The sequence below is a fragment of the Podarcis raffonei genome, chromosome 6 (assembly GCF_027172205.1).
Source record: "Podarcis raffonei isolate rPodRaf1 chromosome 6, rPodRaf1.pri, whole genome shotgun sequence".
NCBI lineage: Eukaryota > Metazoa > Chordata > Lepidosauria > Squamata > Lacertidae > Podarcis > Podarcis raffonei.
This window is the reverse complement of record NC_070607.1, coordinates 306,102-449,761: the sequence shown is the minus strand read 5'-3', so window position 1 is coordinate 449,761 and position 143,660 is coordinate 306,102. Positions and strand designations below refer to the sequence as shown.

The 143,660-nt window shown below is 44.7% G+C and overlaps 3 protein-coding genes and 1 long non-coding RNA gene across 6 annotated transcripts in view; 2 read left to right on the top strand and 2 right to left on the bottom strand.

Annotated features, from left to right (window-relative positions):
* LOC128415152 (uncharacterized) overlaps window positions 1-734 on the bottom strand; it is a 1,800-nt gene extending 1,066 nt beyond the window's left edge. Inside the window, exon 1 of the mRNA XM_053391012.1 lies at window positions 152-734. Within this exon, the coding sequence (XP_053246987.1) occupies window positions 152-450 (299 nt within the window). The 5' untranslated portion in view covers window positions 451-734. The remainder of the gene's footprint in view (window positions 1-151) is intronic.
* Window positions 735-840: 106 nt separating this feature from the next.
* On the top strand, window positions 841-13,408 carry PIGA (phosphatidylinositol glycan anchor biosynthesis class A). Of its 2 annotated transcripts, XM_053391011.1 has the most exons (7): window positions 841-991; window positions 2,673-3,453; window positions 5,275-5,407; window positions 7,519-7,651; window positions 11,474-11,680; window positions 12,450-12,709; window positions 13,324-13,408. In XM_053391011.1, the coding sequence occupies exons 2-6, from the start codon at window positions 2,736-2,738 to the stop codon at window positions 12,705-12,707; spliced, it is 1,449 nt and encodes a 482-aa protein (XP_053246986.1). In that variant the 5' UTR covers window positions 841-991; window positions 2,673-2,735; the 3' UTR covers window positions 12,708-12,709; window positions 13,324-13,408. The 2 variants fall into 2 exon arrangements, with proteins under 2 accessions (XP_053246986.1, XP_053246985.1); XM_053391010.1 differs by lacking the exon at window positions 13,324-13,408 and having other exon boundaries at window positions 12,450-13,263.
* Window positions 13,409-29,825: 16,417 nt separating this feature from the next.
* On the top strand, window positions 29,826-91,402 carry RAMP3 (receptor activity modifying protein 3). 2 transcript variants are annotated; one of them, XM_053391014.1, is made up of 4 exons: window positions 29,826-30,284; window positions 48,913-48,942; window positions 59,859-59,988; window positions 89,272-91,402. In XM_053391014.1, exons 1-4 carry the CDS (start codon window positions 30,233-30,235, stop codon window positions 89,525-89,527), a joined length of 468 nt encoding a protein of 155 aa, XP_053246989.1. In that variant the 5' UTR covers window positions 29,826-30,232; the 3' UTR covers window positions 89,528-91,402. The 2 variants fall into 2 exon arrangements, with proteins under 2 accessions (XP_053246989.1, XP_053246988.1); XM_053391013.1 differs by having other exon boundaries at window positions 48,913-48,950; window positions 59,858-59,988.
* A 33,069-nt stretch (window positions 91,403-124,471) lies between these two features.
* Window positions 124,472-127,628, bottom strand: LOC128415149 (uncharacterized). The gene is made up of 2 exons (XR_008330876.1): window positions 127,015-127,628; window positions 124,472-124,951 (listed from the first exon to the last, which is right to left on the bottom strand). It is a non-coding gene; the product is annotated as an uncharacterized LOC128415149 (long non-coding RNA).
* Window positions 127,629-143,660: the final 16,032 nt, after the last annotated feature.

The window sequence follows — 143,660 nt, the reverse complement described above, 5'->3', positions numbered from 1 at the left end:
AGGCTCACTAGATGCGTTGCTTCTCAATATTCTCTGGTTGGCCTCTTATTTTCTCCTACCAATAGGGAACCCATGTAAGGACTCTATACGGGCTCTTGGATACCCCATAGGGGGAAAAGGGCAGATTTTGTTTACCACACCTGGAACTCACCTCAGAAAGGGTGCAGCAGTGGGGGTTCCACCTCTGCCAGAATGCCCTTCTAGATCATCAGGAGCAGGACGCTTGACACCAGGAGCACACTGAACACCAGCATGGAAGGCACAAGCAGGCATGCGCCGCTGGTGCCACCCAGCAAGCGGGCCTGGGAGAAGCCCCCACGGGGTGAAAGAGCACGGAGACTCGGCTTGCTGGGCGGCCTCAGTCTGGAGGGGCACGCGGTGCTGGTGCCACTTGATGGTGAGCCTGCCAGCCTCAGCCCTGCCAGCAGCCGCCTGCTTGGCTCTGGCCATCGCTGCCTGCAGAGGGCGCTTGCGCTGCGGGGCGGCTGGGCAGGACCTGCCCCCTGCTGCTCTTAGCGAGCAGGACAGGCGTCAGGGCTGATGGGAGTCCAAGGCCCCTCTGAGGCCCCGCAGGAGGGGCGAGGGCGGGAGGTTGGGAAGCGTGAAGGCAGGCAGGCAGGCAGGCAGACGGCGGCCTGCTCGGAGGCGTCTCCTCGAGGCCCTCCTAGGGAGGCGGAGCGGGAGGGAGGGAGGCGCCGGAGGAGACGTCAACGCGCAGTCCAGCGTCGCTTCCTCGAGAAATCGCCGCGAGCGCCCGCATTGGCTTTCGTTGCACCACGTGCTCCGGGCGCTGCCCTTCCATTGGACGCTTTCTCTCGCGCTCCGAAGGCGGCGTGTGGGCAAAGCGGTGCGTGGGTCTCGGCGCCTGCTGTTGCTCCGAGAAGGGCAAGGGCCGCCTCCCGCCGCGAGGGTCCCCGAGGAGCGGCGGCCGAAGGAGCAGCCGGGCGCCGGGAAAAGCGCCGCTCCAGTCCCTCGCTCGCGCGGGCGCCAGGTGAGCCTCAGGCCCCGCGGGGCCTCCGCCCGCCGAGAGGCCTCCCCCCCGCGCCCCTTCTCCCCCGAGGGGACTCGAGGCGCCGCTCTTGCCCGTCAGCCTCTCAGGAGTGGGCCGCCTCCCGCCCCGGGGCTTTGCCTGCTGTTGGTCGCATGGAAGCCTCCTTGGGTCGCCTTGGGCAGGTGTCATAAGGAATAGTCATCCCATGAGGCCCCGTTTCTCTGAAATGCTCCCGCTCCGGTGCCTGCGGGGATCCGAAGAGCCTCGTGCCCTTGGAGCATCCCTGTGCTGAGCTTGGCTTTCCTGGTGCTGTAGCCCAAAGTCTTGCAGAAATGCAGCTCCCAGTGGCAGCACCAGTGTTAGTGAGGTTACAGGGAGCCAGGCAGAGGGCCGTCCTCAGATGTCGAGGAAATAAACAGCTACCTGACTTTTAGAAGACATCTGAAGGCAGCCCTGTATAGCGAAGTTGTTAATGGTTGAAGTTTTTAATATTCTATTGAGTTCTGCCCAGAGTGGCTGGGGAAACCCGGAACGATGGGCGGGATATAAATAAATAAATAAATAATAATAATAATAATTCAGAAAAGCTAGGAGAAATGGCACCCTCAACCTAGGTTTCAGTCACCACAACAATACATACAGGCACGTTTTTTTTAGACAATTACTAAACCAAATGAGGATAAGATGGGGGATTTAGCTAAAGATGGAATAAATTCTGTGCACAAAAGACAAGTTATTTTGAAACAAAGAATCAATCAAGTCTCCTTCACTGGAGGTTTTAAAACAGAGGTCGGATGGCTGTTCGTTATGGATGCTTTAGTTGAGATTCCTGCATTGCAGGGGGTTGGTCTAGATCAGGGGTTTTTCCATCAAGCACTGGTGGGTGGTAAGGATATTTTACCATCAAGAAAGATGCATTAGTGGGCGGTAGGCATAAAAAGGTTGACTATGCATGGCCTAGATGACTTGGGGTCATTTCCAACTCTACAATTTTATGATTCTAAGTTGCAAAGCAGTTTCATTCCAGCAAAAGTAAAAACCAAATCTCTTTTACGCAATTAGAGCAGGTAGCTTACCGAAACCTTTATCTTCATAAATTTGTAAAAAAAAACTTTGCATAGAGAATTTATGTGGTCCTTTTTGTGGTACTTGGAGGGTACAGGTCGTGGGACTTAAGTTTAGGCATGTATGGGACAGTAACACCCATCCCTCGCAAGAGAAAAGCAATCCATTTAACTGTGAAAGAGCTTTGTACAACAATGAAAGGGTTTTCTCTTCCTAAGCACATCAAAAGGAGCAAGTGGAAAGGGAACACTTCAGTTAGTGACACTGCTCTCACCCAGCCACAGGAGATTTCGGTTGCAAACCACGTGACTGGAAATCTCAACGGTCGCAAGGTGGGCACTCACTCCTGAGTTGCAAAAAGCAACTGACGACTGGTTAATTTTGAACGCTGGGCAGGACGCAGATAAATTGCATGATAATGGCTTCCCCCAAAGTCTTTATTCTAACACTGCAATACACTTACTAGGGACAATAATAAATGCTATTGAACAGAATGTGGTTTATTTCTGACAGAAGCATGCATAGTATTGTGCTGTACAATGCAGACCTCTGTAAGTGGTGAGGTGTTTTTTTTAGCCTTGATGTGTAATGTGTATTTTTTTCTTTGCTCTTTTAGGAAATGGATGGAGCCTTTTCTTCATGTTGAATATCTACTTTTCAGACTGATTGCTAAACTACTATGGCAGGTCAAAGAGGAAATCACATGCACTTCCTATCCCCCTTGTCTTCTTCCACGGTGAACTGTCATAAATCTCCATCATGTTCAAGTAAAATTCATAGTATTTGCATGGTGTCCGACTTTTTTTATCCAAACATGGGAGGAGTGGAAAGCCACATCTACCAATTGTCACAGTGCCTAATTGAAAGAGGACACAAAGTTATCATTGTCACTCATGCTTATGAAGACCGTAAAGGCATTCGTTACCTCACCAATGGACTGAAAGTCTATTATTTGCCATTAAGAGTTATGTACAACCAGTCTACTGCAACAACTCTCTTCCATAGCCTGCCTCTGCTCAGGTATATATTTGTACGTGAAAGAGTCACCATTGTCCATGCCCATAGTTCATTTTCTGCTATGGCTCATGATGCCCTGTTCCATGCCAAGACAATGCAACTACGGACAGTTTTTACAGACCATTCCCTTTTTGGATTTGCTGATGTTAGTTCGGTGCTTACAAACAAACTCTTGACTGTATCGCTATGTGATACAAACCACATAATATGTGTTTCTTACACTAGCAAGGAAAATACTGTGTTGAGAGCAGCACTGAATCCTGAAATAGTTTCTGTCATTCCCAATGCCGTTGATCCTACTGACTTCACTCCAGATGTATCTAGAAGGAACAAAAGCACAATAACTGTTGTTGTTGTCAGCAGGCTTGTATATAGAAAAGGTAATGAGATCCAAAATATACGTGGCACTTGATGTAGCTTCTTTCTAATGCTATAGAGTTGATCAGAAATTGCCTTTCTGTTTGTATCTACCTTTTAAATTTACTTAAGTTTTGCTGCATGATATTATGGCTGGTTTTATTATTATTTTATTATTTACTAAATTTGTCAGTTGTTTTATCTTACCCAGGGAAGCCCAAAGTGACTTACAGCCAAACAAAAAGACAATAAATCCCACACAGATGCATTGAAACAAAGAGAATAGAGAAATACATTAAAAGCATCCCACCCACTTCTAAAAGGTCACAGATAGTTAAAGGCCAAAGACCTGGTTGTAGAGGAAAGTTTCTGCCTGGCACCTAAATATTTTAAGACCTGGCAAGTATAAAATCCTGTTTAGATCTGTGGCAGACCGCATGCAGTTGCATGTGGATTCACATGCTGCTTGGCAGGAACTGTGTGGGCCTGCCAGTTTTAACAAGTGAAACTACAGGTGAGACTGCTGTGATATCATAGGATCATGATGACCTGAGCAAGAGCTATTGTTGCAGGTAGAGGGCCTAGAAGAACGGTCATAATGCATACAGTTTGTTCTGTTCCTCCAAACATGCAAATACATAAAATAAAAAGTAATGTTGTGACATATAGGGGTGCCTAAACCAAAAACCTAGGATAGACAACAAATTCAGAGCAAAGAGTAATAAAAAGGCATTGGCCCATTAGCTCTTTCTAGAAGACATTTTTATCTTCAGCACTGGCACCAATGTTTTTTTTTCCTGGGATGCTCACGGATACGCTCTACCGGCACCATTTTTTTTTTTAGAAGAAGAAAAATACTGACTGGCACAATGTTTTGCCTTTAAAAAATTTGCTGTCGTGTAAGTGTCACACTAACATTGGGGAGCCAGTGTTGAAGTTCTTGCTCTGCCGTGAAGCTCAGCATGACCCTGAGTCACGTCATCTCTCAGCCTGTACTGTTTCACGGGGCTTTTCGTAGTATAAAATGAGGCAAGGGAAAGCCATGCACAGCTCCTTGGAGGAAAGGCAGGATATGACTGCAATTAATTTAGGGGGAATGGTTGTGAAAGTGCAGTGTGCTACCTTCCATTCACCAGTACAAGGCATGTTGGTAATCCACCTACACAATATCTAGTGCATTTTCCTTTTGGACTGTTGCCTCTGGGCTAGTAGTTTAGATACTAGTAGAGAATCCATCCCTGCTACCTTTTCTCTGTCAGTGGACTTTATTCCCTCCTGTTCCTGACAGTAGCCATGCCACCTCACGGCTTCCAGTCTTCTGTTACATGGGAGTAAGTTCTTCTGAACCCAGGAGGACTTACTTTTGAGGAAACAGGTTTTCTAGTGCAACTGCTAGAAGAAAGTAATTGTTCAAGACACTTTATCTTCTCTTTCTCTTAAGTTTTGTTATGCCTTATATATTCTCCATTAATCCTCCCTGCTTCTGTGGGTAGGACATATGATTGTTGTCTACTTCCCCAAAAGCAGCTTGTGCACAAAGCTTTGCTTGTAGTGTAGCAGATACTTAGAAATCAGGTACCACTGAGATCTCGCAGCAGTAATGAAATTTTTATGGAGTAAGATAGAGTTGAAGTAAATTTGTAAACTTCAGAAATAAACTCTAAATCTGGTCACAGTAAAAAATCAAAGAACCCAATACAGTACACTATAGTTTTTTATTTGCAATTTTATTAACACAGTTTTTTTGTCATTTTCTTTTGATGCTGACGTATGATGGAATGCTTTGTCAGGTAGATAAGTAACAAATCTGAAATACCAACTGCCTCTAAATATTATGTCTTCAGGTATAGATTTGCTTAGTGGTATAATTCCTGAACTTTGTCAGAAGTATCCAGATTTACATTTCTTAGTTGGAGGAGAAGGACCAAAAAGAATTGTATTAGAAGAGGTACGGGAAAGATACCAGCTGCATGACAGGTACTTGCCTTGCTCTTGTTTTAATACTGTTGTGGTGATTGAAGGGTCAAAGGAAGAATTGGGTGAGCATTGGGAGGAAGGTTGCAAGGGGGAGGTGCATATGGCTAATGAAATTTGCATATAATTTCCACCATCCTGCCAGATACTGAGCAACACTTGGTAGCATGCTGTGATTTTACTGGAACATTCTTGTTTTGGAAGAGTGCTCTCAATTCTGGCATATTATAAACTTACAAAATTTGTTTAGGTGAGTCATTCTTTTTCAGGTATGCAGCTCAGTGCACATGGGGGTGGGGGATGGCACACCAGTCTGATAATCCGCTGTGGATAATCCCCCAAATATGTAAATTTGTAATCTGGAAGGTGCTTGATGGTCAATCAGTATTCAGTTCTTCAAAATCTTTTCAAAATTGCTTTCTTGCTCAGTTTAAATAAGATGCCCAGTTATTTTCTAAAGATACTTGTATTTCTTCTATTCCTTGTTGGTCCACATTGAGCTTCTTCACTGAACTAGCCACTATAGCCCCAAAGTCTTGTTCCTAGTCATTCACCACCAGTCCAGATTACATTAGCATATACAGTCAAACTTCGGCTCCCAAACACCCCCATTTTGGAACATTTTGGCTCTCAAAAGCCGAAAACCCAGAAGTAAAAGTTCGGGTTTTTTAATGTTTTTCTGAAGCCGAACACCCAACACGGCTTCTGCTTGAGTGCAAGAGGGTCTTGCAGCCAATCAGAAGCCATGCCTCAGTTGTCGAACATTTTGGAAACCAAACGGGCTTCCAGAATGGATTACGTTTGACAACCGAGGTTTGACTGTATGTGAAGTTTGGATTTATTTATTTTTTTGCCATTTTACTGTCCATTGACCCAGTTTGGAGAAATCCTTCTGGAGCTCTTCACAGTCCCTTTTTGTTTTGTTCAGCTTGAACAACTTGGTATCATTAGCAAATTTGGCTACCTCCCTGCTCATTCCTAGCCCTTGATCATTTTATGAGCAAGTTAAAAAGCAAATGTCATAACACTGATCCTTGGTGAACTCCCATTTTCTACATCACTCTTTTGAAAGAACTGTCCTTTTAATTCTACAGTCTGCTTCCTGTTTCTTAACAAAATACTGATCTGCAAGAGGACTTCTCCTCTTACCCCGTGAGCCTTTGGTGAGGGACTTTATCAAAAGTCAGCTCTTTACTTGGCACAAAAGTCTTAATGTTGTCATTCCCTGGGGAAGAGTGTTCCATAAGCATAATTGCTCCTTTAGGAGGAAAGGCAGGGTACAAATTTAATAAAATAAAAAATTTAATAAATAAAACGGCAGCTAGTTGCCCATCTCTTTAGGCGAGTGAAAGTGGAAAAGAAAAAATGTATATACGGTCAAACCTCGGTTCCTGAACAGCTCCATTTTGGAATGTTTCAGCTCCCAAACCATTTCAGCTTCCGAATGGTTTTCGAGCGTTTTTCGGAAGCTGAACATTCGATGCGGCTTCCGCTGAATGCAGAAAACTCTTGGAACCAATCGGAAGCTGCGCCTCAGTTTTCGAACATTTTGGAAGCCGAACGAGCTTCTGGAATAGATTATGTTCGACAACCGAGGTTTGACTGTATTGGCAAAGAGCAATCCTCTAAGTAACCTGGCCCCAATATGTTTAGGGCTTTAAAAATTAATGCCAGGACTTAAAACCAGGCCCAGAAATGACATGGAAACTAGTGCAAATAACTGCATTGCTCTGTTTTGGGCCTGCTAAACTGTCTGCACCATTTTAAAAGTCAGCCTCACAGTACATGACAGTAATCCTTTTGGAGACTATCATAATGGATACCCATCACGAAGTTTTCTCTATGTGGTGTCATTAAATGTTGGCTGAATTATGCCCGTTATGGATTGTATCCGAATGTGTGAACCAATGCCATATAAAAGCATTGTAGAGCTTGTTTTGATATGCAGTCCAGCCCATCAGTGTCAGTAGTGTAAATAGCTAAGAAAGTTCATAAGCCACAAAATTAGTGATATTGACAAGTGCTTATGTTTGACTGTGATCATCATACACATGGTTATGAAGACTTTTGCAAAGATTACCTTTAAAAAACTTGTTTTCTCTAATTGCATGCAGAGTCCGTCTCCTGGGAGCTTTAGAACATCAGGATGTTAGAAATGTCTTGGTTCAGGGACACATTTTTCTCAACACTTCTCTCACCGAAGCATTTTGCATGGCAATTGTGGAAGCTGCCAGTTGTGGTTTACAGGTAAAAACAGTTTCCTTGTTTAGAGAGACTAGTTGGACATTTTCTTAATAACATAATATACAACTACGCATTAACAAGCAGACTTTTGAATAACATATCTGACAGAAGTGTCTACACTTATAACTACAAGTTCTTTGGAAATGAAGAATCAGTTTGCATGGGACTTACAACTTGATTGTCAGTTATCTGTATTCATTATGTAGAATTTTAACATAACTGGCTTGCATATTTCAGGAATGCAAGGTGTGTTTGAACCTTGATTATTTGTCTTATTCTCATCTTTGATTCAGAAAGCAGCATTTGGACAACTGAAGACTCAATCATTATCCTTAAAAATATTCATTGACAGCTTTAAACATTAGATTGCCACATTGTGTATCTAGTGAAGGAGAGATTATTCTACAGTTTAGCAATATAGGAGAAAGAAAAACAATATAAAATGAAAATGTTGAGGTAAAAGATTGAATTAAATCAAATCTTATTTTGGTTCATTTGGAAGAAGATCACTCACTGTTTGGATTAAATTAAAAAAATCATTTTGAGTCTCTGAATGTTCTCAAGTACTTACAGACTTCCATGTTTTTCTGACGTGGCTGCTAGATTAAGCTAGGCAGAAAAGAGTGCAAGTCGCAAGCACTGCTGAAACTGAACAGGAGGAATTATAGATTCCTAACTGGCTTTTTTTATTCTAGTAATGTTTGGCTGGCATAGACCAAGGAATGGGTGAGGAGCAATCCAGCTCATCTATTCATTGGTTCTGCCTGCTGCAAGTTGTTGAGATGGTGCTTCTGCAGCAAAGGGAAGGAGTTTGGTTTCTCCTCCTTGCCTCTCTCTGAAGCGGCAGGGAGGCTGGAGTCTGAGGTCTCTGGACTCTTTGGTATCCTTCAGCCCTGCAGAACTTTGGGAGAAGCCCTCTCTCTGTTTCTCAGGGGTGTGACTGCTCACAGCTCCAGTGGGATGATGAACCCTGAAAGGCGCATTTCCACCTTTGTCACATAGATCTCAATTTATGATCCACCAGCTATGTATTGTGTCCTGCCAGGTGATTGATAAACCGCCCCTTCTGGCTATTGCAGGAAGACATAAAAATGTAGGCTCTAGGAACTGCTATGCATATCTGTTGTGCTGCTCAGTTTTGAGGATTCTGCTGTGCTGGCCTTTTCTACTCTATTTGATATTTTCACGTATGTTCATATAAAATTGGCTTAAGAGGTCATAAAGTACACTGATTACTTCATTTGATTAATTCATCTTCATTTGCTTGATTTATTTACATCCAACCTTTACACACACACACACACACACACACACACACACACACACACAGTGTTTTTTTTCTGGGGGTATGCAGGGGTACGCATACACCTAAACATTTTGTGAATTTTGTACTTTTCTCCATTTGTTTTCCCCGATTTGAACTATAGAATGGTGATTTTCTTGAGTCAAAATGAGAGTACCCCTTAACATTTTTAAAGAAAAAAGCACTCTGTGTGTGTGTTTGTGTGTGTATAGTTTTCAGCATACACTACAATTAAAAAACAACTAATCCAAATAATAAAAAAGAAAAGAAGAAAAGAAGAAGCATAAAGGGGGGGATAGAAAGCCATCTTTCAGAGGTGCAGCTTAGCTCTTGTCCCCCACAGAAGGTGGGGGACCCTCCCAGCTCCCCCTTGGGAGATCTTCCCTGCCTCTCACGCATGGTCTTTCACCTTCCATCCAACACCTTTTGTGCATACCTTCATTAATCCAGAGTAGAGAAAGCAGGAAATAAAGGTAATAAAAAATAAAAAGAAAGAGAGAAAAAAGAGAAATAAAGATGACTTTCATCTCTTTAATAGAGAATTGCATTCCTTTCTTATGCTAAAGAAATTATTTTCACTTTTGTAGCACTTCACAAAAAGGACAGAGCATTAAAAGTAATATAAAATAAAGATTATTAAGCACCCTTATCCGTTTATAATCTTTCTTAATCACAAATAATTAAGATATATTTTTTATTATTTTTCTGGCTGTTAGGTAATGTCTCATCTTACGCCAGCAGTCCATTTGTGTCTAGGTGAAAATTAAGTGGTGGATAGAATCACGTCCGTCGTAATTCATCCCAGTCTCAGAAGTAATTAAAAGAAGGGAGCTTTAGCTGACCTGATGTCCCAAGGACTAACCTTCAGGGCTATTATGCAGGCACAATGGTGATTCCTTGCTCCCAACACGTTCCCTCTGTTGGGATTCGCAGGATACTGAGTAAGTCTGCAGGCTTCAACAGGCTGATGCAGTACTCTGTGAAGTGCTGGGTCAGAGTGACTCAGCAGGAATATGATTGGCTGTCACCTGTTTTAAAAGGAAAGCCTGTTCAACAGTAACTGTGGTGGTGGTTGTGCTGTGGTGGAGAGTATTCGTTTGCCTTAAGGAGCAGGTACTCTGTATGGACTGTTTTTGTAAATACCTGTATATAGCTCACATTAAAAAGACTGCACTGGAAAAACCTGGGACTCTGAGCGTTTCTGCTGAAAGCGCCGCGAGGAATTCGCGACAGGGTTATGGGCCCAGCACGCTTCTGCTGCGCAAGAGTACAGGTGGCAGTTATCTAGCCGTGGGTGCTGGAGGTGAGCTGCAGGGATGGAGCAGTCCAGAACTGGTGTGTTGCTGGAGAAGCTGACAGCCACAAACTACAGCACCTGGTCGGTCCGCATGCAACACTTCCTCAAGCGTGAGGGCCTGTGGAAGGTGGTGGAAACTACACCGCAGCCCCCTGGGTGGGATGAGGATGATGAAAAGCTGGCACTAGCAGAGGCCCAGCTAGAAAAGGATGAGAAAGCCTTGGCTACGATCATCCTTGGAGTGGACGACAGCCAGCTAGTCTATGTAGCTGATAAGGTGACGGCAAGTGAGGCGTGGAGTGCGCTCAAGGCTGTCCATGTGCAAGAGACAGCTGGCTCACTGATAACATTGACCAGGAGACTGTACCGGTGTCGGAAGAAACCGGGGGACTCCCTGGTAAACCACCTAAAATTCCTAACAGGCTGTTTCCAGGAGCTAGCCTTAAGAGGGAGGCCTGTGGGGGAAGAGGACAAAGTCTTTATAGTCCTGAGTTACCTTGATGACAGCTATGATATGCTGGTCAATTCCCTCGAGTCAGTAGAGACTGACAAGCTGACTCTGGAATATGTTACCGGACGGTTGTATGCAGAGGGGGACAGGCGTGCAGAGCGAAAGATGACCTCAGCCCAGCTGTTGGAGCATCCCAGAGGGAACAACAGCAGGGAAGAGCAGAGGTGTCGGGAGCCGGAGAAACAGCCAGGAGGAGCTGCTGCAGACCAGCCGGTGGTCAACAAAGTAAAAAGGTGTTTTTGCTGCAAGTCCAGTGGACATCTGCTGCAGGACTGCCCGAGAAAACAACAAAAACAGCTTGTCTAATGGATTTGTAAGATATTAGTACTGGTGGAGGGTGTTTGGGCAAGAAGTGACCTGTTTTGACAACGGGGCGGGGGGTCAAAGGAGAGAGAAATGGCGCTGAATCAAAGTGTCTCCTTTCTTGAGGAGTTTCCACAGTCATGAGTCTCCCTGTGTAATTTTGGGCCATTCATATACTCTTCATCTGATTTACCTCACAGTGTTGCTATAAGGATAAAAGTTGAGATAGAAGCTGAGAAGGCCATTTATGCCACCTAGATGGAAGGGCAAGACAACACAACACATTTATTTATACATTTACAGCTGATCATTTGGAGGTGAAACATTCATTACTGTGTTGTATTATTGATATAGTATTTTTGAAACCTAAATTGCCTGATAAGTATAATATAAATTTTCCTGCTATTTTAGGTGGTGAGTACAAGGGTTGGTGGGATTCCTGAGGTGCTGCCCGAGAATTTTATAATCTTATGTGAACCTTCCGTGAAATCTCTCTGTAATGGTTTGGAAAAGGCAATTCGTCAACTGAAGTCGGGATCGCTTCTGTCTTCAGAAATAATACACAACAACGTTAAAACTTTCTATACTTGGAAGGATGTTGCAAAGAGAACTGAAAAAGTAGGTACACTTCCATATTCTGAGACCCATTATATTTTCCTGGTCTTTGTTTTAGTGTGTGTGGGGGGGAACCTGTGGCCCTCCAGGTGTTGCAATGCCCATCAGCCCCCAAAAGCGTGCTCAGTGTTCAGGATGGTGGCAATGGCAGCCCAGCAGCATCTGAAGGGTCAAAGGTTCAGCAGGGAGGCTTGAGTATTTTTCAGAGTGGAGGGTGAGCAGCTCTACAAATATGTTGTTTTTATGTCATACTTTGTTGTGATATTACGTAACAGAAATAAGTTCTCAAATTCCTTGTGCTGGTAGCATAATTTGCAAGCTTCATTAAAATTGCCTTCACTTGGGCCCTTGCATAACATCTCCTAGTTTTACTATTTAGCTTGTTGGTGTGGAAATCCTTCTAACTAACAGTCTTTACTAGATATTCCTAACTTATTTCCACCAGAACCCTTCACATACATTGTACTCTGTACTGGAGCAACTCTAGTCAGATGAGTAAATTCTCCTCCTCCCCTAGATGCAATGTTATTGAGAATCAAGAGCCTCCCCTTGCAAAACAGTCTGTGGACCTGCTGCTGAGAGAGAGCTGCTACCTATGGACCTCTTTCTGAGATCTCTCCTAAGCCCCACAAGTGCTTGTGCATATGCAGAAGTACACCCTGTATTGGACTTAGAATATAATCAGCCTTATAAGCAGATGTCTTGCCTATTAGATGATGCAATCTAAACATTGCAGACAACCCTCATGTATTCCTCCCCCTTTCTTTCTTAGGTGTATGACAGAGTGGCAGGTGAAACTGTATTACCAATGGGCAACCGACTTGACAGACTAATCTCTCACTGTGGCCCAGTGACCGGCTGCATTTTTGCTCTTTTTGCTGTGCTCAGCTTTCTTTTCCTGATCCTCTTGAGGTGGCTGACACCAGATTACCTTATTGATGTTGCAATAAATGCTACAGGAGAAAACGGGGCATGGACTCGACAGTATTTCCCCAATAAAAACAAAAAAGAGAAGACTTCGTTCTGTTAAAGGTGCTAACAAACAGGACTGCATTCTCCTATGGTCTAGCATTGGCTGTTAGATTTACATTTGCCAAGCAATGTTTTTATAAATTATTGGACAATTTTTCTTGGTCTTTGGAAAGAAGATGTTCTACCTCAGATTAGGATAGTCTAAAATGGCTTAGGATAGTTATGCTTGCCAAGACCTGCCACAATAGCTGATCACATTTCTTTCAACCTGAATGATTTTGTCTAAATATGGAGAATCTCATTGTGGCAATTACTGAAAGAAAGACTTGGGTGAATAGGTGGAATTTTACTGCTTTCCCTATTTTTAATATCCTTACCTTCCCCCAAGCCTTAAAGATGAACCTTCTGTTCCAGCACAAACCAAGTGGAGATCAAAATTGTAACTCTAGATGTTAGGTGTGCTTTTTAAGGGTCAGACACCAATGTGAGACACAGGTCCCATAGAGGAGATTGGACTGAATCTTTCTTTAGGTTTCTTGGGCACTAATGAACAGTATGAAAATAAGCATATTTTAATTTTTGCTTGCTTTCCTGAATATACATTTTAAAATGTGTTCTTTGGAAGAAGTTGCTTCCTGCTGGTGTTACAATTTACTTTTTATGGTTTTGTTCAGACACATCTGGAAACTGCTTTCATGCTGCACGGATAAGCCCAAGAGAGCCTCCCTATCTCCAGGGTGCAACAAGGAGAAGGTTGGAAGCTTCTGCTTTTCTGTAAAAAAAAAATGGTTCCCCTTTATGGATAAACCTGGGGGATTGTTATTCTGAGTTATTCAAACCATAGTTTGTTGAAATAAACCAGGATCAACCATGGTTTCAGATCCTGGTTTGTTAACTAGTGCAATTCTATCCAGCTCTGAGAAATCCAAATGGTTTACTCCCAAATCCGTTTGCATAGGATTATAAAATATGGCAGAAATAAACCATTGTTCCCTAAATTCATTAATCACAGGGAACTGTGGTTTGCTTTAAAGTAGAATTGGAACCTTCCAATTTCTTCATCATGCACCTGGCTTCCCAGTTTATCTGAACTGTCCCTATGTTTTGGCTATTTTGTTATTTTTAACATCCCATTACAATATTGATATGACAATCAACACTGTTCTCTGTGCTTTGGGGTCTTGGTGTTTAATTTGTCTCACTGTGGCTCCTAGCTGCCTCCTACTTTAAGGGTAGCAGGCAGACACCACTGGAAGAAGTCCCCACAGGGACTGAATATGAGTAAAATGCAAATCAGGTTAGAACCTAGTTGCTTAGTATTTTTAAGGGTGGCTCTTTTTCTTGGCTGTGAAAGTATGAATGCAAAATTAAGAGATCATGTATGAATAATGATTACTGCATGTGCTGGATATGTGCTTCTGGGGGGGGGGACTGTATGGATGTTGTAAGGTACAAATGCCGAGGTTTTTAATCAATCAATCAATTAATTAATTTTAAGATCCTGTTTATTGTCCATGCATCTTTTCTGCCACCTTCTTCAGCTTAAAGCTACGTTCCTGTGCATCCTTATTGGGGAATAAAAGGTAAAAGACCCCTGGACGGTTAAGTCCAGTCAAAGGTGACTATGGGGTACGACACACATCTCGCTTTCAGGCTGAGGGAGCTGGCGTTTGTCCACAGACAGCTTTCCAGGTCATGTGGCCAGCAGGACTAAACTGCTAGGTTGGTGCAACGGAACACCGTGATGGAAGCCAGAGTGCATGGAAATGCTGCAGCGGTACCTATTTATCTACTTGCACTCGTATGCTTTCGAACTGCTAGGTTGGCAGGAGCTGGGACAGAGCAACAGGAGCTCACCCCGTTGCGGGGATTCGAACAGCCAACCTTCGATCAGCAAGCCCAAGAGGCTCAGCGCCACCCGTGTCTCTCTGCCAACCTAGCAGTTTGAAAGCATGCCAATGCAAGTAGATAAATAGGTACCGCTTCAGCAGGAAGGTAAACGGCATTTCTGTGCGCTAGCCATCTGTTGACAAACGCCAGCTCCCTTGGCCTGAAAGCGAGATGAACGCCACACCCCCAGAGTCATCTGCGACTGGACTTAACTGTTCAGGGGTCCTTTACCTTTACCTATTGGGGAATAAGTTCAGTGGGACCTAGTGGCTGTGTTCACATTTAATGCTAAGCCAGAAAATATGAATTCCTACTTTGCTTCTGCCTTCTGCAAGTGGGGAAACCAAACCACAAAGTGGTTGGCTTAGTATGTCATCCAAACCTGGAATCATAGTTGTTTCCCACAAACAAACCACAGTTGCCATGACTTCAAGTTGGCTAGTGGTCATGATTTGTTTGAGTTCAAATGTCACAGGAAACCATACCCTCCATGGTTTATTTTCCTGAAGCAGGAATGCCTGTATCAGTGCCTAGCTTGAAGTTTAATCCCTAGTGGTTTAATAAACTTTATTTTCTGGCTTCGCATTACATGCAAACACAGCCTGTGGAACCTGATTCCAAGTAAACATGCAGAGAAGTGAGAAGCAAAGTATTTTCCTCTATTTTCAGTGTATTAGTACAAAGTTTTTGCATCCCTCAGGTGCATGCATGTACTTTTTTATGGGGTGAGGTGAAGGGGTTGGTGGTACAGGCTTGCTTAAGGTGGCATTTGGTGGCTTACAGAAAGAACTTGCACAAGTTAGACCAACTGTTAAACAAAATTGGAAGCTGAAAATGTGCATCTCTTACTGACATTACACATTGGTGAATGCAATGTTAATGTGACTTACCAGCTTTTATCTTGATCACCAGTACTCAAATGGCATTCCTATTTCCTTATGTCATAGAATTGCTTTAATAGCTGAAAATTCTAATTTTTTATTTTCATTATTGTAAGGCACTCCAGTTTCCCTGTAGTGTGAGATACTGAGTGAGCAAGGTTAGATCATTTTGTAATTTTACACATTTTTTCTGTTTGGGAAACACAGGTAGGAAAGAGGCACAATTTTTCAATCTAGTCAATAGGCTATCAAAGGGATGTAGAGGCTTTTTGGAAGTGATCTTGGTCCATGCTATTTTCCATATGGCAAGTGTTCTATCACCAGTCGGGATTTTAAAAAAATATTTTATTAAAGTTTGTAAAAGAATACAAAGATTAATATCAGATATCTTTTTATCAGGGTAAAAAGCTAATCTAAATAAAAACAGACAAAAAAAGGGGGGAAGAGAAGAGAACTCCTAACTTCTCAGGAGATAGGTACCAATTTTACATCATTTTGTAATAACTCCCTTTTAAATCACAACACAATGTGTATTTTAACCATTTAGTCCACATTTGTTCCTGTTTCATCTGTATATTAGAACCATTTATTTTGCCCATTTAATCATGCATTATTTAACTTGTTTTTCTTGCATTTCAAATTTCAACTAAGTTTATATATTTCTGCAATAACATGTTTGTCATCTGTACGCAATTGTATTTCAATATCTGTCTTTTTTTGTTCTATACCAAAAGTCTTATTATCCAACTTAAATATTTCTGTTAATTGTAAATGAGAAAACAGTTGGAGGCCATAACCTTTCACTGTTTACTGTTCCCTTGTTTTAATTGTACAGTCTCCTTGATTCCACATTTTTCTCTCTACTGTCCTGTATTGGGGAGACCACGTCATTCCAGTCTCCCATAAGGCACAAATTTTCATATGAAAAGTCCATCAACCTGTCCACAAGTTCTTTATAAAATACAGATTTCTCTTCATTTGGGGCATAAATGCCTACAACCAAAGTTTCAATCTTTTAGATATTAATTTCCACCCCAACATATCTACCTTGTTCATCGGAAAATACCAGTTTGAGGCAAAATCGGGAATGTATATATAGAACTCCATTTTTTCTTCAGTGCTGCAGGATAGATTCCTCACCTATTTTCTTTTAATCAAATATTTTATATCCCTTTTCTTGATATGTGTCTCTTGTGAACAAATTAGATTCAGTTTCATTTGTTTTCAAACCAATAACTTTTTTCTCTTTTGAGGAGCATTTGCTCCGTTTATATTTCACATTAAATATTTGAAATCCACATCTGGGCAGATTATTTTGTCAAGTCTGCGCTTACAGCTCCCAGTTCTGTTCCTTCAGTCTCATCTATTTACATAACTGCCACACCTAGTTTAAATTTCTCTTGCTTTCTGTACTGAATCCAGTCAATATCTGTGATGTTTAAAGGTGAAAGTCACTCCCTCTGGTGTGTTCCATCTAAATTGGATTCTTTTCTGCGTAAGTTTACTTGACTTTCTTTTATGCGGTGTCTGCTGTGGGATTTCTTTCAGTACAATCACATCTATATTGTCAATTTTCAACCTAGTCTCAAAATGCTGCTGCAGGACTTTGTCTCTAATTTTCTTTGTAACAGATTGGACCAGAATATCTCTTGGCACCTTTCTTAGCTTTGCAAAACGTGAATTACTTCTGTCGATTTTGTCTGTTTCTGCCTCTAAATCATCCATAGTCTTTTCCAAAAAGCATGCCAGGGAATTAATGGCTTTAACCCTAATATCTTCACCCTTCTCTTCAGGAATTGTTCTAAATCATAGGTAGAACTCTTTGTCTCTCAATTCTAATAATGCCAATTTATCCAAATATCTTTCTATCTCTCTGTCTGACTTCCCAGAATGTCCACTTTATCATTTAATTGCTTCATTTCTCCAGACAGTTGCATATAAAAGGCTTCTATTTTATTAACAGCCCCTTCCTAACCATGTCAAATGTTCACCTGTTTTTTAATTCAAAATGTCCGTGTCCTTTTAAATTGCCTTTATGATTTCATGTTTAATTTCATTCATCTCTGCTTTAAGAGATTTTGCCTGTTTCAGCACCATCTGCTGTATGTAGAAGAGTCTGTTCCATGTCTTATCAGATGATAGTGAAATAGTGATAAATAGTGTGTATGCTGAAAATGTCAAAGAAGCAGCAACATTATTTGTTTTCAGTAGAGGAGACTCCTCACTCACATGGAGGTTGCATTCCTGGGCCGCGCACACATAAGTAAGATGCTTGTTTTCTGTCTCCCCCACTTTTCCTTGGAAGGGTAAGAGGGGAACAAGGGGCAGCGGAGACCCTCTTCCTCCCTTCTCGCCCTCAATCTCACAAGGAAGGGCAGGAAAGCTGTGCAACTCAGCTGGCTGCAAGAAACAACTTCCCTCCCATCAGCTGTTGAGCGGACGAGCAGAGCGCGGCAGCAGAGAGCGCTCCCGCCTGCCATTGTGGAACCAAGGACAGCGCGTGGTTGGCTCACATGGAAATCAATGGCAGAAGGACAACGCATTAAGGGGGAAAGCTGCCATGAAATGAATCTGAAAAATCCTAGAATGAAAGGACAGAAATTGTGGCATCAAGGAAGCCATTTTATTTGTATGCCACTTTCCAGAGTTAAAACCATGCTCAAGGTGGCTTACAACATACAGTACGCCCACAACTTACGTGCATTTGTGCACATTCAGCTTTACATGTGGGGCAAAAAAATAAAAAAGGGGATGGGGTTTGGGGGGAAATGACTTTGACATTGCAGCCCACCATTGAACCCAATGTGTTTTTGGTATACACTATGTTGGCTTTAGGCGCAAGACCCTGGAATGTAACTCCCACATAAGTTGTGGGTTTATTGTATTAAAAAAAACACCTAACTACAGACATACCAAAAGTAGTCATAAACAATAAGCAAAACATCAAAAATTACACAACCAAATTGAACAATTTCCACATAAATGATAAGATCCAAAATAAAGATACAAAAAATTAACAGAAACAAGAGCAACATCCCACCCCCAGCACCACACAGCCACTAAGCAACACCCCAGGCCAAAAGTCTGTTCAAGGCCAGGCCAGGTGGGAAAAGACCTGCAAGGCAGGAAGCAGGCCTTCCAGGACTCTCAGCTAAGTTCCATAACTATAGGTTGGGTGAATGCACTGCATGATTCATAAGTCAGCAAGAAGCAGGGCTGGAAAACGACGCTAATGTTGATGCTAACCTTTCTGCCTAGCAAGGCTTTTTTGGAGTCAGAACTCTCTGGAACGCTCTTCTGGCATAAACTTGCCCGCTGCACCTCTGGTTCACAAAAAGACCCTCCCTGGAGTGCAAAGGGGACATCCTCTGGACTCCAGAGAGGGTGTTCTTGTGAGCCAGAGGTGCAGTGGAGCTTTGATGAGGCTCTTCAGCCTCGCTGCGCATCTGCTCTGCAAAACACCCTGTCCCTCCTGCTTGTGTGTGCAAGCCAGAGAGGCAGGGCTGCTCTGTGCACTGGCAGAGCTGATGCATGTGGACTCCTAGTACAAAGGTCTGTTTGCGATGAGTTCCTGCACCGTTTTTTTCCTAGAAAAAAGCCCTGCTGTCTAGTATGTCTGTTTCATACTAGTAGGTAGGACTTTCTCCTTGAGGAAATAGGTGTTACCCTTAGAAAGATCAGGTCCAAGGGTCATGACATGTATGTGGAAAATGCCCAAAGATTCCTCTGCTGCTAAGAATGCACAAAATGAAGTGGCTCCCATAATGAAGTAAACAGATGCTATAATGTGTCACTCCACAAGGTGGAAGCATTTTTCTTTTTTCCTGCATTAGTAATAAATGTGCACTAAAAGAATGTCAGTTACCTTTCAGTTTAACACAGTTGGTCAAACTGCCAGAAAGGAACAAGCCGACTGATAGTATTATAAATAAAGAATAGTAGCATCTTGAATGTTGTGTTCCATGTTGGACTGAAAAATAGTTGGGGGACTATGTCTCCCACTTGTTTTGGCTTCTGGAAGCTACATCTAATGGAGGGCTGCTTTTTCTGCAATACTTGTATGCACAAGATGGCTAGGAACCAGAGTAGGCGCCCTTTTCCTTCCCATCCCTTAGATGTTAATCCAAGTCATGTAAACAATTGCCCTCCAATATTAGCTTAGGTCTAGGTAAATTTGTGCAGCCCACTGCTAGCTTGAACAGCAACAACATAACTGGCATATATTATTTTATCAATTATATTTTTAAATATATATATAACAAATCTAAGAAACAAAAGATAAAGTAAACATGTTCCTAAAGTATCTAACGAAGGCCAATTGCATCATGATCTATTACCAAATGAAATGAACTAGGCACCAAGCACAGGGGGAGGGGAGAAGCTCAGCAGGGCCTTAAGTATTGTCATAAGATTGGGGAGGGGCAGACTCCCTATAACCTCTAGATTCAGTAGAGGGTTAGAATTGGATCAAACTCCTAAATTCATGGGTTAAGCAAAGTTTGGTTAAAAGTATGCCAAGTGCAGTTGCATTAAAGTTTAGGATCACAAGCCCAGGCAGCTCGCCTAGTTTGGGGGCTGGGAAATAAGCCATTGACAGACAAAGGTGTTGATTGTTGCTCACTAACACATCAAATGTGTTATTGGGTGTCCACACAACAGGAGTTGCCAAGGTTACCATGAGGGGGGTTAAGGTGTAGCAAGTCCAGTTTCCACAAGTAGGAAGACAGTCCCACTTTGCTGTAGTGGAGTGTATGGAAACGCTGCCTGGGGCAGGGGCACAGGGAGGGGGGAATAGTGGAAGCCTGCTGTAGCTCCTTTCATAAAGCGCACCCAGGGCGCACCTGGGAGCAGAACTGCAGCCAGGCACGAGGAAGGGGCACAGCTTCCCTGCAGAGGCGGCCTCTCTCCGCCCCTGGGTTGGGAGCCTGCTGTAGGAGTGTTTGGTTGTGGCCCCTCAAAAATTGCACGCAGGGCCACGCCCCCCCCTACTACAGCACTGGCACTTAGAAAGAATATTGTTCATTTATAATGAGCTTGAAATTGTAGAATATAAGAAAACAACTTTCAGGGCGAGGGTGGGAAGGTGATTTCTTATAGTATATGAAATGTATTCCACACCTCTATAGGACAATGTGTGAAAGTGTTGGATTAAGACTTCTATATTGACCTCTTTTGGGACAAAAGGGAGGGCCACAGCTAGTGGAAGAGGAGGAGAATCTCGTGCTGCCAGTGTGAGCCAGTATGTTACTAGGTTTGCTGAAATCCAGTGGATGGACACAGTCATAGGAGCCAACCCCTAGGGGCTGAGCCCCACCCCCCAAGTCGATGGTCACTGCCATTCAAATAGTATGTGTGTGTGTTGTGTCATGTGATTGATTATGCAGGCCAGGGCTTACCTGGACCCCCCAATATTTTATAGCACTCCTGGATGCAGTCCTGGGTCACACACATCAGGCTTAGCAGGATCAGGGTGCTCGTTCTGGGAAGATAAACAGTGTTTCTGTGCACACTGACTTTTCGTCACGGTGTTCCGTTGCACCACAAGCATTATAGTCATGCTGGCTGCATGACCTGGAAAATCTGTCTGAGGACAAATGCCTGCTCCCTCGGCCTGAAAAGCGAGATGAGCACCGCACCCCATAGTCAAATTCAATGGGACTTAATCATCCAGAGGTCCTTTACCTTTATCTCTGGTATGTACAGTTTGGAACTGGGATACCAAAATGTTGTTTCACTTCATATATATTCAATTGATCACTGCACTTTACAGAGAAGGAATCGGGTCTTTAGTGTGGCACAGTCTCCGATTGCTTGCAAAAAGCCATGGAGAGGAGGGGACTTAGGTGGCTGTGAGGAGGCCAGGACTTTCAGTCTTGGCAACTGATCCATGGGGCAAAAGCTACCAGGAATGAGGTGCTGTAATCATTAGGCCTGGCACCCTGCCAAGTCTGTGCAGATTGTGTTCTTGCTCACAAAGAGTTAACTCCAGCTTGCACAGTGTGATTTATTACCAGCTCACTCCTGACAGTAATACAAAGTGTATTAAAAAAATATATCAAAAAATCTAGTCAATACTCTGGCCTCCCCTTCCCTTAAACGTTATAGAGTTTCAACCAACTGTAAAGGTAACCCATAGACTTTAGGACTTCTTATGGGCCATTAGGAATCTTTCAAATACTTGTACCAATGCATATTTCCAAACACACATCAGTGTGTAAGAAATAATTGGAAGGAACACGCAGGACTGGATTGACAAAGACACTGACCTGCCTATTGCCAGCCTCTGTGTAAGGGATTTTCTGGCAGCTCTGCCCGCCCACAAGGCCCCAGAGTGCCAACTGCTGCGGCTTTTGACGAAACCTTTATGTTTTGTGAGCAGTGCAGGGGAAGCGCCACCAAATGCATGAGAGAGAGTATAGCCATTACCTATGGCAAAAGCCTGGAGAAGCCTAAGGCAGCTTTGGAGCATTGATGACAGGCAACTGTCTTCGTGATGGTGATGTGATCCTCCTGCTGCTTATTTACAGGAGAAGGGAAAACTGCAAATTGTGCTTTTCAGAGCTCAGATACACATCTTGGCCTGGGTGGGGGGCAGAGATGGATTGTCTTGAAAATAATTATTATTCTGGAAGAGGGGAGGCGGGCTTAGCGTGGCTTTGCTATCGTGGAAGGGGGCGGCTGCTGGAGACGGAGGGAGGCGCGGGGAGGAGCCGTGTGGGAAGAAGGAGGGATCAGGATCAGCTGCACGGCTCCCTTTGATGTCGGGGGGGGCAGGCACTATTGGGAGGCGAAGTTGAAGCGCACGGGCTATACAGGGGCTGCAGCGTGAGATAGACAATGATGCTTTCCCCCCTCCCTCCAGTTGCCGTGGAAAGAAAGTGCCCTCTTCCTCCTAGTTCTTTCCCCACCTTTCCAGGTCGAGTCTAGCTGTGTCACTGTTCCCCTCCCCACGGAAATCTTCATCTGGTAAAGGGGGGATTGGACATTTCGGGGTGTGTAGACTTCCCGCCTGCGCCAAGGGCCCTGGGAGGGGGCTGATATGGGGGTAATGATTTATTATTATTTTTCTCATCATAATAATTTATTATTTATACCCCGCCCATCTGGCTGGGCATACCCAGCCAAATATATGTTTAAGTTGAAGAATGACAATGGGAGAGTGTGGTAGATCACTGCCAGTTTTTGATACTCGGATAGTAGATTGCAGGCTGCTGGCAGTTGGACATGCCTGCTTTAAAGCTTCTCTTGGAAGAGATTTTGACAGAGCTACAGATTATGGTGAAAAAGCATACCGTGTTTTTCGCTCTATAGGACGAACTTATTCCCCTCCAAAAATGAAGGGGAAATGTGTGTGCGTCCTATAATAATAATAATAATAATAATAATAATAATAATAATAATAATAATTTATTATTTATACCCCGCCCATCTGGCTGGGCCTCCCCAGCCACTCTGGGCGGCTTCCATAAAAACCAAAAATACAGTAAAATATCACACGTTAAAAACTTCCCTGAACAGGGCTGCCTTAAGATGTCTTCTGAATGTCAAGTAGTTGTTTATCTCTTTGACATCTGCTGGAAGGGCGTTCCACAGGGCGGGGGCCACTACCGAGAAGGCCCTCTGCCTGGTTCCCTGTAGCTTTGCTTCTCGCAATGAGGGAACCGCCAGAAGGCCCTCGGCGCTGGACCTCAGCGTCCGGGCAGAATGATGGGGGTGGAGACGCTCCTTCAGGTATACTGGACCGAGGCCGTTTAGGGCTTTAAAGGTCAGCACCAACACTTTGAATTGTGCTCGGAAACGTACTGGGAGCCAATGTAGGTCTTTCAAGACCGGTGTTATATGGTCTCGGCAGCCGCCCCCAGTCACCAGTCTAGCTGCTGCATTCTGGATTAGTTGTAGTTTCCGAGTCACCTTCAAAGGTAGCCCCACGTAGAGCGCATTGCAGTAGTCCAAGCGGGAGATAACCAGAGCATGCACCACTCTGGCGAGACAGTCCGCAGGCAGATAGGGTCTCAGCCTACGTACCAGATGGAGCTGGTAAACAGCTGCCCTGAACACAGATTTGACCTGTGCCTCCATGGACAGCTGTGAGTCCAAAATGACTCCCAGGCTGCGCACCTGGTCCTTCAGGGGCACAGTTACCCCATTCAGGACCAGGGAATCCTCCACACCTGCCCGCCTCCTGTCCCCCAAAAACAGTACTTCTGTCTTGTCAGGATTCAACCTCAATCTGTTAGCCGCCATCCATCCTCCAACCGCCTCCAGACACTCACAGGACCTTCACCGCCCTCACTGGTTCTGATTTAAAAGAGAGGTAGAGCTGGGTATCATCCGCATACTGATGAACACCCAGCCCAAACCTCCTGATGATCTCTCCCAGCGGCTGCATGTAAATGTTGAAAAGCATGGGGGAGAGGACAGAACCCTGAGGCACCCCACAAGTGAGAGCCCAGGGGTCTGAACACTCATCCCCCACCACCACTTTCTGAACACGGCCCAGGAGGAAGGAGCGGAACCACTGTATGACAGTGCCCCCAGCTCCCAGCCCCTCAAGACGGTCCAGAAGGATGTTATGGTCGATGGTATCAAACGCCGCTGAGAGATCCAGCAGAACTAGGAAACAGCTCTCACCTTTGTCCCTAGCCCGCCGGAGATCATCAACCAGTGCGACCAAGGCAGTTTCAGTCCCATGATGAGGCCTGAATCCCGACTGGAAGGGATCCAAATGGTCCGCTTCTTCCAGGCGTGCCTGGAGTTGTTCGGCAACCGCTCGCTCAATCACCTTGCCCAAGAATGGAAGATTTGAGACTGGGCGATAGTTGGCCATCGTGGCCGCATCTAAAGATGGTTTTTTAAGAAGCGGTTTAATAACCGCCTCTTTCAGCGGGTCTGGGAAGGCTCCCTCACGGAGGGAAGCATTCACCACCCCACGAAGCCCATCGCCCAGTCCTTCCCGGCTAGCTTTTATAAGCCAGGATGGGCAAGGATCCAGGAGACAGGTGGTTGGTTTCACTCGTCCAAGCAGCCTGTCCACATCCTCGGAGGTAACAGATTGGAATTGATCCCACTCAACTTGACTAGACAGAACTCTAGCACTCTCCCGCCCTGGCCCTGCTCCCACGGTGGAGTCTACTTCTTCCCGAATCTGAGCGATTTTATCTGCAAAAAACTTTGCAAAATCATTGCAGGAGAACATGTGGCCCGTACTGGGCCCCGATGTTGCAGGTGGTTCCGCTAAATTGTGAACCACCTGAAAAAGTCTCCTGCTGCTGTTTTCTGCAGATGCAATAGAGGCGGTGAAGAAATTCTTCTTCGCCGTCCCTATCGCCACTTGGTAGGCTCGACGTTGAGCTCTAACCTGTGTCCGGTCAGATTCGGAATGAGTTATCCGCCACCGGCGCTCTAGCCGTCTCAACGATTGTTTCATTGCCCTCAGATCCGTGGAAAACCACGGGGCTGTCCGGGCTCCATGCAATCGGAGAGGGTCCTATGGAGTGAATGCAGGCTTTCGCTGAAGCCTGGAGAGCGAGGGGGGTCGGTGCACACCTCTCCAGGCTTGAGGAAGCTATCCGCAAGACTTGGGAGCTTGGTGGGAGTGCCCGTGGGCTCCCCAGGCTTGCGGATAGCAGCCTGCACCCCGAAGCCTGGGGCGCGCTTCGGGCAGATATCTGCAAGCCTGGGGAGCCCGGCGGGAGTTCCTGCCGGGCTCTGCAGAATTGCGGATAGCAGCCTCCAAACCCGACCTGGTGTGGAGGCTGGCGGTGGGGAAAGCAGTGCTTCTCTACACCGCCAGCCCCACAAGCTGGGGGGACAGTGGGGAGGTGGAGCGCCGCCTTCTCGCTGTTCCCCGACCTGGTCTTTGGGGCTGGCAGTGGGGGGAAGCAGTGCTCCCTCCACCAGCCCCAAAGAGCAGGTGGAAAGGAATCCAAAGCCTCCAGAGCCCAGCGGGAGGCTTCAGGTGAACACACCTTGAATGCACAGGATGCACCTTGACTTAGAGGGGGAGAACAAGAAAAAAAATTTTTTTTCCTGTTCTCCCCCTCCTATGGTCTGGTGTGTCCTATGGTCCGGTGCGTCCAATAGAGTGAAAAATACAGTAACTAGGTGTCAAAATATTGGGTAACAGCCGCATGGTTGCATCACATCTAAATATTTCTGTCTTAAATATTAGTTATTAACAGGGGTTTGTTACGGAAAAATCTAGGTGCGAGGCTGCTCGGTCACCCAGCTCGTCGGGCAGAGCCTGCGGGTCCCTGCGGAATAAAGGAAGGATTCCAGCCACCAACCGGAGCAAATAGCTGTAGACCAGAGTTTATTGCGCAATAGGTTCAAAGAGCAAATTTGAACCCCGAGGATGGGGTGACAAAGACTTTTAAAACTTTCCCACCATATCCCAGAATACAGTTCGTACAGCATCATTGCTACATCATTGCTACATCACTGACATGTCACAAAAAGGGGAGGGGACAAGTCCTTGGTACAAGATTAGCATAAGCAGACATGGCAGAGCAAGACTCAGGTATAAGATTAGCATAGACAAATATGTCTTAAGTACCCACCACCCAAAAGTACAATAGAAGTTCCTTTGCCTGTCTGGAGCCTGAGGCGAATCGGGTGATGAGATTTGGCTTCTTTTGGCTAAAAATGAGCCCAGCAATTGTCACCTCTGGGAACTTCCTGGAGTCCCTTTTCAAGCGGAAAATAGCTTTGGAAAGAAGAAAACTGGGAAAGGAGATGATTTTATATTATTTTTAAAGCTAGGTAACTTCCCTGAGCTGTCAAGTTGAAAGGATACATTCAGGCATAATATTTGTAATATTTAACTTTAAAGATGTGCCCACCCACCCCCCAGTAATTTCCGTAACAGGTTCCAAGTTGAATAAAATATTGGGGGACAGGTAATCCCTGCTCTGCATAATCAATCACAAAACATGGTGCGCACACAACTTCTTGAATGGCAATGCCCATCAACGGGGGGGGGGAGCCCCCTCAAATATTTTATGTGGGGTCCAAAGGGGCCCCAAAGTTGGCTCCTATGGTTATTAAGCTTTCTTCCATTGATTTTTTGGGACTGAAGAAACAGTCCCTGTTCACATGTACACTGGGATTTTTTATATTTCATTTTAATTAGACAAAAGAGGGGAAGGAGCAAACACATTTTAATCCTTTAGCACTGGAAAGGATGATGCACCAAGGTTAAGAAGAAGGATGTCCTGAACCCTGGTGTACCCCGAGGCAAGTCCTGATAGTGCACACGGTCCCAAGAGCAACACCAGAGAGTAGTCAGACAGTCCAGGCCCAATACAACAAGCAAGGTCTGAAGTCAAACTGTAAGGTCAGGATCGCACCTCTGCAGAAGGTCCAGGGTTGGAACACCTGTGGTCAGTCCCAAAGTCATCGTCCAGTGGAGTTCCCTCACCTGCCCTTAGCCTTATCCAACTAAATGACCACAACCTCCTCCCAGACCCAAAAATCCCCATGATCTCCACCTGGTCACTAGTGAGCCGAGCTGCATTCTCTTGCCTGCCTCAGTTGCCTGGGGTGCAAGTCCCACTGTTCCCCCAACCTGAAAGTCTGCTGTCTCTGTGGGGACAGGGGCACCTCTGGTTCTAATATGTCACCACTCCTCCTAGACCCACTGAACGTCAGCTGTCCCTTCGATGTCATCTGATGTCCCATGAGTACCCCCTAAGTCCCTAACCTCCCCTTCCCCATCTTCAGCTTGTCCTGAAGTGTATACTAGTTATGGTTACAACAGTTGCCAGGATCCTCCTATTCTGCCAGAGGAGAAGTATATCTCTCAGTACAGCCACAGGGTTGGTGGCTATTTAAAATTAATAGGCAATTTGGTGTGGATGGTGGACAACTGATGTCACATCCAGCACCCTGTTCATTTTCTGGAGGCTCAGAATGGGAGCTGTATCACCCGCTTTCCTAATATAATCCTTTCATAACAATGGCAAAAGTCCCTTTCTGCAGTGCCCCAATAGGGATGCTCTCCCTCACTACCAGCCCATTGCCTGTTTCTTCTGCCAGGGAAGCCAGGTCAAAAACAACCACCGTAAACTCTGCACTCGCCACCAGAGGATAAACCACCATGAACTTTCAGTCAGGGATGACCCTGCCAGTGAGGGCTTCCTTCTCAAGGAAATTCTCTCTCCAGCACTTCTACCTCTTACTTGGGATCTACAGTAGACTGTCCAGAAGTAAATAATTATCCTTTGTTTTTCTTTCAGGAGTAATACAGCAGTGTCATATATTTAAAAAATCTCCTAGGGCCAGCCCCCTTGGCAGCTGCTACTTGCCACAGGCACCTCAGAGAAGCTGGCCCAAATCCCATGAGGCTTTGCCAAAGTTTCACAAGATGTCACCAACCCTTTGGCAAAGTCCCACACATCTCAGCAACAATCATGACACATGACTGGGTGAGACTTTGGGCAGGAGCAGGTAAGGTATCTCTCCACATGTTCAGCCTCAGTCTTAGGCAGGCCCTGCATGCTCTGATGCTCCCAACTGCTAGGTGTTGGCAGCCGTGGCTGGGTAGCTGCTGCCATTACTTTCTCTTTTGTTTGAAGTGTGGCAGCTGCTCCATTTCAAATAAAATAAAATAAAATAAAATAAAGGGAAAGTGGCATACCAGTGGTTCTCTGCAGCTGCAGCAGGGTGCTGGCCTGGCCACGGGGTGCTCAGCCAAGTGCAGCTGCTTGCGTTGCAGCTCACAGCTGGTGGGGACATGGGGCTCAGGCTGCTGGTAGGCTGGTGCTCATTCAACCACCTTTGAGACAAGTGTGGTTAGTAGTGTGGCCAGTCAGGGAGTCCAGTTATTAAAATCACAATTGCAATCCCTTGCCTTTGTTCTCTCCAAATGTCCACTGCAAGGCAGATTCAATTAATGAGGACTCTGGCTGACCAACTTAAAGGTAAAGGTAAAGGGACCCCTGACCATTAGGTCCAGTCGTGACCGACTCTGGGGTTGCGGCACTCATCTCGCTTTATTGGCCAAGGGAGCCAGCGTTTGTCCGCAGACAGCTTCCGGGTCATGTGGCCAGCATGACAAAGCTGCTTCTGGCGAACCAGAGCAGTGCACGGAAACACTGTTTACCTTCCCGCCGGAGCGGTACCTATTTATCTACTTGCAGTTTGACGTGCTTTCGAACTGCTAGGTTGGCAGGAGCAGGGACCGAGCAACGGGAGCTCACCCTGTCGCGGGGATTCGAACCTCCGACCTTCTGATCGGCAAGTCCTAAGCTCTGTGGTTTAACCCACAGCGCCACCCGCGTCCCTGGCTGACCAACTTACTTTGTGGTTAATGTTGGGAAGTTTCCTGATGTGGGGCAATGGACATGAGTGTACGTTAGAGCACTGCCACCTATGTGCAGCCTGTATATTTGTAAATAAGCTCAAACACTGCAAAACACCACACGCCTCCAGCAATTTATTTGCAGACAAAACTAAACCTGAGTAAGCACTGCCCCCTCTGAAGTCCTCATAGCACAACAATGGTGGGAAATGTAACAGTCTTAAAAGGCGCATCAATGAAAACATACAAACCTCACCCAAACTGCAAACATGTACATTTTAAAAAAATAGATCAGCAACAGCCCTTGTAATAGAAAACCACAGGGAGAGAACAGGGAAATTTGAAGGGCAGTTTTCTGGCAAGATCTCAGCTATTCAAAGAAATAAAAAAATTATACTGGGGTAGTGCAAGCCCCTTGCAGAAATCAAAGTCTCTGTATCATGTTCACTGCGGCTCTTAAATCCACAGGAAATTGCTTTCCTTGGCTCCTCTGACCCCTGCCCAAATATTAGTCACTGGACTGAAACTATTTTTTAAAAGGACACTCCTTTACTCAATATGTGTTGTTCAACAATGTGCTGACAAGCCCTTTTTAAAACAACAACAACAACCCCTTTACAGTATTTTAAATGCTCCTTGAAGTTGATTCTTTAATGCCCCTAACAGGTTTGTTGCAAACAGGTGTTAGCATACCAACTCATCCCACAGTGATAAATCACGATGTTGTCAGAAGACCTCCGCCCTCGTCCTCTGGCAAGCTACATTGAGATAAGTTCATCTCACGCCTGAGATGACAAAGTTGTCGGAGAGCTATCTTGTGACGACTGCAACTGCCCTGTACTTTGCCCAAGAGAGAGAGAAAGAGAACGAGAGAGAGAGAGAGAGAGAGAGAGAGAGAGAGAGAGAGAGAGAGAAGGGAAGAGCCACCCAGCTCTCTTCTTCCTCCTGCTGTCCTTTTCTGGCTGCATGTGTAGATGATAGATAGATAGATAGATAGATAGATAGATAGATAGATAGATAGATAGATAGATCTCCACATCCCATGAGCGGACATCTCTCCTGGTTGTGCCTGGGAGGTCCGCTTTCAGCTGTACTTTCCTCCTCCCCCCCCCCCGAGGATCCTAGAATAGCTGCGACATCCTCATCCTTCTCCCGCTAAAGCAGCCTGGGGGCTGGGGGAGGAGAAAACAGCGAGGAAAAGCCATTGCGAGCAGACGGTGGGCAGTGGCTCCTGCTGCTGCTGCTGCTGCTGCTGCTGCCATCTCGGTGATGGGAGGAGCAGAAGGGTGGGATTTTGTGCAAGGAAGATCCCCCTCTCCTCGCCCAGCTGCCGCCAATACCAAGTTGCTGCTCGGGACTTGATGTTGTGGAAGGAAGAACAGACTCCCTGTGAGAAAAGGGGCTTGGTAAAAGGAATTGAGGGCTGCTCCAGAACCGCCTCTTTTCATCCCCAATGTGTGCTGCTTGTCCCCAAAATTGCGGGCTGCGCTTATTGCTCTTGAAAGATTCAGGATGGAGATTCATGCTTTATGGCTGGTGCAACATCTTCTCTTTGCGCTGTGGGGTAAGTACATGCTGCTGCTATTCATTTCAGCCATCCTGTCAATGAAAGGAATGCTGGTTCTCTTTTGTAGCCGATTTCATGGTTAATATCCCTCCCCTTCTCCCCGGAATTGCATCTCCAGGAGTCCTGCTAACGAAGAAAAACAAAGAGTTTGCTAAAGTCTTCTTGTGGGTACTTTAAAATTCCTCTCTGGGAATGTTCTGATCTTGTTTGAAGAAACAAGGCAATTCCATGGGCATAGGAGCCAACTCCTAGGGATCAAGGTCTCTTCGCTTCCCCCATAAAATATTTGAGGGGGCCAGCCCCCCCCAAGTTGTTGGGCATTGCCATTCAAAGGGTGTTTCTTGTGATCAGTTATGTGGGGCGAGGCTTACCTGCATCCCCTGTTTTATTTAAGCTGGCACCTCAGCATGGAGGTGAATAGGAAATGGTTTTCTTACATGCTAGAAGAACAATAATAAAGTATTTCGAGAAATACAATGCACCCCCACTCTTCTCCAGCTTTTTTCTCGAATTGCTTCTGTTGGCAATGTTTCTAGCAGCCTGCATTCTCCAAGAGTGGGATGTTTGTAGGCGGACTCACTGCAAAAGCAGAAAGCTGGTATTGGGAGAGGACTCAGGTCTCTAGAACTTTTGCATGCCCCTCCAGGGCTACGGTAGATCAAAGGGCCTTAACTTTAATTGCGTTCCAGTGGAAATTTGGTGCAGTCAATCATATCAACATTCTCACACAGAATTAACATTCAGGGAGGGTCGCTGAATCATTGAAGCTGCAACCATGTTGTATATATAAAGAAAAAGTGAAGGCCCACCCCCAGTCAAAACTCACATGCTCCAAAGAAAGTCCTTTCTCCAAATCAAATCATTATCACTCCGTGGCTGATTTATTTAGCAGTTTATCTCCTTGGTCCAGAACATGCCTGTAGATTAACTCCAAATCAGTCAAAATCTTAAACTACAGAAGAACTTCTGCTCGTGATGGCTGAGTCGGAAGGTTACCGATAGGCAAAGCGCTTGAACTCAGCACCTCCTGCCTCCTGCATTCCGTTTGGAACTGAGAGCCAGGTATCAGGTGAATTGCGAGTGTAGCTCCCCCCCAACCCTGGGGGAGGCTTGCAAGCACAATTACCCTCAATCATCCTTGTTTATACTCAGTGAAGCGATCCCCGCAAATGTGGGTGTGCCTCCACTATGGCAGTTAGCACCGGAAGTCACACACTGCAGACATCTTAAGCCTCCCCCCCCAAAGGGCTTTACAATGTTTATCTCATTTAATCTTGTGCTAGACTTGGGAATTGGTAAAGGGTGTGTGTGTGTGCAGGGCTGCCTATTTAGGGCCATTTTAAACATTGCAGAAAGACAAACTTAGGTTGGCCCGGGTGTGAACCCTAAGCAGGATGGTGGCACTTATTGCCGCTCCATGACATTTGTTTCTGTAATATTTACACATTACATTTAGCTGTGTGTTTTAATGTCTTGCTTTAAATGCCCCCCCCACCAACTGTAATGTGGAATGGCTCCTTTGGGTAGAAGCTGAGTACAAGTTCTGGTTGTTTTATCATCTGGGTTATCTGAAACATACAGTGGTACCTCAGGTTAAGAACTTAATTTGTTCTGGAGGTCTGTTCTTAACCTGAAACTGTTCTTAACCTGAAGCACCACTTTAGCTGATGGAGCCTCCTGCTGCCACTGCGCCACCGCTGCACGATTTCTGTTCTCATCCTGAAGCAAAGTTCTTAACTCAAGGTAATATTTCTGGGTTAGCGGAGTCTGTAACCTGAAGCGTATGTAACCCGAGGTACCACTGTAATTATTCTTATGAATTCTAGCTACCTTTAAATTAGAAACTTGTCCAATTGCCTTCATAATTATTTCTGCATCTATTTTTGTAGGCAAGCTGGTCACTGGTGGCTGTTTTTGACTTGGCTTTTTTCATAGTAAATAAGTCCTAATGAAAGCCAGAAGAAGTGCTTTATTTGTCTTCATGGCGGGTCATCTCTCTAAGGGCAGGGATTTGCTTACAACTCTTTCCCCTTCCCTCTCCCCCCCCCCCGCTTCCTTTGAAAGCAAACATCTGCTCCACAAGTGAGATAAGTATCTCTGGGGAACCGAGACTGTTCAATCCTGTTTCTTTTTTAAAAAATAAAACCTTCTCTTCTTCTCTCTCCTCTATTATCAATTAGTGAGAGCTCTTTGTTCCACCTAAACGCTTCCCATGGGCTGCTCTCTTGCACAACTGATGACTAGAGATGCAGACCTAAATAAAATTAAAAATTAAAAACCAAATTTTCATTATAAATGGTGCAAACACATTTGTGCTGGTTTGGACATATATACAATAATGCTAATATTTCCTTGCCATTTCTTTTTAAAACACACACACAAAAATCATACGCAAATGTGTCCATCCATTGGGGGGGGGGGAATCCAACGTTGACTAGGAATAGTTTAAAAAGAATAATTGCAAAGCAGTTGTGCTTGGCCAATTTCTTCCTCACCCTGGGCCATTTCATACACTAAAAATAAATACAAATCTTAGTCACAAACCTACAAAATGCAACCTGAATGAGACAAATGTGTCTGAAGTATGTGCATCATGCAGGTATACTCACCAGAGACACACAATTAGGTGCAGCTCACAGGAAAGTGAACACACAGGAAATCCAAGTTTGTTCCTATGTATTGTGTAGAGTGACACCCCCACCCCCCAAAATTAACCAAGTAACACAACAAACATGTAGGACTGTATTGTTGACAGAGTTTCATAGGGTTCTCAGTCTCCAACCTCAAAGCAGCATCACACACCTCTCACCTCCATTCTGATCATCTGTCATTTTGCTTGGCAATGAGTTTAGTGAAAGTGCTGCCTTGAGCAATGAGTGTGCGTCTGTGGTTGGCCCGCATCACCTGTGCCAGCCTTTCCCTCCAAATTATTTGGCCATTCTGGCTTGGTCTTATGGAAATTGTAGTCTATTACACCTGGAAGCCACCAGATTGGGGAAGGTTGCCCTCCTAAAAATGGAAAGTGAGCAAGCCCCCGTGCCAAAGCCACAGCACCATCCATCCACCACTTGACCTTAGGTTTGGCAGCTAGGGGCCAGTGGGTACTTCTTAGGAGCTGGATTTGGCCCTGGGGTTTCAGCTACTGACCCAAACCTATAAAGTCCGGATGGATCAAAGTGTGCTGTGAGTACAATTAATAGCACCCAGATACCTGCAGGGTAGAGTGAGCTCAAGCCTACAAGGCATTTCTCTCTCTAAAGGACACAGGAGCAGCCTCTCGCTCCCAGAAGGCCATTGATAAATTTGAACAGGCCAAAGTCTGCTTGACCCAAGAGTGGTGTTCTATGAAAACCTGAACAGGAAGCACACATTATAAGAATCCCTAAAAGTACATTATGAAGCACTGCTATTGATGCTGAATTAGCTCTCTTCAGTTTAGTGTTCTTACTGGAACAGTGAATTCAGTATCCAATTTGTCAGGGATTTTATGTTTTGAATTGCTTTTAGTGTAGCTTAAACTATGCTGCAGCTCAGCAGGCTCAGTGCCAATGACTCATTTTAATAGACTAAAGTATCCCTGAGCAGATGCAGAGTGCATTTTTCTCACCACTATCCCTCCCAGTTTGGTGTCAACTGCAAATGTGACAAGCATCTCCTCAGTTCCTTCACCCAAGTCATTTATAAAGACATTGAACAACAACGGGCCCAGGGACCCCACTTGTCACTTTTTTCCAGGATGATAAGGAACCATTAATGAGTAGTCTTTGGGTTTGGTTAGCCAACCAGTTTCAAATCCACCTTACAGTTACCTCATTTAGCCCACATACCAGCTTCCTCACAAAAATATCATGGAAGAGTTTGTCAGAAGCCTTACTGAAATCAAGATACACTGAGTCCACAGTGTTCTGCTGATCCACCAAGCTTGTAACTGCATTGAAAAGAAAAAAGAGATTCGCCTGGCTTGGCTTGTTTTCGAGAAACCCATGTTGGATCTTAGTAATCACAGCATCCTTTTCTAAGTGCTCACAGACTTTATTTATCTGTTCTAGGAACTTTCCTGGAATTGATGTAGTTACCTAGGTCTTCTGTTTTTCCCTTTTGAAGATGGGGACATCATTTGCCCTGGAGATTTGAGTTCATTTAAACTAGCCTGGTGCTCTCAGGCCACCCCTTTTCCTATCTTGAGCTGCAGCTCTCTCCTTGCTTCATTTATGTTGTTTTTACCGGGTTGAGCACTGCTTCACTTTTGGGTGAAGACAGGGGAAAGGTAGTTGGTGAGCAGCTCTGCCTTCTCTCTGTCACCCAATAGCATTTCTCCATCTTCTCCATTCAAAGGAATCTCCTACAGTTGTACTTTTTCATTCCGGAAGTCCGTTTGACTTCCAAAAACATTAGAAAACAAAGGTGCATCTTCTGATTGGCTGCAGGAGCTTCCTGAACTCAGTCGGAAGCCGCGGAAGCCACACCAGACATTCGGCTTCCAAAAAACATTCACAAATAGGAACACTCACTTCTGGGTTTGCGGCGTTCGGGAGCCAAAACGTCTGAGTACCAAGGCGTTCGACAACCAAGGTATGACTGTACTTGCTTTTTCTTTCTCTTGCTTCAAACATAGCTGAAGAAACATTTTTTATCAGTTTTAACCTCTTTTGCAAGCCTGAGCTCATTCTGCGCTTTAGCCTGCCTGACCTTTACCCTGCAACTGTTGGCTACTTGTGTATATTCCTCCTTTGTGATTTCCCCTTTCTTCCATTCCTTATATATGCCTTTCTTAAATTTCAGCTCATCTGTAAGCTTCTTATGCAATTTTCAAGGGTGCCCCTCACTTTTCTTTTTTGTTGGAATTGTCTGCATTTATGCTTTCAATATTATACATTTAAGAAACTCCTATCTATCCTGGACTACATTCTCTTTTGAGTATTTCTGACCATGGGATATCACCCAGTAGCTCTTTAAGATTTTTGAAATCAGCCTCCTTAAAGACGAGAGTGCATGCTCCCCCCCCCCAGGTCAGCTTGGAAAGCTTGATGCCCAATGGGAATGCTGTTGGCATCTTCACTTAGGAAAAATAGATCCAGATATTGGAAGTTATCCAGGCAAACCAATGTGGGCAAGCGGCAATGCTTTTTTACAGTCAGGCAGGGCTCTATTTCTGAGAGAACAAGGAAGTACATCCTAGGCTTGCTTCCCAGCCCCAATTTGTCCTGTTAATCCATCTTTTTGTTTCCCCACATTAGCTACTCTTATTGGTGCCTGTCATTTTTTTTACTCCCGTAGATTTGTGAGGGCTTCCGTTTACAACATGCATCCTTGCTTTGTGCAGTGCTTTTGTTTCCCCTGTTAAGTTCACTTACCTCATTTCCTCTGTTCTTTTCACATCATGTTATGATTGTTCTCCCTATTTTCCCACTGCAGGCTACTTTGCTCCTAAAGTGGGCAATGAGTAATGGAACAAAAAAGAACCTTCCAAACTAGACAGAAATGGGTATCTTTTTTATTGTGTTTGTTTTGTTGACATAATTATTTTAGTTTGTGTGCCTCTTAAAAAAATGAGGACTTTGATTTTAACTTTACAGTGGTACCTCGCAAGACGAATGCCTCGCAAGACGGAAAACTCGCAAGAAGAAAGAGTTTTCCGTTTTTCGAGGTGCTTCGCCAGACGAATTTCCCTATGGGCTTGCTTCGCAAGATGAAAGCCCATAGGGAAATCTCCGGGGACAGCGGGGAAGCGCAGCGCGTCTTCCCCACTGTCCCCGGACCTCTTCCGAAGGCTGGCGATGGGGCGGAGAGACCTCCTGCCCCGCCAGCCTTCGGAAGGCTGCTCCGAAGGCTGGCGGTGGGGCGGAGAGACCTCCTCCCCCCGCCAGCCTTCGGAAGGCTGTTCTGAAGGCTGGTGGTGGACCGCCAGCCTTCAGAACAGGTCCGGGGACAGAGGAGAAGCGCAGCGCACCTTCCCCTCTGTTCCCGGACCTGTCCTGAAGACTTGCGGTGGGAGGAGGGTTTTCCTCCCCACTGCCAACATTTAGAATGCTGTTCTGAATGTTGGCGGTGGGGAGGAAAAACCCTCCTCCCACCGCAAGCCCCGGGAACAGAGGAGAAGCGCTGCGCACCTTCTCCTCTGTTCCCGGACCTGTCCTGAAGACTTGCGGTGGGAGAAGGGTTTTCCTCCCCACCGCCAACATTCAGAATGCTGTTCTGAATGTTGGCGGTGGGGAGGAAAAACCCTCCTCCCACCGCAAGCCCTGGGAACAGAGGAGAAGCGCTGCGCGCCTTCTCCTCTGTTCCCGGACCTGTTCTGAAGGCTTGCGGTGGGGAGAAAAGCCCTTCTCCGCACCGCCAGCCCGGCAAGCGGTTTCCATAGGAATGCATTAATTGATTTTCAATGCATTCCTATGGGAAACCGTGCTTCGCAAGACAAATAACTCGCAAGAAGAAAAAACTCGCGGAACGAATTAATTTCGTCTTGCGAGGTACCACTGTATTTTTAGTGCTTCCATTTCCAGGACTAACCAGGTCTGCAGCACGCATGTATACCCTACAGCCTTTTGTAACAAAAATTCAGGGCAACCCACCACCACCTATCTTCACTGACCACTTCCTCGCCTGCCCTCCCTACCTCCCTCCTCTTACCTTTGCTGTCTTCATCCTCCTGAAGTGGCCTCCATGAGATGCTGCGCAACCTAGAGTGGCCTCTAGCAGATCACACCAGGCCATGTGGCTTCGGTAGAGGCTGCCTGGCCTAGAGCATCCTCCAGGAAGCTTGTGCCTGGCCGTGTTGTGTCAGGAGAAGTGGTGTGGCCTGGAGTGGCCTCTGGGAAAATTGGGGTATCCTGGATTGGTATCAGAAGCCAGGGCAGCTTCTGTAAATTCGGAGTGTCCCAATTAAATCGGGACACTTGAAGGTTCTGCACATGTGGCAAATATTACCTGAAGTATTGTAGTATATGTGACTTTGTATATATGACTTTTCAAAGATAAGGGATGCGTGTCTGTACAAGTCATTTGTGACACACCCATTTGTTAATACACAAATCCCTGGCACTTGGTGATGTGGCTCACTAGCTGCCATTCTTTTTAAATTTCCTTCATGTTCCTCAAAGACCTATGCCAGGTCATACAGTGGCTGAAATTGTGAATGGAAAAGTTGACCCACTCCTACTGAGATCTCCTTAGGTATGGTTGCCATATTTCAAATAGTAAAATTCCTGACACCCACAAAGTTGAGGGTTGGTTGTTGTTGTTGTTTTGAAACCACCAAAATTGTTTCCACTGCTTTTTCTGTCGGGGCTTCCCTGACATTTTGGCAATTCAACAAAATTCCTTCAACACCATTTTTACACCAGAAAACCAGGACATGTCAGGAATTTTCCTGACATATGGCAAACCTTAGGGGGCCTTTGGCAAGCCATTGTTCTCTCTGCCCCATCCCTCACCTGCTCTGCACACAGTGAGGATAATACTGAACATCTAGCTCACTGGGTTCTTGTAAAAATTACCAAGGTAATAGATGAAGTGCATTGAATAAAATGCTATATTATGCTGGAACTACCTGCTATCAAGACAAATCACACATGGACAGACAATCCACCATTTTTTCTTCCCCCTGACTTTGAATAGGATAAATTGTGTATTTGGTTTTAGTCTGCAACGTTTCTGAGGAACAAGTTGTTCTGGCCTTCTTTTTCACCTCCCTGATGGTGGGAAAGAGGGCAGTAGGGGAGGAAGGGCTATGGAGATCTCATGAGCACATCAGATGCATAAGGGAGAAGGGCCATCAGCTCTGCCTCCAACAAGATGTGTCCTGTCCCCAAACCTTTATTTACTTGATTTCTCTGTTGGTTTACACATACATGCTCCCAGGTTCCGCCCCTGAGAATATCTTCTCATTGTTTCCGTCCTCATCTTGCTTTCTCATTTCCACCTCTCATTCCCTGGCCCTGCTCCATTCACCAGCCTCTCTCTGGCTGTCCAATCCCCACATCTTATTATTCTCTTGCAGGGGATAAGAAGTGTAAGGGGACGCGGGTGGCGCTGTGGTCTAAACCACTGAGCCTCTTGGGCTTGCTGATCAGAAGGTTGGTGGTTTGAATCTGCTTGATGGGGTGAGCTCCCGTTGTTTCCCCCCAGCTCCTGCCAACCTAGCAGTTCGAAAGCACATCAGTGTAAGTAGATAAATAAGTACCATTGCAGTGGGAAGGTAAATGGTGTTTCCGTGCACTCTGGCTTTTGTCACGGTCCTCTGTGCTCCAGTGGTGGTTTAGACCTGCTGGCCACATGATCCGGAAAGCTGTCTGTGGACAAACGCCAGCTCCCTTGGTCTGAAAAGCGAGATGAGCACCACACCCCATAATTGCCGTTGACTAGACATACCCGTACAGGGTCCTTTACCTTTTACTTTTTACCTCAGTTTAGTTTTCCACATCAAGCCAAGCTGTGTGCATAGGATCCCCTGCTCCTGACTGCCAAGATTTAGAGGTGGTGTGGTTAACCTGTGTGGCCCTCCTCATATTGTTGGACTACAACTCCTATCATCCCTGGGTCATGTCTAGGGCTCTGACTCATTGTTCTCAGGTCATGGATTCAGAAGATATGTCAGACTTGGAGCAGAATGTGCCCTTTGAGCCAGTTTGACATGCCTGCCTCCTCAGGAATCCCAGCACCAGAGGAGCCCATGATGGCAGCTCTTGTGCAGTCAGATGAAGTTCATGGACTTCCACTTCCTCTGCTCCACTGGGCCAGTGGCTCTGAAACATGCTGGATCGCCTTAAGAATTGGACTCATCAGAATTGGGGCTAGCTGCTCAAAGGAAGCTGTCAACCTATTTAAGAGGCTCATCCACACCTCGGATGTGTCTCCTTAAGTGTGCTGCCTGTCAGCTGTGGGCTTCCCCTGCTTGCTTAAAATTGTGCTACTCCTTTGGCTTCAGCTTTCTGTAAGGAGCATCTGCTTCAGTTTCCATACCTATCTAGGGGGGATGTTAAATGCTCTCGTGCAGCAGTGTCAATTAAAGAGACATCTGGCACGTTAATTCAGATTGCTATTGTTAAAATTAGCACTTTAATTAAGAAGCTTGAACTTTATTATGATCATTTAGCAAGTAGATTGCTACTGAAATTTCCAGCACATGTTACTACATTTTAATCTTTAGCGCTACTTAATTCAGTTGAATTTAATGGAATCAATTTACATTGGAATATTTGGACAGAACTGCTTTGGAAAATCATACCTAGGGCTGAGGAAATAACTTTGCTTTCCCTTTTTTAACATTCTGGTCAACTCCAGGACTCATTATGGTGTCACAAGCTCCAAGTGGAATATTTCTAACAGATCTGAAGGTCTTGATGCTGATTATTATCTGATTTTATTAAGCAGATCCAAAAAATGCTTCCCTTCAGGCTCTTTCTGTACTACTTTGCTACCACCCAACCAGGGGAAAGTGTTTCCTAGAGACCTGAACGCATCATGCCAAATCAAATTACGAGTTCTATGGCTTTTGTTATACAGTTACAGCTAAATATTTCTGGCAGGCAGAAGTGCCCTTTCCTTATGGGAAGCGGGAGGGGCTCCTTGGAAGAGCCTCTGCTTCGCATGCTGAGGAACCTTTGTTTTTTGTTTTTTTTTTGAAAAGAGCTATTTATTTTATTTTTTTGAGACGTCTAAGATTTCAGCGTCTCTCCCTCACTTTGTTTTATTTTTTAAAAAAATATATTTATTGAAATTTTCAAAAAAATTAAAAAAGAAAGACAAAAAAGAGAAAAGAGAGAAAAAAGAAGAAGAAAAAGGAACAATTAAAAAAGTTTACATTGCTTACTTTCCATAACCAATTTCCTTGACTTCCCCACACCTGCCCTTCTTGTATTTCAATTCCAATTTTTAGCTCAGCAAATTCTTGTCCCCACACTTTGCCTTATTTTCTCTAATTCATTTTAATTAACCAATTTTAACTTTTAAACCTCAATCTTTATATATCAATACTTATTCTTAAAAAACTTTTCCTAAATTCGCCCCATCAATTTAATTAACCCATTTTAACTTAAAAACCTCAATCTTTATACGTCAACACTTTTTCTTAACAATCTTTTTCTAAGGTCGGCCCCAATTCCCTTCCCCGAAATCCCCATTTTTATGTTAGTGGCAAAACCAACTTAATTAAAACAAAATATATTTATACACCCTTTGGATTCCCAAAGCCCCACCACCCCCTTTCCCGGATTCGAACCCCAACCAAAGTCCATCAGTCCATCTGCAATCAGCCTGGCGACCTCACGTCTGAGGCACTCAACTCTCTCGCAGTTTCTCTCTGCCGGTTTTTTTGATAGTCCTTTATTTTAAATTCCGAATCTCGAAGAAGCTCTGTTCCAATAAGGTCCATATTTCTTCCAGCCAGACCTCCATATTTAACAATGGAGCCAAGATCTTGTTTCTTACTTCTCATAGGTCCAAATGTCCCAAAGGCTCCAATTTCCACATTAGCCAAGTTTGTATTCCATATGTCTTCAGATCTCCATATAAGGAGATCTCTCCAATTTCCATTCTTCAATTCAAACCAAATTTTCATCATCCTGTTCTTATTTTCCTTTGTATCCATCTTAACAGGCCTCTGGCTCTCCTTAATCATCTGCGACATCATAGCTCCTCCTTCTTTTTCCTTCAGATCATCATGTTCCTCTTTAAACACATTCTCAGATGACTCAAATTTCTTTTCTTGTTTGGCTGTAAGGATTTTTAGATCAACAACAACGCTTCCCTGTTCATCTGCAGGAACTTGAATCATATCCCTTCCAGGCTCAGCAACTTTATTTACTGTTCCCTTCAGTATTGTGACGTTCACAGTCAAAACATCCGTCTGTTCCTGCAGTTTTCCCAGGAGAGAGAAGGTCTTCTCCAGTTCAGCCAGTATTTTTCCACTTACAGCCATTTTTGTAATGTCCTGAACCCCCTCTAGAGGGATTCTAGTTTCTTAATGTCTTCCAATTCCCACCCAAAAGCCAAGTTAGCCTTTTCTTCTTTATTTTAACAGTTTGTTACCAAATTGTAGCGAATATAACCAGCAAAGTCAGCAGAAACAAAGTTTCCCTTTTCTTCCAACTTTGACAGCTAGTTTGACAGCTGTCAAAGTCTTTATGCCTCTTCCGCAGGCTCTCTCACCGATCGCTCCCGGGTCTTGGGGGAGGGGTGAATTCCGTTCTCAATGTTAGCTCTTATCCTCCAGCACAATCACTTAAATTGCCCCAACGTAAAGTTAATTGCTTTTCTCCACAAAGAAGAAAGGTATTCTCACAACCTTAGTAATAAAATCCTTGCTTTACGATGTTTACAAGGCGGGTAGGCGGACTTCCTCTTAGCACCTTACCCGATCGTGCCTAATTCCCAAAGAAAATTTCCCTTTTAAGTCCAATTACCGTGTTACTCACGGGTCGTTACTTTTAATCCAAATGTTCAGAGGAAGAAGTTAGCGCTCTCCGTCCATGGCATGCAGCTTCACTCAGCAGGGGAAGCAGTCGACTCACAGCACCACGCCGCTCTCCGTCCCCCGTTCCAGAGCCTTTAAAAAGGCTCCTTTGCGGGTCGGGGGGCGCAAATGGTGCCCGCCGAGTCACCAGGTCCACAGGCTTCAGCGCTTGTGGTTTCTAAGGGTCCCCGCATCGTCGCCGCGGCAGAACCCGACCCCTGTTGAGCTGATTCCCTCCGGAGCTCGGAGGGAATCCGCCATTAGACGATGGCGCCAACCCGGAAGTCTCTCAGCGCATGCTGAGGAACCTTTGGATCCACCCTGGACATCTCCAAGCAGGGCTGGGGGAAATGGTCGCCTGCAGTGCTGGAGAGATGCTGCCCCTCAGTGCAGACCATACTGAGCTAGGCAGACAACAGCTTCCTAAATTTATATTTTTCATATCTTATTTGAAGGCGGAGAGGGTGAGGGCAAGATGTTTTTTAAAAATAAAGTTTCAGATAACTTATTGGTCCCATTCACACACAACAGTAAATATTTGGCTTTATATTACATCAGAGCTGGGAACTCATAATTTATTTCACTCAAGCAAACTGCAGTTGGGAAGTCAAGAACAAACATTGGCTTTACCTTGTGGCTTGTTAGGAACAAAACAAATCACTGAAATGTTTTTGGATATAATGTTAGGCCAGGAATCATTGTTTATTGCTCCCACCTGCATTGTAGCAAGAGCATAGAGGGAGCCACGTGTGTGTTTGTGGTACACCATTAAGCATGGAAACAGCTGGGAATCCTCCAGGCAGTGAAGAAAGGACCGAATGGAGGGACTCCTGGTGAGAGGAAAGGATCTAAACAAGAGACGGATTTTAAGGCAGATATCTTAAGGATGTTTGCGGAAATTAAACAGAGTGAGAAAAACTTAGAGTCTAAACTAGAGCAGGTAGATAAAATTGAAAAAATGGATAAAAAAATGGATGAAACAGTTAGCGAGTTGAAAGGTCAAATAAAAGAAGTATTTAGGAGAACTCAACATGCAGAGGAAGGGTTAAAAAAGACAAGAATGGAGTTAAAAGATATTAAACGGGAGGAAGAAAAGATCAAAGCAGAAATGATAGACTTAAATAAAGCACAGGAAGAGATGAAAGATGTTATTGCGATGAATGAACTCCGACAGAGGGAAGTGAATTTGAGGCTCAGAGCTGTGCCAGAGATACAAGGTGAAAACATTAAAGAGAGGCTGATAGCAGAATTGGCGGAATGGATGGATATACCAATAGAAGAAATGGCCAAAAATGTGCAGAATGCATTTAGAATGCGTGTGAATACAACAAAAGCAAAGAAATTTACAGGAGATTGTCTGATTACATTTAAGGATAAAGAAATGAGAAACAGAATATTAGGAAAAAACAGGGAAAAGAGGCTGAACATAGATGGGAACTACATAATTATTTTTAAAGATATCCCAATTAGATTACTTAAACGAAGAGATTCTTATAAATCACTGGTACAGACACTGAAGAAAAACAAAATTGAATTTAGATGGGAGTTCCCGGAAGGAATATCATTTGTGTATAGAAGTAAGAGACACAGGTTGTCAAATTTAGAAGAAACAGGGAAATTTTTGAGGAAATACAAGGAATTAAGATCAGAGGTGAATGGAGCTAAGGGAGCGGAGGGAGGATCACCAGGAGAACCAAAAATGGAGGAAGAAGAAGAAAGGAGTGGAAGACAGACGGAGGAGGAAGAAGAGGAGGAAGAAGGAGATTCGGCGAATTTATAAAGAAAAGGAAACTCACGCAAATGGTGGGCACCATGGGGTTAAAAATTTGGAACTGGAATATTAATGGGATGAATAATAAAAAAAGAGGAATAAAATTGAACAATTTTTGAAAAAGAAAAATTTGGATATTATTTGTTTGCAAGAAACGCACGTGGCTAGAAGACACAAAAAAAATTTAATTAACAAAAGATTAGGGAATGAATTTGAATCTTCAGATAAAGAAAAGAAAAGAGGGGTGGTACTGTATGTTAAAAATAAGATTGAAGCCAAACAAATCTTTAAGGATGATGAGGGAAGGATGATTGCGGTTCGAATCAATTGGCAAGGAGAAAATCTGGTCGTAGTGGGGGTCTATGCACCAAACGGTAACAAAACTGAATTCTTTGAAAACCTAGAAGAGAAATTACTCGAGTACATGGATCAGAAAATTATTTTAATGGGTGATATGAACGGGGTGGTTTCCTTAGAAACGGATAGACGGAGAGAAGGAGCAAGCAAAGAAGGGAAATTACCAAAATCTTTTTTCTCAATGGTAAAAAATTGTAAGCTGATAGATATCTGGCGGTTTAGACAACCGTTGGATAAACAATTCACTTTCTATTCGGAACCAAATCAGTCGATGTCACGGTTAGATCAGGTCTGGATTTCAAGTGAATTGACACCAAGAACCAAACAAATAGAAATCAGACCCAAAGTAATTTCGGACCATAATCCGATTGAATTTGAGTTGGAGAGTTTTGAGAAAAGAACTTTTAGATGGAGATTAAAAGAATATCTTTTAGACGATCAAAAAATTGTAGAAAATGCACAGAAGAAGCTAACAGATTACTTTGCTGATAATTGTGATAAAGGAACAAAGAGTAAAGTGGTTTGGGACGCGAGCAAGGCCGTAATAAGAGGTTACTTCATCCAGCAGAATGCAATTAAAAACAAGAATAGAGAGAGAGGAAAAGAGGAAATTTTAAAGCAGATAATGGACAATGAACAAAAACTAATTAAGAAACCTAACTGTCGGAAAATAAAAGAAAAGATCAAAATCTTACAAGCCCAGTTTGCCACAATAATAAATAGAGAGGTGGAGTGGAATATTAAAAGACTAAGACAAAGGAACTTTCAATTCTCAAACAAACCAGGCAAGTGGCTTGCGTGGCAAATTAAAAAAAGGAAAGAACAGAGCACAATAAATAAAATTACAGTAGAGGGAGAAGAAATAAGCGATCCAAAAGGAATCAGGAAAGAATTTTTGGACTACTATAGAAGCCTATACAAAAGTAAGGAGAAAAACAATTTGAGGAGAATAGAGAGATTTCTGAAGGATAAAAGGCTGCAGAAAATTCCAACAGATAAAAAACAACAATTGAACGCTCCTATTGAAACAGAAGAGATAGTAGAAGTAATTAAAGAATTGAAGAGAGGAAAAGCCCCAGGACCTGATGGATTCACTGCGGGTTATTACAAAGAGATGAAATCTATCTTGGTGAACCCATTGAAGGAGGTTATGAATAACATCCTAAGAGAAGAAGAAATTCCGGAAACATGGAAAGAGGCATATGTTACATTTATTCCAAAACAAGATGCAGATCCAACCCAAGTCAAAAATTATAGACCGATTTCACTGCTGAATATAGATTATAAAATCTTTGCAGGAGTTCTGGCGAGGAGGATGAAGATTTTATTGTCAGAAATTATCCACAAACACCAAGCGGGTTTTCTTCCTGGCAGGCAGATGAGAGACAATATAAGGAACATAATTAATATGTTGGAATATCTGTCTGCCAGGTATGACAAACAAGCTATAATGATGTTTGTGGACGCAGAGAAAGCATTCGATAATGTGGCATGGGACTTTATGTGGAAAAATTTGGAATATATGGAAGTGGGCAAAGATTTTCTTAATGGGATAAAAGCAATTTATAGGGAGCAGAAAGCTAAATTGATTATAAATAATGTAGTAACGGAAGAAATAAAGATACAGAAAGGAACGAGACAGGGTTGCCCACTCTCCCCACTTCTATTTATAACGGCACTAGAAGTCCTTTTGAATTCAATTAGGCAAAACAAAAAAATAAAAGGAGTAACAATCGGTCAGAATGAGTACAAAATTAAAGCATTCGCAGACGACTTGGTAATAATGACTGAAGATCCCATAACTACAATTGAAGAAATCTTAAAGGAAATAGATCTGTTCGGAGATGTGGCAGGCTTCAAACTAAATAAGAGGAAAACGAAAATGATAGCTAAAAATATGGATCAGAGGGTAATAGAAACAATCCAACAACAGTCACAGATAGAGGTGGTCAAAAAAGTTAAATATCTTGGAATTTGGGTAACCCCTAAAAATATAGATTTATATAAGAACAATTATGAAACAGTGTGGAAAGAAATCAGAAAGGACCTAGAAGTGTGGGGAAGATTAAAACTGTCATTCTGGGGAAGGATTAACACAATTAAGATGAATGTGCTACCAAGGTTGTTGTTTCTATTTCAGACCATTCCAATAATTAAGGGGAATGGAGTCTTTAAGGAGTGGCAAAGGGTGCTCTCAAGATATATTTGGCAGGGCAAAAAACCGAGAATTCAATTTAAATTATTAACAGATATAAGAGAAAGAGGAGGTTTTGCCCTGCCAGATCTGAAATTATACTATGAGGCATCATGTCTTTGCTGGCTGAAAGATTGGGTCAAGTTAGTGAACAATGAATTGTTAGATTTGGAGGGTTTCGACAACAGGTTCGGCTGGCACACCTACTTGTGGCACGGAAAAAGGAAAGTACATAAGGGATTCGAAAACCACATCTTTCGAGGTCCACTAATTGAAATATGGGAAAGGTACAAAAACCTGTTGGAGCCTAAAGTTCCACACTGGTTATCACCTCTTGAAGTGTTAAGTGTGAAAAAGATTAATATGAGAAGTAACTGGGTAACATACAGCCAATTATTAATTAAAGAAGGTGGGAAATGGAGATTGAAACCTTACGGGCAGGTTAAAGAGCTAGTATTTGATTGGCTACAGTATTTCCAAATAAATGCAATGTTTAAAAAAGACAGCAAAGAAAGAGGATATGTGGATAAAGACTCTAAATTTCAGACGGAAATTATAGACAACGATGTGAAAACTTTATCTAAAATGTATAAGATGTTGTTAGATTGGAATTTAGTAGATGAGGAAGTCAAGTCTGCTATGATTCACTGGGCTAGAGATGTGGGCCATAGTATACAATTTGAAGATTGGGAAAAACTGTGGAAAGATGGATTAAACTTTACAGCATGTACGACAATAAAAGAAAATGTCATGAAGATGTTTTATAGGTGGTATATAACACCTATAAAATTATCGAAAATGTACAAGGTTTGTAATAAGTGCTGGAAATGCAAAGACAAGGAAGGCTCCTTTTACCACATGTGGTGGGAGTGCAGAAAAGTGAAAGAATTCTGGGAAAAAATATATATTGAACTCAAGAAGATTCTAAAATATACGTTTTTAAAGAAACCAGAAATCTTCCTATTGGGGATATTAGGGAATGAGATACAAAAGAAGGATTGTAAATTTGTGTACTACGCAGTTACAGCAGCAAGGGTAACGCTAGCCCAGAAGTGGAAACAGCAGGAAATACCAATGGTGGATGAGTGGAGAGCAAAATTATTAGATTACGCGGAGTTGGATAAATTGACAGGAAAGATTAGATATTTAAGAGACCAAAAGTTCATTAAGGAATGGGGAAAATATGTAGATTACCTGGAATATATAAGTGAGGGACAAACAACGTTAAGGGGATTTAAAGAAGCATTGTGAAAGACGAAGAGTTATTGACTAAAGGGAATAGAAGAGAGAGAGATATATATTGTCAATACAAGCTAGGAAATGCGTAATTTTAATTACTACCACGAATGATTTACGGACAAGCTGAAGGAAGTCTTATAAGAGATGGTAATGTGAAATTTTTGATGTGAAATATGTAACGTGTGTTTTTTTCTTTTTATTTTCTTTTTACTTTTTGTTTATCTTTTATTTGTAAATCAATAAAAAATTTAATCTTCAAAAAAAAAATACTTAACTAAAAGTAGAAATTGTAGAAAGATTTTGACAGATTTTCCTGAGCACTTGGGTTTGGGGAGCTCCAAGCTGGCAGCATTCTTGGCTCTCCATGGTGGGTGATGGCACCATTGGTGGGATTTGGCTGGCCCTCTGCCCCACTGCCCCAAGGCTGCTGCGCATGTGGTACCCAATGTCTGAAGGGGGCCTAATGAGTTGGGGACCTTGTTCAGAGTCAGAATCAAGGAGATCTCTACACCAAGAAAGAGTTCCAGAGTAAACTTGTTAGCAAAAACAGTTGTAAATTCAAATCAACACATTACTGTTAAACAACTAGGAATGCAGTTCAGCTTTTTTTAGGTTCTTGCTTGTTAATTCATGCAAGTCCTTCAATCTGCTTGCTCGCTATGTGAAAATTCACTAATCCAAAGATAAAGATTCCCCGACCAGGTGAACACTCTGATGGTGTTTCCTGCTTGGCAGGGGGTTGGACTCGATGGCCCTTGTGGTCTCTTCCAACTCTATGATTCTATGATTCTATGACCTCACTATACACTTTGCACAATCAGATATCCAAACAGCCAGTTTGCCCACTTCCTTCCTTCCTTGCTTGCTTGAGCTTTGCTGGTTTGCAGCAGCCATATTAGGGCAGAAACCATGTAGGGCTGGGAGAGAGATCCGACAAATCAGCTTTTCCTTTATCTCTCTTTTGCTGGTTGGCTGCAGCTATTTCAGGAAGAAACCATGGAGGGAGGCAGGAGAGAGATTGGACAAATCATGGATTAGAAATGTTCCCATAGGAATCATAGAAATAGTTGACTCTTTGTGTGAATGCTCGACTAATGAACAATTTCCAAGGAATGCGTTGTGTTAGGGTAGTGGGACCACGTGCAGAGTCCAAGTACTATTCTCCCTCTGGTCCCAGAGAGCCATTTGGATAAGCAAGTTCATTAGGTAAACATTTTGCAGCTTTAGCTGCACAAGTACCTTTTGCACTTGCTACAGTTCTCTGAAAAAAGCAGACACTCTGCAAATGCAAACCACCACATAACATTTTATATACATTGAACATATATCCTTTACATAAGTTTGCACTGAAATCAAGGAGACAAACTAATAATGAGTTTCTATTGAAATCAATAGCATGTAATGCCACCAGCTTCATTTCTATCCAATTGTTTATGATTAATATTGTTTATATACTATGTTTATTAATAATATATATATAATATAAATTCATATGTTTATATATGTTTATATACTATATAATTTTGTTTATATACTAATTTACTAATACTATAGTGTACTTCTGATAATTTTGGAATAATGGATCTCTAATAGCTACTCTTTTTCTTTCTAGTTAACGGTCTACTGACAATTGGATTAGCAGGTAAGAGGTCTAATCTGCATGTTTCTGTTTGCTCTTGTTCCTGATGTCTCTTTTATAAAGGAAACTTTCAAAGTATTGATTTCTGGCGCCTTCACTGGGCTTTTTTGATTATGTGCTGAATTAAAGAAAGATGGCAAACTGATTATATTTCAGGGTGGCGTGAAGTCTGGTATGAAGTGCTCTTTATTTTTTCTATGAGTGCTGTGACTGGGAATTTGACATGTATCTCTGTATGCAAAGGAAAAAGGAAAAAGCCAACCATACTTCACAAATGAGGGTTTTCACATTTCATCCTATACAGATTTAATATGAAGCGGCCACAATGATGGGATGGATTGGTGCCATTCCCATAAACAGGTCTTCTTGCATAGAGCTGGAATGGCAAGGTTGGCCTTTGCTTGGCCTCTTGCACATAGACACATTCACAAAGAATGATCTGGATTGTTGCATATGCTGAATCAAATGTCACTCAACAGTGACAAAAATCATACTATAAAATAAGGGGCCTGATCCTGTTGCTTTTAATGCCTGAATAGGGCAAAACAGTGACTTGAATCCCAGGCAGGGGTGCCGACTTGCCCCCAACATCATGTGATGCCGCCTGGTGTGCGCTGGGCGGGGGCTATCTTTGCTTCACTCGTCCCAGCTGCAGTTCCGCTCCTGGACTCCCAGGCTGGGGCTGGGAGGAGCAAGTGCATAGATTGCCCTCTGCACTTGTTCCAGTCACCTCCTGGCTCCTAGGCTGCTGGCCGGAGGCTGGGGCGTGCAGAGGGCACCTGGCAGTGGCAGGAAGTAATAGCCCCCTCAATATTGGCCCAAAAATATTGGGGGAGCTGACTTATTCAGACTTATTTATAGTGGGGTTTTTTCCTGTGTGTAGATCCACCCCCAATATAAGATAAGAAATCCTACCCTACTATAGTCTCCAGCTTCTATTAAGGCAAAAATAAACATCATTATGCATTACTTACAGATTTTGGTCAGAAACAGAGTTGTAAACCAGGAGCAGTGTGTATTCCAATCTGAAGCAGGCATACAGGGCAATTTCCCTCCCCCATGTAGGTTCATCTGACCCCAGGTAGTGACCTTGAGCCAGATATCCTGGAGAGTGAAGTCAAATGGGCCTTAGAAAGCACTGCAAATAACAAGGCCAGTGGAAGTGATGGTATTTCAGCTGAACTATTTAAAATTTTAAAAGATGATGCTGTTAAGGTGCTACACTCAATATGCCAGCAAGTTTGGAAAACTCAGCAGTGGCCAGAGGACTGGAGATCAGTCTACATCCCAATCCCAAAGAAGGGCAGTGCCAAAGAATGCTCCAACTACTGCACAATTGCACTCATTTCACACCCTAGCAAGGTTATGCTTAAAATTCTACAAGGTAGGCTCAAGCAGTATGTGGACCGAGAACTCCCAGAAGTGCAAGCTGGATTTCGAAAGGGCAGAGGAACCAGAGACCAAATAGCAAACATAAGCTGTATTATGGAGAAAGCTAGAGAGTTCCAGAAAGACATCTACTTCTGCTTCATTGACTATGCAAAAGCCTTTGACTGTGTTGACCACAGCAAACTATGGCAATATCTTAAAGAAATGGGAGTGCCTGATCACCTCATCTGTCTCCTGAGAAACCTCTATGTGGGACGAGAAGCTACAGTTAGAACTGGATATGGAACAACTGATTGGTTCAAAATTGGGAAAGGAGTACAACAAGGCTGTATATTGTCTCCCTGCTTATTTAACATATGCAGAATTCATCATGCGAAAGGCTGGGCTGGATGAATCCCTAGCCGGAATTAAGATTGTCGGAAGAAATATCAACAACCTCAGATATGCAGATGACACAACCTTGATGGCAGAAATTGAGGAGGAATTAAAGAACCTTTTAATGAGGGTGAAAGAGGAGAGCGCAAAATATGGTTTGAAGCTCAACATCAAAAAAACGAAGATCATGGCCACTGGTCCCATCACCTCCTGGCAAATAGAAGGGAAAGAAATGGAGGCAGTGAGAGGTTTTACTTTCTTGGGCTCCATGATCACTGCAGATGGTGACAGCAGCCACAAAATTAAAAGACCCCTGCTTTTTGGGAGAAAAGCAATGACAAACCTAGACAGCATCTTAAAAAGCAGAGACATCACCTTGTCAACAAAGGTCCGTACAGTTAAAGCTATGGTTTTCCTAGTAGTGATGTATGGAAGTGAGAGCTGGACCATAAAGAAGGCTGATCGCCGAAGAATTGATGCTTTTGAATTATGGTGCTGGAGGAGACTCTTGAGAGTCCCATGGACTGCAAGAAGATCAAACCTATCCATTCTTAAGGAAATCAGCCCTGAGTGTTCACTGGAAGGACAGATCCTGAAGCTGAGACTCCAATACTTTGGCCACCTCATGAGAAGAGAAGACTCCCTGGAAAAGACCCTCTTGTTGGGAAAGATGGAGGGCACAAGGAGAAGGGGACGACAGAGGACGAGATGGTTGGACAGTGTTGTCGAAGCTACCAGCATGAGTTTGACTAAACTGCGGGAGGCAGTGGAAGACAGAAGTGCCTGGCGTGCTCTGGTCTAGGGGGCCACGAAGAGTCAGACACGACTAAACAACAACAACAACAACAACAACATGTAGGCCATTAAATCTGCCTAGAGAAGTAACTGTGATAATTATCATAGCCGCTTACATTCCACCTGATGCTAATGTCAGAGCAGCATTTTCTAAACTATATGATGTTATGCCTTTGTTGTTGTTGTCATACCTAAGATGTCATACCTAGGCAGCAGCAAATCCATCCAGAGGGCGTCCTTGTTGTGGCAGGGGATTTCAATCAGGCCTGCCTGTAGACAGTTTTTCCTAAGTTTGAACAGTATGTGAATTTTGCCACTAGAGGGAAGAATATTTTGGACTGTGTGTATTCCAATCTGAAGCAGGCATACAGGGCAATTTCCCTCCCCCACGTAGGTTCATCTGACCATTCTTCACTTTTTTATGTCCAAAGTATATCCCTCTTAGGAGAAGAATTTAGCCAGTTATAAAAAACAGTTAGAATCTGGCCAGAGGGCGCTTTCAGTCAGCTCCAGGATTGTTTTGAAACATCAAAATCTGCACGGATACACAGACGCCGTACTTTCTTACGTTAAAGTGTGCACTGATAATGTAAAAATGGAGAGGTGCATTAGAGTCTATGGGAACTGCAAACCTGAAGTAAGGTTGGGATACTGAAAGCTCGGGATACTGCCTTCAAGGCAGGGAACATAGATATATACAGAGGGGCAAGAACAAAGCTCAGGAAAGGCATTAAGGCGGCAAAACAACAATATAAGCTTAAGGTGGAGAATTGCCTAGCCGTTAACAACACGAAACAAGTGTGGCAGGGACTGCAGCATCTAACCAACTATAAGGGCAATACAAGGAACACGGTTAAGGCCGATGATTTGTTGGCAGAGGAGCTGAACATATTCTTCGCCCACTTTGAGGTAAAAAGATCAGGTATCATAGCTCCTGCCGCCAGCCTACAAACTCTCAGCCACTTATTCTATATGACCATCAAGTGAAAGCTGCATTGAGGGCGGTGAATCCCAGTAAAGCTGCTGGTCCAGATGGGGTGCTGGGGATAGTGGTAAAAAATTGTGCCAATCAACTAGCAGGGGTCCTGACAAGGATTTTTAACATCTCTCTGCAAACGGCTTGTGTTCCATCATGTTTGAAAGCAGCCACCAGTCCCAAAGAAAACAGCAACTAACTGCCTAAATGACTACAGACCTATTGCATTCACATCTGCAGTGATGAAATGCTTGTAGTCAGCGTAGATTCTCACCAACCCGTCCGGCTTGACAGGCGTGACGATGGGGGTTTCCCACTTGGCGTGGTCAGCCGGCTCCAAGACTCCTTGGGCGATCAGCTTGTCCAGTTGTTCATCCACCTTAGCCTTGAGAGCAAAGGGAACCAGGCGTGGCTTTAGCTTGATGGGGGCAACTTGTGGATCAAGGCTAAAGGAGATGGGCGTACCTGTTTATTGCCCCAAAGTGCCATCAAATACCTTGGCAAAGTCTTTGACCAGACCCTCAGTCTCTGCGTTAGAGATGCAGTTGATGCCGGTGACTTCCAGACCGAGGGCATCAAACCAGTCTAGCCCTAGGAGGCTTGGCCGCTGACCTTCGACCACCACCAGTCGGAGCAGGTCCGAAAAATCCTTGAAGGCGATCCGGAACCGGCCAACGCCTACCACGGGAATGTCGTTTCCCTGGTAGTCTCTCAGGTGTACGTGGTGAGAGTCAAGTTGCCTTTTGGACACTCTGGGTACCAGTCTTTTGATGGTGCTCCAAGACACGATGGACAGGGCAGACCCGGTGTTGATCTCCATGTCACATGGAGTTCCTTCAATGAGCACCGTGACGTTCAGCTTGCGTCACGTAGGCGAGTCGGTTTGGCTAATCGTGGTTCCAGACGGGCAGAGGCAGTTGGTGAGAGCGAAACAGCTTTCCTTGGCGGACTGGAGTGAAAACTTGGACTTGCGAGTCGGTGAAGGGGGGGTGCTGGATGGAGCCGATCGGCAGACCTTAGCGATGTGGCCCCTTCTGGAACACTTCCGACAGATGGCGTCTCTGAATCGTCACTTGGCACAGGAATGGTTGCCTCTGCAGCCGGCACATTCCGATTGGCCCTTGGACTTCTGTTGGAACTTCCTGCGCTCCCGCTTTGTCTGGCGCACATCATCGTCTTCACTGGAGGATGCCTCATCACTGCTGGCCTCTTTGTGATGCACTGGAACTGGCTTCCTAGCAAGACGCGGGCTGCTGGCCTTGCAGATCTCCTGGGCGGAGCGTTCAGCAGCTTCCGAGGCCACGGCCTCCTCAATGGCTTTCTGCAGCGTGAGGTCTGGCTTGGCGAGGAGACACCGTTGCAGACGGATGTCCCAGACCCCGCAGACGATTCGATCCATCAGGGCATCGTCTAAGTCTCGGAACTCGCAGTGCATTGCAGCTTGCTGGAGGATGGCAGTGTAGTTGTTAATTGGCTCCCTCTCTGCCAGGTTCCGGTGGTAGAACGCATGGCGGGCAGCAATCTTGGACGGCTTTGGCGCGTAGTGATTGCGGAGCTTCTCTTGAATTGTGTCCCACGGTGCTGCCTGGACTGCTTCAGGTGTAAGCAATGCTCGGGCCGTCTCAAACACCTCAGGCCCACAGAGGCTGAGGAATAGGCCCTTCTTCCGCTCCTGTGATACTTCTGTCAGCTCGTTGGCTTGGAGGTAGCAGTCGAACCGAGCGAGGTAGGTGTCCCATGATTCAGAGGCTGGCGCAATCAGCAGTAGAGGCACAAGTGAAGCCATGATTTCGATGCCGGCGTGGAGGGCGATGGAAGGAACACAGTGCTCTAGCCAGAACAGTCAGCTCTGAATTGGTTCTGTTCAGTGATTTCGCTCAGTGATTCCGCTCAGTGATTCAGCTCAGTTCAGAGGATGGCCGCATCTGGCTGTGCTCTGATGTCCATTGATCCCATCCTCGTCACCAGTGTTAAGTTGTGGGTGAACATATCAGAGGACACAGCGATTCTTCAAACAGCTCTTGTTTATTCAGAGGCCAGAACAGAACTGAGCTGAAGGGTTCAGTCAGCCTGCTTATATAGAGCTCCAGTACACATAATTGTAACAACTTTCTAAAACTATCCAATCACTGAACGTCACTTTCGATCCCTTATTTGCATAACTATCTACAGTATCCCCCTGCTGGCCCAGGGTGAGAACTTCAGTGCATAACATGGTGCTTAGAGAATAACTTTCACCTAAATATTAGCAAGACAAAGGAGATGGTGTTGGACTTTTGGAGGAAGAGAGGGGAACTAGCCCTGTTGTATATCGGGGGGGGAGGGGTTGTGTGGAGAGAGTCTCTTCCTTTAAATTCCTGGGAGTTTACCTTAGTGAAGACCTCACTTGGAAAAACAATATAACATAGGCGGCTAGGAAGGCCCAAAAAAGACTCCATTTCTCAGGGTCCTGCAAAAGGACAATGTTAAACAACAATTGATGACCTTCTACCAGTCTACAATAAAAAGTGTCCTCTCATATTGTATCACAGTGTGGTGATACAGCCATGTACAGAAAGTCTTTACAGAGGGTGGTGAACACAGCACATGATATCATGGGCTGTCACCTGAGCCCGACAGATGACTTTGCAAGCAATCGTTGCCTTAGGAGAGTGAGAAAAATTCTCAGGGACTATTCACACCCTGGCCAGCACCTCTTTAAACTTCCAGCCTCTGGCAGGAGATATAGAAGTATAATCAGTCGTACCAACAGGCTAAAAAACAGTTTCTATCCATGGGCTGATAGGCTGCTAAACGGAAAATAATATAGTGCAACTGACTTTTGGGGTTGGTGTTTTGTGCGACAAGCACACAGAGTGCAATAAGATTGAGTGTTTGTGGGGAGCGGGGAGGCTCGGTTAATTTCATTGTACACAGGTTGTACATTGACAATAAAGGTATTATTATTATTATATGTAATAGAAGCATCTTCACCTCCATCGTCCAAAACCAGACACTGAGGTCCACCTCTGAGGGCCTTCTGCTGGTTCCCTCATTGCCAAATGTGAGGTTACAAGGAACCAGGCAGAAGGCCTTTTGGTAGTGTCGCCTGCCCTGTGGAATGCTATCCCAGCTGATGTCAAACAGATAAACAGCTATGTGATTATTATTATTATTATTATTATTATTATTATTATTATTATTAGACATTCAGGGAAGTTTTTAGTGTGTGATGTTGTATTGTGCTTTTACTATTTTTTGGTGGGACATGGCTGGGGCAACCCAGTCAGATGGGCAGTGTCAGATGGCAATGGTGGTTGCTTGTGAGTCAGGACTCCGACCTGTCTTTTTCAGATTTTATTTTGGCGCAAAACTACTTATAGTGCAGAGCCACAAGTTCATGTCTGCCTCAATCCTAGCAGAATTCGGGAGTGGTTGTTTCCGGGACCTCCCCCAGCATAAGAGCTTTATCACCCCCAGCCTTTTCCTTCCTTCTTTGCATTTTACACCTCTGCGCAAGGTGGGTGACGGAAGGGGTGTGCTTCCCTCCTGGCCGGCTTGGCCAGGAGTGGTGCTGAGGCTCCCAGCAGCATCCTTCGGTCCTTTCCCCTTTTCCCCACTGGAGGTGGGGCTTTCCTCACCACAGGAAGAGGAACTGCTTTGCAAGATTTTCAGAGGTTCCCTGTAATCCAACTGCCCCTCTGCTTCCCTATCCTGTTCCGATGGCAAGCCCCTGACAGGCAGCATAGAAACAACAACAACAACATGCTTGACAATGAGTTATCAGGAGCATGCATGCACTGTACTATCAACAAAGCTAATGAATATTTGCATATAAATTTACACTTCTAAATATTCAACAAGATAAAAAAAATCCAGACCTATTTAATTTCTAACTTTCATTCTTAGAGAGTGCATATTTTTGAAATACATGTGATAGATAGATGAAGCTAGATAATCTCTGTTGCAGGTAATAAAGGTATCATTTTCTACATGACTGGAAGTCCCCTCACCTATTCTTTAGTAGCTGACAACCGCTTTTTAAGTGCTGCACAGATACAATAAACAGTGGTTCCTGGGATTTAAAAGCATGGATATGCAAACATAGATTTTTAATATAATACATCTGTTAAAATCTAGTCAGATTATTTCTTGGCCTGCAGTACAGCCCAAAGCCAGGTATAATTGATGCATTGCTCCCTTTCTGCTTTTTTTTTTAATGAAGGATTTAAGGCATGCAGAAATACTTTGGATTAAACAAGTGGTCCAATTTATGTATTACTGAGGAATGTTTTTCCACTGCTGAGAATACAGCAATGTGAAAGGATTGCATTGGTGTTTCCCTGCCTGCCCCTCCCCCACTTCATGCAGCACTTCCATGGAGTGGCAAGTCTTACTACCACCACCAATGGCTGGTTATGGCATGTAAGTGACATTTGCTACGGAGATTCTGTTTCCTCCACAAGACCTGCATGTGCAGGAGCCCTGCCCTCTTTTCCATCTGAGATGAGACCATGAGAAGCCTGTCCCCTGCCTATGCTACATTTGACAGGTCAGGGCAAACTAAAGCAGCCACTGCAGGTTTGCGGTGAGCCGTGGGAAGCTGGCTTGGGCTGCTCCAGAGACCTCCGCCCTACATGCTTGAACTCTTCCCTGTCTCCAAGGCAATGGAGTGAAGGGAGAGGAAAAATCCCTGAGCACCAAGCAGGACGCCTTTTCCCAGCTCCTGCCACATCCCCGTTGGGAGCCAGGCAATGTGAGAGCCCCCAGTTCTGCTGCCTCCCCCAGAATGCCCCAATCCTCTTCTGCCTGCTCAGTTTTTCACTGATGCCCAGCAGCCCTGGTGCCAGGCAAGTGCCCAGGCTCTCAGGCAGGCAGGCAGATGAGCAGCCCTCTCTCCTCCCTCCCTCTCTTATCTTTCTCCTCCTCCTCGTCCACCACCACAGCTGCTGCTTCTGCTGCCTTCCCTTCTCCCTCCCCTTGCCAGAAATGCCCGGGGAGAGTGAGTACCAGCACCTTTTTCCCCCCTAGAAAAAAAAGCACTGGTAGAAGGTGACTCCTTACTGAGGGGGACAGAGGCAGCAGTGTGCAGAGGTAGCAGGATGTCCTGGGTGCAACGATTCAAGAAGTGACAGAGAAGTTGCCAAGGCCCACTGGCCACAACTCCTCCCTTCTGATCCATGTGCATTCAAATGATACTGCCATCCCTTGATGTGTAGCAAGGAACTATGAGACTCTGGGCTGGAAGCTCAAGGACCTTGGAGCACAGATTCTTTTCTTTTTAATTTTTTTTATTACTTTCAATGTGAAATAACAACAAAAATTACAAACATTGAATCCAAAATAATACTATTCAAACAAGAAAGAAAAAGAGAACACAAAAAAGAAAACAAAAAACAAAAGACAAAGCAGACATCTACAAATAAAACCATATCTTCATTCTAATTTAGTCATTACATACAAATACACATATTGACTTCCTTCCTGTGTTCTAAGTGTTGGCTATTTGCAGATTAGTTGCGCTGCAGAAAGCTAGCTAGGGAGACCACACATTACAAGGAACGCAAAATAACTTTAGCAAGGTTTTAATAACAAAAACAAAAACTCCTTTTACACTAAATACATCAACAAGCATGACCGACCCAACCCAACCACCAGGGTACTAAGAGAGCTAGGTGCTGACACAGCTTAATTAACACAACTTAACAGCACCTGCTATACTGCTTCACAGCTGTAAAACTGGGTCACGTTATTTGCTCTGACCCTTAAAGACATACACATCTTGTGGAACAATAATGAACCTTCAAATTTAAAGAGACCATTCAACACTAAGACCTCAAAATTTTTACTTTTTCTAAATTGTTGTGTCTAATGTAGATTACTTCTGTCTTCTGTCTGCGTCTGCGCAGATGCGATTTCCGGCACCATGAAAGCAAGTCACCGCATTGTGCCGGTTTAGTGCAGCGCACGGGGACTCGCTGAGCAGGTGGCTCAGTTGGGGGGCGGCTTGTGGGCTGGTTAAACGACCCCTGTGGGCTGCTTGTGGCCCATGGACCTTAGGTTGCCTACCCCTGATTTGGATTCCCATATAAATGATTTATGAGGGTGGTGTTTGTTTACGCTCCGTCAACAGAAAATCTGACAGTATCAATTCTTTGTTTGGATGAAGTGGATCCCAAGAAAGCAACATAAATAAAATACTTAGGAGAAGTTATCAAACATGACACCATTTGCAAGCTAAGAACTCATGTACTTCCTGAGACCTTCCTTTTTCCAGTAAAATTATACTGCTGCACAGATGTCATGCGAATCAATATTATCCCACACTGTAAAGTACAAAAAAGTAAACAAATGATATGTGGGGTTTATATGATCCCACAGCCTTTCAAACATAAACCACACATTTATTTATATTTTTAGCATGCACAAGTTGCACAGTGCAGTAATTATGAGTTGTGAACAACAGCAAAACTCACAGACCTTTCACCCACATTACTGGAGCAGCCTTTGTAAAATCACCATGTTTTACAACTGCTGAGTGGGACATGCAAAATGGTTACTTGAAGCATAGCATTACTGTGATTTGGGATCAATTTGCCAACTGCAGAGCTGACGCTCTTGCCTTTTCTTTGTGCCAGTGGCTGCTTCCTTTGAAGTTCCATGCAAACAACTATGTGTCTAGATTCAACCCTGGGTTAGATCAGTTAGATGAGCTCTAGACCTAGACCTAACTAGGAAGTAATGTCTTTTGAGATGTTCATGCAATTGTGCACTTGTTCCGTTTCCAGCCAACATGGCAGTACCGCCATGGCCTCCACATACACTTCCAAATGCCACATTCAGTTTTATTTTAGCAAAGAATGTGTGAGCTGGCTTGTAGTCTGGCAGTCTTTCTAAATGTAAAACTGGGTCCACTGACTTAAATATGAATTCAAGACCCATCTAATCCAGCATCCTGTTCTTACAGTGATCAGCCAGACATGTATGGGAAGCCTGTCTAATAGTTCTGTCTAGTCTAATAGTGCAACTCTGCCAGCAACTCTGCTAGGTGTTTCCTGGTCTGCTGCTTAAGATCCTTTAACTGGAGATGCTGAGGACTTCTGTACACACAAAATTTGCTCCATCTCTATGATTTGATTTCTGTCAAGGGAATAAATTATGCTACAAAAGCCTTTATTTTATCATGTCCAAATCAGCTCTGAGACATAAAGTAGGCAAAATGATCCTTTTAAAAATTGGTTTATCTTTTTCAAAAAAACAAAAAACACCGATTCTTTTAAAAATTGGTTTATGTTCTTTTGATCTGTGTTTTCAAACTGTTTAGTTCAATCTCTCACCAGCGAGAGATTGAGAAATCATTAATGCTTCCTTGTTGGTTTTAAAAGAGCCTTTCTTTTTGTTCTAGGTGCACAGCAAGGGGTTATCTGCAATGAATCCCTCATGTTACAAAACCTGCCTTTGTGTGGGAAATCTTTTCAAGAGATGATGCACAAAGTGGACTCTTCAAAATGGTGCAATCTAACGGAATTTATCCTGTAAGCTTCATCTCTCTCTCTCTCTCTCTCTCTCTCTCTCTCTCTCTCTCATGGGTGGGTGTGTAGAGACTATGGATAACTGTTTTAGTCTCTTTAAAACATGTGTGGCCAACCAGTAGCATGGTTACCCCAACTGGAACAGGCAACAAGAATATGTGGCACTTCTGGACAAAGACAGGAGGAGCCAAAGGCATGACCATGGCATAATGAGACTGACTCCTTTGACTTGCTTTTCTGGTTTCCTCATCTGGAAGAATAAAGCAAAAGCACCCAAAGGCTTAGCAGATGGAATATGCATTCCAGCGTGCCTTAGAGTGGCTCTCTATAATATTTTGAACTTGTGGCAGAACTGCCAAAAAGGGGTTGCCAGTGCCACCAGTACTTTAAAGAATACTACAACTAAATGCTCAGATCCCCAAACTAAGCAGCGCCTATTTTCCTAAACAGTTTACATAAGCGTATGTTTCATTAGATAATTTATTCCTGTGTAAAGTGTCAGCCCTATGCTGAGAGCCCTTACCTGAGAGTAAGCCCCATTGAACTAGGTGGTACCTACTTCTGAGTAGACATGAATAGACTTGCACTCTTAGTCTTCTTATTAGAGCCTCAGTACAAGCAAAAGTTCATTAGCCATTAAGCCCTCTTTTAAGGTGTCACTGAACTGGGTTTTTTAAACCTTCTCTTATGATCTGCCCTCTATTAGGCACAATATTAATCCATCGTAGCCCTTGCATGTCTTCAAGCAAATCTCTCAGAATGTAATGCCTACTCCCAACTATAATTCATTGGCACATAAGAAATGGCTGATGTTTACTGAATTCAAGACAATGATCTGCCACTCAAACCAAATTGTGTATGGTATTTTTCTCTTGAGCCATGCTTCTTTAAGTGAGAGCAACTGGTCCTTTTTGTTGCTCAGCTGTTAATATAGCGCCTCCAAGATTCTGAAAGATGGCCTCAGACTAAATCCATCACACCGAAACGATTTCAGCTTGTTTTATTATCTGCCAGATGATAGCTTTAAAAGCTTAGAACCACCTGTTTCTCCCCCACTCTTTCCACAAACAAGGGATTAGGAATTTATGACAAGGCATCGTTCTATTATCTATTATTCAGGTTGTCAGATTCTTATCTCTTTCACAAGAGACAGATGAAAAACATATTTAATGCTGTACTGAAAATTTTGGTCTATAGGAAACTGTGAGAGGTTAGCGAAACCAAGCTTGATTTAAAAATAAAAATCTATGGCTCTTTTATACCAGGCTGCCTAAAATACCAGTATTTATTCTGGCATTTGCAGTAGTTTAGTATCTATAGTGTTTATGCCCAAAGAAACCTGTTTTAAATGAGAAAGCCTTAAAAATTGGTTTAAATTTTCCATTCCATAATTTCTTTCTGATATTGTGGCAGATCTCTGCATCTTAGAGAGAATTGTTTTCTAGCTACCATGTCCTGTATGTCTAGTGTGAACTTATTTTACCCACATCACAACACAGTAAACTGGTTCATAAAGCACCCTGTGAGCAAGCCACCATAAACTCATAGGCTTCCTGGCACCTGTAGCGACTATGAATTCAGGCACCGAAAGAAATCCCACTCCCCTGCTCCTTCCATTCAGCACTGGCTGATGCACATTGTGCACCCTCATCTTTCTCTGTCAGCAGAGTGAAGAGCAAAGGCTCTGCAACTTCTCTTTGCTGCAACTTCCTCTGTTCTCCTGATGCCAGAAGAAGCAAGGTGCTCTGGAAAGATTAGCTGAGTGGGTTGGGAAGGGTCTCTTGGTCTCTCTTGTGTTGTTTATGAAAGCAATTTTTAAAATCTAGCAGGGCTCTTCTCATCTTTTAAAGTGGTCTGATCAAGGTCTCCCAAGTGAGCTTCATGCTGAGCCCTGCGATTCCGAGTCAAATTCAAGCACTCTTATCTACTAGACCACGGCGGTTTTTGTTCAGCGAATTACAGGTGCTGTTTGTTTCTTCTGACGGTACTTCACTTGCATTTGCAGCATGACTTGCGCTGGCAGCCTCTGTTTTTCAAGGAGAGCTTGGCTGATTAATGTATAGATGTGGCCACAGGCATTGGTTATAAATGCTTCTGCTGAGAAGTTGGAATATTTTTGCTGCATTCAGATGATTGCCTCTCCACCTGACCTCAGTTAAACTTTGGTTGTGGGGAGAAAACAGAGCACAATTGTTGCTTATCATGCACCTGCAGGCAGCACATTCTTCTGTCAGCAGGGAGAGGAATAGAGTTCTGCAACTCACCTCTCTGCTTTTTAAGACCTGACACACAGTGCATAGTGAACTCACGAGTTCACGACAAGATGGAGTGATGGCCACAGACTTGGACAGCGGCTACTAGTCCTGGTGGCTCGATTTCTATAGGAATAATGGATACGACTGGAGGTTGAATGCAGGTGAGCTGTGCAGAAGCACGCTGGCAAGCGTGCTCCAAGCAAGCTGCCGGTTAGTTCTATAGAGGCTCCTTTTATTAGCAGAAGTCAACAATTGAAAACAGTAGCGAAACCACCCTGAACATGACGTATTTCCATCTAAGCACATTTCCAGCATTAGCAAATACATGTGTCAGCAGGTGTTTCCCTAGAATGTTTTTCCCGATACTTGATTATGTCTGCGTTCCCGGTCATGCTCCAGCCAAGCGTTATGTCTAGTAAACAAATCTGTGAGAGGACAAACGGTCAGGGGAAAAACCCTGTTTTCTAGCCGATAAGGCAAAAGGTCAGGGAAAGCCGGTGCAACGCTCCTTGACATACTGTTGCATGTCTAGTGCGAGGTCTGCCTTCGCAAGGTGGAGCGTTACCTCCACAATTTCTCCCAGTGTCAGAGGCTGTATGCCTCTGCATCCCAATTGCTGTAGATCCTACATGGAGGAGGGCTTGTGCCCGGCTTAGGGGCTTCCCAGAGGCAACTGGCTGGCCACTGTGAGAGACGGACGTTGGACGAGGTAGGCCTTTGGTCTGATCCAGCAGAGTTCTTATGCTTTTACTTCTGTTTCCCTGCTCCAACTGAAGATGTTTAGAAAATGCTGTAAAAGCATCGTCTGTGTGCTGAAGACTAAGAGCTGTTTGACAGTGGAATTTGCTGCCAAGGAGTGTGGTGGAGTCTCCTTCTTTGGAGGTCTTTAAGCAGAGGCTTGACAACCATATGTCAGGAGTGCTCTGATGGTGTTTCCTGCTTGGCAGGGGGTTGGACTTGATGGCCCTTGTGGTCTCTTCCAACTCTATGATTCTATGATTCTATGACTAGAGAATGGCACACTTGGGCAGCTGTGCTGTATTTTCTGATCATTTCATAAATGTGGGGAAAAGGAAGAGAAGATAAGTATTTTCTGCTGAATCCCTGAGAGTGCTGAAATACATTTAGTCAAGGGAAATAGCAAAGTTGTTGTGAAACAGAAAAATAGACCAAGTATTATAGGTGCTTCAGAAAGATTAACTTAGGTTGCAATCCTTTGCACATTTATCTGGGAGTAAGCAGTGCTCCTTCAGAGAAACAGGTACAGGAATGCTCTGCAAAGCTGTTATATAAATACACTTTTTTTCTGATTTGTACTTCAAAGATTTTGCTATCCATCAGAGATCTCCATGCAATCTCAGAAATTTCTGAGGTCAGCTTTAGTCAGGTTAAGTTACTAATAGTCAGTGGTGGCCACAAAAACTTTTGGTCATCTCTTGTTCTTCTGAAGTTAGTTAACAGCCTCCTCCTTCTGCTCCCTGTAATTGGAATCACAGCATGCAAGGAGAGGAGTCTTAGACCCCCTCCAAATGGACAATTAGGATTAGTGTATTAAAAAGTTCTCATGGAGCACCAATGGGAACTTTTGAAAAAATCAACAACGAATCCTCAACATTGGGGGTGGGGGGGAGTTGCACAGCTGGTGACAGAAGGCATAAATCTCTTCCCCATAACCTGTGATCCTGCCAACAACACTCTCCCCTCCCCCCACCGCAAGAAAAACTCCTGTGACTGTAATCAATTAAAGAAAATGCAAGAGAGATGTCAGTGTATTCTGGGCATTAACGGCAACCTGCAGTTTGACCTGGAGATTTCAGGACATGTGTAGAATTGCCAGGATGACTTAATATGAGTTATCTGTGGTTGTGGCTTGTGCATTTTGAACAGCAGTGAGAATATCCCCGGATTGGATTTTGTTATACAACCAGATCTTGCAAAAAATATCCCAGCAGTAAATCAATCTACTCCCCCGATATCTTATGTATAGCTTTTTTCTGGCATGCTCCTATTATTGTTTCTAATGTGTGTGAAGTGGGAAATATGTGGGAATTTGAGAGAGAGAGAGAGAGAGAGAGAGAGAGAGAGAGAGAGAGAGAGAGAGATTATGGGAGGCACATATGTGCTGGCAGCTTTTAATCATCTGTAGTATTCAAACTAGGTAGAGAAATAAAAACCCCAACATTAATAGAAAGTAAAGATGTAATGTGTGAGATTTCACCCCTCCCATATCCAAGAATCTCCTGATGACTCTGCTGATTCTCCAGAGAGGAGGGGGCGGTGTTCTGCTCTCTACTTATTCTACTCCAGCACCACATCAAAGAGTCAGTCAGTCAGTGTGTCGGGGAGAGAGAGAGACTGAGTGTTAGAGATCGTGTGTATAGATAAGGTTGCTGCTAAGAGCAGCTGCAGACACTCAGTGTAGTGCAGCATTCATTTATGTTTAGACCTCATTTAGCTCTGTATATAGTTGTGTATTGTAGTTATAGATAGAATAAAGAAGATATTCTACAGAGCTGCTCTCCGAGTGGTTTACGCTCTGCTATACTCTGCTGTACTCTGCTGTGCGACGACTGTCTTCTTGTTGGAGTGAATCCAGTGCTCACATCTCTAAGCTGTGAGTCCACAGCACTTTGACCTGTTCCTGTGCAGAAGGTGGTCTCTGGAACTGCTACCCAGCTCGCCTAGCCCAGTCGGGGCTGAAGTGTATGAGTCCAGTTAGTGGCACTGGCTCAAGGGCGATGCTGACATCGGTTATGGGCCCAGTCGTCTAACCAGTCGTTGTTCCAGTCATCCCTGTCGTCCCAGTCGCCAGAGGCTTCTGTTGCTGATTGCTGGACGGCGGAACGGACTCTGCATGCTGGACTGATTTGCGGTGCCCAGAAGCAGAGCTGTTTTGGAGCAGAGTGTTCAAGCTGCCGCTGTTGCTGTTGCTGCTGCTTGATTTATAGAGGTATGTTGCTGACTGCAAAGAGAAGAAGATAGCATCCCTGTTTGCCTGTTAATTGCGCTCTGAGTGGGAGAGAGAGTGGCTGAAGGAGTCCAAGGCTTTATCTGTGTTGCACGAGGGAAGTGTCTTGCTTTAAGTAATATCAGACATGGCCTGTGCACATTCTGGCCAGATGGCTCTGTCCTTTCCTCTCCTCACGCCTGAGTTTGGCAGGTCAAGATGAAAGCGCTTTTACAGAGGGAAAAGCTATTCTTCACTATAGAAGATTACCCTCCTGATGAGGATGCAGAAGAATGGCCTGAGTGGCATGCTGCAGATATGAGAGCCCGGGGGACAATTGTTTTGAGTGTTTCAGACCACTTGTTGGTGAACTTAGAGGGTCAAGAGACTGCACGAGCTGTTTGGCATAAGCTGAGAGATATGCATTTGAGTCAGAATGCTGGTTCCAGTGTGATTTTCTTCAAGAAGCTGTGCAGGCTGCAGTTAGAGAAAGGTGGTGATTTGCCTAGCCATCTATCTCAGTTAAAGCGTCTCAGACAGGACCTTGTTCAGCAAGACCTGGCTATTTCAGAGGCTGTGTTTGCAATGCTGATGATAAGTAGCCTAGACGATTCTTACGATGGAGTAGCTGCCCAGATTTCTACAATGCTTTCTGACCGGCTAATGGAAGATTATGTGTCTAGCGTGCTCCTGAATGAGTGGGATCGCAAACAGGCTGTTAGAGAAAGCCGGGACTGTGCTCTTGAAAATGTGCCTAAGTCTCCAGCAGGGGAAAGTGAAAGTGAAACTGCTGCTGTTAAAGCACTAAAGTTGAGGCAGTGCTTTTCGTGTGGAGCACAAGGCCATTTGAGTTTTCAGTGCTGCAAGAAATCTTCAAAGAAGAAGAGAAACTTCAGAGGCAGAGGGGGAGGAGGACGAAATCCCCAAGCACCTGCTACTTCAAAGGCTTTGATCTCTTGCTGCTCTAATCAACATGGGTGGAGTTTCTTCGTGGTCGACTCTGGCTGTTCAAACCACGTGGCCAAAGATAAGGATCTCCTTGTTCAGCTTGAGAAGCAAGAGAAAGAAATTCATCAAGCAGATGGGACTGTTCTCATGAGTTTGGCTAAGGGAACTGTGTTTTTAAAGAGCCTGAATGCAACAATTAAGAATGTCCTGTATGCCCCTGATATTCAGGACAATCTGTTGAGTGTTTCCCAGCTTGATCGTCAAGGGTTTAAGGTGGTGTTTGCTAAATCTCGTTGTGAAATTCGTCGAGATGGCAAGCTCATTCTGTATGCCAAATGTGTAAATGGTTTGTACCAATTGCCTTTTGTTTCAGGTACAACTGCAGAAGCAACTGAGAAAGCCACTTTCGGCCTGCCCAGGAGGTGGGATTGCGGGCTTCACGCCCACCACACGTGAGCGGGGGCTGGTTTCAGCCCCCGCGAGAACAGGGGAATCCCGTGCCGCCTCGCCCCCCCAGCCAGCCAATCGGCTGGCTGGAGGGGCGTGGCCTGCCCTATTTAGGGCCAGCGCCGAGGGGGCTTGCCCTCTCTTCGCCGGCTAGCCCCCACGTTTCCCACCCTCCCTCCCTTTAGTTAGGCTTTAGGTAGGTCTCTGACTTTGCTATGGACTTCGGTCTGTCGCCACAAGGGGCATGGTAGGACTTTTTCCCAATTGGCAATTTACAGCCTTTTGGTTTTTCACCTACCTCGTAGCAACTCGTCACAACTCTTCGGCATTGGTGGTAGGCATTGGTAAGAAGGGGTTAAGAGGATGCGTGGGGGGGGGAGGAACGCCATCACCTCCCCCCAGTGAGCGAAGGGTGGTCCGTTAAATGACTCCGGGGGGCGTGGCCCTGTCCGAAGCCTATGGAGGTGAGGGCCAAAGGCACGCCCCAGAGCGGTGACCCGGGGGAGCTCCTAGTCGACGTGCCTCGGCAGGAGACTCCCCCGATATAGTGTTAACCCTTCCCCGTGTCTCCAGCAAATGGGCTGGAGCCGGATAGTTGATAGGACCAATGCCTAAGCCAATGCCTCTCATTCCTGAATTCAATAAAGTTGTGGCCTAATTCGCCCATTTAACCTTAATTATGGTGTCTCGTGTGTTTATTTATCCTGGTGGGGGGCGGGAACTCGCCACGCAAAGAGTGTTGCAATTTGTCTATTGATAAGAATGAGAAGATGCATGACCAATGTATTCATTATTACCACCGTGTTTATGGTCATTTGAATTTCCAGGCTGTGGCAAAGATGCCTGATATGGTTGAGGGTATGAAGGAATGTCCCTACCACATGAAATGTGTTTCTTGTGCTGAGAGTAAGGCAAGGCAAGCTCCCAAAGGTACAGAGTCTGGGAGAGAAGCCAAGAAACCATACGAAGTCATTCATGCAGACTTAGTGGGGCCTCTAGCGCTCTCTAGAGGCAATTCAAGGTTTTTCATGGTTTTGATAGACTCCTATTCTAGATATGCATGGGTCTATATGTTGCAGAAAAAGTCTGAAGCCTTTACCAAGTTTCGCCAGTTTTGTAAATGGCTCAGGAATGTACATAATGAGAATGTACATTGTATTTTCACTGACAGGGGAGGTGAGTTTTGTTCAGAGGAGTTTGAGGCTTTTCTTTCTGAACAGGGCATTGAGCATAGGACGGCCATGCCCCGATCACCCTGGCAGAATGGTTTATGTGAGAGAATAAACCAGACCCTGCAGCAAGGAATCAGAACACTGTTACATGATTCAGGGCTGCCCAATCCCTATTGGGCCGAAGCTCTTTCGTTTTTCTGTCACGTGTATAACAGAAGCTATCAGTCCGCACTAAATCACACCCCATATGAGATGCTTCACAAAAGAAAGCCATGTGTAAAGTATTTTAAAATTTTTGGATCGGAGGTTTGGGTGCACACCTCGCAGGGTGACAAACTGAGCAAGCGTGGAGAACATGGTGTTTTCCTAGGGTACAAGAAAGGGTCTTATCGTGTCCTGATCACAGACACAAAAACCATCAGGCTGACCAGGAGTATTGAGGACAATCCAAAATGGGACAGAGTTGGCGTTTTTCAGTGCCATCCCATTTGTGATGATGGTGCAAAAGGCGCAAAGACAGTTAAGAGGGAGGCAAGTTCTGATGTGAATGATAATTCTGATGCCGATGTAGTTCCGGATGGTGGCACAGATTATCAGAGCCCAAAAGCCTCAGGTGAGTCTGACGCAGACTCAGACTTAGCAGCTTCATATACTTTAGCTCCCCATTCTCCTAAAGAGGAGGAAGCACCAGAACAAGAGGATCAGAGAGTTTTGCGCAAATCTGAGAGAACAACCAAGGGTGTACCACCGAAAAGGTTTTCTGAAGAGTTCGCTAAGGCTGCAGTCACGAGCAACTCTGGTGGGGTTTTTAAACCAGGCATGAAGTGTGCTGAGAGTAATAGCACAAAACGCTTTATTTATTTCCTTACCTGACCTTAAGTGGTTCATGTGTAATACGCTAAAAGGATCAGGATTGAAGGAATAAGCGTGTGTTTAAGTATAAAAAATGGTTTGTTCAAATCTGCCTAATTAGTAATGTCATTTTGTATCAGAGAGGAAGAAACGTGTATGAAAAATTTTTTTTTTAAGAAGCTGCTTATTCATTTGCATAATCACAATGTGTATTTTGTGTGAGTTACAGGTTGAGGTTTATGTTTTAACTCTTTCCTAATGGACACAGAGTGGCTGCAGTGACTGTTTAATTGTATTGTTAAAGTGTCATAGATAAGGGGGAGATAGATACCTGCATATGTAAACCAAGGTTGTAAGCAGAGAACAACTTTTGGAGTGTGTGTGTAAATTGCAGTTATGTTAAAGATTCTAGAAATGGTCGGATGAAATGGGGGGAGGATGAGGAGATTTCACCCCTCCCATATCCAAGAATCTCCTGATGACTCTGCTGATTCTCCAGAGAGGAGGGGGCGGTGTTCTGCTCTCTACTTATTCTACTCCAGCACCACATCAAAGAGTCAGTCAGTGTGTCGGGGAGAGAGAGAGACTGAGTGTTAGAGATCTTGTGTATAGATAAGGTTGCTGCTAAGAGCAGCTGCAGACACTCAATGTAGTGCAGTGTTCATTTATGTTTAGACCTCATTTAGCTCTGTATATAGTTGTGTATTATAGTTATAGATAGAATAAAGAAGATATTCTACAGAGCTGCTCTCCGAGTGGTTTATGCTCTGCTATACTCTGCTGTACTCTGCTGTGCGACGACTGTCTTCTTGTTGGAGTGAATCCAGTGCTCACATCTCTAAGCTGTGAGTCCACAGCACTTTGACCTGTTCCTGTGCAGAAGGTGGTCTCTGGAACTGCTACCCAGCTCGCCTAGCCCAGTCGGGGCTGAAGTGTATGAGTCCAGTTAGTGGCACTGGCTCAAGGGCGATGTTGACAATGTGTGCTTTGTCTTAACCTGCCTTCCACTAGTCACGATTGTGCCCGTCATGTAACTTGGTGGGTGGATTACCACTGCTCACTCTCTCCTCTTTGTCACATGACCCACGGCAGCCAAATGACAGGCTTCAAGGAATCGTCTTCCTCCCCCCCTTGGCAGAACAAAGTGAACAGAGTCTTCTTACCAGTTAGAATTCTTTAATAATCACAGCAAGGGATAAGAACATCTCCTTCTAACAATGGTGGTGCTTCCAATTAAGGCTACATGCCCCCCCCTGCCCCGTCCCTCTCAGTTCACCCCTACATCTGGTAACCTGAGGTTGTAGTCTCTGTGCTGTCTGTTCTGCAACTTTCTCAGCTCTCCTAGAACGTGGAGGAGGGGGGAGATGCTATTCAACAAATGTGAATCTGTTAACCCTCTCTCTTCCAGTGTTTCTTCTCCTAGCTGCTCTTCATCCAGTATTTCCCAGCAAATACTGGAAAATACTGGATGAACTATGGCACTCTGCAAACCACTGTTCTAAATCTTTACTGTCGTCCTGCTCCTGGGGAGATGCCTCCTCATTGTAGCCCTCCTCAGCACGGTCCCTGACACCAACCATCATCAGTCCGAGAGGAGCAAGAGTCGTATCTTTTTACTGTGTGTTCAGTTGTTACTGCTGTTGAACCGGGACAAAGTGGGTGCAGCCAAGCACCAATGCAGCTGATGCCCACTATGTGATGAGTGGTCACAACGTGAGGGCACCTTCCCCTCCCTTGTTCTGCTGCTGCCCTCCAAGTTACACAAGTATCTGGTGCTCTCTCCAAGTTCAGACACTCAGTTCAGTATTCCTTTGTATGTGAGCAGTTGCTGTGGAGATTTTTGGGTTCCAACATTAAAGTTTTTGGGGTGACTTTGTAAAATGGGTGATAAAAAGAAATGGAAGATCAAATCAGAACATAGTGTTTAATACAGTCATCGTCATTTCGAATCAAAACATCCTGACTTAAGTAAATTGGACACCAGTGAAAACAAATTAAAGTGTCCAATTTGTTGAAAAATCTCAGTGGGAAACAACGTTTTTTCAAGAAAGTAAACTCAGAAAATGAGGCAGCTGCTAAGGTTCGTTTTCAGATTTCTAAAGAAATTGCTCTTGCTGGGAAGTCTTTTACTGAATCTGACTTCATAAAGAAGTGCTTGCTGATTGCAGTTTCTTGATTATATCCCAATTAAAAAAGTGTTTTTGAGAATATCAGTTTGTACCGTATGACCATGCAGCGAAGAGTAGCTGATATATCCAATAACCTTGATGATCAGTTAAATCAGAAGGCAAATGAATCCAGCTATTTGCAAAATAGTTTAATCATTAAACTATTTTAATCACTAGTTTAGATGTATTCAAGTCTCCAGGGCCAGATGAACTGCATCCAAGAGTATTAAAAGAACTGGCAGATGTGATCTCAGAACCACTGGCAGTCATCTTTGAGAATTCCTGGAGAACAGGCGAAGTCCCGGCAGACTGGAGGAGGGCAAATGTTGTCCCTATTTTCAAAAAGGGGAAAAGAGAGGACCCAAGTAATTACCGCCCAGTCAGTCTGACATCAATACCAGGGAAGATTCTGGAGCAGATCATTAAGCAAACAGTCTGTGAGCACCTAGAAAGGAATGCTGTGATCACCAATAGTCAGCATGGATTTCTGAAAAATAAGTCATGTCAGACTAACCTGATCTCATTTTTTGACAGAATTACAAGCCTGGTAGATGAAGGGAACGCAATGGATGTAGCCTACCTTGATTTCAGCAAGGCATTTGACAAGGTGCCCCATGATATTCTTGTAAAGAAGCTGGTAAAATGCAGTCTTGACTTTGCTACCACTCAATGGATTTGTAACTGGCTGACTGACCGAACCCAAAGGGTTCCTCTTCATCCTGGAGAAGAGTGACTAGTGGGGTGCCACAGGGTTCTGTCTTGGGCCCGGTCTTATTCAACATCTTTATCAACGACTTGGATGATGGACTCAAGGGCATCCTGATCAAATTTGCAGATGACACCAAACTGGGAGGGGTGGCTAACACCCCAGAGGACAGGATCACACTTCAAAACGACCTTGACAGATTAGAGAACTGGGCCAAAACAAACAAGATGAATTTTAACAGGGAGAAATGTAAAGTATTGCACTTGGGCAAAAAAAATGAGAGGCACAAATACAAGATGGGTGACACCTGGCTTGAGAGCAGTACATATGAAAAGGATCTAGGAGTCTTGGTTGACAACAAACTTGACATGAGCCAACAGTGTGACGCAGCAGCTAAGAAAGCCAATACAATTCTGGGCTGCATCAATAGGAGTATAGCATCTAGATCAAGGGAAGTAATAGTGCCACTGTATTCTGCTCTGGTCAGACCTCACCTGGAGTACTGTGTCCAGTTCTGGGCACCACAGTTCAGGAAGGACACTGACAAACTGGAACGTGTCCAGAGGAGGGCAACCAAAATGGTCAAAGGCCTGGAAACGATGCCTTATGAGGAACGGCTAAGGGAGCTGGGCATGTTTAGCCTGGAGAAGAGGAGGTTAAGGGGTGATATGATAGCCATGTTCAAATATATAAAAGGATGTCACATAGAGGAGGGAGAAAGGTTGTTTTCTGCTGCTCCAGAGAAGCGGACACGGAGCAAAGGATCCAAACTGCAGGAAAGAAGATTCCACCTAAACATTAGGAAGAACTTCCTGACAGTAAGAGCTGTTTGACAGTGGAATTTGCTGCCAAGGAGTGTGGTGGAGTCTCCTTCTTTGGAGGTCTTTAAGCAGAGGCTTGACAACCATATGTCAGGAGTGCTCTGATGGTGTTTCCTGCTTGGCAGGGGGTTGGACTCGATGGCTCTCGTGGTCTCTTCCAACTCTCTGATTCTATGATTCTATGATTCTATGATTAATTATACCTTTACTTGGAAAGTGAGTCACTAAAAACCGATCTGTGGCCTGAAGAAGTTTAGCCTATTTTAATTTTGGCCCCTGCCTACTGCCAAGTTCTGCAGGTCTGTTATATGCCAAGCTTATGGGGGGGTTGTGTTTCAATGTAATGCTTTTAAGAGGTGCAGTCTTGAAATATCCATCTGAGCCTAATTCTGTTCCCTTCTATAATGTGATAAATTTATTTTAAGCACCACCATGACGCCGTCTCCAGGTCTACATGTGCAGCTAGCTCTTTGACTCTTCCCCAGTGTAGTTTGCATATACTTTATCTAGTCCCAATATAAACTTGCCCCCTTCAGCTGCTGCCTTGATCCCTTGTCTGCTTTGAAATGCTGGAGGACTGATTTGGTGTCTTTGGTCTTCCTTAAGTTCCCTTTGTTTGAATCTCCTTACATTTCTGTGACATGTAGATATGGGTAGGTGGTTCTCAGATTCACCAAACTGGCATGCTTCCTGTGTGGTCTGGGCCACATGCCCTTCGAAAGAGCAGTTGTACAGGGTATTGGTTCTTGAGCCAGTGCCATTGCTTCAGGCTCAGATGGACACTGGGACAACAATACCTTTTACCAGCTGAGGCTGGTTAAGCAACCCTGGCCATTTGGGGATAGGGCAAGCTTAGTGCTGGTGACCTCCTAGTTGAATGTACGGTAATGCATTATACATAGAGCTGCCTTTTATGATGATTTGGGATCTCAGGACTTTTTCCTCTGGAACAGCGTTCTGGCACCTCTCAGCTGGCCCCGGAGGCTGCCTCTTTTCTCCCAGGTGGTCTTAGGAGGAGTGACCAATCTCTCCAGGGCTAGATCATGATGGGGGCGGGGGTTCTTCTCCCAAATGCCTGATCACCACTCTCATGGCATGGAGAGATCACACGTGAGCGGTGGAGACTGTGGGCAAAGGAGCAGCCACAGAGAGATCATGCAGGTTGGGGCAGGGCTGGATTTAGGTTTGATGAGGCCCTAAGCTATTGAAGGTAAAGGTACCCCTGACCATTAGGTCCAGTCGCGGACGACTCTGGAGTTTGGCGCTCATCTCGCTCTATAGGCCGCGGGAGCTGGCATTTGTCCACAGACAGCTTCTGGGTCATGTGGCCAGCATGCTTCTAGCAAACCAGAGCAGCGCACGGAAATGCTGTTTATCTTCCCGCTGGAATGGTACCTATTTATCTACTTGCACTTTGACGTGCTTTCGAACTGCTAGGTAGGCAGGAGCTCAAACAGAGCAACAGGAGCTCATCCCGTTGTGGGGATGTGACCTTCTGATCGGCAAGCCCTAGGCTCTGTGGTTTAGACCACAGCGCCACCCACATCCCTATTGAAGGTAAGGGGCCCTTTAAATGTCCAGCTGTCCTTTGTCAACAACAAATTGTCACTGTTTTTTGTGCTGAATATATGCCATATGCGGGGCCCATTACTTACATCATAGCAGCTAACACAACACAAAACACTGTTGCTGTGTGTAGGTTTTATTTTATTTGATTTGTTTTTTATCTTATATTTTGGAAATGTACATCCAGTTTTTTTTTAAAAAAATTGGTGGCCCCCAAGAGAGTGGGGCCCTAACCTATAGCTTGTTTAGCTTATACGTAAATCCAGCACTGGTTGGGGAGTGAACTTCTTCAAACTCCATTGCTTGGAGTAGGGGGAGATGGGCAAAGGAGCAACCCTCACCCGCATGCCCAACCTCATGCGATTTCTCCATGCCATGGGAGCCAGAGCATGCTGGGAGATGATTTTGATTCTTTGTGTTCTGCTTAAATCGATCAATTCCTTCAGTCTTAGACCATTTTTTCTGGGCTGCTTCACCTGCATTGTGGCTCTCATGAAAGCATCTGGGAGTGGGCAGTGCTCAGGAGGCCATGGCATTTGAGAGAGGATTTGAAGAGGTGCTGTAATTTGAGCAATTATGACAACCTCTTATGATTGCACACTTTATTGTGTCCCAAGTGCTTCTGTATCTTTACTGTTAAGGAAAATTCCGGGTGCAAGGATGCTCTGCAGCTCAGCTCGTCAGGGTGCAAGTCCCCGCGGGTCTATACAGTTAGCAAAGAAGGAAGTTCCAGTCAAGTAATGGAGCAAAACAGCAGTCAGTAGACCACAATCTTTATTGTTGCGCAACAAGTCCCCACACAGAGTAAAAACCCCAAACATTTGGCTACATGCCCTTTTAAGACCTTCCCTCCCTTCCCATAATGTATCCCAGAAGCATCATTGATACATCATTGATACATCGGCAGCATGTCACAAGGAGGGAGGGGATAATGTGAGGTTACATGAGTTCACCAAATTGCCCCTTATCAGATTTAGTTTCCGACACCTTTAAGTACCTGCCACCCAAAGAACAATAAAACTATCTGTACATATCCTTGCCCTTCGGGCTTCCTGAGGCTTTGTGAATACGTGGCCTCAGTAAACCCCATCAGCCAGGCAAGGCTAACCTTCCCCCTCTCTGTAGATAACAGCACACAAGGTGAAAGCAGTCTTTTGCAGCAACAGAGAGGTTTACTGCACACAGCACAAACATTCAGCATCCATTCTCACAGTGCAGGTGCTCCCAATTGAGTTCCTCCCACTTCCCTCTAGTTACTTCCATTTTCCCATCTCCTCACCATGTGATCCCTCCACCACTGAGCCTTTTGAGAGGCTGCCCTATCCAGACGCCTGGCTCATGGGCTGCACACTTTTTAGTGAGGGAGTTTCAACCAGCTCTCTCTCTCTTCCCGTTCCTCTCCCCTTGGTTGCTCTTTTCCCAGCTCAGCCCAACTGTCAGTTCCCGAACTGTGCCCTTCTGTGGCCACAGAAGTGAACCATTGCTCTAGTCTAGGTCAATACTATCCTCCTGCTCCAGAGGAGCTTCAGAATCAGGCCCTTGTGCAGAGGGAGAGGAGGGCTCCCACCATTCTTCCTCACAGCATACAAAGCCCTTCCTATAATTTTGAAGGAAAATGTAACCAATCCACTTGAAATTATTTAATTGCAGTGCTTCAGCAAACAGACATTCCTTGGAGAAGACCAGGAGTGTTTATTCCTTTATTGTAAATGGAGCCTTACACTGTATTCAGTGGAGCTTACTCCCAGGTAACTGGGTAAAGACCGGACAGCCTTACACTGCAATCCAAAGCATTTTTACTCAGAACTAAGTCCCAATGAGTTCAATAGGATTTACTCTCTGGTATCTTCCTGATCATCCTCAGTTTCCGTTGTTGTTGTTGTTGATGATGATATATCCCGCCTTTTTCTCTGGCAGCTGCTCACACGTTTTTTCTTTACAACAATCCTGTGAGGTAGCTTAGACTGAGAAGTTGTAATTTGCTCAAGGTGGCAGATTTATATGTGTATATGACATACATGTGTGTGGCAAGATCATACTCTGGAGAAGCTTCCTGATGTAGAAGAGAATGTCTCTATTTTCATTGGATAAATGTTGGAGGGTATGATATATTTGTGATTAATCCAAACAGGGAATACTGGCAACTTACTTCTGACTTTTGGCCCCAATCCTGATAGAGGCGACCCCAGAGGGTGGCAAAGCTGGGCATTTCCAAGGCCATCTGAGGCCATGCTACCTAAACTAACTGCTCTGAAATATCCCCTTTGGAGAATGTGTTCAAGAAGATCAAATTCAGCCTAGGGGAATGCTCAGTCTGTATGTCCCCCTCTGTGAGTGGGTTTCTGGGGGCTCCTGGAGGGTGCCAGGTCTAAGAGCCTTCGGTATCCTGAAACCAGGACTGCTGAGTTAGGACTAAGGCTGTGATCTCATGCACACCTGCCAGGGAATCAATACTAGTGGGACAATACTATTTTTGAATATTGTTTGTATATTGTATTGTGTTGTATATTGTTTGTACATTGGGCAGGCGCTGGGCGTTGAGAGCTGGGTGAGGATGTTCTTCACCCTCCACATTGACCCAGCCCTTGCTGCCGGAGCCAGGTAGAGTACAACAGGGATCTCTGCAAGGGGCACCTGGTTCGTACCTCTCCATGTTCTGTGCCCAGGGCCACGGCCCCCCAAGCCACTGTTACAACTCTTGGTGGGGGATTCCACAGATGCAAAATGTCTCCTCCTGGAACATGGCATGAGGCCCAGTGCTTTTTTTCTGGGGATGCTCAAGGGTACGCAGTACCAGCACCTCCTCTCCCCCCCCCCATGTTAAAAGTGTAGCACTTACTGCAACAACATCACAGGGATGCCTCACAGTTCCTAGAACTTCAGTACGTTTCATCCTGAACCTCTCTTCCCCTTTTTTTGCATTCTCCCACTCATTCCCTTCCTACTAACATTTGAAGCCTGACAGAAATGACTAAAATAAAATGCATGACATCAATTACCATCAATGCCTTCCATTTTAAACTTTGTCTTTGAAAACCACTTCATGATATAACAAAGAAATGCAGTTAGTTTAGGTACAACAGGGGATAAAAAGTCAGTTTTTCATTGTAGACTCATTGCATTCATGTTGCCAGTAGCTCCCTATTTTTAATGCTGCTGGGATTTTTTTTATAATAGTTCTTGTAATATGTCATTTTAAAATGTGAAAAAATCATAAATTTTCAGTTCATAACTGCAGTTCAAGTTTTTTAATATTACTATAAAACAACCCCATGTTATGTCTGTGAACATACAAAGATAATCCTCATTAAGTTCCAATGTAACCAGAGAAAGAAGTTAAATAGAAAGTGCAACTGACTTTCTCCGGAATAGGTTCATTGTATGAAATAAGCCATACTATGAAGCAAATGGGACGCGGGTGGAGCTGTGGGTTAAACCACAGAGCCTAGGGCTTGCCGATCAGAAGGTCGGCGGTTCGAATCCCCGCGACGGGGTGAGCTCCTGTTGCTTGGTCCCAGCTCTTGCCAACCTAGCAGTTCGAAAGCACCTCAAAGTGCAAGTAGATAAATAGGTACCGCTCCGGCAGAAAGGTAAACGGCGTTTCCGTGCGCTGCTCTGATTCACCAGAAGCAGCTTAGTCATGCTGGCTCCCTCGGCCAATAAAGCAAGATGAGCGCTGCAACCCCAGAGTCGGCCACGACTGGACCTAATGGTCAGGGGTCCCTTTACCTTTTTATGAAGCAAATGCTGTTGTATCACCACTATGTATCACCGTCTCAATAATACTGACATCATCTAATACATCATCAAGCATGGCCCTCTTGATAGTTGCATCATGTAAGTGCCATAGAATTGCAGAGTTGAACCTGAGGGTCATAGACCACCCCCCTGCAATTTAGGAATCTCAGCTAAAGCATCCATGTCATATGGTCACCCAACCTCTGCTTAAAAATCTCCAAAGAAGGAGAGCCCTTCTGAGGGAGACGGTTCCACTGTGGAACAGCTCTTATTTTGGACACAATGCTTCTGTTGATGTAGCCCAGAATAGTATTAGCTTTTTTTTGGTGCTGCATCACAAGGTTGACTCATATGAAGCTTGTGGCAGGGGCGAAGGAAGGCTCTTTGGCACCCGGTGTGATGTGTTGAGGGGCGGGACGAACCACCCACAGGGGAGGGGCAAACCGCCTGGCGGTGCATGCACAGCGCCACTATGTACCAGCAGTGGGGCGAGCTGCAAGTGGGGAGATCCTCCCTGCATTGCGGCATTGGCGGCAGGTGAGCTGCGCAGGGGGGCATGATCCACCACGTGCTGTGGCATCAGGATGGGCGATTCCCCACATGCTGTGGCGTCGGTGCGGGTTTGTCATCCCCCTTCAAGGATGGCACCCGGGGTGGACCGCCCCCGCCCCTTCTTCCGCCACTGGCTTGTGGTTGACCAAGACCCCAGGATCCTTTTCACATGCACTACTGGCAAGCCAGGTGTCCTCCATCTTATACTGGTGCAGCTGGTTATTCCTGCCTAAGTGCAGAACCTTTCATTTGTCCCTACTGAACTTCATTTTGTTAATTTGGGCCCAGTTCTCCAGTATGAATCCTGATTCTGTCTTCTGCAACATTAGCTACCCCTCCTAGTTTGGTGTCATCTGTAAATTTGATAAGCATCTCCTCAATTCCTTCATCTAAGTTGTTTATGAAGATGTTGAACAACAACGGGCCCAGGACAGAACCCTGCGGCACCCCACTTGTCACTTTTTTCCAGGATGAGGAGGATTAATGAGTACTCTTTGGGTTTGGTTAGTCAACCAGTTACAAATCCACCCCACAGTTACTTTGTTTGCTCACATTTTACCAGCTTCCTCACAAAAGTATCATGGGAGAGTTTGTCAAAAGCCTTACTGAAGTCAAGATACACTGTGTTCACAGCATTCCGCTGATCCACCAAGCTTGTAATAGCATTAGAAAGAAAAATGAGATTTGCCAAGGTAATCATAGCATCCATTTCTAAATGCTTACAAACTGACTGCTTTATAAGATGGGGGACAGTAGTACATGTGAAAAGGATCTAGGGGTCTTGGTGGACCACAAGCTTAACGTGTTAACTGTGTGATGCAGCAGCAAATATGTGTGTGTATATATATATATATAATGCTATTTTAGACTTAATCAACAGAAGTCTAGTGTCCAGATCAAGGGAAGTAATAGTGCTGCTCTATTCTGCCTTAGTCAGACCACACCTGGAATACAAACTGTGTCCAATTCTGGGCACCACAATTTAAGAAGAATGTTGACAAGCTGGAACATGTGCAGAGGAGGGCAACCAGGATGATCAAAGGTCTGGAAACCAAGCCTTATGAGGAACAGTTGAAGGTGCTGGGTATGTTTAGTCTGAAAAAGAGGAGACTTGACAGGAGTTATGAGAGCCAGCTTCAAGAGATGTCACATGGAAGAGGGAATGAGCTTGTTTTCTCCTGCTCTGGAGGGTAGGACTCAAACAAATGGCTTCAAGTTATAAGAAAGGAGATTCCAACTAAACCTCAGGAGAAGCATTCTGACAGTGAGAGCTGTTTGACAGTGGAATGGTCTCCCTCGAGAGTCCACAGTCTGTGATTCTATGATTCTGTGACAGATTCGAATGAACAGCTTACAGCCATTACGAAATGAAGGAGTTGAGCATTCAATGAACTCATTTTGTTGGCCTGCAAAAATTAACTGCAAAAATTAAGTTTAACCATTGAGCATGGAGATTCTTTCTTTTTGGAAATATACCGTAAATTTCCTCTTTATTCCTGGTGCGTGGTCACTGCAAAAGTGAATTTTTCTACCTCTACAAGAGAGAGAGCACTAAGAATCTCCAGTGAGTAAGCAAGCAACATGGAGGACACAGGAGGAATGCAGGTAGTCTAAAACTCAATTTCATCTAACTGGCTTTGGCACCAGACCAAATGTTCAACATGAATTAACCTATCCAATCTGTTAGGGATTTTTCTACAGCTGGAGATCAGTTGGTTTCTCTCTTATTTCTGCTTATAGCTCTCTACAGTATCATTCCATAAACTGAGTTGTTGGCAGGAGTCATGCCTGATTAGTTCACAGCAAAATGAAACTTTAATGTGTCTCTTGAAAAATGGGCTCCAAATGTTCATTTGTGGTTGGCAGTCACAAATGTCAAGATTTGAGAGCTCTTCTTAGTTAATCATCGACTCTCATTTCCTTGGCTGTTCGTTCTGTGACTTTGGGTTGATGATTCATTCCAGGTGTCTTTCGTGTTGCTGCTTTGGTTTCCAGCTGTATTATTCCAGCCGGGATCTGAGCAAAACACAATTTGCTTGACTGCAAAATCTCTGCATATTGTAAAGAATGAACACATTTAGGGCTTTTGTGCTAACACAGAAAGCATCATAACACTGACTTCCAAGTGGCCGTTAAGGGTGGGGGTCTAATTTCCTTTCCCGTTATAGTTTCCCACCATCTGTCCTGAAGCTCTGTTGAATGCCTTGAATTATTTTATTTTGTTGTTAAAGAGAAATACATGTCATATTGCTCTTCCCAAGGAGCACAGCATCACTGTGGAGGTTTGCATCTGAATTGCAGGTTTTAAGTGTCTTAATGCTGGCCTTGGTGCTGCATGTGTGAGTATGCTGGATAGGGGGAAACAATGGAGTGGATCTGGCCAAGCTTGCTCTGCATACTTCCCCCTTTTGCCACATATCTTAGGTGAATTAACCACCACCCCATGTGGTATACTGTATCAGTATACCGATACTGAGGTCTCCTGCAATATACTACATTAAAAGAATTACAAAAGAAGCTCCCTGGGCACAGAACCCAATAAGTGAGAAATTCCTGCAGGGCAGGCCGACCCTTCCACAAAACAACTGTGGGTGGTGATGCCAGGCCCTAAGAGTAACTGACTACCAGAGATGTACTGTTGCCCTGCTGATCTTGCCCAGGGTGACCTTGAGGTGAAGAATGAAATCAAGGAGGCATCCAGAGAAGGAAGTGACTTTGGTTACATGTGACTTTGGTTACATGTCCATTCCAGCCATGAGAAAAGGTGGAATTTCTGAGACCCCAAAGGACTGTGCCCTAGATGAGGCGAGATGAGGTGAGGAACCTTTGGCAGCCTGTAAGCTGCATACCTTTCTGAGCAAACTTTCAATGGCCACATTCCAGTGGTAGGTGAGGCCAGGGGCAAAAGTGGGTGGAGCAATGAATATAAATTTTACCTTCATACATTCCTCACCAGTGGTAGGTGAGGCCAGGGGCAAAAGTGGGTGGAGCAATGAATATAAATTTTACCTTCATACATTCCTAGGGTGGGGGACACATGCAGTTCACATTTGAGGATGAAGTCAAACTGCTATGTTAGCAGCACTGAAGTAACCTCTCTGGGGCACAAGCCTGGGCAGTGTGGATGGAGATCCTGGGCTGCCCGGATGACAAGACCCTCTTGACCTTGTTCCTGTGACCACAGAAAGCAGAAGAAGATGTTTGGCACCAGCTTGGTTGCAGGAGTTGCTGGAAGGAGGTCTTAGGCATGGGTAGACAAACTAAGGCCCGGGGGCTGGATCTGGCCCAATCACCTTCTAAATCCGGCCCGCAGATGGTCCGGGAATCAGCATGTTTTTACATGAGTAGAATGTGTCCTTTTATTTAAAATGCGTCTCTGGGTTATTCGTTCATCCCCCCCCCCAAAAAATATAGCTCAGCCCCCCACAAGGTCTGAGGGACAGTGGACCGGCCCCCTGCTGAAAAAGTTTGCTGACCCCTGGTCTTAAGGATTGCACTCTGGATTTGTGTAGGGTTTACTCCTTAGCCACTTCTCTCTTCTCTCGGATATGTCCCACAAGGCAGTGGAGGTTTAGGATCAGAGTTTACTTCTCCCAGGTGGGCTCCCTTCCCAGGTTGATGAGCCCCATCTACTCCTCACTTCCCTCCACAGCTTGCACAATAACTGCCTTCTTGACCGTTGGACCTACTCTTGGTCTCATCTACTCAATCCGCTGGAGCCTGTCTTCACACACAGGGTGAGTGAGAGTTTAAGACCCATCAGCTACCCTCACCTGGTTTAGTCAGCCCGTTGAAATAAAGCCTGGTTTTGCTCCTGGCTTAAAGCTGTTGAACCCAAGTGATATTGTCAGCTTTGAGCTGCTGTGAGTGTATATGCCCTTTTAATCTCCACAATTCCACAAGAGCCCTATTGTTAATATTGCAAGTGTCCTTGGTAAAATATGACTAGTAAATTGTGTTTTAACTACAGGAAGAGTAGAATAAAGAATTGAAACCTAACCAAACAGATTTCCAACAGAATGTTTTTCTCTTAAGCAGAATATTTACAATCACTGCAGGTGTGGGCCAGGAAATAAAGCATATGTATTGTGACAATAAAATACCACCACTAGGTCTTCAAATACATTGTTCAGGATGCTTAAAACTGTGTTTACCCTAAACTCTGTTGACAGGATCTTCAGTAGACTATGTCAAATACCTCTTCCTTCTGCTATAAATTTTCTTCTGCTCACAGCTGTGTTTGTCTGCAAGGAGTAATGAATAGAACAGATGTGTTTGTGACAATGAAGACTAACAATAATTATCATTATGTTGAAAAAAAATCTTTTGACTTTCAATGACATTGCTCTAAATGTATTTGGGATGAGGTGAGATCATTTATATTTGGAGTTCCAATATTCTCTCCAAAAAGGACATGTGACTTCCCTCCTGCCGAGAAAGAATGGTTCTTAAAAAAAGAAAATAATCTTGGTAAATTTTGCTAAATTAAACTTTATTGAGTAGTTGCAGTGCAGGATAAGGATGTGCAGATCAGTCCTGTTCTGTTGGTCTACTGAATTTCAACATGCTTCTTGTTGTTTCACAAACAGAAGATCATTTTTTTGCTACAGCTAAATTAGATCATTCTAAAGAATTGGAACATTCTACAGAATTCTTGAAGTTCTGTGACATGCCTTTCTCTCTCTGCTAACATCTGTCTCTCACTCATTTTGTTGTTGCTCAGAAGCTTTCCCTGCCTTGCTGACATTTTGGAGAACCTCTGGCATTTAGGGGTTGTGAGAGGAGCAGAGGAGGTGAGGAAGCTCCATTGTAAAGCAAAAAGTCACTGTGCTAGCAGAACTTTTAGTTGGTTAGCACCTGTGAATAGCAAAGCTCTGTGTTAGAACTTAGTTTTTCTTCAGGACTTTTGTCAGGATTGCAGGATTGCTTCTGATGAAAATTCATTCCCATGCCTGCTATTACTTAAGAAAAAAAGATGTGATTAATACATTTCAGTAAATCTCTTTTTGATACTGCCTTCTATGCATAGTAAGTTCATGTCCAGAGAAGATGAGCTGGTCTTTCTATATTGAATAGTTGTCTTGCAATTACTCTCTTGTTTAAGCCTCATGTGTGAAAACTTTTCCAATCTGGATACAGTTGCCTGCCATTTCCTTGGAAGTTGGGAGTGTGTTAGCTGCTGTATTATGATGTTCATCCACAGCGAGAGACCTTTTACTGAGATGAATGACGCTTGGCTAATGCAGGCTAGCGATAATGATTTAACTGCACTTAAACCCAAGATGTTTCCAGAAAGGCTTTTATTTCTCCTCTGGGAGTCTCTCTTAAAAATCCAGTACACATTACTTAGCACTGTGACTTTACTGCTGGTATTAGAAGCATAGCGGATGAATAGTGTCATTTTATGTGTTTGTCATGATCAAACTATGTAATGGTCAGGCTATTAGCATGGATGTAACAATGATTTTAATAGAAAATTATGTTAACTTCAAATGTTAATTTATATTGATAAGCAAAAGGCGTAATTGGTTTTTAACAAGCCAGATACACCCCACAGGTATTTAAAGTAAAATAAAAAATTAAACAAGATGGAAGTTACTAAATTGCTGGGGAAAATAGTATTTTATTTTATTTTTTAGGAGCAGTTGCCGCCTTTCTGCCCTTTCAAAAGCTCATGGACATCTTAGATTAATAAATAGACTTTTGTGCTGTTTTCTGCCATCAGACATGTGTCATGATTCCCCCTCTAGAGCAAATCAAACAAAACAATTGAAACAGCTCAACACAATGGACGCTTCAAGTGGTTTCCCCAAATTCAGCTGAAAATGCAACTTATACTGGCTTCTTCAGGCTCACTGTATTATTCAACCCCCTAAATAGAAACCCTCACAACAACACAAATACAACAGGTGTTGTCTCAAGCACACCTGATGCAAGTAATCAAGGGCTTCATCAGTTGTACCAGGTGAGCTGGAACACCTGAAATACCTGAACCAGCTAGGGGGTTGCAGAGTGTCAAATTTGGCTGCATGTTAGAAATATGGCTAAGTCAAGAGAATGTTCCAAGAAGGTAAGAGATCATCACCCTTCACAAACAAGGAGCAGGATACAAAAAGATAACAAAGGCACTGCATGTTCCTAGAAGTGTGCATATCTGAAGAAGTGTGCATGCACACGAAAGCTCATACCAAGAACTAACTTAGTTGGTCTTTAAGGTGCTACTAGAAAGAAAAAATTTTTTTTGTTTTGACTATGGCAGACCAACATGGCTACCTATCTGTAACATGTTCCTAGAGACATTGTTGGAAGCATAGTTCGCAAGTTCAGAGTTAATGAACAGTGGTTACAATACTTGGACAGGGCAGAAAAAGTAAGCTATTTGGGGCAGCAACAAGAATTCTGAGAAGGCAGGCTGGGGAAAATCCTTGGGTGACTGCAAAAGAGCTGTAGCAAGACTTGGTGGCAGCAGGCACTAAGGTTTCAGTGAGCACAGTAAGGTGTGTACTAAATGCAGAAGATTTCCATGCCAGAACTCCAAGATGTTCACCACTATTGACCCCAAAGCACAAGAAAACTCAGCTCTGAAATGCTCACCTGTGTCCTTGGTTTAAGAACACTCCTGTTTAAGAACGATTTGGTTTATGAACTCTGCAAAACCAGAAATAGTGTACTGGTTTGTGAAATTTACCTCGGTCTAAGAACGGAATCCAAAATGGTGGAAGGGCACTGGCAGTGGGAGGCCTCATTAGGGAAAGTGCACCTCAGTTTAAGAATGGCTTTGGTTTAAGAACGGACTTCCAGAACGGATTAAGTTCATAAACTGAGGTACCACTGTAAATAAGCCACAGAAGTTCTGGGATTCTGTTTTGTGGAGCGATGAAACAAAATTGGAACTTTTTGGCCCCATGGAACAGCGCTATGTCAGAAATAAGAAGAATGAAGCATATGCTGAAAAGAAAACTGTGCCTACAGTGAAACATGGTGGGGGCTCAGTGATGCTCTGGGGCTGCTTTGCATCCTCTGGCACTGGAAACTTGAAGCATGTGGAAGGCAGGATGGATTCCTAGGAGGAAATGTCATGCTGTCTGTGAGGAAGCTGAAGCTTGGGCGTCATTGGACCTTCCAACAGGACAATGATCCCAAATTCCACCAAGGCTTGGTTGCAGAAGAAATCCTGGAAGGCTCTACAGGAAGGCCATGACAGTTACCTGACTTGAACCCCATAGAAAATCTATGGTGGGGTTTGAAGAAGGCGGTTGCAGCATGCAAACCCAACATCTGGAGGCCATCGCTCATGAGGAATGGGCTCAGATTCCTCAGGAACACTGCTGGAAGCTGGCTGTGCATCCCACTTGCAGCAAGTCATAGCAGCAAAAGGCAGCTCTAAAGGTAAAGGTAAAGGGACCCCTGACCGTTAGGTCCAGTCGTGGCCAACTCTGGGGTTGCGGCGCTCATCTCGCTTTATTGGCCGAGGGAGCCAGCATTTGTCCGCAGACAGCTTCCGGGTCATGTGGCCAGCATGACTGGCGAACCAGAGCAGCGCACGGAAACGCCATTTACCTTCCCGCCGGAGTGGTACCTATTTATCTATTTGCACTTTGACGTGCTTTCGAACTGCTAGGTTGGCAGGAGCAGGGACCGAGCAACGGGAGCTCACCCCGTCACGGGGATTCGAACCGCAACCTTCCGATCGGCAAGTCCTAGGCTCTGTGGTTTAACTCACAGCGCCACCTGCGTCCCTAAAGGCTGCTCTACTAAGTACTAAAGATGCTTGCCATGAAGGGGTTGAATAATAGTGAGACTGGAGAAACCAGTATAATTTGCAATGTCAGTTGAATTTGGGGAAACCACTTGCAACATTTGTTGAGCTATTTCAATTGCTTTTGTTTGATTTTCTCATTGTAAACAGCTGAAAGTCTGTAAAGTTTGAAAATAATCCTGATTTGCAATGGGGTTGGAATAATTTCAAATGCAGCTGTATAATACAAGAGGATCCTCACTTAAGAGGTGGAGGAGCTGAGCCTTTCCAGATTGTGATACCTACAGTTGCTATGCACAATGTGTTTGAGTGCTGTGATCATCAGCTCCCCAAAAGAGCTGGGGTGGGGTTGATTAGAGGAGCACTCACTCAATGGTAAAGCCCCTCCTAATGTACAAATTTGTTGTTTTAATAGTATTTATAAAAATGCATGGAGCTGGGAATGTGTGACCTGAAAATTGAGCTAAAGATAAACTGTTTTGAAGAACTGTACTGTAGAAATTGAGTGGTTTTGGAAAATGAGAGACCGCTTTTTTTGGCTCAGTGTAACATAATGAGATGCACAAGACATACTCATGAGGACCCCAGGGAAGCAACAGTCTTGCATTTGATTTGTGAGAAACTTTTTATTTACTTCTTTACTAATTTTCATTCTGCTCTTCAACCAAGAAGGCTAAAGAACAAATAATTAAATCGATCTTCAAATAGCCCTTGTAAGAAAGTGACTATGATGACCATTTGTCTCACTGCCATTGCCTTTTCTTGCTCACAGGGCAGCTGCTACTCATGTCCCTCTGTGAAGAAGCAGGAAGCGGGGGTGGAGATGACCAGAGTTCTTTTTCTTCCCACAGTGATTTCTGTGTGTTGGATAATTGAAATACCACCCCACCCCCAAACATGAATCATCTATCCTTTAAATTAATTTTGTATGTAATTAGGCTGAGCAATCATTTATCTAAAAGTTGCATAAAATACAGGGTGCCTTTCATGATATTTGACCTGGAGAGAGGCAAAACAATTGTGCCTTCTACAGACTCACATATCTGGATTAATTATTTTTAAATTGATGTGTAATTCTTAAAACCTCTAAATAATCTGAACAATTTTATTTTCAGACCAATGCATCCAAGAATAACTGAAAAGGTTTAAAGTATTTGGGCCTTTAACCTTGTTCAACACAGTGGTACCTCGGTTTAAGAACAGTCCTGTTTAAGAACGATTTGGTTTATGAACTCTGCAAAACTGGAAGTAGTGTTTGTGAACTTTACCTCAGTCTAAGAACAGAATCCAAACGCTGGAAGGGCACCAGCACCAGGAGGCCTCATTAGGGAAAGCGCGCCTCGGTTTAAGAACGGTTTCAGTTTAAGAACGGACTTCCGGAACGGATTAAGTTCGTAAACCGAGGTACCACTGTATTATTATTCCCATAGTATGGGTGGGGGTGCTGCCCCCGCCTGCCCACCCTAGAGAGTCCACGGAGCAGGCAGGGCTCTGAGAGTCAGCAGTCTTGCCAACCAGCTGCTGGGCAGGAAACAGTTGCAAGGGGAGACTCTGATCTCTTCCAAATCTCTCTTCTGAGCCGCTGCTAGGCAGAAGTGTCCTCTTTTGTGAAAGGACAAAACCTGTGCAGCCTCAGATTTTGAATCTGGTTGGGAAGTTAGACAAGTTGCACCCATTTATGATTCACCATCCAGGTGGGGATAGAAACATAAGAAACTCTTTCCCATGTTTGTATCACCCCAGCTGGCATGGAAGCCACATGTTGAGGATACAAATCACAATACCAGTCCAAAATATTTTCCTATAACAACTCAGCCACTCAACCTTCTAATCCATTTCCTCCAGCTGCCTATGTTTAAATATGTTTTAGATTAGATGTGGGTGATAGATAGTTGGTTCCTACTCTGTTCCTCTTTCACTACATTCTCATATTTTGCCATCTCCTTTGGAAGATTCATGGCCTCCAGACTCAGCTTTCTTGTCAGCACCACTGACAAATATTTAATCCAAAATGCAGGTTCTCCAAGTCATTTGTCCAGAGCAATGCCTATTTGTGTGGCTACTGTCGTTCCCTATGGGAAAGAAGGAATTTATTGAGGAAATATGCCTCCATCAGTGGTCATTCCTGCATCCGCCTGGCTTTTCATTCCTCTGCCCATTGCTCCTTTCCTTGTCCACCCATCCCAGCTCTTGACCAGCCTTGCACAGCCCTCTGGCTTCTTACTTCCTGCTACACTCCTTTTCTCCCAACAGATAAAAGTTCTCCTGCTCTTCATACTTGCGTGAGCTTTTTCTACACACACCTTTTGTTTCTGTATTCCCAGCCCAGCTTTTCCTTTGGCCTCTTCCTTTTTCCTCTATACTTCCTCAGTTTTCTGTTTTCTTTGTCCACTGCATTTTCTGCTGCATTTTCTCAACTTCCTTGAGTCTCTGCCTCACACAGATGTGGTCATTAATGAATATTCTATTGATAATTTCCATTCCTTCCACAGTTAGGGTTTTGCAAGGAGTCCATGACATCACAGCTGCTCAGCCTCTCACTGCCAGGAGCTTTATCACCACAAAAACTCTTCACACAGTTCAACATAGAATTCTACCATAGCTTGTGTTGAAAAGCATTCATTTTTTGTTTTCCTGAATTATTCTGGGTGTCTTTCAGCATTTTCTACTATATATACAGTTTGGAAGTGTCCAACATATATCTGCATATACTATTTATTTTCTCTTTATACTGTGGCATGTTATTATTTTTTCAGCAAGTCATGTCCTCATGCTGTAGTTGCATAGGTGTCTCTGCCAAATGATACAACACATGTGAATAATCCAAGGCTTGCTCACTATCAAAAATATTGAAAAGCATTTAAAATAATTAATTGAGGTTCTGCCCCCCCCCAGCCTGCCCGCTGCCCCACGATGTCCTCTTTTTGTGGGAGCATTTCCTTTCAGTATGGTTGTTAGAATGTTTTCAGTTGCTGAGATAGCTTCCATTTGATCATTGCAATGGATTGCTTTGAAGTCATTTCTGCACAAGGTAAAATTTTAGCCCCCCCAGTTTTCTCCCACCTATCCCTTATTTTGCCTGACCAAAGGTGGCAACCCAAAGGTGGCATATCCACATGGAAGTGTAACAGAGATTAGCATAATTCAAGGACAGAGCTGGGTATGGAGTCCTCCCAGCATAGATAATATTTGTCCAGCTCCAAATTGTTGCTGCACTTCTGTGGCAAGAAAATTGCTGGAAAGAAACAGATCCCTTGTCAAGAGTCTGTTAGACGAGTGAAAGAAGGGAAAGAGTTGTCAGAAAAGTTTTTTGTATGTATTCGTCAAACTTATTGTCATGTTCTTTTCTCTTCAGGTATTACAACAACTTTACCCTATGTACAGAAGACAAGGCTGCAACAGCAAAGTGCTTTTGGCCTAACCCCATTGCTGAGGGCTTCATCACTGGAATCCATAAACAATTCTTTTCAAACTGTACTTCAAAAAAAGTGCATTGGGAAGATCCACCAGATAAAATTTTGATTACCCTGATTTTCATTCCAGTTCTCTTGACAATTGCCATGATTGGGCTAGTGGTATGGTGCAGTAAGAGAAATGATATTTTAGTGTAGCTAAACCTTCATCACCATTCTTTATTATTTTTATTTTAGCTTTGTTTTTAGAATGACTGATGGCAAAATAATAATAATTTATACATATTTACAGAGTTCTAAGCTGTGTCAAGCAATAAAAGAAATATTTATGCAGCCACACATGCCTACAATCTGCAGCCATTACTGGTACTTCTCCAGCAGTACAGAAATTGTTTTGACAATGAACAAAATGGCTGACAATCATATTTCTGTAACAGAAGCCATATGGAAAGAACTGAAAATATAATTTGAACCTGCTACTTATAATGGAACGTTGGGTCTTTGTTCAGTATGTAAAAAAATAAATAAATTGTATTTACTACAGGGTTTGTTTTGGAATTTAAAAGCAAATACTGTATTTAAGGCTTTGAAGCATAAATTTTTACAGCCCTCTGTGACCAAAGAACCGTTAACATGAGTGTTGCTGAAGAACCTTATTTCATCACTCTTCTGTTTTCCAAAACACGTAAACGTGAAAAGGAGCAGCAAATAATAATAATAATAATAATAATAATAATAATAATAATAATAATAATATCCCACCCATCTGGCTGGGCTTCCCCAGCCACTCTGGGCGGCTTCCAGCAAAATATTTTAAAATACAATAATTCATCAAGTATTAAAAGCTTTCCTAAACAGCGCTGCCTTCAGGTGTCTTCTAAAAGTCAGATAGTTGTTTATTTCCTTGACATCTGGTGGGAGGGCATTCCACAGGGTGGGTGCCACCACCGAGAAGGCCCTCTACCTGGTTCCCTGTAACTTCGCTTCTCACAGTGAGGGCACAACCAGAAGACCCTCGGAGCCGGACCTCAGTGTCTGGGTTGAACAAGGGGGGTGGAGATGCTTTTTCGGGTATAGTGGGCCGAGGCCGTTTAGGGCTTTAAAGGTCAGCACTTGGCCACTCCCAGTCCACAGTCTAGCTACTGCATTCTGGATTAGTTGTAGTTTTCAGGCCACCTTCAAAGGGAACCCCATGTAGAGCGCATTCAAGTCCAAGCGAGAGATAACGAGAGCATGCACCATTCTGGCAAGACTGTCCACAGGTAGGGAGGGTCAGCCTGCTTGCCAGATGGAGCTAGTAGACAGTCGCCCTGGACACAGATTTGACCTGCACCTCCATGGACAGCTGTGTGTCTAAAATGGCTCCATGGACAGCTGTGAGTCTAAAATGACTCCCAGGCTGTGCGCCTGCTCCTTCAGGGGCACAGTTACCCCATTCAGGATCAGGGAGTCCCATCCACCCACCCACCCCCTGTTGGGGGCTTCTGTACAGTACTTCTGCCTTAAAGGATGGCATCGGGAGCTGGAGTGTACAGAATGAACTTTTGGAAAGATGCAGGTTTCTTTTTTACATAGCTGGAAGAAGAATGAGAGAAACTTGGCTGACTATGAATTTGTTAAAAGTGGCTCCTCTCTTTTAATTACCATTTTTCTTGTTAATTTTAGGACCGTTTCTACCTTTGTAGAACTTTGGGTCTTTTGTGCTTGTAATATGCTTTAAATAGACAATTCTAGGAAAAATAAATAAAATACAGCCACTATGTTAGTAGTATATGTGCCTTTCAGAATTTGTAAACTGGGATATCCTTTATGTGTCTTGCTTTTGGAAAGGAACTTTCCAGACAGATTTGCACATACAGGATGGGAAGCAAACTTCCATCAACAAACATACTATGTGGGAAACTGGATGTCAATATGAAATGACAAATATATATATAACAACTTTTGAGTCTCAGATTTGCCACATTTTACGTGCCCTACAAGCTAAATATTCCATTTTGAGAGTTAACATTTTCCAGTCATAAACAGTTTTGTTTTCAATCCTCACACAAATAAAGCTAGAACTGCTTACTATATGTCTGTTGACTGTTATCTAGTTTCCATCTGTTGCTCATGAAATATATGAGATGCATGTCTGTCATATGTTAGCATGAAAATGTTCTTTGTGTTACTGCTGTATTTGTATAAAATTCATTATGTGTTGCAGCTTGGCCTGTTCTGTTCAGAAAGGCTTGCTAATGTAAAATGTAACTCCAGCAATTTTTTGCACTTGCACATCTTTTTGTATAAGGGCAGAGAAACCGAGGCAGAAAATCTGATCAAATCTATAAGATCATCTATAAGATGATATTTATTTTAATGGTTTTGTATCCAACAACCAACTCAGAATCAAAGCTTCTGCTTTCACAAGATCAGCAAAAAATAGGAACATATTCTGGGAACAATGGATTGGGTATTTCCTCTCACATGACCTCAAGACTTGTGGGAGGCAGACACTTCCTCAGTTTTTTCTCCTGTCTGACTCAGCAGTATGTTTCTCCTGCCTCTCCTGCTTCTTAAGATAATATTTCAATTTTTGATCTCATTCTGTTGTTGCTTTATTTCCCCAGTCTTCCTTAGTTTTAGCAACTTAGATTCTTTGAATCTTGCTATCTATCTAACTATAGAAAATCGTCCCTCCCCGCCCCTGTTTGTTTCCCTTGCAACCTTAGTTCATCTTGGTTTTAGTTTATTTAGTTTACTTTCTTGCAGCGCTTCCTTGTATACTGCTCTCCTACAGTGTCGCTGAATATGCTTCTTTTTCACATGCTGTGGCTCCGTTTTGCTGCACACCATTTTATTGATCGGATTTAAATATAAGCGGGGGGAAATCCTACCTGAGGCTTTTCGCAATCATGGCTCATTTTCAGTTGCTGCTGGCTCCATAGCACAGCCTCATTTCTTTGGTGATTTCTACAGTCTTCAGCCATTATTTTCTGTATCATTTAAGACTGCTGTCCGTGATATGGCAGAAGGAGCTGCGGTTATTATTCCTCCCGGTTCATAATCGCAGCGACGAAGTGAGCAGGCACTGGTAGACTGCTTCTGAACCTCCTAGTTAAGGAGTGATTCATTTGTTTATTATTATTTACGCTTATTATTCTGTGACTTGCAGTCTATTTCTTCCTAGCCCGCTTGTGGTGGATTGGAGAGACATTGGAGTTTGTGCCTTTTCCCCATAGTCCACTGTGGTGGCATTGGAAGTGAATGCTACTCAGTCTGCCCTGTGTGGCTGCATTCAGAACAATTTCATTAATTTCCATTTATTCCATTTATTGATTTATTATATGGAGCCTATACAAGGAGCCCCTGAACCTCTTCCCAAAAAGGCTTAACCAAAAGCTTAAGCACCTCTAAGGGAATAGGACGCAATAAAGCTGCTGCTTCTGTCACCCCACCCCCAAATATTTTGACTGCAGTTTTATTGCAATCTAATGAGCCTGCAGAGTCCAGTTCATAAGAATCAGTCTCTCTGATTCTGCTCTTCCACCCTATGAGACTGGAAGGCAGGTTATAGAAGATATGTCCGATTCTGAACCAGAATTTTTAGGATTCACGGATGACCAAGAAATCCAGGGTGCACAATAGTCTTTAACATCAAACTCTCAGACCAGGCAGGCTTCCTCAGCTTTCCAGCCACTCCAATTGAACAGGTGATTCATTAACAGGTGACATACAACCTAAAAAATCTACCTTTGAGGTTAAAAGGTGACCTCTCAACTTATGGCTAAATTGGGCTCTTCTCCCAATCCATTTACTTATATGAGGAAGGATTTATCTGATGCTGAGTATGTAGCACCTTCTTCCGAAAAATCTTTCTAGAGTGGATTGATAGTTCTGTCCAAGAGGAATCTATTTCCACTAGATTGTTCCAGGAAGCTAATGCTCCCATTTTAAATTGCAATGCATTGGGAATGGGCCCAAAATCTACCACAATTCCCGATCCTGCCTCTGAGAGTCCAGTTTCTTTGTTCATTGATAACCACACAAAATATAACTATATGCTACTTCCTTCAGTGCTAAAAACAGTCAAATCAGAGTTGGGTTCCCCTATGCAGTCCAAAAGAATTTATCTCTAGCAGATAAACTATATGACCTGGATCCTGACTTCATATCATATATTAAGACACCTACAGTAGACAGTCTTGTTTTCACTCTTGTTCCTAAAGAGGGAGACGCCCAATTGAAGGATGTAACCGATAGGAAGTTGGAATTTGCACTTCATAAAATCCATGATGCAGCTGCCCTATCTATAAGGGCATCTTGTGCAGCAACTTTCTCTGCATACGCATGCATTGTGTGGCTCAAGGACCTTTTGCACTCCCTTCCCCCAGATGCCATTCGTCAATGCCAAACTCTTTCTAAACTTTTACAAGCACAAATCTTTATGGCAGGTGCAACTATGGATGCTATGCAATTTACAATTAGAGCTAAGTCCTCTCAAATAGTGACACGCCGCACACATTGGCTTAAGAACTGGCATGCAGAAGCTGTGTCCAAAGTAAACCTCTCTACTGTGTCCTTTGCTGGGGGTCAGTTGTTTGGGGAAGCTGCTCTCAAAGATGTCTTGATCGAGTCTAAGGATAAACGCAAAATCTTAGTATCTCAAAATGCAGACAACTTCATTGTCCAGAAAGTGGGAGAAGCAACAAGAGGAACAGCCATTTTAGATCTGGTCCTAACCAATGTTGATGACCTGGTTAGTGGGGTAGAAGTGGAAGGATCATTAGGCGTGAGTGATCATGCTCTTCTGAAGTTTACTATACAGCGGAAAGGAGCAGCCAAGCATACTAGGACTCAATTTCTTGACTTTAAGAAAGCTGACTTCATAAAACTTAGGGAAGTGCTGGGTGAGATCCCATGGACAGTAATACTAAAAGGAAAGGGAGTTCATGATGGCTGGGAGTTTGTTAAGAAGGAGATAGTAAAAGCACAACTTCAGGCAATACCAATGAGACGGAAACATGGAAGGTTCTAAAGAAGCCAGGGTGGCTATCTAAAGAACTTTTAACTGAGTTAAGATTAAAAAAGGATGTGTACAAAAAATGGAAAAGGGGGGAAACCACCAAAGAGGAATTCAAACAAATAGCCGGCACGTGTAGACACAAAATCAGAAAAGCTAAAGCACAGAATGAACTCAGGCTTGCTAGAGAGGTTAAAAGCAACAAAAAAGGCTTTTATGGGTATGTTCGTAGCAAAAGGAAGAACAAAGAAACAGTGGGGTCACTCAGAGGAGAAGATGGTGAAATGCAAACAAGGGACACAGAAAGGGCTGAACTCCTTAATGCCTTCTTTGCCTCAGTCTTCTCCGATAAAGAAAACAATTCCCGACCTGAAGAATTTGGAGCAAATGATTCAGCAGAGGAAACACAGCCCAGAATAACTAAGGAGATAGTACAAGAATACTTGGCTAGTTTAGATGTATTCAAGTCTCCAGGGCCAGATGAACTGCATCCAAGAGTATTAAAAGAACTGGCAGATGTGATCTCAGAACCACTGGCAGTCATCTTTGAGAATTCCTGGAGAACAGGCGAAGTCCCGGCAGACTGGAGGTCTGTTGTCCCTATTTTCAAAAAAGGGGAAAAGAGAGGACCCAAATAATTACCGCCCAGTCAGTCTGACATCAATACCAGGGAAGATTCTGGAGCAGATCATTAAGCAAACAGTCTGTGAGCACCTAGAAAGGAATGCTGTGATCACCAATAGTCAGCATGGATTTCTGAAAAATAAGTCATGTCAGACTAACCTGATCTCATTTTTTGACAGAATTACAAGCCTGGTAGATGAAGGGAACACAGTGGATGTAGCCTACCTTGATTTCAGCAAGGCATTTAACAAGGTGCCCCATGATATTCTTGCAAAGAAGCTAGTGAAATGCGGTCTTGACTATGCTACCACTCAATGGATTTGTAACTGGCTGACTGACCGGACCCAAAGGGTGCTCATCAATGGTTCCTCTTCATCCTGGAGAAGAGTGACTAGTGGGGTGCCACAGGGTTCTGTCTTGGGCCCGGTCTTATTCAACATCTTTATCAACGACTTGGATGATGGACTCAAGGGCATCCTGATCAAATTTGCAGATGACACCAAACTGGGAGGGGTGGCTAACACCCCAGAGGACAGGATCACACTTCAAAACGACCTTGACAGATTAGAGAACTGGGCCAAAACAAACAAGATGAATTTTAACAGGGAGAAATGTAAAGTATTGCACTTGGGCAAAAAAAATGAGAGGCACAAATACAAGATGGGTGACACCTGGCTTGAGAGCAGTACATATGAAAAGGATCTAGGAGTCTTGGTTGACAACAAACTTGACATGAGCCAACAGTGTGACGCAGCAGCTAAGAAAGCCAATACAATTCTGGGCTGCATCAATAGGAGTATAGCATCTAGATCAAGGGAAGTAATAGTGCCACTGTATTCTGCTCTGGTCAGACCTCACCTGGAGTACTGTGTCCAGTTCTGGGCACCACAGTTCAGGAAGGACACTGACAAACTGGAACGTGTCCAGAGGAGGGCAACCAAAATGGTCAAAGGCCTGGAAACGATGCCTTATGAGGAACGGCTAAGGGAGCTGGGCATGTTTAGCCTGGAGAAGAGGAGGTTAAGGGGTGATATGATAGCCATGTTCAAATATATAAAAGGATGTCACATAGAGGAGGGAGAAAGGTTGTTTTCTGCTGCTCCAGAGAAGCGGACACGGAGCAATGGTTCCAAACTACAAGAAAGAAGATTCCACCTAAACATTAGGAAGAACTTCCTGACAGTAAGAGCTGTTTGACAGTGGAATTTGCTGCCAAGGAGTGTGGTGGAGTCTCCTTCTTTGGAGGTCTTTAAGCAGAGGCTTGACAACCATATGTCAGGAGTGCTCTGATGGTGTTTCCTGCTTGGCAGGGGGTTGGACTCGATGGCCCTTGTGGTCTCTTCCAACTCTATGATTCTATGATTCAAAAGGATGATAGGCATATGTCCAGATGCTACTTTCCTTATTCACAATCTCAATCCTTTCATTCCTTTAGAAACCAAAATAGGCAAGGGATTTTAGATTTAAGTCATTCAGGCAGAGGCCCCAAGACCACCATGGCTTCCAGCACCCTCCTTCCTCCAATTCCAAATTCAACAAGCAGAGAACCCAGTGATGGGGTTTCTTCCCAAGTAGGGAAGAAACCACTTGGCAAAGTTTTATAAACAATCATTGGGTGTTAAAAGTTATAGACCTCATCTCAGTTCCTCCATCATATTTCATAACTTCTCTCTTACCAAATAACAAAACTCGCTTACAAGCAGTTTGAAAATGCGTAAGTCAGCTCCTGGAAATGGCAGCAATTGTGCCAGTTCCAGTCAACCAATGCTTCCAAGGCCAAAAAAAGGACACAAAAAATGGCAGCCAGTTCTTGATCTGAAGTTCCTAAAGTGTTGCTTACAAAAAAATCAAAATGGAGTCCTTAACCTCCACCAGGGAGGCTCTTCACGTCAGCGACTCTCTCTCATCCATCAATCTTCAAGAAGCATACCTCCATGTTCAAATGCATCAAATCACCAAAAGTATCTATGGTTTGCCATAGGCAAGCATCATTTTCAGTTCCGAGCTCTCCTGTGTGGTCTAGCCTCTTTGCCCTGAGTTTTCTTTAAGATAATGATCTACAAGGCATTCATATTTGGTCATACCTAGTCGGCCTGCTCCTCCAGGCGACATCCCCTCAACAGGCTCATCTCCATTTGCAGATCACCCTCAAGACATTACAATCTCACGGCTTCTTGATCAACTACAAAAAAGTTGCTTGGCCCCATCGCAAAGGATCATTCACCTAGGCACCCTACTAGATACACTTCAAGGTCTTGTGGCTTTTTCTTTTTTTTAAAAAAAAGATATTTATTAAAATTTTCAAAATTAATACAGTAAGAATATAAAAAGTCAAAAAGAAAAAGAAAAAAAAATACGAAGAAACAGAAAAAAGATACATAAAAATTAAAAACACATTAAGAATTCTTAACCTAATAAATTAACATGTTATTATTTTACTTTTACTCTTTCATCCATTTCCTCAATTTATTTTTGCTAACCTTATTTTCCTTTAATTTAGTTCATTTTTTAAAAAAACCAATTTTACCTTATCCAAACTTAAACATCAATACTTATACATCAATACATATTCTTAAAACATTCTTTCTAAAGTCGACCCAAATTCCCTTCCACGAATTTCCCAAATTTCATAAACATTACAAAAACAAAAATAAAAGCAAAACACATTATACTTATGTACCCTTTGGATTCCCAAACCCCACCCCCCCTTTCCCAGTTCCAGTCCCCAACAAATGTCCATCAGTCTTAATCTACTATTTAGCCTGGAGATCTCACATCCGAGGCTCTTAATTCTCTCTCAATTCCTCTCTGCTGGTTTTTTTTGATAGTCCTTAAAATTAAACACCAACTCTCAGAGAAGCTCTGGCCCTTCAGGATCCATGTTTCTTTCAACCAGTCCTCCATACTTAAAGGTGGAACCCAAATCTTGTTTCTTACTCGTTTCAAGTCCAAATGTCCCCAAGGCTCCAACCTCCACCTTGAGCAAATTTATAATCCTTAGGTCTTCGGATCTCCACATAAGGAGATCTTTCCTTTCTTCAATCTCCAATTCAGGCCAGATTTTCCACATCAAATTCTTATTTTCCTTCATTACCATCATGTCAGGCCTCAAGTCCTCCTTCATCATCTGCAGCTCTTCAGGGACAACATATGTCTCCTCCAAATTCTCAAAGTTGTCAAGTTTCTCTTTCTGTTCAATTGAATAAACTTCCAGATTCAACTCCTTATCAGTTTCAATGATATTGTTTACAGTTGAGTCCAGAGTTGTAACATTTATAGCCAAAACATCAATTTGGCCTTGCAACTTTCCCAAGAGAACAAAGACTCTGTCCAATTCAGCCTGAATTCTCCCTTCTCCAGCCATTCTTGTAATGTCCCAAATCCCCCTCTAGAGGGATTTTGGTTTCTTAGTGTTCATTCCAATCCAAGTCCAAAAATCCAGCTAGTTTGTATCAGTTCTTCCTCGTTTTCAACAAATTGTAACAAAAATTGTAACATATATAACCAGCAGAAGCAACAGAAACAAAGTTCTCTTTTTCCGTTTTGACAGCTACTTTGACAGCTGTCAAACTCTTTAGTACCTCATCGACAGGCTCTCTCGCGGAACACCCCCGGGTCCGGGAGGGTGGCACTTCGGTTCCCAAAATTAGCTCTTTATCCTCCAGCAAAATTTCTTATACTGCCAAATCGTGAAATTAAAGTCTTTTACCAAAGAAGGAAAGAAGAAAAGGTTCTCTCGACCTTAGTTAGCAGGTCTTTGCTTTAACTTGTTTACAAGACGGGGAGGCAGACTTCCTTTTTACACCTTCCCCGATTGTGCCTAATTCTTAAAAGCAAAATTTTCTTTACAGTACCAATTTCCGTAGTACTCACGGGTTGTTACTTTTAGAGTCCAATTGTTCAAAAGAAGAAGTCAGCGCTCTCCGACCATGGCAGTGTGGCTTCACTCTGCAGGAGAAGCAGTCGACTCTCTGCACTGCGCCGCTCACCCCGTCCCCCGTTCCGAAGCCTTTAAAAAGGCTCCTTCGCAGGTCGGGGGGGCGCAAATGGTGCCCGCCAAGTCAGCAGGTTCACAGGCTTCACCGCCTGTGATTTTTATGGGTCCCCGCGTCGCCGCAGCGGCAAGACCCGATCCTGCAGAGCCGATTCCCTCCGGAGCTCAGAGGGAATCCGCCATTAGTCGATGGCGCTAACCCGGAAGTCCCGGTCTTGTGGCTTTTTCACTAGAGTGGATCAGCAAAATCTCCACAGTGGTAGCTTCAATCTTAAAGACAAAAAAGATGACGGCCAAATGACTGCCAGCAATTCTGGGGGACTCTTCATGTCAGCTTCTCAGATTACACGTTGGGCGAAACACCATGCAAGAACCCTACGGTGGTTTTGACTTCCACATCACAATCACCCCAGGTCTTTGCTCTTATCTCCTCAACTCAAACTGTCCATGCTGTGGTGGGTGCAAACCTCCAATCTTCAGAATGGCACTCCATTCAGAAATCCAGGCAGCACTCAAATAATCACAGACACCAGTTTTCAAGGATGGGGCGCCCATTGTCAAGCTCTCTACACTCAAGGTCTGTGGTCGAGCTTGGAGGCCACTTACTCCATCAGTTGGCTAGAGTTGAGAGCAGCCAGACTGGCAATTGTTTGTTTCTCCTCTTGTCTCCAACTCCATCACATCCTCCTTCGAACAGACAACTCAACAACAAAAGCTCACATACCTCGTTAAGGAGACACCCGTTTGGAATCTCTCCAAAAAGAGATGGCTCTTCTCTTCAGTTGTGCCGAGTGTCACCTCCTCAGCCTCATGGCAGAACATTTCACCAGTGATGGCAAGGAGTTTGGTTGAGCAGATCCCTCAAAGGGAATGGAAAGTCAACGAACAGGTGCTTCATCAAATTCAACACTGCTGGGGTCCTCTACAAGTCGATCTCTTTGCTCACAAGCTAAACCGTCAGCTACCCCGTGGTTTCAGCAGGTTCAAAGACAACCAAGCAGAAGCCTGGAATGCCCTAATAACGCCATGGCCAAAGGAATTCTTGTATGCCTTCCCTCCTCAAGCCATCATTCTGAGAGTCCTCCAAAAGATCAGATTGGGAAAAGCTCAGGTGGTTCTTGTTGCATTGTTCTGGCCCTGCAGTTCTTGGCTGTCAGAGATTCAGGCTCTTTCAGTGGCACCACCATTTCATCCTCCTGTATAATTCAGTTTACTTTGCCAGGAACCATTGACTCATCCTAACCCACAGTGGTTGAAGCTGACTGCATGGCGTTTGAGCGCCATAGTCTGAAATCTTGTGGTCTGGATGAGAATGTTATCTCCACTATTATTGCTTTCAGACATCCATCCACAAGATGTATTTATCAATCCAGTAAACTGAAGAGGTGCAGAGGGCGTTCGAGAGACTCAAGGCAGTGTTTGCCTCAGAAGAGTACCTAGCACATCCAGATCCACATCGACCTATGGTAGTTGAGACCGATGCTTCCAACATGGCACTGGGGGCAGTTCTACTGCAAGAGGATAAGAACGGGGACCTGAGACTGCGTCTTCCACTCTCGCAAGCTGAGTCCACCAGAGCAGAAATACATAATTTGGGAGAAGGAATTGTTTGTTATCTGGGACTCTCTGGAAATGTGGTGGTGGAAGTGCGCACCGATCAACGGAATTTAGAACACTGGTGGACAACTCGGCGTCTTAACCAGAAGCAAATAATTCTTCGCCAGATTCAACTCAGAACCAAAGAGCAGATGCTCTTTCTCGTTAACCAGAATATCAGGAAGTGCCTGCATGCCACAAGTCTTTGCTCCTGCCTGTGGTCATGTGAGAGGAAATACCCAATCCACTGTCCCCAGCATCCCTGTTTCATAAATCTACACCTCAGGTAAGCCAATCATTCTTTCTAGTTGATTTATGCCCTACGTACTTCCCTATGATTACTTGGTCAAAATGGTGGGAGCCTGGTGGGAGTATGTACCACAAAGTTTTTCCTACACTATTGATAATGCAGTTCAGCATTAAAAAAAAACACAAATGAAATTATTCTATGATTTGAATGTACTTCACTTAATGCATAGTTAAATGCACCAACTTTGATGACTTTAAAAGGGAATTAGAAAAATGCTATGATAAGGCTCTCAATGGCTATGTGTGACAATGGCTCCATGCTACCTCCAGGACCACAAGCAACATGCCTCTGAATGGCCATCAATGGGGAGCAACAGCAGGAATGGGCTGCGCACTCATGTCCTGCTTGTGGGTTGGCCACTGTGGGAAACAAGATGGGCACTGGATTTATTCAGAAGAGCTCTTATTTTGTTGTTAATGCTTCTAAAAAGTGCCGAATGCCTTGATTATAATTTATCATCTTTTAGAATCTCTTTGCTTAGTGACCAAAATGGAAACCAGGCACAAATGGATGAGGCATATGAGAGAGATGTTTAAAGAGAAGTTGTTTAGGGTTCTGGAAGGGAAGAAGCTGTGTACATCTTTTCTTTCAGGATTTCACCATCCCATTATAATCTTGCCCATTGCTTGAGCCTTTGTCATTGTGGAGCTTCTCCACCCCTGGACACTGAGGTCCAGCTCTGAGGGCCTTCTGGCCGTTCCCTCACTGCGAGAAGTGAGGTTACAAGGAACCTGGCAGAGGGCCTTCTTGGTGGTGGTGCCTGCCCTGTGGAACACCCTCCCATCTGAAGGCATGGGAGTTTTTAATGTTTAATGCTGTATTGTGTTTTAATATTCGGTTGGGAGCAGCCCAGAGTGGCTGGGGAAACCCAGCCAGATGGGCGGGGTATATATATATATATTATTATTATTATTATTATTATTATTATTATTATTATGTAGATCCTGCTGGCCTACATTCTTAACACAGGCAATCCTTCTTCTGGATTCACCCACAACAGGGAAACTAGAGAGAAATGTCATGATTAAATCTGATATTTACAATTCTAGTGTTTCACTTTTACCTGCAAGATAAAAAATAGTTAAATTGGCATCAACTGGCTGGCAAGGCCTTGGGGATGAGGCAGCTTTACAATCATCCATTATTTTAGCTCTCATGGACTTTCTGACATCTTTATCCTCAGGCAGCACTGCGTTAATTTCAAAGCAATTTTTGGAAGGGTAGCTTCAGGAACATTAAAGCTGTGAAACCAACCATGTAGTAGAATCTGCCCTCATTTATCTGGTGACTCAGAGGAACTCATAACATGGGCAGTATACATAAATACAGAGCTAATCAGTGGAAATAGTGTTGGGCGGGGGGGGGTAGTTTTCCAAGATTCCAGTTTTAAGGACTGGAAATACTTATTTTGCACCTTCTATAAATTGAACCCCAGCCTAAAGGGGAGGGCCTCAGTTTTAAAGCAAAAACATCCCTGCAACCTTCAATGGGTAAGTATGAACTAGCTAAGAGTTATCTCTCAGCAGCTCTCCTCAATCTTTCATCTCCCACTGAACCTCTGACTGATTTGCCTCCCACTGACTTACTCCTGGGGTTGCAAATGCAGCAGGTGTCAGTATACCCCCAGTGCATCCTTTGAAAGGTCTCAGTAATGCTTCCCCTCAAAAATTCACATTCCATGGGAGATTGCTTGCTCTTCCTGCTCTTTTCCTTTTTTGCACACCCCTTAAACATGCCTAGATGTCACTGGATGCCTGGACTGGACTCCCAGCCACCCTTCTGAGCAGAGGAGAGGTTTAAAGAACTTGTCTTAAAGTGAGTGTGGCAGTGGCTGATTTGGGTGTCTTTTATCTCCATTGATGGGGAGGATCTTATGGGATCTTGGCCCTGCCAAGATTTTGAACCCTCCTCAGACCTCCAAATCCATGGTCTAGTCTTTGCCTTGCCCCCCACAATAACATCAGTACATTTCCTGTTGCTGAGAGGCTTCTGTCCACCTTCTCTGCTTAGCTAGTCATAAAAATCACATGCAGTGGATTCTCTGTTGCCTAGAAAGTTATAAGCAGCGAGGGCTGGGTGATTCCAATCCTGTCAGAAAATTTAAGCTCTGAACTGGGTGGAGGTGGTCCTTGCATAGCCCCAAGACATCCTGTGGAAATTTGCTCTTTTGAGCCCTTCCCTCCCTCCCATATTGTGTGTACATGCATCATAGGCACCAACTCCTAGGGGCTGAGGCACTTTGTGTTGGAAAAATGCCCTGGGGTGCCCCTGCAGCCCCCGAACTCCGAATGTCCTCCAGTACGTACAGCTCTGGAAAAGGCATTCCCCTTCTTCTCCAGTGAGCTTCAGCGACATATACCAACTAATATATGCACACTAATCTACTGGCGTAACAGCAAGAAGAATGAGACATCGTAGAGCTAATCTACGTATTTACACACTACATACAGACAAAGGAATCATTGCGTCCTTTCTCTTCAGCTACACACAGTACACAGTACACAGTTCTCTCCAGTACACACAGCGGAAGAGATAAGACTGTCTTCCTTTCCCACACTCTTCCCAGTGAATTAAACCAATCACACCTGCAGCAATCCCCCCCCTTTTTTTGAGGCCACCCCCGCTCCCATTGTTCAGAGGTCAGAGGAGGGCAATTGCAGAGCCAGCACAGCTGTTTAAAAGTTTAGGACTTCCAGGTTGGCGCCATCGTCTAATGGCGGATTCCCTCCGAGCTCCGGAGGGAATCTGCTCAACAGGGGTCAGGTCCTGCTGCGGCGGCGACGCGGGAACCCTTAGAAACCACAGGCGCTGAAGCCTGTGGACCTGGTGACTCGGTGGGCACCATTTGCGCGCCCCCCGACCCGCAAAGAAGCCTTTTTAAAGGCTTCGGAACGGGGGACAGGAGTGGCGTGGTGCTGAGAGTTCGACTGCTTCCCCTGCTGAGTGAAGCCGCATGCCATGGATGGAGAGTGCTAACTTCTTCCTTTGAACATTTGGATTAAAAGTAACGACCCGCGAGTAACACGGTGTGATGGGATGGTGAGCTGCTTGTGCGTAAAATCCTAGTCCCTCAGAGTTTGGCTAAGTCCACAAACCTCTGTCTGTGACGGAGCTCCTTAAGCATGGCTCCATCAGTCGCTCGTTGAATCGGACAGTGGGCGTTTACGGAACTTCTTCCAGCATAAAAGCTCCTTAACGGAAACGCGTCTTCTGGACTCTCGGCGTGACAGTTTCCGGCGAGGAGTGGGTGTCCCTATAGGAGGTCCTGAAACCTCCCCACTGTTCTCGCTTGAAGTGTCTCTGAGCCCTCCCTCCGACTCACTTTCCCTTGGAACTCCACTTCTCCCCCTGCTGGTTCCCTCCTCAGCTGAATGGTCTCTCTCACCCTCCGTGAGCCCTTTCACCTCCTGCGTCTCAGATGGCAGTTCCCTGACATCCACCTCCCCTCCAGGGCCCCCTTCACCCCCTTCCCTCCCCTCCTCTGCGGGAGGCGAGGGAGCAAAACCCCTGAAGGAACCTCCCTCATCTTCCGAAGTTTCGAACACTTCCCTCCACCTGTTGCTGTTTCCGGTTTCCAAGTACTCCTCCTCATCGGAGTCTGTTCCTTCTTCCAGCTCCGATTCCCTGAATCCTTCCAGTTCCTCCTCATCGTCGGTGGTGCCAAAGTACTCCCTCCGGAACCTCGCTACTGGCTGAGGTTTCCTGGGGAACCTTTGGTGGAACGTTTCGATCAAGATCTCGTCACGGACCTCCTCTGCCGTCACCCAGGTGTTTTCCGACTCCGGTTCCCCTTCCCACACGACCAAATACTCCACCTGATTACCCTTCCACCTGGAGTCGATTTCCGCCACATGGTTGCTGCTTTCCCTTTCTTCTATGGCTGGCCCCCGTGTGGATACCCCTTCACCTTCCCCCCTATATGGTGACAGTAATGACCTGTGGAATACTGGGTGCAGTTTCATGTGGTTCGGTAACCGGAGTCTGAAAGCCACTGGGTTGACCTGTTGGATGACCTCAAATGGTCCCAATCTTTTGGGTCTCAATTTCTTGCAACCCCCCTTGAACGGCAACCCTTGGGTTGATAGCCAGACCTGACTCCCCACCCTAATGGTTTCACCTTCCCTTCTGCTCTTGTCTGCCTGCCTCTTATATTCTTCTTTGGCCCTTTCTAAGTTGAGTTGGAGTTGACGATGGATCGCTTCCATTTCTTCTACAAAATGTTCAGCGGCCGGGACACTCCATCTCTCCCCTCCTCCCCCTGGAAACGCCCTGGGGTGGCACCCATAATTAGCCAAAAAGGGGCTCATCCCGGTGGACACATTCTCTGCATTATTGTAAGCAAATTCCGCTAGCGCCAACCTTTCGACCCAATCGTTCTCTCTGTCATTGACATAACACCTCAGGTATTGTTGGAGGATACCGTTTGCCCTCTCCGCCTGCCCATTGGTCTCAGGGTGCCTGGCAGTCGAAAAGTTGACCTCTACGTGCAACAAGCTCATAAGTTTCCTCCAGAATCTGGACGTGAACTGTTTCCCTCTGTCGGAGACCACCCTCAAGGGGGCGCCATGCAGCCTAAAAATATGTTCTACAAACAATTTCGCTGTCTCTTCCGCCGTGACTGCATGTGAGCAAGCTACAAAGTGACCCATCTTAGTTAACAGGTCTACTACGACTAGTATGGCGGTTTTCCCCCGGGATTTAGGCAGATCAGTCATAAAATCTATCGATACCGCCTCCCACGGTCGTTCTGGTGTGGGTAACGGTTCTAATAACCCCGCTGGCGCCCGCCTTTCTCCTTTGGCTCTCTGGCATTGGTCACACCTTCTCACATACTCCCGTACATCCTCCCTCACCTTGGGCCACCAAAACTCCCTGGTCACCAACCACATGGTCTTGTGTTGCCCAAAATGCCCCGCTGTGGGGTTGTCGTGCAGCTGTTTGAGTACTCTCCCCCTCAATTCCCCTTCGGGTATATATAGTGCCCCTTTGTAATACAACGCCCCATTTCTTTCTTCAAAACCTCCGGGGTCTTCTCCCTCTCTCCTTAAACCTCTGAGCTTATCCTGGGCGTATTCATCATTTACCGTTCCCTCTACCAGTTCTCTTTGCCCCACCCAGGCCGCCCCACACACCCAGTGGTCCTCTGGGATAATATGTCTCTCTTCAGGCGCTCCCTCCCCCTCCAAATATTCAGGTTTGTGTGAGAGAGCGTCCGCTCTGATGTTTTCTGGACCTGGCACATAGCAGATTTCAAAATGGAATTTGGAGAACTCCTGGGCCCACCTCACTTGTCGTTGGTTGAGCACTCGTGCCGTTCTCCAATACTCCAAATTCTTGTGGTCTGTACACACTTGCACCTTATGCTGTGCGCCAATTAGTAAATGTCTCCATCTCCGGAACGCTTCGTGAATGGCGAGTAGTTCTCGGTCATATACGGTGTAGTTCCTCTCGGATTTGTTCAGCTTACGCGAAAAGAAGGCACACGGTCTCCATTCCGACTTATTGCTCCCTGGCTGAAGCAGCACCGCCCCCACCGCCCGGTCTGAGGCATCAGTTTCCACTCTCATGGGTTTTTGTAAATCCACATGCAGGAGCTGTTCTTCCGAAGCGAATGCCCTTTTCAATTCCTCAAATGCTTGCTCCGCCTCCGCCGTCCAAACGAATTTCTTCTTGCTGCTTAGACAGTCCGTGATGGGAGCCGTTAAGTGGGCAAAGTTCTTGATGAATTTACGGTAAAAGTTCCCAAACCCTAAGAACCTTTGCACATCCTTTTTCGTTTTCGGTGTCTTCCATTCCAGCACCGCCTGGACCTTGCCTGGATCCATGGCTAATCCCTTGTCTGATAAGCGGTACCCCAGGAATTCCACCTCCTTGGTGTGAAACTGACACTTCTCCAATTTCACCCACAGCTGGTTTGCTTGCAGCTGGCTCAGCACTTCCCTGACATCCTTTACATGCTGCTCCTCATTCTCTGAATATATCAGCACGTCATCGAGGAAGGCCACGCAATTCTTGTAGAGCAAAGGTCCCAGGACATGGTTCATGAGCGATTGAAAACAGGCGGAGCCTGATTGCAATCCGAATGGCATAACTAAATATTCAAAAGCCCCCAAAGGGGTGAACATGGTGGTTTTCCATTCATCCCCTTTCCTTATTCGTATCAGGTTGTATGCCCCTCTCAGGTCCAGTTTCGTGAATATCTTTCCCTTCCTCACCCTGGTCAAAATGTCATCAATCCTGGGCATGGGGAAAGTCACTGGTTCTGACACGGCATTTAGCCGCCGGTAGTCCACTACAAGCCTGGGTTTATCCGTGTTTTTTTTGTCCACAAAAAACACTGGGCTCCCCCCCACCGCTCTGGACTCTCTGATGAAGCCCCTCTTCAGGTTTTTATCAATAAACTCCCTTAACTCCTGCATTTCCCTGTCTGACATGGCGTACAGCTTGCCCACGGGGAGCTGGACCCCAGGGACCAGGTTAATTTGGCAGTCAAAGTCTCTATGCGGTGGTAGTTTATCTGCTTCCCTTTCGCTGAAGACCTTGCTCAGGTCAGCGTATTGTTTGGGCACCTTCCCTTTGTCCGCCACTTCCGTCCCTGCTAGAAAGGCTTTTGCCCCTTCTGGCACCTTTCCTTCTCTGCAGTGTTCCAGGCAATGTGCTGACCCAAAGGAGACCACTCTCTGATGCCAGCCCACTAGCGGGTCATGCAACGCTAGCCAGCTCATTCCCAAAATGACGGGAGCCCCTCCCAGGGTGGCCACATTGAACGCTATCCTTTCGGTGTGCCTGGCCACCCTCATAACCATTGGGACGGTCTGTAGGCTAACTTCTCCTCCCAACAGCTCCCTCCCATCGATAGTGGTCACCTGCAGGGGGTTGCTTAAAGGGAGTATCTGTATCTGGTGTTCAGCTGCAAACTCCTTACTCATAAAATTACAGGAGCTGCCTGAGTCCAACAGCGCCTTTGTCTTTAGTGGGTATCCGTTTGCCAGCTCTAGCAACACCTCTATTACTAGGGCTGGTCTTGGAGGTTCCGGAGTGGGCACTTTTACTGCTCCTTGGCCTGGCTGCAGTGCCCTGACGGTGGCAGCCAGGCGTTGGCTTTTACTGGCTCCTGGACTCCCTCCTCCTTCCCCCCAACAGCTCCCGCCATCCCTTGCCATTCCTTTCTTTGCGGGCAGACTCTGGCAAAGTGACCTGGCTGCTGGCAGAGATAACATTTCTTGGCGCTCTTTCCCTCCTTCTTCCTCCCTTCACTGGGATTTGAAACTGCGCGCGCGCGCGCGCTGTTCCAACTTCCATCGGCTCTCCTGGCGGGAAACTTGGCTCTGGAATCTCTGGAATGCGGAAATCCCTCCAACGCTCTCCTTTCCCCTCCCGCTTCTCCAAGGCTCTTGCCTCCTGGCGCGCTCCAATGGTCAGCGCTGATTTGGTCAGCTGGTCCATAGACTCCGCCCTGGGCGCCCGGGAAAGTTCGTCTTTCACCGCCGAAGAAAGCCCCTCTTCAAAGAGCATTTGAATGGGTTCCGCCGATAGGTCCCACCCCAATTTATGTATCAACATTGTAAACTCAGTCCAGTACTCACGAACCGATCGGCTACCCTGTTTGCAAGCCATCAATTGTCTGCGCACCAGTCCCTGTTCAATCTCGCTGGAAAACATCAAATCCATGGCGCGAAAAAACTTCCTCGTGTCCTTCAGCATTTCACTATTCCCTGCCATCAGGGGTCTAACCCAGTCTCTCGCCCCCCCTTCGAGATGGCCAATCACAAACGCCACTCGTGATGCCTCGTCGGGAAAGTCGTTAAACTGCAGTTCGAGAGCATACTGCATCTCTGTCCTAAAGGCTTGGTAGTTCCTGGGGTCCCCCCCAAACTTCTGCACCAATCCTGGCATCTTTCTTGCTAGTGTAGCGCCTTTTGCCTTTTCTGCATCCTGCGCCCTCCTTTCCTCTAGCCTCGCCGTTTGCAGTGCTAGCTGGACTTCCAACACCCTGTACCTTTCTTCCAGGCTTGGACCCTCTCCAGCTCCTCCTGCTCCCCCGGCTCCGGCTGGGTTGCTCATGATGCCTCTCTGCACAAGCTGCTTTCAGGGACTGTCCGATTGCTGTGATGGGATGGTGAGCTGCTTGTGCGTAAAATCCTAGTCCCTCAGAGTTTGGCTAAGTCCACAAACCTCTGTCTGTGACGGAGCTCCTTAAGCATGGCTCCATCAGTCGCTCGTTGAATCGGACAGTGGGCGTTTACGGAACTTCTTCCAGCATAAAAGCTCCTTAACGGAAACGCGTCTTCTGGACTCTCGGCGTGACAGTTTCCGGCGAGGAGTGGGTGTCCCTATAGGAGGTCCTGAAACCTCCCCACTGTTCTCGCTTGAAGTGTCTCTGAGCCCTCCCTCCGACTCACTTTCCCTTGGAACTCCACTTCTCCCCCTGCTGGTTCCCTCCTCAGCTGAATGGTCTCTCTCACCCTCCGTGAGCCCTTTCACCTCCTGCGTCTCAGATGGCAGTTCCCTGACACACGGTAATTGGACTTAAAAGGGAAATTTATTTCTGGGAATTCGGCAAGATCGGGCAAGGTGCTTAAAAGGAAGTCAGCCTACCCGCCTTGTAAACATCGTAAAGCAAGGATTTTATTACTAAGGTTGTGTGAATGCCTTTCTTTTTGTGGAAAAGAGCAATTAACTTTATATTGGGCCAATTTAAGTGACTGTGCTGGAGGATAAGAGAACGGAATTCACCCCTCCCCCAAAACCCGGGAGCGATCGGGGAGAGAGCCTGCGGAAGAGGTTTATAGATTTTGACAGCTGTCAAACTAGCTGTCAAAGTTGGAAAAAAAAGGAGAACTGTGTCTCTGCTGTCTTTGCTGGTTACATTTGATACAATTTGGTAACAAATTGTTAAAAATAAAGAAGAAAAGTTTAATTTGTCATTAAGTAACTAGAATCCCTCTAGAGGGGGTTCAGGACATTACAAAAATGGCTGTAAGTGGAAAAATACTGGCTGAACTGGAAAAGACCTTTCGTCTCTTGGGAAATCTACAGGAGCAGACAAATGTTTTGACTATGAATGTAATAACAATGAAGGGAACAGTAAACAAAATTGCTGAACCTGGAAAGGATATGATTCAAGCTCCTGCAGATGAACAGGGAAGTGTTGTTGCTGATCCAAAAATCCTTATAGCCAAACAGGAGAAAGAGTCTGAGTCATTTGAGGTGCCGTTTAAAGAGGAACATGAGAAAGGAGGCGGCGCTGGGATGTTGCAGATGACTAAAGAGAGCCAGAGGCCTGTTAAGTTGGAAATAATGGAAAATAAGAACATGACGATGAAAGTTTGGTTGGAAGTGAAGAATGGAAATTGGAGAGATCTCCTCTTATGGGGATCTGAAGACATATGGAACATAAATATGGCCAATGTTGAATTTGGAGCCTTTGGGACATTTGGACTTATGAGAAGTAAGAAACAAGATTTTGGCTCCATTGTTAAATATGGAGGTCTGGCTGGAAGAAATATGGACCTTATTGGAACAGAGCCTCTTCGAGATTCGGAATTTAAAATAAAGGACTATCAAGAAAACCGGCAGAGAGAAATTGAGAGAGGGTTAAGTGCCTCGGATGTGAGATCGCCAGGCTGATTTTGGATGGACTGATGGACTTTGGTTGGGGATCAAAACCGGGAAAGGGCGTGGTAGGGCTTCGGGAATTCAAAGGGTGTAAAAATATAATTCTGTTTTAATTAAATTGGTTTTTGCCACTAACATAAAAATGGGGAATTTGGGGAGAGATTTAGGGCCGACCTTAGCAAAAGATTGTCAAGAATAAGTGTTGGTGTATAAAGACTGAGATTTTTAAGTTTAAATAGGTTAATTAAATTGATGGAGGAATTTAGGAAAAGTAGGTTAAGAATAAGTTTTGAAATATAAAGATTGAGGTTTAGAAGTTAAAATTTGATTAAGTAAATAGAATTAGAGGAAATAAGGTAAAGTGGGGGGGATAAAAATTGCTGAGCTAAAAATTGGAATTGGAATACAAGAAGGGCAGGTGTGGGGAAGTCAAGGAAATTGGGTATGGAATGTAATTAAGGTAAACTTTTTTAACTGTTGTTTTTTCTTTTTCTTTTCTTTTTTCTTTCTTTTTTTTCTTTTCTGTTTTTCTTTTATACTCTCTTTTGAAAATTTTAATAAACATAATTAAAAAAAATAAAAGTTTAAAAAGCAGGGAGACAATATACAGCCTTGTCATACTCCTTTCCCAATTTTGAACCAATCAGTTGTTCCATATCCAGTTCTATCTGTAGCTTCTTGTCCCACATAGAGGTTTCTCAGGAGACAGATGAAGTGATCAGGCACTCACATTTCTTTAAGAACTTGCCATAGTTTGCTGTGGTCAACACAGTCAAAGGCTTTTGCGTAGTCAACGAAGCAGAAGTAGATGTCTTTCTGGAACTCTCTAGCTTTCTCCATAATCCAGCGCATGTGTCAGAGGTGCCCTAGGTCCCAGCTCACAAAGGACCAACGCCGCTTCGTTGTTAAGTATAAAAGTCTTTATTGAAGTTCAGTTTCACTTCCACAGCCGCAGCGCGCAGCCCTATGTCTCAAACTCTAGACCGCCGAAACTCCGTCTGAATCTCCTCCCCCCTGACACCAGTTTAAGACTCTAGCCTTGCTCCACCTCTTCCTTTGTTCTTTCCTCCTCTGGGTCCGCCTGTCCGTCGGGGTCTCGCCCTTCCTAGACTCTTCTGACGCTGAGTCCCCTGAATCTTCCCCCTCCCTCCGGCGGGCTTTAGGACCTGGTTCCCAATCCGGGTTTCCTGCTGTCCCACGTGCCTGTACATTTGAACTTGGCATGCGCGCCCAACCTGCCACCTTCCTTCTGACCGTTACACTGCTGCTGTCACTGCTCCCCCCTTCGGGGAGGCTAGCTGGAACTGACCTCCCCTCCGTTTCCCCACTTTCCGATGGGGGCGTGGTCAGCCCTGACTCATCTTCTCTCCCCGCTGGAGGAGAGGCTGGTCCTGACACATGTGACTCTTCCCCCCCACTACGCTCTGGTGGGGAAGCTGGTCCTGATCCCCCGCTGCTGCTTTGGGAGTCCCCGCTGGCCCCTTGCTTCTGGTGCGTCCCCCCTGGGACCCCCCTTGCCCTCACCATCGGCGCCCCCTTCTGGGAATCTTCTGATTCGCTGGAGAAGCTCATGGAATCTCTCAGGTCACTGTCATACTCCCCTACGCTGCCCTCGGATTCCTCCCCTTCGCTCTCAATTTCCTCTCTCCCCTGTGCTTCTGCTCCTGAGCCCCTGACATCCATCCCCCCCTCGAAGCCCCCCTTCCCCCCTCCCCCTCTTCGGGTGTGGGTTCCGGGTGCTCCAGTGCTGTGGGTGTGAGTGCGGGATACCGTTCTCTCCCCCTGGTGTGCAGCCGGCCAGCGGGATCTGGCCCGCCCGCAATGGGCTCGTCGACGTCGATTTCCTCTGCTTCCATTTCTCTGCTGTCGTGCTCGAATCCAGGATCCTCCCCCAACACGTCCATGTCCTCCCCTCCCCCTGGTACCTCGGGTGAGGCTGCGTGTAAGGGCCCCCTCAGCAGTTCCCTGCTCCACCTCACCTCCGGTTGATTGTCCCACCAATAGGAGCGGTCTGTGACAAACCCCGAGAGTGACCCCTCCGGGGAGCTTGTTTCTGGCGTCGGCTCCTCAGCTGATGAGAAACCCTGGAACGTACTGGCTGAAAGTGTGGGTGTGAAAAGCCAGTCGTCGAAATACTCTGCCGGCATGGGTCTGTGTGGGAAGATTGCATGGAACTCGTCTTTGAGGTAGTGCTCCTCCACGGCATAGCATGGTACCCACTCGTTGGCGCTGGCCGGGGTACCTTCCCTGGCGAGGAGATATTCAACTCCCTCTTCCCCCCATCTCGAGTCCAAAATCTCCGTGACCTCGTTGAGAGGCGCCGCCCTCGGTGACCCCTCCCCTGTTGGGGTTTTGCCAAGTGGGTGTGTCGTGTCCCCTGGCGCCTGAAACCTGTGGGGTGCCTTGTAAGGTGTGAGCACTGACCTGTGAAAGACTGGGTGCATTCTGGAACCCTCCGGGAGTGTCAACCGGAAGGCCACCGGATTGATTTGTGCTGCGACCTGGTAAGGCCCCAGCTGCTTGTGTCTGAGCTTCTTCTTAGCTAACGTTCTGGCCGGCACTGCCTGGGCTGCTAACCAGACCCAGTCCCCCACCTGGATGTCTTCCCCGACCCTCCTGTGCCTGTCTGCCTGCGTTTTGTAGGCGTGTTTCGCTAGTTCCAAGTGCCTTCGGAGTTGCTCGTGGACCTCCTGTAACTCTGCTGCTAAGTACTCTGCTCCCCGTGGCTCCCCCTCCCCCTTCGTCTCTAACCCCGGGAAGGTTCTGGGATGCCGCCCATTGTTAGCGAAGAACGGCGTCACCCCTGTAGACCCGTGCTTCGTGTTGTTGTAGGCAAACTCGGCCAGCGGTAGGTAGTCCACCCAGGTCGAGGGCTGTTGATTCGCGTAGCATCGCAGGTACTGCTGCATGATGGCGTTGACCCTCTCCGCTTGTCCGTTGGTCTGCGGGTGTCGTGCCGACGCTAAGTTGATCTTGACGTTCAGGATGCCCAGCAGCTTCTGCCAGAAGCTCGAGATGAATTGGCGGCCCCGGTCGGACAGGATGGACCGTGGCAAGCCGTGAGCTTTGAACACGTGGTCTATGAACAGCTTGGCGGTCTGTTCCACTGTGGCCACCTTCGCGCAAGGAATGAAGTGCGCCATCTTGGTGAACAGGTCTACGACCACGAGTACCGCTGTTTTGCCACGCGAGCTGGGCAGATCTGTGACAAAGTCCAGGGCCACTTTCTCCCACGGTTCGAGCGGCGTCTGCAGCGGTTCCAGCAGACCCGCCGGCTTCCTGTGTACTGGTTTGGCCCTTTGGCAGGTGTCACACCTGGAGACGTAATCCGCGACTTCTCCCCTCACCTTGGGCCACCAAAAGTCCCTGGTGACTAATTCCGCCGTCTTGTCCTTGCCAAAGTGCCCAGCGCTGGGCGCGTCGTGTAACTGCTGCAGGACTTTCACGCGGAGTTCGTCTCCCGGTACGTAGAGAGCCCCTTTGCGGATGAGCAGTCCGTCGCTTATTTGGAACTCGTCGTCCTTCGCTGTGCCGCTGCGCACCTCCTTCATCTTGGATTGTGCAAACGAATCCGTCTGCAGCGCGCGATGCACCGCGTCCAGGTCCACGGCGGCTGAAGCGCATGCCCAAGCTTTCGGTGCGAAAATGTGTTTGGCCACCACCGGTGCCGCTTCCTCGAGATACTGCGGCTTCCTGGATAGTGCATCCGCCATGACGTTGTTGTCTCCTGGGATGTATTCTATCCGGAAATCGAAATCCGCAAAGAACTCTGCCCAGCGGATGTGTCTCTGGTTCAGGAACCGCGCTGTGCGCCAGTACTCCAGGTTCTTATGGTCTGTACGGACCTGCACTGTGTGTCTGGCTCCGATGAGGAAGTGCCGCCACGCCTTGAAGGCTGCATGAATGGCCAGCAACTCCCTGTCCCAGATGGTGTAGTTCTGCTCCGACTTGCTGAGCTTCCTGGAGTAGAATGCGCATGGCCTCCAGTCCCCTTGCGGATCTTGCTGCAACAGGACTGCCCCGACCGCTCTGTCCGAGGCATCCGTTTCAACCCTCATTGGTTTGCTGGGGTTTACGCGAAGAGACGCTTGAGTCTCCGAAAGGACTGCTCCGCCTGGTCCGTCCAGGTGAACTTCTTCTTCTTGGAGCTGAGGGTGTCCGTGATGGCCGCCATCTCCTTCGCGAACCCCTTGATGAACTTGCGATAAAAGTTGGCGAATCTGACGAACTTCTGGACCTCCTTCCGATTGCGCGGGCTCTTCCAGTCCAACACCGAGCGGACCTTGGCGCTGTCCATGGCGAGTCCCTTGTCGGACAGCTTGTAGCCCAGGAAATCCACCTCCGTCATGTCGAACTGGCACTTCTCCAGTTTGGCGTAAAGTCTGTGCTCCCGTAGTATCTGCAGGACCTCCTTGACGTCCTCCTCGTGAGCCTCCTGCGATTCCGAGACGATCAGGATGTCGTCTAAAAAGCAGACGCACTTCTTGTAGAGGAGTCCCGCTAGCACGTGGTGCGTGAAGGCTTGGAAACAATGGGAGCCATTTTGCAGACCAAACGGCATGACTCGATATTCATAGGTGCCTAAAGGCGTAAACATGGCTGTCTTCCACTCATCGCCCTCCCGCATGCGTATAAGGTTGTACGCCCCTCGTAGATCCAACTTGGTGAAGATCCGTCCCTTCCTCACCGTCGCGAGCAGGTCGTCGATCTTGGGCATGGGGAATGCTGTGGGCTTTGTCCTGGAATTGATGATTCTATAATACACTACGAGCCTCCGTTCGGGCGTGTCCTTCTTCTTCACGAAAAACACGGGACTGCCCCCCACTGCTTTGGATTCCTGGATGAATCCCCGCTTCAAGTTGTGATCTATGAACTCCCTGAGTTCTTGCATTTCGTCTTCAGACATGGAATACAGTTTTCCAGTCGGCAGCGTCGCCCCCGGCAGGAGGTCAATCTTGCAGTCGTAGGGCCTGTGGGGAGGCAGCTGGTCCGCTTCCTTCTCACAGAAGACCTCCAAAAAGGCCTTGTACTTGTTGGGTACCGCCTGCACCATGCCAAGGTGTAGCTGCGGTTCATCCCCTTGCCCCTCTTCTTCCTGGCGGGTCCGGACGCAGTGTTCTGCGCAGTAGGAAGAGCAGAAGGTCAATTGCCGCTGGTACCATGCTAATGCCGGGCTGTGCCTATCCAGCCAACTCATGCCCAACACTATGGGCGTGTCCGACAGGTGGGTGACGTTGAAGCTGATGACCTCGCGATGGTTTCCAATTTGCATCACCATAGGCGGTGTTTGCTGTACCACCTCTCCTCCCAGTATCTTCCTGCCATCGACCGTGACGACGTTCAGGGGCATCGTGGCTGGTAGGAGTGCTATGCGATGCTGTTTGATGAAGTCCACTCCTACAAAGTCTGCATTGCTACCAGAGTCAATGGTAATAGGGACTTCCAGGATGAGCCCATCGGGCAGCTGGAGCGATGCGGTGAGTTGCACCACTGGTTTGGGTGGGAGGGGGTCTGTGGGCTGTAAAATCTCTGGGGACTGCTTCACTGACTCGCCTGGTTGAGCCCCAGTGCTTCTGCTTCCAACCAGGCTTCGTCGTTTCCCTGCAGCTGTTCCCCTTGCTGAAGTGCTCCCCTTACTGTTGCTGAGGCTGCAGTGTGCTTCTGGATCCTCTGGGGACACTCTTTGGCCATGTGCTGTGCACTGTCGCAGATGTAACACTTCCTGCTCCCTCTAGGAGCCTTCGCCTTGACTGCTCCTGGTGTTTGGGCTCTGCTTTCTGTCTGAGCCCTGGCACCACCTGTCTCCATCGGCTCTTCTCCCCTCCCCAGTGGAGGCGTGGATTGGGCGCGCTCTGTCTCTCTGGGTAGGAAGGGAGTTGTTCTGGCTGGTGTGTTTGCCCTACGTCCCTCCTCCCTGCTCCAAGGGCGGTCTTCCAGGCGCACCCCTATTGCTAGCGCCCTTTGGACGACTTCTGTGGTGCTTTTAGGTCTTTCTCCCCTTGCCAGCTCATCTTTCACGGCCCCATTCAGTCCCTCCCAGAACAGATCCCTGACGGCAGCAGAGTCCTTCTGCCAGCCCAGCACATTTACTAACGCAAAAAAGCGGGAGTGATATTGTCGCACCGTGGCTTTGCCTTGCCTCAGCCCATGCATTTCCCTCCTGGCCACATCCACGTCTACTGTTGATTTAAAACAAGCGTCCATAGCTTCGATGAATGCGTTTGAATCTTGGAGGGCGGGATCATTTTCGCGCCGCAAAGTGCGCAGCCACGATTTAGCTTCCCCATGCAGATGAGTTATTATGAAGCCTACTTTCTCTTCCTCATCTCTAAAGTCTTTCTGAAGCAAATTGAGCGCGAAAACTATGTCTGCTCTGAAGTTAGGATACTGCTGCAGGTTCCCGTCGAAGTGGGCTACTATGCTGCCCCCCCTCTTCCCGAGGCCAACTCCCTCCGGCTTGGGTCCCGGCAGCCCCTCCTTGCCCCAACGGTCCCACCTGGCCTGCAGATCCCGGTAGAGCGCTGCCGCTTCTTCTTCTCTTTTCCTGGATGCTTCTACTTCTGCGTAAAGCGTCGAGACTGCATTTTGCAGTTCTGTCACCTTCTCCTCTGTAGTCATCTTTGCCTATCTTCGTGAGCTCGCAAAACACCAAGTTTTGCCCCTCGCTGCGCCAACTCACGCTGCGAGGGTTGAATACCTTGTCAGACGGAGATTACTGTCAGAGGTGCCCTAGGTCCCAGCTCACAAAGGACCAACGCCGCTTCATTGTTAAGTATAAAAGTCTTTATTGAAGTTCAGTTTCACTTCCACAGCCGCAGCACGCAGCCCTACGTCTCAAACTCTAGACCGCCGAAGCTCCGTCTGAATCTCCTCCCCCCTGACACCAGTTTAAGACTCTAGCCTTGCTCCACCTCTTCCTTTGTTCTTTCCTCCTCTGGGTCCGCCTGTCCGTCGGGGTCTCGCCCTTCCTAGATTCTTCTGACGCTGAGTCCCCTGAATCTTCCCCCTCCCTCCGGCGGGCTTTAGGACCTGGTTCCCAATCCGGGTTTCCTGCTGTCCCATGCGCCTGTACATTTGAACTTGGCACGCGCGCCCAGCCTGCCACCTTCCTTCTGACCGTTACACTGCTGCTGTCACTGCTCCCCCCTTCGGGGAGGCTAGCTGGAACTGACCTCCCCTCCGTTTCCCCACTTTCCGATGGGGGCGTGGTCAGCCCTGACTCATCTTCTCTCCCCGCTGGAGGAGAGGCTGGTCCTGACACATGTGACTCTTCCCCCCCACTACGCTCTGGTGGGGAAGCTGGTCCTGATCCCCCGCTGCTGCTTTGGGAGTCCCCGCTGGCCCCTTGCTTCTGGTGCGTCCCCCCTGGGACCCCCCTTGCCCTCACCATCGGCGCCCCCTTCTGGGAATCTTCTGATTCGCTGGAGAAGCTCATGGAATCTCTCGGGTCACTGTCATACTCCCCTACGCTGCCCTCGGATTCCTCCCCTTCGCTCTCAATTTCCTCTCTCCCCTGTGCTTTTGCTCCTGAGCCCCTGACAGCATGTTTGCAATTTGGTCTCTGGTTCCTCTGCCCCTTCGAAATCCAGCTTGCACTTCTGGGAGTGCTTGGTCCACATATGGCTTAAGCCTGCCTTGTAGAATTTTAAGCATAACCTTGCTAGTGTGTGAAATGAGAGCAATTGTGCGGTAGTTGGAGCATTCTTTGGCACTGTCCTTCTTTGGGATTGGGATGTAGACTGATCTTCTCCAATCCTCTGGCCACTGCTGAGTTTTCCAAACTTGCTGGCATATTGAGTGTAGCACCTTAACAGCATCATCAGTTAAAATGTCATTACTTCCACTGGCCTTGTTATTAGCAGTGCTTTCTGAGGTCCATTTGACTTCACTCTCCAGGATGTCTGGCTCAAGGTCAGCAACCTGGGGTGTAAGAGACATCCATATCTTTCTGGTATAATTCCTCTGTGTATTCTTGCCCCCTCTTGATGTCTTCTGCTTCTGTTAGGTCCTTACCACTTTTATCCTTTATTATGGTAATCATTGCACAAAATGTTCCTTTCATATCTACAATTTTCCTGAACAGATTTCTGGTTTTTCCCATTCTGTTGTTTTCCTCTATTTCTTTGCATTGCTTGTTTAAGAAGGCCCTCTTGTCTCTCCTTTGGAAGCTTCTTTGGAAATCTGCATTCAATTTCCTGTATCTTTCACTTGCGTTTTGTTTGTCTTCTCTCCCCTGCTATTTGTAAGGCCTCGTTGGACAGCCACTTTGCTTTCTTGCATTTCCTTTTCATTGCTGCCTCCTGTTACGAGCCTCCATACTTAAGGCATTCTTCAGGCACTCTGTCCACCAAACCTAAATCCTTAAAAGTGTTCCTCACTTCTGTGTATTCATAAGGGATTTGATTTAGATTGTATCTTACTGGCCCAGTGGTGCTAAGGGGCAAATCTGATTTTTTTTATGTTGATGGTATTTTTTTGCTGCTCTTGAGGGAAAGGGGGGTGGTTACCTGTTTTACTGCAAGCATAATACTTTTATATACACTGCGTTTCACACAATGTATCCACACTGAACTTTTTATTTCAATTTTCCCAAAATTAAATTTTTCCCCAGAAAAAAAACTGGGAAAAACTTTTTTTTTCTCATGGCTTCAAAATTTCTGGAAATTTTACATCTCTAGCTATCACTAATGCCCTCTGACGTTAATGGGGAAGTGTTATGCCTATCGATGTGGTTGCTCAAGAGTGAACAGGCAAGATCCCTCACTAGTCTTTTCAAAGGCTTTATTATTGGTGCAAAAACATTTACAATACAGAACGCCTCTATTCCATGTCTGGCTCAGTCACTAGCACTACTCCCCAGCAGAGTAGTCTCTTGACCCCCCAACCAACGCCTCCCCTCTCTGCACAAAAGCCTACTGCGCAGGGAAGGCTTGGGTAAAGGGGGACCTCCCTCCTCCCTGCTTTGCTCAGGCACGGTGCCTTGGCTCTTTCTTGCATCCTCCGAGCCCTGCAGCTCCTTCGCTGAGGAAGTGCTGCTTCCCACGATTTTTGGAGGCTCTCTGTAATCTGCCCTTCCACCTCTCGCCTCCCTGACAGGAGGCTTCAAGCTAACAATCTTTTGCAGAAAATGGAAGAACTGGAATTTGTGTTTATGCTGCATTTCACAAGGTCAGCAAGTCCTTATAGAAATAAGAAATAAGACCTGTTATTGAGTTCTTGTGCAAGTTTGTACAGTTCACTTCTGGATTTTTAAAAGGAAAATTAGAGAAGATTTTACTGAGCCTGAGAAACAAGCAAAAGCCACCTTGCCAAATGTTAACAACAAAACAAGGAGACAGAGTGAGGGAACAGCAAATAAATGTCAGAAGTGCACCTGATGCCTTAGATCATGGGTAGGCAAACTAAGGCCCAGGGGCTGGATGTGGCCCAATTGCCTTCTCAATCTGGCCCACGGACAGTCTGGGAATCAGCGTGTTTTTACATGAGTAGAATGCATCTCTGGGTTATTTGTGGGGCATAGGAATTCGTTCATTCCCCCCCACAAAAAATATAGTTTGGCCCCCCCACAAGGTGTGAGGGACAGTGGACTGAAAAAGTTTGCTGACCCATGCCTTAGATGCACTTTCTTCAAGAGATAAGTTTAGGATAAAATCCTTTATTTCTATTTTAGATGCACTTGAAGCCAATTTAAAAAGAAGTACTGTTGTACCATTGTTTTCAATTCTTGGTAATCTGACAGCATCTAAGCAAGAAATTCAGCAAGGTGTGAAAGCATACCCAGAAGATATTGACCTGAAACTTATTGATGAACTTTTGCACGTACTTGAGACAAAGCCCATAGGCTTACAGCAGAGCACTCTCTGTCTCATACAGACCTTTATCAAATAATATACAAGGAAAAAATTCAGATGGCCTTTCCTAATGTGGAAGCAATCTTGCGGTTATTTCTTAGCTATATGGCCACTAACTGCTCGGGAGAGAGGAGTTTTTCAAGACGCATAAGAATTAAAAATGAATTAAGGGCTATTTTGTACATTGAAAGTGACAAACTTAGACAAATTTTGATGAAGTTTTGGATGATTTTGCTATGAGAAAGGCTAGGAAAAAACATTTTTAGTCTTACTGTATTTGATGGTTGTAGTTTACTTCTTAATATGTATTTTAAAACTGTTTCATGACAACATAAAGTAGATTCTAAAAGTGCCACATTGTCAGGTAATCATGATCATATTATTTACACTTCCCAGGCAATATAATTTGTAAACTCAAGGGTTGTTTTTTTAAGAATAACATTACAGTGGTGCCTCGCAAGATGAAATTAATTCATTCTGCGAGTTTCTTCGTCTTGCGGATTTTTTTGTCTTGCGAAGCACAGCTATTAACGGTACTTAGCGGCTTGCGGGGCTGGCAGCGGGGAGAAGCACTCTTCTCCCCACTGCCTGCCCCGCAAGCTCCGGGGACAGTGGGGAGGCGCAGCGCATCTTCCCGCTGTCCCCGGACCTGGTCTGCAGGCGGGCGGCGGGGAGAAGAGCGCTTCTCCCTGCTGCCGGCCCGCAAGCTCCAGGCACAGCACGGAGGCGCAGCGCGTTTTCCCGCTGTCCCCGGACCTGGTCTGCAGGCGGGCGGCGGGGAGAAGAGCGCTTCTCCCCGCTGCCTGCCCCGCAAGCTCTGGGGACAGCGGAGAGGCGCAGCGCGTCTTCCCGCTGTCCCCGGACCTGGTCTGCAGGTGGGCGGCGGTCTGGGGACAGCGGGAAGACGCGCTGTGCCTCCCAGCTGTCCCCAGAGCTTGCGGGGTAGGCAGCTGGGAGTAGCGCTCTTCTCCCCGCCGCCCGCCTTCAGATCAGGTCCGGGGACAGCGGGAAGACGCGCTGTGCCTCCCCGCTGTCCCCGGAGCTTGCGGGGCAGGCAGCGGGGAGAAGCGCTCTTCTCCCCGCCGCCCGCCTGCAAACCAGGTCCGGGGACAGCGGGAAGACGCGCTGCGCCTCCCCGCTGTCCCCGGAGCTTGCGGGGCAGGCAGCGGGGAGAAGCGCTCTTCTCCCCGCCGCCCGCTTTCGTCTTGCGAAGCAAGCCCATAGGGAAATTCGTCTTGCGGAACGACTCAAAAAACGGAAAACTCTTTCGTCTTGCGAGTTTTTCGTCTTGCGAGGCGTTCGTCTTGCAAGGTAGCACTGTACAACTTCATTTTCCTAAAAAATTAATGCTTATTCCACAAAAGGTTTACAAAGTTCAGTTATTGCAAAAAGTTTTTCAGTGTTAATTTTAACATTTATGCATTTTTTTAAAAAAATCACTATAGTATTTAACAGTAACATCTTATGTCCTTTAGAGGAGAAATTGTGAATTGCAGAATTTAAATACCCAGCATCATTCTTGGCTTCACTCAATTTTGTTTATAACACTCCTCCATTTTCTTCTAGTCATGAGGGTGGGGGATTGGGAGGGGCCTCACAAGTGGAGGAGCCGAGGGCCTCTCTTCATCTAAATCTGGCGCTGCTTGCAATGTAGCATACATGATGTCAGGACATTGTGCAATGTGCATGTGACATTCCCCGCAATAACACCATTCAATATTTCTTGGCTGTAGTTTCTTGTGCAAGAAAAAAATTGAGATTAATAAAATTGCTGGGGACTAATTTATGAGAACCATTACTGCTAGTGGCATGAGAAAAACAATTATACATTTGTATAATCCTAATATAGTAAAATATTTCCAGGACAGGACCTGGGTGACAACTCAAAAGGCTTGATTTTACTCAGCCCTTATAAGGATAGTACAGTGAGTAACTAACTAACTGTGCTATCTTCTGATACAGGATGCAGAGGCGGAGCAAGGGGTGTGTGGTGGGGGCAGTCCACCCCGAGTGTCATCCCTGGGGAGGGTGTGTGACAAAATACTGGCTGGGCTGCAGCACCAGATCACGCCCCCCGGCTAGGCTCAGTACCCCCCCCCCCAGGCTGGGAGTCGTGGGATGGCTGGAAAAGGCAGGCAGGCAGAGGAGAGGACGGGAGTGAGGCAGGCAAGCAAACAACAGAGTGGGTGCCGCACACCCCATCCCGTCAGTCCCTATGCCCTCACTTCACCCCACCCCAGGTGCCCAAGAGACTTCTTCCGCCACTGACAGGATGACTAACCACCCAATTATGCACAGCCATTGACATCAGTGGCAGAATCTGCATCAATAGAGAAATTCTGTTTCAGCTACTGCATTGTGCTGATGAAAAAAAAGAAACCAATAAGCTGTATTCTTGCACATGTTCATTAGATGCCATAAATATGAATGAAAGCAAAAGGCTTTTAAAGAGCCTTTCCACATGATGCCTGCCATCGTTTCCAATCGTCATCCAGAGTCAATAGTTTTCCAAGGTGATAAAGGCTCAAATGTTAGCAATCATAGAATCATAGAATTGAAAGGGATCCCAAGGGTCATCTAGTCCAACCCTATGCAATGCAGAAATCTTGCAGTAAGGGTTACATATGTTGTAGCACATTATGAACTTTGTTCATTACTTGCATTTTTTATAAAATAATAATGAAGGATGTTTTACCAAACCTACACTAACCTGCATGTAAATGTGTCGGTGTGGAGTTATGGTATTTCAAGATCCTGGGCCCATATTTGCACCTGGCCTGGGGGTGTTGCACTGTTCTTTAGGGGAAAGGAGCAGAAGGTCACAGATACTGGTAGTGTACACTTGGCCAAAATAGACACAGGACTCAGCTATACAGCTGCAAATCAAACATTTTGAATGTGTTGCAAAGTGCTACATATAAATGGTGACACTGAGCTATGCAAAATTGAAAGTATTTTTCAAAATGTTTTTTTTAAAAAAAGCATTTTCACAATGTTTTTTTTAGATATGTGTAGATTCCACCAAAGTATGCACAAAGAATAAAATGATTGTACGGAGTTGCAGCCAGCACAATTGTTACAGTGGACAACATAGTTAATCGGAACAAAACTTGAGCATAGATTTCATTAACTCCTCCCCATCCAGATCATGGATAGCTGAAATGGGCCCACCAGGTGCTTTGGACTATAACTCCCATCAGTCCTAGTCAGCATGAAGGAATGAAGGGTGTTGTAGTCCAAAGCCCCTGGTGGGCACCAGGTTGTCTACTCCTGAGCTAGGTTTAACAGATTATACTTGCTTGGTTCTATGATACAGAAGAAGGTGGACAGTTCTGCTTTTGTTGTATGAGGGGAGGGTGCTAAGGATCTGATGGGACGCAATGAGACAAGTCATTGTACTCTTTTTTGGTTTGAGAGCTTGGTTTCAAAATACATTACAAAGCAACACAAATTTCAAAGGATAGCTGTGCTTTGGTTCATGTATTGTTTTGGAAATTCAAACTAGGAAGCTTCACATTAAAATGTGAACGAAACTGAATTCCACCCCCCACACATGTGACATGTATATAGCTGTGGCCAACCTCATGTGTGGGAAATTAGTTGTATTTACATACATTTATTTATTCATTTATTAAGCCATTTACATAGTGCTATATAATAAAAATACATCACAGCAGTTTTCAACGTAATGTAAAAGCATAAAATCATAAGTTAAATTTATCTAGTTTGCATTTTCCAAAACCAAACATGAAGCAAACAAGTTTGCCTAACACAGCTGTCCTTTAAACTTTGCACCTGCTGGATTTTCTAAGCAGTTCTGCAGCCAAGCAATATGTACAAGGTGTACAATGTGAAATTGTGTGGATATTTTTTTTTATGACAGTGACGTACAAAGATGCATTATACTAGGGAGCTTCTGCTTTGCAAAAATGGCTGTGTTAGGCAAACTTGTGTACAAACATGTTAAAAGAGGTTTGCACTGTTGAGAGTGTTTTTTAATTTAAAAATTGGAAACATGTGGAAATGTGAAGAAATAGAGGGAACAGGGGAACACAGGGAAATAGAGGGGGCTGGGTTGTCTCTTACAACCCAAATCTGCATCAAGGACCCAGTGGGTCAGAGAAGAAAGAATAGAGGCAAAAACCAGTCAAAGCAAGGCAGATCTTTATTTTTCTGTTGCAGCAGAGACCCCCTTGCAAGGAGGTGAGAAGGATCCAGAACAAAGGTGTGTGAAAACTTTTAAAGACTTTAGAAATTACCAAATTACCAAAGACCACGTAATATATATGGGATTATTAAGAAAGTCAATGTGGCTTTGGGACTGCTCTGTGTAATCTTATAAAGTGCTCCCCACTCCCCTGGAATATTTCCTAATTTTTGAAGGGTATAACAGTACCCCGCCCCTCTACTCAATTATAAATCTGTCATGTTCAGCAAACATCTGAAGAGTACTTATCAGAATCACACATACCCTTCAGCATTTATTATTTAAATTAATGTTCATAGATATAACTATCAGATATATTAACATCACTTCATCTTACTCATTAGATTCCCATAGCAGGAGCATTTAGTAGAACATAACATTTAATTCCCAGGATCAGTGACTGCTCTTCAGGGAGAAATTCTGAAATAAAAAAGTAAAAAGTAAACATTTTCAGCTTCATTGGAGATGAAGCTCAGTGGCATTCACAGCTGGGTCAGTGTCCCTGGAAGCAGAGATTTTTTAAATCCCCATGCAGTGACCTTCTAGATTGTTGAGTGGTTTGTTGTAAGGAGGTTGGCACCATTTACGGTAGCTCTTCAGCAGAAAACATTTTTAGCACACACATACGTGGACATACATTTCCTGCAAAGGAGTAGCTAAGGAGTAAGCGATGCTTTAGAAATAAACATGGGAAAGAATGAATAATGAAGGGGAAATGGTTCTCCTGCTTTTGCTGAGCTGTTCTGCAGGCTGAAATTGCTTTCCTTGGAATCTAAATTGTTCCAGGAGTTGTTGACACATAGGGGACATTGTTATGAGCAATGAAATTACCCCCCCAAACACACAGCAGGTCCAAAATGCCCCCAAATTCTACCCAGCAGCTGCACTTTAACTTCAGCGTGCACAGAGCTACTTTCATTTTTTCAGTGTCCATCTTTCTCCTCTCTTGAAAGCTGTGGTGACCCGATGCAAAGGAAGGCAGGGCTGTTTAGCCTCTTGGGTGACTGTATTCTGAGACAAGCAATTCAGCATTTAACAGATTTGCTAAACTTGCTTTGAAGGGACAGGATACCCAAATCCTGTCTGTGAAATCACCCCAGGCCTCAAAACTGTTCGTGAATTGCCCCCCCCCCCCAGCCAGGCCTCGCCTCAAGAATTTAAAACTGCATTTCCTCTAAGACAAAAAGCATTAGCTAAGCATATTCCGCTCTGCTGTAACAAAGGTAGCTGAATAGAACAATGCATTTTTCATTTCTCATTCTAGTTGGCCTTGTTAACCAGATTGCAACATCTCTGGACATGCTGAACCACTCTCACCCCCCCCCCCTTTCCTGGGAAGGGCGCCAAGAATCCAATAGTCCCAAGACAGCTTTCTGTTCATGCTCAGAGGAACTCATGGGCAGGACTCTTCAAGAAGGAGGAGAAAAGGGGAGGGAACTGTTTGTGCACATGACTGTGAACTCGTGCATGCTTTTCGTGAGTTATCACACTTGCTCCTTTTACCAGTTCATGGATGGTAGAAATAAAGCTTTTTCTCCGAAACTATTCCTTGAGTGTCTGTTGACTCCCACTTCCCTTTCCCGGGCGCAATATTTTTCCCACCCGAGGGCAAAGCCTCATAAGGCTACAGCTTTATTGTTAAGTGAGAAGTAAAAGTATTTGTATTTTTAAGAAGGATGTAAGGAATCTGAGGATCTAAACCTGACTTTGCCTTTATTCTCGTTTATGCAGCTGAAAATGATTCCAATATATATTGCCCATTGTTCCTTTCAACAAATGAATATAATGTTACATATTTATCTTCCACAGTGTAAACGAAATCTCAGGACCTCTGGGTTGAAAGTACTCTTAGACCTCTTCTTTCAAGCCTTGAGAAACCAAGTAAATAGCTTCCAATGTTTACACATTTTTATTTAGCTAAAATTACATTTCCTGCACTTGTTTTAAATCAAAACAATACTATGCAGCTGTATTTTCTGAGATATTATATTGCATTTTTTAGACCAAAAAACAGATTGAGGACATGAGAGAATAAAGAACTAGAATAAAGAAGACATTTGTTCAACATTCAGCAAAGAACAAAAGAAAATAAAAATCTGAAGTAAATCTGATTGGCAAACTAGAGCATGAAAATGTGCTCATGGTGGACACTACTGTGAAATGGCCAATTAAAAAAGCAAGAGAAACAAAGAAATCATGTTTTGTGCACATGAGAAAATACTCAGTCATCAATCATGTGTGAACAAGCATTGTAGATATGACAGAAGCAAGAAATTCCAGAAAAAGCTTCTGTCAGAGCTTGCAGTAAGTGGGGATTTGTGGTCGGAAATTTAGAAGAGTCAGAGCAACAGCTTTCTTTCACGTAAGAGTGAAGAGAAGCCATATAAATGTTAAACTGTAGCAAGAGTTTTTGTGATCAAGCAAGCATTAATCAATCATAAGAAAAAGAGCATGGAGGATAAACTGTATAAATGCAGAAATACCTTTAGCCAGAGCAGCAGCAGCCTTGCTTCACATCAAAGAATTCAAATGTTTCAGAAAGGTGCAAAGAGCTTTAATCAGAATATACTTAGCCACTTTAAAAAGCTTCACCAGTTGTGTGGCCAGATATCCTTTTAGAGTCTTCCATGTTCCTTCTCCCATGTTTCTCTTCCTGTGCCAGATCACCATGGAAACTGCCACTATAGTGTAACCAACCACACACCACACACTCACCTCCCTTACTAGCTCTGCATGGAACATCTTGAGCACGACATGCTGCATCAGGCAGTGGAGGGGGAGATGAAAGGACTGGATGGAAAATGGGCAGAAGAGGCCATGGCAGCCGAGTCTTTTGCCACAGTGGATAATTTAAAGGATGCCATAGTTGCAGCAGTTAGTAATGCATAATAACCAATGGCCTCAAGCAGGAATGAATCAAATCAATTCACTGGAGCCCAGGTGAGCATTGTAATGTGGATTGGGCTGCACATTCATAGGCCTATTCTGTAGACACATCTGGATCTCTCTTATGGGATCTACGTAAGGAACCTGGCAAATCTATTTCCTTCCCATTAAGTTTCTCCCTTTCCAAACTTTTTTCTGTGCCATTTCAGTATTCTGGTATTGTGGACTTAATATGTGGCAGAATTGACTATGAGATTATAGTCAATTCTGCCACATATTAAGTGTTAGAAACTGAGATATAAAAGCCAGGAGCCAAAGAACACCTTAAACCTAGGTTATGGTTGCCACAACCTAGGCACATTTTTTACAAGATTACAAAGCAAATGATGACAATATGGGGGATCTAGCTGAAGACAGAATAAATGCTTTTCACAAAAGGCAATACAAAGAAGCAATCAAGTGGGAAAGCAGTCTAGAAGAGATGTGACTGCAGTTTCATTCCAGCAGAATGAAACTCAATTCGAGGGGGTAGTTTGCCCAAACCCATATCTTTATAAATTTGTGAACAACTTTGTGTAAAGAATTTATTTGGTTCTTTTTGCAATTTGTGGTATTTGGAGCATTGTAACCAGCCATAGCAAAAGAAGTCAATACAGAGAGCACAATGGAACTTAAATTTAGGCATGTAGTAACACCCAGTGAACTTCATGGCTGAGTGGGTATTTGAACCTTGAACCCGGGTCTCCCAGGTCCTAGTCCTGCAGACACTCTAACCACACTGACTCTCACTGGGGTGAACTATTTTTTTTTTTCAGTTTGCAAAGTCACGGCTTCTGCGACAGGCGGAGCTGCCAGTGAGGGACATTGTCTCACTTTGTCCATTCATGCCCACATAACATGATTATTTTCAAAGTTCTAATGTTTTTATTTCTGTAAAGAAAAGCACCTCTCTGTACATGGTACATGGCACTCATGCAAATCTTTCAAAAAGTAGGGTGATACTCCATCACTTTTTAAAAAATTCTGGCAGTAGGATACCAAAATTGCACACAGTATTCCAAGTGCAGCTGCACCATAGACTTACATAAGGCCATTCAGATATTTCCAGTTCTGTTTTCAATCATTTTCCTAATCCCGAAAATACAATTCCCCCTTTTTCCATTGCCACAACTCGGGTCAACATCTATCTACCTTGATCTTAAGATTCTTAATCAGTCACCCTCAGCTCAGCCCACAGTAGCATATACTGTATGTAATGTGAGGATATTTTGCCCCAGCACGCATCACTTTACACTTGTTAACACTGAATCAGATTTATCATTTTTATTTATTTTTATTTTTTAAATAATTTTTATTAACCGACCAATCAAATCAAATCACATCACATCACATAAATTCCAAATTACAAAGCCGAATTTTAAATTTTTGTTGGGGGTACCCATATTTCAAGTTCCGAAGGGGATCCAATCATCTTCTTACTGTTGCTTTAATGTCCACAAATCTGTCCAAATAATGTTCACAATTCTATTCAGTCCTTTCTTGCTGTTTTCCACATCTCATCTTGTTATTTTCATATATTTTTCCTTTCTCTTTGTGACCTCTTCTGATAGTCTCCATAAGCGGGTCAAAACAAATTGTAATCCTGTGTGGATTTTTCCGTTCGTCCAAGAGCCATATCCAGATGGATTCCGTATATCATCACTTCCATAGATAAAAGCACTCTTACCATCATTAATCTTCACAAATCTGTCGCCTTTCTTAGTCCTCTGAGGAGGTTCGCCAGCAGTATGAAAACAAATCCATTCCTCCTCCCAGTCATAAATCTTTTGACAGAACTTACCAACATGGCGACTCTATTTTTTGCTGCGTCATCCCAAAAGCTCTTGTTCTTTTCTCGATCTCCATAAAACATGCTTTTGGTTAGAATTCATTTCCACACAGTTTTAAATCATCCAGCTTAGGTTGTTTAAGCGACGGTTCTGACTTGTGAGGGGGGATTATTGATTAATCACATAGAAGAAAGAAAAAAAGTCCCCCCCATCCAGTCCCGCTGCCGACATACCGAGCCTTTGAAGCCTTTGAAGTATCTTCTCATGATATATTCCTGTTGATCCAACCCTTCTTTCACAGAGATCTTGTGAAAGATCTTTCTTTCACAGAGATCTTGTCAAGCAGAGGCTTGACAACCATATGTCAGGAGTGCTCTGATGGTGTTTCCTGCTTGGCAGGGGGTTGGACTCGATGGCCCTTGTGGTCTCTTCCAACTCTATGATTCTATGATCCCTTCAATTAGCAGTCTTTACTCCCCACCCATTCTTCACTTGAAATATGTGCATTTGCTTCTTTCTAATTGTTTATTTCCAATTTGCTGCAGCTAGTGCGCGATCAGAGACAGCGTCCAGGAGAACCAGAGTCCACACAAGGGCATTCTGCCTAGTGCCCTCACCCCCTTCTTTCGAGTCCGGGGGTGATTTATGGGCATAGCAGGCAAGGGCAGTGTTCCCCATTTCCTTGGGGCAACAAGGGAGGCTGCATACTCCCATAACAGCCTCTTAATTACCTCGTGTGGGCTGGAGAGATGTTATTGTCAGCCATCTTCCAATGCGCCCCTAGTGGCCCCCCGAATCAGATTTATCATTTTTAATGCTCATTCACCCAGTTTGGAAATATCCCTTTGGAGCGCCTCACTGTCTCTTAGTTAAAAACTACCCTGAACAATTTTGTGTCATCAGCAAAGTGTGCTAATTCATCTCCAGGAAGGGCTAGAAAGATGTCGTGTGACAAAGACACATGAGAGCAGAAGCAGCAAAGCAGGCTGGGAAGTGCTGGGACTGCACAATCATTTGGGCCTACTAAAGTTATTCAGGCCTAACTGCTAACTGTTGAGTCACTCTGGCATCTGACTTAGCATCCAGTTTCTCTTTTGTGCTCTCTGTAAGATCTCAGTCAGAGTCAGTCTGCCTCAGCTGTGAACAGAGTCAGTATGTAATCTCAGTCAAACTGTTTGGAACCATGTTGTTTATGGAGAAGTTTATTTTAACTCAGTAAAGCTCTTATTCTTTAAAACTCTGGATTATTAATTTACGCTGCGCGTCAAAAGATGCCCTGTCTCACTCACTATTACAAATGGGCAGGACAAGAACTAAGAAGAACAAGAGCAGAATGGTTTTATTATCTATTTCAATATATATGTATTTTACTTACAGAATATGCCATAAGCTGTGCAAAATCAAACTTCAGAATGGGCAGGTACACAGGAAGAGAACCTCGCCCCCTGAAAAAATCCTCCTTTTTGTCACAATTTCCAGTCTACTCTCCCCCACCTTGGTCAGTAGGGGGAGCTCTTGAGTCGCAATAAGCCACTGGCAGTGGTTCAGTTTCAACACTGCATATATCAGAAGATAAGATGATAAGATAAGATTATAAGATAAGTAGTGGCACCCACCCTGTGGAACGCCCTCCCAGCAGATGTCAAAGAGATAAACAACTACCTAACATTTAGAAGACATCTGATCAGGGAAGTTTTTAGTGTGTGGCATTCTAATGTATTTTTAATCTTTGTTGGATTCCGCCGAGAGTGGCTAGGGAAACCCAGCCAGATGGGCAGGGGACAAATAATAAAATTATTATTATAATTATTATTATTATTTTGTGGATACAATATTGCCTTGAAACAGCTATTCAGTGATGAATACAACCATTTAGAACTGGGAAATAAAAATGATTTACAGACTTGATAGCAAGCAGCATGTCAGATTTTAAGATATGAACTAACCCTTTCCTAAATTCAGTGATGTGCAGTTAAGTCCCTTTCACATTGGTGGATTTTGTTTCAAAGAGGTGTCTTTAGGATAGGAGGCTTTGGAGGGTGAGACACGTGATCAAGAAAATCACACAATTTTTAAAAGAATGTAACAGTGTATATATCATGTGGGGGAGATCATATTGTTACAAAGATTGGGTGTCACTCTTTTCCACCCTCTGCTGACAGGTAAAGCACAGAATGAACTCAGGCTTGCTAGAGAGGTTAAAAGCAACAAAAAAGGCTTTTATGGGTATGTTCGTAGCAAAAGGAAGAACAAAGAAACAGTGGGGTCACTCAGAGGAGAAGATGGTGAAATGCAAACAGGGGACACAGAAAGGGCTGAACTCCTCAATGCCTTCTTTGCCTCAGTCTTCTCCGATAAAGAAAACAATGCCCGACCTGAAGAATTTGGAGCAAATGATTCAGCAGAGGAAACACAGCCCAGAATAACTAAGGAGATAGTACAAGAATACTTGGCTAGTCTAGATGTATTCAAGTCTCCAGGGCCAGATGAACTGCATCCAAGAGTATTAAAAGAACTGGCAGATGTGATTTCAGAACCACTGGCAGTCATCTTTGAGAATTCCTGGAGAACAGGCGAAGTCCCGGCAGACTGGAGGAGGGCAAATGTTGTCCCTATTTTCAAAAAGGGGAAAAGAGAGGACCCAAATAATTACCGCCCAGTCAGTCTGACATCAATACCAGGGAAGATTCTGGAGCGGATCATTAAGCAAACAGTCTGTGAGCACCTAGAAAGGAATGCTGTGATCACCAATAGTCAGCATGGATTTCTGAAAAATAAGTCATATCAGACTAACCTGATCTCATTTTTTGACAGAATTACAAGCCTGGTAGATGAAGGGAACGCAGTGGATGTAGCCTACCTTGATTTCAGCAAGGCATTTGACAAGGTGCCCCATGATATTCTTGTAAAGAAGCTGGTAAAATGCGGTCTTGACTATGCTACCACTCAGTGGATTTGTAACTGGCTGACTGACCGAACCCAAAGGGTGCTCATCAATGGTTCCTCTTCATCCTGGAGAAGAGTGACTAGTGGGGTGCCACAGGGTTCTGTCTTGGGCCCGGTCTTATTCAACATCTTTATCAACGACTTGGATGATGGACTCAAGGGCATCCTGATCAAATTTGCAGATGACACCAAACTGGGAGGGGTGGCTAACACCCCAGAGGACAGGATCACACTTCAAAACGACCTTGACAGATTAGAGAACTGGGCCAAAACAAACAAGATGAATTTTAACAGGGAGAAATGTAAAGTATTGCACTTGGGCAAAAAAAATGAGAGGCACAAATACAAGATGGGTGACACCTGGCTTGAGAGCACTACATGTGAAAAGGATCTAGGAGTCTTGGTTGACCACAAACTTGACATGAGCCAACAGTGTGACGCGGCAGCTAAAAAAGCCAATGCAATTCTGGGCTGCATCAATAGGAGTATAGCATCTAGATCAAGGGAAGTAATAGTGCCACTGTATTCTGCTCTGGTCAGACCTCACCTGGAGTACTGTGTCCAGTTCTGGGCACCACAGTTCAAGAAGGACATTGACAAACTGGAACGTGTCCAGAGGAGGGCAACCAAAATGGTCAAAGGCCTGGAAACGATGCCTTATGAGGAACGGCTAAGGGAGCTGGGCATGTTTAGCCTGGAGAAGAGGAGGTTAAGGGGTGATATGATAGCCATGTTCAAATATATAAAAGGATGTCACATAGAGGAGGGAGAAAGGTTGTTTTCTGCTGCTCCAGAGAAGCGGACACGGAGCAATGGATCCAAACTACAAGAAAGAAGATTCCACCTAAACATGAGGAAGAACTTCCTGACAGTAAGAGCTGTTCGACAGTGGAATTTGCTGCCAAGGAGTGTGGTGGAGTCTCCTTCTTTGGAGGTCTTTAAGCAGAGGCTTGACAACCATATGTCAGGAGTGCTCTGATGGTGTTTCCTGCTTGGCAGGGGGTTGGACTCGATGGCCCTTGTGGTCTCTTCCAACTCTATGATTCTAGGTAGCAAAATTCCAGGGGGGTTCCAGGTACTCACCTGGGGTCTGTGTTCCTTTGAGAAGCAAGACATGGCGGAAACGGTCATAGCTTTTAAAAAAAGGATTTATCCACATATTTACACCTGAGTGGATGGAGGAAGTCCAGCTCTTACAACATCACCATCTCAAGAGGGGCTTATTCCCCACAGCAGTGCAGCACTGGCGCCTGCCTTCATTCAGTCAGCATGCCCAAAATGGTTCTGCCATTTTCTCAGCTATTCCAAGCTATTCCAAAGGCCTCAAATTCTTCCTGTGACATCACACTCAGTTACCCTGGCAACCTTCCAAATCCCCAGTCTCTGTTCACACCTCAGATGGTTCTCTTGCATTGCCAATGACCCTGTATTGTTTCTTCATGGCCCTACCTTGGCCATGTCCTTTTTGCACAGGCCAGGCCAAGAATATCTCTGCAGCTTGCATCTTCCCTTCATAACCCAATTGGTCATAATCCTACCATTTATTAATTTCTACAGAGGGTCCCCTCAAACTATGAATATTTTTTAATGCTCCTATGCAGAGAAGAACAACCTGCATAAAGAAAACTGGCACATCAGGGCAAAATCTTCTGGCCTAAATCTCTCACGTTCCAGTTTTTATGGCTCTTATAGCAGCTTCCTTCCCAGAGCAAATGCCACCAGCTCTTTTACTGATGACTGCAGGGTGAGGTGGAACAGGTTGATCTCAACTCTGCCCCCTGCTGCAGCCTTAATCTGGATCCGGCTATTTAAAAAATATATGTAATGGTTAGTTCCCCCCCCCCGACACACCCCAGTAAGCATCATTGTAATAAAATCACTTGGTTTTATCCCTCTATTTGTAGAGTTCATTCTGTTCCACGTCGCATAATAGTCAGGAAAGAACAACCCATTTGGGTCTCATTTATGAGATTGCTTTTCAAATAGTACTGTACATATTGGCTGAAATAGATTCAAGTAATTGCAGAGGGTGGTACACTGAGAATCTGGGAGTCTGGTGTGCCTTTGGCTGCAAGTCTCAGAGCAGTGTCTGCCGTGCAGAGTTTCAGCTCTCTGGGTCCAGATGAGTAGACTATTGCAAAAAGAATATTGACTGAATCTGATAGAGCAGAGGTTACCAGTATGGACACATAATCATCAATAAAAGAGCTGTCTTTCTCCCTGTTTTTCTGAATGTGAGTACTACTATACCAGTGAATCAGTAACATACTAACAGAGAAATCAGCCACACAAAAATTCAATTCTATGGGAAGAAAGAGAGAATGTTGAATGACAGGGTACCTGGTGGGAAGGATTCCTTGCATCCATAACTCTAGTTCAGCTACATACCTGTCTTCTTTCTTGGGGAATGGGCTGTTTTGTACCAATTCCTATTGCCTTTTCCTTCATTTATTATTATTGCCTTTTTCCTTCCTTGCATATTTATGCAGAACTTCTATAGGGATGAAATCTTAGTATCATAGTTGAGTGGGATGAAGATTTATTTGGTTAGCTTTGAATCTTGTTTATATTTCTGTAAAAGGGAGATTCCTGACCACCTGGTTCTTTTGCTACCAGCTCAAAAACATTTCCCTCAAAATATAAAATCTTTCTCTATAATAAAAACATAAGAATGCTATTGTGCAGCTCCCACAGGAAGATTTGAAGTGGCTTGTCACAATCCTGCATTTGCATGAAGTCAGGGTGGCATAGGGAGCTAAAATGAAGGCACCTTGTAGAGCATCAGTGGTTGTGGCACGTGAGTGTGAAGGGAGTCACACTGAGGCCTCCAGACTTCCTTTTCTGCTGCATTTCTTTAAAGCTCCATGCTTTAAAACTCCATGCCTGAGTGCTTTTGCTTATTCATTCCCCTGGTGCTTTCCCCATGAAAACCTGTTCTTTACTGTTAAATAGGAGCAAATGGCAATCCACAGAAAACCTGAACTGCTGTTTGTTTTCATTCAGCATTAAAGAGTGGGTTTTCCTGGGGAAAGCAGTGGGAAACAAACAAACAAACAAACAAACAAACAAACAAACAAACAAAAACTGCGGCATATAGAGACCTTCAGGCCAGGCCATCCTAATCTCGTACCATGAGCCGCCTTATCTTTGTCTTGCAAAAACACATTCCAAGAGTGTCTACATAAGAAAGGGAGACTTGCCTTGCTCCATGCCCTAAACCCCCTCAGGTAAACCCATATAAGGAAAGGAATGTAAAAGGACCATGTGCTGATCAGACAGAGCCCATTGAACTCATGCTTGATGTATATGTAAGTAAGGAAAGACCATATATGGTATTATTAGTAAGGCGTAGTTTAGGATTGGAAGGATTTTGCTGCCTTAAGAGATAAGAGATAAGAAATATTAAAGAGCCCCTCCCTTTGGAGGGGGCTCAGGCTTTGGAAATCATTCCTCTGAGTCAGTTTGCTGACTGGCAAAGCAATAAACCTTTTGTTTCCTCATTGCTGCGTGGCGACCTTTCCTTCAGCCTAACGCTATTTTGCAACATAGGGAGTGGGGCCCAGGCTCAGTCCAGTGATTGCTTTTAAATGTTTTTAAATAGTTTTAATTTGTAGTGTTTTAGATTTTGGTTTATTGTTTGGTTTTTGCTGTGTTGGGATTAATGTTTAGTTAGAGTTGGGGGGGTTGTTTACTTTTTAATATAATTTAACTTTTTTGTTTTTGTTTCTATTGGTTTATGTAGTTTGTATCTGGTCAGGGCTGCCGGGGAGTGGGCCCCAGCCAACAGAATGGCTGGGGCAGGTTCCACGGGGGGGGGGATGCGTTGGGACACCCGATCTCAGTGATCATGGGTAGGAGGAGGAGTTATGCTAAGACCAGACCATGTCATTACCGAGGAGGCAGGTTTAGTCATTGTTTAGACTATCCCTGCCTCCGGGTCTGGTCTTGATGGGAAGGATACTGGAATCAACAAGGGAGACAGGTGCTGCTGTGCAATGCCAAGTCAATGATTCATAAGACCTGGCATGTGTGACAGAGACTTGGTTTGATGAAGCAGATGGGACTGTCCTTGCCACTGCTTGTCCACCAGGTTTCTTATACGCATAGCTACCTATTGCGTCCTGGTGATAGCATCAGACAGCATGTGACTAAGATGCTCTCTGTTTTCAACAAGCTGAGACTGTTGCAAGTCAACTTTACGGAGAAATTGAAAGTTTATATTTTCTCAGCTCTCTGGACAAAAGCTATGACAATTTGTGTCTAACTTTGGAATCTATGAATCCAGCGGATCTTACGCTGCAGTATGTGACTGGTTGTTTGTGTGATGAGGAAGAAAGCCGTCTCAGGGAGGACGTGACAGAGGAAGTGAGAAGGACGGTTCTTCTTATCAGCTTGCTGCTGCCTCCATGACAACCGTGAAGGACAACTGCAGTGAGGGCAGAGTGCTGACTCAGGAGCCAGTCACCATCTGATGCCATCTAGTGGCGAAATGTGGAACTGCAGGGCTGTTTCAACTGGGAAAACAGTCATTCTTGCTGATGGCACACAGAGACAATTAACCACCATTGGGAATGTGTTTGTTTCTTTTTTACAGGCAGAGCTGGAAGTCTACGTTGTGCCAGGAATGCAGTGTTGTCTTTTATCTGTTTCTGCTCTTGTAAAGGAGGGCTGTAAGGTTTGCTTTGAAAATGATGTCTGTTCTATTTCCAGGGGTGGGAAACAACTGGTCAGTGTAGGATGTCAGAACAGACTCTATGTTCTGGAGACACCTCTGGAAGGTAAGGGGTACACTGAGACAGCACAGGCACAGTGTGCTAATGTTCCCACACATGATTCGTGTGCCCATTTGTGGCACAGGAGAATGTCTCACAGCTGTTGGAAATATATCCAGAAGCTGCCAGAGTGCACTGAGGGGTGCAAGATGAAGGCATGTGATAAGTTCTTGGATTGCAGGGCATGCAAAAGAGCAAAGGTTAAAAGGTGCAGTTATCCAAGATCGGACAGGGTAACCACAAGGCCTTTTGAGCTAGTGCATGCAGACTTTTGTGGACCCATGCCAGTGCCGAGTCTGGGCGGAACCAGGTTTGCGCTCATGCTGACAGATGATTTCTTAAGAAACGGCTAGATTTTGTCGCTGAAACAAGAGCGAGACAGCGCCTCTGATCAAAGACTGGATTTAGACCAAACTAGGCCTGAAGGAATGGCCTCAGGAGGGGACTTTACCTCAGTGTTAAATAAAATTTTTGAAAAATTGGAGGGTTTAAGCAAGCAAGTGACTGATCAGTCAGCTAAAATAGACCAAAATACTGTTAGTATCAACAATCTGACTCAGCAAGTCAACCTAAATGCGCAAACCATTGGGAAACTAGTGGAAGACACTACTGCAAATCGTAAAACAGCTGAGGAGGCTAAGCAGAAAGTTGAGGAAGTTCAAGAAGAAATTAAACCTATGCGTAAACAGATAGGGGAACATCAGGCACTTCTGTCTATGATAGAGTTAAAAAATAAAGAAAATAACTTGAGAATAAGGTCAGTACCAGAACTTGATAAAGAGGACCTAACTAATTACTTGACAAAGGAATTTGCAGAATTTTGGTCTCTGGAAGAAGAGAAGGACTTTAAAATTGTAAGTGCATTCAGATTGGGAAAGGGAGGGAGGAAGATTAAGTCGAGAGACTGTCTGATCTCCCTCAGAATGAAGGAAGAAAGAGATAAGATCCTGAGTGCGCACTTTAAGACGCCTATAGAGATCAAAGACTCAAGGGTGGAAATTTACAAGGATATCCCGAAGCATCTACTTGACCTTAGAGCGAACTACGGAGATTTGGTGACACTACTGAGAAGTAACAGAATTATCTTCAGATGGGAATTCCCCCAGGGGATGTCTTTTACCTTTAGAGGGAAAAAAGTTAAAATCAAATCTGTAGAAGACAAGGAAAAATTCTTGAAGGATTACGGAGAAGACCTTCAGAAAGGGATTGAAGAAGAATCAAGAGACTTAGGACCTGGACTATTAAGCTCAATACCTACACCTGGGGGTGTAGATCCGGAGAAAGAGACACCACTTTTGGGAGCAACAGGAGGAAAATAGAACTATTTCAACATGTCTCTGCAACTGCTAAGTTGGAATATTCATGGTTTGAATTCCCCTGAAAAGAGGAGGAAAATCTTTCATCTATTAAAAAAGGAACAATTGGACATAATTTGTTTGCAGGAAACACATGTGATTAGGCTTCACAGGAAAGTGTTAATTAATAAAAAACTAGGCCAAGAATTTATTTCATCAGACAAAGTAAAGACGAGAGGAGTGGTTATCTATGCAAAAGAAAGCCTATCACCAAAATTTCTTTTTAAAGATGAACAGGGAAGAATTTTGGCAATTGAAATCCAAACCCAAGGAGAAAAATTTTTGATTCTAGGAATTTATGCACCAAATGAGGGGAAATCGGAGTTTTACAAGAAGTTGCATGAGACAATGATGGACTTTATGGATTATAATAACATCATTATGATGGGAGACATGAATGGAGTGGTATCTACGAACATGGATAAAGCACAAAGACAGACTGTAACGAAAGAGGGCAGACTACCAAAAACTTTTTTTGAACTGACTGACAATATGGACCTGATTGACATTTGGAGAACCAAAAACCCCCTAGGTAGAGAAGGGACGTTTTTTTCTGAAGCCAAAATGACATGGACTAGGATTTACCAAATATGGATAACTAGAGGACTGGCACCTAAGATAAAAAAGGTGGAAATCTGCCCAAAAACCTGCTCCGACCATAATGCGGTAAGGATGGAAATGAAACTAACACCCATCGGTTCCTTCAGATGGAGGATGAATGACACCTTGCTAAGAGATTGTAAGGAAGGCCCAAAAGACCTTGAGAGACTACTTTGAGGTAATCTGAAAACTACGGTGGAAAAAAGAGTAATCTGGGACGCAAGTAAAGCGGTCATGAGAGGGTTCTTGATTCAACAGAATGCAATAAAAAAGAGATCTCAAAATGAGAAAAAAAGGGAAAATTTTGGAGAAAATAAAAGAAGGAGAGAAGAAGCTAAGATCAAAACCAAACTCAAAAGAGATTTTAAGAGAAATTAAGTTATATCAGGTACAATATATGAAACTGATTAATCAGGAAGTAGAATGGAAAATTAAACAAATGAGACAAAAGACTTTTGAGTCAGCTAATAAATGTGGAAAACTATTAGCGTGGCAGTTGAAAAAAAAGACAGAAGTTAAATACGATTACAAATCTTGAGATTGAAGGGAAAAATATACAGAACCCGGTGGAGATTAGAAGGTGTTTCCAGAGATATTTTAAACAACTCTACACGCAAGGGCCGCAGAAAGAAACTGATATAGATCAATTTTTAAGAACCAATGGATTACAAAAAATATCTCAAGAAAATAAGACAACATTAAACCATCAAATTACAGAACAAGAAATTGTAGGTGCCATTCAGAATATGCAATTGGGCAAGTCTCCAGGGCCGGATGGGCTAACCTCCAAGTATTACAGGACTTTGAAAGACTATTTAATTCAACCATTAAAGGAGGTTTGCAATGAGATTATGGAAGGGAAGAAGGCACCGGAGTCGTGGAAAGAAGCATACATCACATTGATACCCAAGACAGAATCTGAAAAGACACAACTAAAGAACTACTGTCCCATCTCCCTTTTAAATGTGGATTACAAAATTTTTGCAGATATTTTAGCTAATAGACTTAAAAAAGTGTTAGCTGAAGTAATACATAAGGACCAGGCAGGCTTTCTTCCAGGCAGACATTTATCTGACAATACAAGGAATATAATTGACATTTTGGAGTTGCTGCAAACGAATATTAATACGAAGGCAGCACTAATTTTTATTGATGCGGAGAAGGCCTTTGATAATATTTCTTGGAGCTTTATGAAGAAAAATCTTAAAGGGATGGGAGTGGGACAGGGGTTCGAGAACGGTATAGAAGCAATCTATTCAGAACAAAAAGCAAAATTGATAGTAAATAATGTGGTGACTGAAGAATTTAAGATAGAAAAAGGAACACGTCAGGGCTGCCCTATCTCCCCATTACTATTTATTTCGGTCCTGGAGGTGCTGTTGAACATGATCAGAAGGGACCGGTCTATTAAAGGAATTCAGGTCGGAGCTAAACAATATAAACTGAAAGCTTTTGCAGATGATTTGGTTTTGACAGTACAGGAGCCAGAATCTAGTATGAAAAGAGCTTTGGAATTGATTAAAGAATTTGGTCATGTGGCAGGATTTAGATTAAATAAGTCAAAAACTAAAGTATTAGAGAAGAATTTAACACCAGTGGAAAAGGAAAGGTTTCAGAATGAAACAGGTTTAACTGTGGTTAAGAAAGTGAAATACCTAGGGATTAATATGACTGCGAAGAATCTGAATTTATTTAAAGATAACTATGAGAAATGTTGGATAGAAGTTAAAAAAGATTTAGAAATATGGTCTAATCTGAAGCTTTCCTTGTTGGGTCGAATTGCAGCTATTAAGATGAATGTTTTGCCAAAAATGTTATTTTTGTTTCAATCATTGCAAATTTTGGACAAGATGGATTGTTTCAAGAAGTGGCAGAGAGATATCTCTAGATTTGTCTGGCAGGGCAAGAAGCCTAGAATAAAGTTTAAAATTCTAACTGATGTAAAAGAAAGAGGTGGATTTGCCCTGCCAGACCTTAAATTGTACTATGAATCAGCAGCTTTTTGCTGATTGAAAGACTGGCTGCTTCTTGAGAACACGGACATTTTGGATTTAGAAGGTTTTAACAATGATTTTGGGTGGCATGCATATTTGTGGTACGACAAGGTTAAAGCATATAAGGTATTTAAAAACCATATTGTCAGGAAAGCATTGTTCAATGTCTGGATAAGATATAAAGATTTGTTGGAGAGCAAAACCCCAAGGTGGCTGTCGCCAATGGAAGCTAAGTCTCAGAAAAAGCTCAATATGGAGGCAAATGGCCAAAATATTGGGAAATTTTGGAGCAAGAAGGTGACAAATTGAAATTGCAGAGTTTTGAGAAATTAAAAGATAAAGTGCGAGATTGGCTTCATTATTATCAAATAAGAGAGGCCTATAATTTGGATAAAAAAATTGGCTTCCAGGTGGAGAAATCAAAATTGGAAACAGAATTGCTAGAACCAAAAACTAAGATTTTGTCAAAGATGTATAACTTGCTGTTAAAATGGAATACACAGGATGAAACGGTCAAATCAGCGATGATTAAATGGGCGCAGGACATAGATCATAACATTATGTTTGCTGACTGGGAGCAGTTGTGGACCACCGGTATGAAGTTTACGGCATGTAATGCCTTAAAGGAGAATATTATGAAAATGATTTACAGGTGGTACATGACCCCAGTTAAGCTTGCAAAAATTTATCACCTGCCTGACAACAAGTGCTGGAAATGTAAAGAAGCTGAGGGAACATTCTTTCATCTTTGGTGGACGTGCCCAAAGGTTAAGGCTTTCTGGGAAATGATATATAATGAACTGAAGAAGGTATTTAAATTTACCTTTCCTAAGAAACCAGAGGCCTTCCTTTTGGGCATAGTCGGCCAATTGGTGCCAAAGAAAGACAGAACATTTTTTATGTACGCAACAACAACAGCAAGAATACTTCTCGCTAAGTATTGGAAGACACAAGATCTACCCACCGTGGAAGAGTGGCAGATGCAAGTGATTGACTACATGGAGATGGCAGAAATGACTGGCAGAATCCGTGACCAGGGAGAAGAATTGATGGAAGAGGATTGGAAAAAGTTCAAGAACTATCTACAAAAATATTGTAAAATGTTTGAGTGTTAAAATGATGTGGGATATGAAGGCAACATGGCATTTGGGATATGGTTAAAAGAGCTATGAAAAGAAGAATTTTAAAAAAAGAAAAGGGGGGTATGACTAGAATAATATTATGTCAAAGTATATAAGGTGGAGTAAAGGATTAAGATAAGGGAAATTAGAGACATAATAAGTAGAAATATATAATTATAAACGAGGTTGGAAAAAGGGTTAGAATTTGCTGGATTTGACGGAATAAAGAGGAATACAAAAAAGGGAGATGTGAGGAGGTCAGGAAAGAGGGATATGGAATGTTGAAACTTAAAAGTGGAATTTTCTTTTCTTTTTCTTCTTGTTCTTGTTAAGTGTGTATTTTTTGTCTGTTGTTTTTGTTCTATGTGGTGTGATTTTCTGTTTTTTATGTTCTTATGTTTTGTAAAACTTTAATAAACATTTATTTTAAAAAAAAAAGATCAAAGACTGGATTGCGGCAGTGGAACTACAGTTTTCCACCAAGGTACAGAGCTTTCAGAGCGACCAAGGTGGAGAGTTCACCAGGTCTGCTCTGCAGAGTTTCTTCCGCCAGAAGGGGATACATCACAGGTTGACGGTTGCTTTTTCTCCTCAGGAGAATGGCGTTGCGGAGCGTAGGAACAGAACGCTTCAAGAGGCAGCTGAAACGCTACTCTTTGACGCTGGTTTGCCTCAGCGCTTTTGGGCCAAAGCTTGGAAAGCTGCCAGCTTCACTTTGAACAGGTCCTATAGCTCTGTTGTAGGGGACATGCCATATTTTCTGCTGCACGGTAAGTAGCCCAAGGTGCATTTCTTCTGTGTGTTTGGTTGCGAAGCTTGGGTGCTTGTGCCAAAGGCCCAATGCAAGAAAGGTGACCCGAGGTCCCGGAAAATGATCTTTTGTGGGTACAAGCCTGGGACAAAAGGGTGGAGGTTTGAGGTAGGACCAATTTGGATGGTCTGCTCCTGCCACTTAATGTATCCAAATGGTTTCTAGAGACTGGTGGCCCATTGGAATATGGAGTTAACCAGGGCTATTGACTTTCTGGCTCTGAAGCGTCCTTTCCGATTGCATGGAGCCTGGACAGCCCCATGGTTTTCCCTGAAGCTGAGGGAGGGGAAACAATCGCTGAGACGGCTAGAGCGCTGGTGGCAGAAAACTCATTCTGAATGGACCGGACACAGATTAGAGCTCAACGTCAAGCCTACCAACTGGCAATAGCGACGGTGAAGAGGACTTTCTTCACCACCTCTACTGCATCTGCAGATAGCAGCAGGAGACCCTTTCAGGTGGTTCGCAATTTAACAGAACCATCTTTGCCATCAGGGCTTTGTAAAGACCCCAAGATCTCCTGCAACGATTTTCAAAGTTTTTTGCAGATAAAGTCGCTCAGATTCAGAAGGAGGTAGACACCACTGTGGGAGCAGGGCCGGGGTGGGAGAGTGCTAGAGTCCTGTCTAGTCGAGTTGCATGGAAACAAGTCCAATCTGTTACCTCTGAAGATGTGGACAGGCTGCTTGGACAAGTGAAACCAACCACCTGTCTCCTTGACCCTTGCCCATCCTGGCTAATAAAAGCGAGCCATTATATTCCAGCAACCCTTCCCCTCTGCAGGGAGGTAGGACCAATTCGGATGGTCTGCTCCT

Bases quoted from the DNA above. Each gene is read 5' to 3' on its own strand.
- PIGA (XM_053391011.1), top strand. From the start codon at position 2,736: ATGGCAGGTCAAAGAGGAAATCACATGCACTTCCTATCCCCCTTGTCT. The intron at 3,454-5,274 runs GTAATGAGATCC...TTATGTCTTCAG, and splicing joins CAGGCTTGTATATAGAAAAG to GTATAGATTTGCTTAGTGGT. The intron at 5,408-7,518 runs GTACTTGCCTTG...AATTGCATGCAG, and splicing joins AGATACCAGCTGCATGACAG to AGTCCGTCTCCTGGGAGCTT.
- RAMP3 (XM_053391013.1), top strand. From the start codon at position 30,233: ATGGAGATTCATGCTTTATGGCTGGTGCAACATCTTCTCTTTGCGCTG. The intron at 30,285-48,912 runs GTAAGTACATGC...TTTTCTTTCTAG, and splicing joins TCTTCTCTTTGCGCTGTGGG to TTAACGGTCTACTGACAATT. The intron at 59,989-89,271 runs GTAAGCTTCATC...TTTTCTCTTCAG, and splicing joins AATCTAACGGAATTTATCCT to GTATTACAACAACTTTACCC.